The sequence below is a fragment of the Crotalus tigris genome, unplaced genomic scaffold (assembly GCF_016545835.1).
Source record: "Crotalus tigris isolate CLP2741 ecotype Arizona unplaced genomic scaffold, ASM1654583v1 scf7180000017785.2122318, whole genome shotgun sequence".
NCBI classification, from domain to species: domain Eukaryota; kingdom Metazoa; phylum Chordata; class Lepidosauria; order Squamata; family Viperidae; genus Crotalus; species Crotalus tigris.
In genome coordinates this window covers 140,015-261,910 of record NW_024096634.1, presented here as the reverse complement: position 1 = coordinate 261,910, position 121,896 = coordinate 140,015, and the positions used below count along the sequence as shown (strand labels likewise).

At 38.6% G+C, this 121,896-nt stretch overlaps 2 protein-coding genes across 7 annotated transcripts; both read left to right on the top strand.

Moving 5' to 3' along the window:
• The first annotated feature begins 1,434 nt into the window (after positions 1 to 1,434).
• Positions 1,435 to 84,540, top strand: POC1B (POC1 centriolar protein B). Of its 6 annotated transcripts, none has more exons than XM_039342296.1 (13): positions 1,438 to 1,756; positions 4,724 to 4,808; positions 8,205 to 8,376; positions 9,616 to 9,795; positions 11,219 to 11,326; positions 15,632 to 15,747; positions 30,310 to 30,443; positions 30,853 to 30,921; positions 31,184 to 31,336; positions 34,659 to 34,751; positions 54,502 to 54,735; positions 56,236 to 56,355; positions 77,773 to 77,791. In XM_039342296.1, exons 1-12 carry the CDS (start codon positions 1,742 to 1,744, stop codon positions 56,347 to 56,349), a joined length of 1,473 nt encoding a protein of 490 aa, XP_039198230.1. In that variant the 5' UTR covers positions 1,438 to 1,741; the 3' UTR covers positions 56,350 to 56,355; positions 77,773 to 77,791. The 6 variants fall into 6 exon arrangements, with proteins under 6 accessions (XP_039198232.1, XP_039198231.1, XP_039198230.1 ...); XM_039342295.1 differs by lacking the exon at positions 77,773 to 77,791 and adding an exon at positions 59,854 to 60,108; XM_039342294.1 differs by lacking the exon at positions 77,773 to 77,791 and adding an exon at positions 83,900 to 84,540 and having other exon boundaries at positions 1,439 to 1,756.
• Positions 84,541 to 102,350: 17,810 nt separating this feature from the next.
• On the top strand, positions 102,351 to 108,340 carry DUSP6 (dual specificity phosphatase 6). Its single transcript, XM_039342292.1, has 3 exons — positions 102,351 to 102,896; positions 104,380 to 104,817; positions 107,088 to 108,340. Exons 1-3 carry the CDS (start codon positions 102,488 to 102,490, stop codon positions 107,393 to 107,395), a joined length of 1,155 nt encoding a protein of 384 aa, XP_039198226.1. The 5' UTR covers positions 102,351 to 102,487; the 3' UTR covers positions 107,396 to 108,340.
• The last annotated feature ends 13,556 nt before the right edge of the window (positions 108,341 to 121,896 follow it).

Genomic DNA, 121,896 nt, shown 5'->3' with positions numbered 1-121,896 from the left:
ATAGTTGAGCTATACTCCAACATCTTATTTCTTGTTTTCAAGTTATACAATCCAACCAGACTGTTTAGGTCAGTGATGGCAAACCTTTTAGAGACCGAGTGCCCAAAAACTAGCCCGCCCATGCTCCGCCTCCCCATCCCCCACACCACCTGCCCGCAGGGCCACTCACTGCCTCCAGGGCCTGCTGCAGATCGCCCAGGCAGCCCAGCAGTACTATCGCAGTCACACCCTCTGCCCGCGCCCTGCAGCATCAACTGTGCACAATGGGGTGTGAAGGCAGAGTCTTGTCTACGCTGCCTGATTGCCATGTCCTTGGCTGCGCTGCTCCGCGTGAGCCACACTCAGGCGACTCTCCTTCAGGGGGTCTGCTGGAGAGGAGGGGGGAGGCCAGGCTGGGGCAACAGCATGCGTGCCCACAGAGAGGGCTCCAAGTGCTGCCTCTGGCACCTGTGCCATAGGTTCGCCACCACTGGTTTAGGTGGTACCTTTTCAAAATATCCTGAAAGCAAAACTTAAGAGGAGAAAAATTCAATTACTTCCCCAAGGTAATTTTTGAACTGTAATTTGTGGGTTTTAGGATAGGTTTTTCTGTAAATGATAATATGAGCTAGAATCATCAATGTTAGTAGTGGAGTTTGATTTTATTATATGTTCTAGTGGTTTGCCCTGTGATCTTGGAGGTATTTTGGCTGGGGCTGTTTACTGTTAGCTGTTTGGCAGTTTCTTGATGGAGGTATTGTCTACTTCTTGATTGTTGATCTGAAGTTAATCTTGGAGTCAATGCTCATCTAAGTGTTGATTGATGATGGAAAGGTGTTTTGTTCTTTTTGTTCCCTTTTTGGTTCTAAACAAGGAACTACCAAACAAGCTAACAGTAAATAACATTAGCACTGATGTTACCTAGTTTGGGCAATGAAATGTACAAAGCCCAGAGTACCAAAAACTCTCATCAGATCATTGAAGCACCTGTACATAAGTTGTGTTTGCTATAGTTCTTATTCTATAATTTGCAGGCTTGAGAGAAATTAAGCCCTTTCTCCTTCTCAGCATAAATAAATCCAGCAGTGATACTGCTAAACAGCACCTGTCTCCCTTAGGACTTGGACTGGAGAGCGCTAGACAACCCTAGACTAGACTGGAAACTCGAAAAGGGATTGTGAAGAACAGGAGCAAACCACAATTCACAATAACAACATGGGCTGTCCTTGGAATCATTAGGATGATAGCTTCAAGGTGCTCCACTTGAAGAAAGCGTCTGTTTTCCGCATACTAAAACGGGATATAACAAAACCCCTCCAGCATAATTTCAAGAGAAAAACTACTCAGAGCGAAGAAGAGACCATTTTTTTCTTAGCGCAACCTCTCCTCCCTGGAAACCCGCCCGCTGTTCCACCAATCACCGGCGAAATGTGCTGGTCACGCGCGCGCTGTCACTAAGCAACAGGCCCAGCTTCGACACCCACTGCGGAAGGGCCCTATTGAGGAGAGTCGAGTACCAATGGCGTGGATGTCCGAGCTCGGCTTTGAAAGAGGCGACCCCTTTTCTCCCTGCCAGTGTGTGCCTTGTTTTCCTTCTCGAGGAGAAGCGGGGAAGGACTCGCTTCCTTTCCAAGGCATTCTCGTCGGCAGCGCAGGAGGCAAAGTCGGGGCTCGACTGATCCGGCCTAGAGCGCGGGCGATTTGATGGGCTCTGGAACCGGCTCAGGGAAGAAAGACCCCTCCTCCTTTGTCTGGAATCCGGATGGCGTCCGCTCTGGTACGGCCAGTCATTTGAGTGGGGCGCTGCTCGTTTCGCAGGTGGTTGTGGGTGGGAAGGGTCTCTCGCCCCCTCCACCGTATTGTTTCCTTTCGCTTTCGCTATTTGCTCACGTGTTTTGCCGAACCGATGGCTGGTAATTGACGATTGTGCTTTCGCAGTGCCTTGAATCACAAATCAACCACAAACTGCTTTGGTAGCCAGGAACGCTGAACGCATCTCGTTGAGGGCGGGGTGGGGGATTTTTTTTTTTTGTTCAGTGTTTCCTGCGAAACCAGAATATGGAATTGAGTAAACTATGATCTGATGAGCCAGGGCGGGGTGAAGTGCTAACACAGCCGAGAAGTATTTCTCCGCCTTGGTGCTGTTGCACTGAATAGTAACTCCTGAATTTTCAGCCCCAGCATCCCTGAAAAGCCTTTAGGGAAAAGGGCTACGCCGTACAGATAGACTATAAAGGACTGAGGTGTTTTTTTGTTTGTTTTTGATACGTACTTTTAAAAAGGGGGTTTAAACAGCTGTTGTGAAGGAAAAAGCTGCTTGATTTGGAGAAGCGATCAAACGGGAGCTACAGGCTCCTTTTTGGTTGCCACTCTGGCCTGGGAAGCTAAAGAATATCAATAGAAGAGAATATATGTAGTTTCTGATTGAACTGTGGAATCCTTGGTGTTCTCTGATCCTGGTTGTTTGGTTGCACTTTGCTTGAAAAGTCTGCAAGCAAATAGCCAACCTTAGAAAGTATCAGGGATTCCAAAGGATGTCAAGTTTAAATATTTGAAAAACTCCAGAGACTACCAATAAAAAAAAATCATAGAAAAAAACACTATCAAACCCTATTAACATATGATTGTCAGGTATAGCTGTGACCATGAAATTTTAGATTTTAGTTTTCTATTTTATTTTTGCTGTGCAATAGAGGAAAAGCAACTAATCCAGAAATCTTTTAAAAATTTAATTTCCAGTTTTTTAATCAGTCATGCTACTTGCAATCAAAAGATACCAACAGCTCCAACTTTGTCTTCCTGCTTAACTGCCTTAGCTACCACTACAAAAGGAATCATGTTGCCTCCTCTCTTTTTTTTTTTCTTGGCAGTTCCACATGTAGGGTTGGTCATAAAAAAGTTGCATATTACTCCCTCACTCACTCATTTGTCATTCTTGGCTATGTGATGTTAGGACTATGTTTACACAATCCAGTTTTCTATATCATCTGGTGAAGAAGGAAAAAATAGTTGCTCTTCCTTTAAATAGAAGCCATATTTTATTTCTCATTAATGCTGATTGTGAAGTTCACTTCTTTCTGTCTCCCCAGATAGTGCAGCATAGAAATGTTATTTTGATATTTAATTGATAAATATTTGAATACTGATTGCATTGGAGCCAATATCCTTCCCAAAGATAAAAATGTAATTCCATCTTTGTTTTTTATAACCTGAGTAGTAAATAATATTATATTTTGATTAAAAGTCCATCTCAATTTGCTGGTACCTAAAATGTTAATTTGTAGTTGTTTCATTTCAACTTCCATTGTGTTGAGCTTTCCTCTTTTCATGCTCCTTACCTTCCATGTACCTACTATAATTCTGTCTTTGCAGATTTAGATTGTCTTTTCCTCTATGGTAACGTCAACAAGTAGAAGTCCAAAAGGCTTTAATCTAACCACATTTTAGACAGTACAGGTAGTCCTCCACTTACAACCATTCAATGACAATTTGAATTTATAACAGCATTGAAAAAAGTGATTTATGACCATTTTCACACTTATGACTGTTGCAGCATCCCTATGGTCACGTGATCAAAATTCAGTGCCCTGGGGTCATGTGATTATTTTTGCAACCTTCTGACAAACAAAGTCAATGGGAAAGCCAGATTCACTTAGCAATTGTGTTACTAACCTAACAACTCAGTGATTCATTTAACAACAATGGCAAGGAAGGTGGTAAAATGGGACAAAACTCATTTAACAAATGTCTCACTTAGCAACAAAAATATTGGACTCAATTATGGTCATAAGTCGAAGACTACCCATCTTTGAAAGATCTTCAGCTTTACCTTTAGTAACATGCTGAGTGCCATCTAAGATGAGGGATCCATTATCCTGCACTGTATTATTAATCATTTTATTTTTTTATTCCTGTATTTTTACTCATATTCATCTCTATTCTATTCTTGGTAAAGTAAAGGAGTGGTTTACCTTGTTCTGCACTGTATGAATGGATGCTTTTGTCATTGTCTCTCTCTCTCCAATATATTCCTATTTTGAGCTGTCCAATATAAGTACCTTCTTTCTTTATTTGAGCAGCTGAATGACCTTCATCCCTTAGGTGACCCTGCTGGGAATTTATAACTCTTCACATATACTCCCAGCACACAATAAGGACTTGAGGAGCTATGGAAAATAAAATATGGTAATACATAGGCATGTGTTTCAATTGCCATTAAACAGCAAGGGCAATCCCATTCATATAGAGGGAGTTCAATATATCTTTTATCATCAGTAGGAGCACTGCTAGTGATACATTATGATATATCTGAAAGAAATCTTTCCCCAACCTTGGGAAACTGAGAAATGCTTGGTATTTGGCCAGCATTGAAGGTCCTGATTTTCTGGGGCATTCTGTTGGCCCCTAGTTTTTTACAGTGAATAAAAGCAAAAGATGCTAATTACTCATTTGGATTCTATTGGTCTCATGTGGGATATAAGAAAAGGGTTGAAACAAAAGATGGATTGTAGCATCTTCATGTTCTAACTCTTCGGCAATATATTACTATATCAAATTAGTATTTAAATAATAGTTCTTTATCAAATTTATGAACTGCCCATTTGACAAAAAGTGACTCTGGGCAGCATACAACAGTTGAAAAAAACAAATATAAAAACAGCAAATGTAATAGTATAAAAATCCACCTTAGAGTTAAATATTATAAAAATGAATATACATATTTGTATATATTTCTCTACTATAGGAAGATCCTGTTTTGATTCGTCATTTTAAAGGTCACAAAGATGCAGTCACTTGCGTTGCTTTCAGTCCAAATACTAAAATGCTTGGTAAGTCCACCTGAAGCATATCTGTAAATGTTAATTCTTTGATCTCATAATATTCTCTCTATAGATTAAAAACAAATGTAACCATGCTACTTGCTGAAGTCCATACTTTAAGACAATTATAACTCCAAGGCAAGAGGTGCCAATAGACTGGACAAGAACTCATGATCTCCCTGTTTCTATTTATTAGGATATAATAATTATTATATTAGGATAATTATTAGGATATAATAATATATCCTGAAGTTTTTCTTGTAATAATACATCCTAAATATGACGTTCTTATATCCAGATTTTAATCATTTGGTATTTGTCAATGTAAATTCAGCAACACAGATGATAGACAGATGATGACACTATTTCTTTTCAAAATAAACAATATTATAGGTAGTCCTTATTTAATTACTCTAATTGGGACCAGAAGTTCCATCACTAAGCGAACAATCATTAGACAAAACATCACGTGACCAAAATGCTTAGCAATGGCAGTTATACCAGTAGTAGTCCTAGTTACAGTCATTAAGTAAAGACCTCACGCTTCTCCTTCTCTGTCACACAAGCCTCCATCCCCACTCTTAATTATTTCTGTCTTTTTGGCCATCCTGCACTCAAAGCCTAACCCTGCAACTCCCCTGAGGGCCCCAGTCACTTTTGCTATCTTCTCCCCATTGCTACCAATAAGGTGTTCCCAGCAGAGGCAGCTTCTGGCCCTTTGTGAGGCCCTATAACTAACTAATAACTAAATATATTGTATACTAAAAATAATAACAAAATCAAAAGCATTATAAATAATGGAAGGACTTTATGCCCTATAAATTAGGTGGGATGTTCCTGAGCAAAATCGTTTGAGAATCTAGTAGTTTCAGGGTAGACAATCAGTTTTCAATCTGGAAATAGGTAGACCAAGTGGAAAAATAATACTTTTAAAAAATATATGTTTTATTATTTTTTTACATAATCACCTTAATATTTGGTAAACATTGTGTTGTCTGGGTTTATATTTAAAAACAATAACAATTAGTTTCTATAATTCTATAGTTCACATAATAGCTTTGCTTGATGTTCTCTTCTTCCAAAAATGTTCTCTTTTGCCAACTTGAATTAATACAATTCTTATTATTTGGATAAATAACAATTTAATATAAACATTTTTCTAATATTTCTGCCAATAATAACCACATTGATATAAAGCTTCTTTTCCAAATAATCATCTTGATTACCTTATCATAGATCCTGTTTAAAATTCTTATTTAAATTTGTTTTCTCCACAATATTCAAAACATTCTTACTGGTTAAGATTTTAATTGCACTTAAATATTTAAGTCTTTTTCCTCATATAGGCCATCCCAACACTTTTACATTTCTCGTATCTTAAAAAAAAGAAAGAAATAAGAAGATAGTATTCTGCTTAAAATACATATCCCTCTTAGACTAATGTACATTTATATCCAGAATTTTTCTCTTCTTTTTAACCATATTCAAGCATATGTTTAATCTTTAAGTATTCCATTTAATAAATCCAATTATCTAATCTTTTAGATCTAATCAAAACATTTCTATCCATTGGAAGTTTTCTCAAGATCAGTTTCACTTAAGTATCTAAAACATTTTCTTTATATAAACCATCCCAACATTTTTATATTTCTCATGTCAAAAAACAAAATACAAAGGAAAAAAAGAAAGAAAAAATATTGTATTACTTGAGGGGCTCATCCCTCTTAAACTAAAATTCATTTATATCCAAAATCTTTCTATTTCTTTAACCATATTCAAACAGATGTTTAATTTTCAAATATTCCCTCTGATAGATCCCGTCATCTAATTTCTTGATTTTTTTTTTGCCAAAAATCTTTCCTGATCAATATGTTTCTCTGAATCAAAGAGTCTTCCCATAATCTTGTGGATTTTGTTGTAGGTACAAAAGGCAAATCAGGTGAGATGTTTTTATAGGAAGGTTTTGCCCCTTCATATTCATTGAATTTTTTTTCCTTTCTCTCTCTTTTAATTTCTCTTATCATTTTTTGTCTCTTAAATTTTCGTAGTTCTGTAATCCATTTTGTCAAATCTTTTTTCTTGTTCTCAGACTTATTTTGTGATCTTAGAGTATAAGTTATCTTTTCCATGTCCATTATTTCCTGTAAGTTTTTTTCCACCTAGGTTGAGTCATACTTCCTTCTGTTGTTAGGTTCCATCTTTAAATCTCTCTTCTCTGGTTCACCAGTTGTCTGTTTTATCTGTTCACTTTCTATTTTTATTTTCTGAGAGTTTTTTGTTGTAAAGTTAAATTGGAGATGTATTCATTTATATTTTCAAAGTTATTTTTAATTTCCTCGTGGTTTGAGATCATTGATGTTTGAATTAGTTGCAGCATAGCATACATCTTCTCCTAGAAAGTATTTGTTTTTTCTTGGTATGTTCTTTCTGCAGATCTCTGGTTTTCCATGATAGTCAAAAATCAGGGTTTTCCTTTCTCTGCAAACAGCTTTAAAGTCACAGTTGAATAAGTATTTGTGATCCAGAAAGGTCATTTTTTTTCTTCTAAAGTTTATAATTCTTGCTTTGTAGGTAGCCCAAGATGTTTTCTTTTTTTGTCACAGCTGTTCTCTGTTATTAAGTCATTAATGGTCACCAAAAACAAGTCATCTTTTCCTGGGTTTTGCCAGTTCCTATATTGAAGCAACTACTATATTTTCATCCACCACAAGATATGAGCACTAGTTTGTTTTTCAGTTTTCAAAATAAACAATTGTTTTCTTCTATTTTCATGATTTAAAAAAGAAATCTTAACACATTCCACTAATTTCAAACTTATCCAGATTTAGGTCTTATATTCGTTTCATTTCAGTATATTTCTGTCCCCACTTAAAGGTTTAATTTGCCGCGTCCATCTGTTGGAAGGTGGGGCAAAGATCCCCCTCCTTCTCACTTTCAGAGGCTTTTTACTTCTTGGGTTTTTTTTCCTGAGGAAATCAATTATCAAGTAGAAGAGAGAAAATCACTGTTCTTACCCAGTTCCAAGCATGTTGTTTACAGTCAGCTTAAAATAGTGCTTTTGGGCTTCGGCTGCTTGTAGCTTGGGCTAGACTCTGAAATTAAGCTAGCATTTCTCCTGCTGGTTTCTGGAAAGCTTTTCCCAAACCGATTGGATCAACTGCCATCTCTTCGCACTCAGCAGGACTTCCCTCCTTCTTTCGCCTCTACGGGGTGACTTCAGACCCATTTAGGGTCCCCTAATAGGCAGAAATCATCCGTAGGGTGTGGAGCCCCGTGATCTCTTGGCTACTGGGCTACTGCGCAAAACCGAAAGCGGAAAAGTAATAATTGATGTGCTGATATCTATGTCGGATTTCTACATCAACTTACTTTTTGATTTAAAGCTTTATAATTCCTTCTTTGTAGCCACCTCTTCTCTGGATAGGTTTCTCATGATGTGGAATTTGAGGCCAAATTCAAAAGCCTTCAGGTTTGTGGGTCATTTAGAAGCTGTAACTAGTGTGCAGTTTTCACCAGATGGATACCTGTTGGCATCTGCTTCTGAAGACCGAACTGCCAGACTATGGATTCCTTGCATGTAAGTGGCATTGGTTCCATTTATTTTGTTTCAATTATACTTATTTTACATAAAAGTGACTTAGCCAATTTCTCTAATAGGAAAGCTAAATTAGCTAAAAGCTAATTTAAAGAAGAAACTCCTAAAGTGATTCTGGAAAATATCTTTTTTAGCTATCTATTTTATATACATTTCTGGATCAAGAAGTGATAAAATATCCTCTGTTAACCCCATAAGTCAAAATGTATGAGGCTTTAGTGCAGGGGAACTTGTTTAATATTTGTGGGGGTGAGGATTTTAAGATGATGAGATAAGATGATGAAATTCCCATGGCCCAGGCTTGTATTGTTTGAAATTTTGAGGCCATTTTTCCAATATAGTCAATGCATGCAATATACATTTTTTAAAAATATTTGCATGCCTCAAAATTGCAGAAATCCATATTACCAAAGTTTGGCAGCATATTTGGAAAGGAATCTCTAAAAATTGCAAAGAAATTATTGAGGGTCACAAATTGTACACTTTGGAATAACAAATAAGTACTTTAGCCTTTGTTAAAACAGAGTGGAAATAAAGGTAGTCTTCACTTAATGACCAAAATTACAAAGAACTTTTAAAAAGCCACTTAAGACCCGTCCTTAAAGTTAAGGCTGCCATACTTTCCCTTCCCCGTGGTCATATGATCTCATTTTCGATGCTTGGCAACTGGCTCGCATATTTACAACAAATTGCAATGTCCTGCAGTCACATACTGTAACTGATTTGTAATGATTTTTGCTGTTCTCTTGGAGAAAATGGCAAAAAACACCTATTAGATATGCTGGATTTGCTTAACAATCAGATGATTCACTTAGTGACTATACTGACTCATTCTACAGCCATTGTAAAATGGTCATAAAATCTAATCCAGTCACGTAGTGCCTCGACTTACAATAGCAGTGACTTATAACTGAAATTCCATGCCCTATTGTGGTTGTATGTTCACAACTACCTGTATGTTTTTAGCAATAGCATTTTGTTAGAGCGTGCCTAAGCTTATTCTCATCTTAAAACAATTAATATAATACTAATATTATTAATTATATTATTTGTGAAAGAATTCTATGATTGTTCACAGAAACATACCGTATCAGACATGAAATAAAGGTCTTTTGAGAATGCATCACTTTAAACAAGATAGATTGAGGCTGGAATCTATATTATTTTAAACTCATATGATTAGTTTTTGTGAAAACATATATTTTTTTAATTTCTTTATAGCCATGGTGAATCCACATCATTAAAGGGCCATACTGCTCCTGTCCGCAGTGTGAACTTCTCAAATGATAGTCAGTTTCTAGTCACTGCATCTAATGACAAGTCAGTGAAAGTGTGGAGCATTTGCAGCCAACATCTTTTGTTTTCTTTATCCCAGCATACACACTGGGTGCGTTGTGCAAAGTAAGTTTTTAATTCATTACCTTCCTAAAGATAATTGCTCTCATTGATAATGATCTCAAAATGTATAGTGAAGATATGGGTGCAGCATCTTTGCTGAAGCGTACCTAGATTATACGTAGAAAGGGCTTTGTGGGAGATTGTCTCAGAATCATTGCCCTGAATTCTAACATGGGAAAAAAGTTGGATGCAAACAAACAAATAGGTATGGTCTTTTACTTGTCATGTATTGAATATCTGAAGTTATCCCCAAATAAAACAGGTAATGTGAGCAAATAGTGTATTTATTTATTTATTACATATGCTGTATATGGTCACCATATGGGTAACATAAAATCAAAAGCATACTATAAAAACAATTAAAAATGATTAAAACAATAAATAACGATAGAAACAAAATCACAAGAATGTGAATCTTACACATAATACAGTCAACCTGCATACTCCCTATTACCAGGGGATCCCCAGGTTTGTTAAAGTAAACACATTTTAAGGATTTTCTGGAAGGTCATGAGAGTTAGAGCTCACCTAATCTCTAGAGGGATGATGTTCCAGAGACTGAGAAAAGGCTTGCGTCCTAGGTCCTGTCAAGTGGAATTCCTTTGCAGATGGAATCTGTAACATGCTTCTCCTGCCAGACTTGATCAGACAGGGAAATGTAATCAGGAAGAGGCAATCCCTCAGATAACCTTGGTGCATTTTAGGGCTTTAAAAGTCAAAACAAGCACTTTGAATTGGACCCTGAAGCAGACCACTCACAAAGCAGAATTGTTAACATGTATCCTTTTAAGAACATACATAATTGTGTAGGTCAATGCATTTTTCACCAGCTGCTGCTTACAGATACCTTGAAGGGTAGTCCCCCTGTAAAATGCATCACAATAGTCTAAATGGGAGATGACTAGGGAGGTGACTATGACAATTCACCACAGCCAACTCCCCACAGTCAACTCACCATGGCCAACTCGCCACAGTACAAGAGTTACAATAATATCGAAGAAACAGTACAATAGAATCATTAAAGAAAGGATGCCAAAGGAGGGACAAAACAAAATGTGGATGACAAAAAATAAAATATTTTTTAATTATTTTAAATAATTAAATTGAATTGTTGAATTATCCTGCAGTGTGTTGTCCCGTGGCCAGTTGATGATGGTGAGTTGTCCCGCAACGAGTTGACAGGCGAATTGGCCATGGTGAGTTAGCTGTGGTGATTTGTCCCATTCCACTAGAGCACGTCCTTATGAGCTGTACTTATGAGCTCTAGCTATTTTCAGCACAGCCGTAAATGGTAGTTGGATGGACCAGTTCAGTGTCAATTCCTTAATGCTTGTATACTGTATTATCACCAATTTTACAACTGAAGATCATTTAAATATTATTTCTAAATATGCAGATCTTCCCACCTCTCTTTTTTTCTTTCTAGATATTCACCAGATGGAAGATTAGTAGTGTCTTGCAGTGAAGATAAAACTGTTAAAATCTGGGATATAAGAAACAAGATATGTATTAATAATATAATAGATTATGATGGGTAAGTTATATTTATTTAAAAACAAAGGAAAATATGTTATTGATAATTATAGCTATAACAGCAGGTAGTGGTTGAACCAGCACAAAAACTAAACTGCTGGTTCCTTTTATTTTGATTGTGCTACCTTGTTACTTAATTTTTCCAAGTTGTGACCAGGACTTTCTGTAAACACCATACAACAGCAATTCCTTTTTGTTTATCAAACATCCCAGCTACTTTTACATTTCTTAATATTTTGGTAGATAACAATTGAATATAAATATTTTTCTAGTATTTAACAACCACATCGTCCAGGAAGGTCAATTTTTTTTCCTAAAGTTTATAGTTCTTACCTTGTAGATAGCCCAAAATATTTTCTTTTTGTTTCAGCTGTTCTGTTTAGTTAAGACATTGAAGGTCACAAAAACAAGCTATCTTTTACTGGGCTTTCTGTCAGTTCCTGTATTAGAGCACCTACAGTTGTATATTTTCATCCACCACTAGATGTCAACACCAGTTCATTTTTTCAGTTTTCAGAACAAACAATTACTTTCTTCTATTTTCATCAATAATCTTTTGAAGAGAAAATCTTAACAAATTCCACCAATTTCAAACTTATCCAGATTTAAGTCTTATATTCATTTCATTTCAATATATTTCTGTCCCCCATAAAAGTTTAATTCACCGCTTCCTTCTGTGGGAGGGGGGCCAAGAATCCCCCTCCTTACTTTCGGAGGATTTTTGCTTCTTAGGTTTTTTTTCTTTTTTCCAGGAAATCAAATATTAAGTAGAAGAGAGAAAATCAATATTCTTACCCAGTTCTGAACATGTTGTTTACGATCAAGCTTAAATTAGTGCTTTTTGGCTTCGGCTGCTTATAACTTGGGCTAGACTCTGAAGTGAAGCTAGCTTTTCTTCTGCTGGTTTCTGGAGGGCTTTCCCTAAATGACCGGATCGACCGCCATCTCTACACGGTCGGCGGGGCTTCCCACCTTTTTTGTTGCCTCTCTGGGGCGAATTCAGGTCCATTTAGGGTCCCCAAACAGAAAAGAATCGGCCATAGGGTGCGGAGCCCCACGCTCCCTTGGCTATTTGCGCTACTGCGCAAAACCGGAAGCCCCAAATATCCCAGCTACTTATTCCTTAAACATAAGCAAAGATTATTGAGGTGACAAGACAAGGTCACCTCAATTCCTTCTTCTTTCTCCTGACCATTCAGTGGCTTGAGATTGGAAGTACATTGAAATAGAACATTTTTCTATACTTTTGAATATTATTGTCTAAGATTCTTTAATTATATATGTATGTTTAAATCTATAATGTTGGTCTTAAGTGTATCTTTTGTTAAATGCTCTGCTCTCTACAATATTGGAATCCTACTTTAGATATAAGGAAACAGCAAAAAAATGCAATGGCCGTATTCTCTTTCAGACTGGCTCAGGTTTTCTTCCTTGGTTATGGCTGATAGAACATCTAATGCCCCATTATGTTCAGTCCTGAGTTGAAATTGGTCTGGAGCATGCATATGCACACATAATATAGTTTGCAAATTTGCAGATAACACCAAAGGGAATTGCCAACACTTTGGAAGATCAACTCAAGATTCAGAAAGATAGTACCATTCTATACTGCACTAGTGGGGCCACACTTGGAATACTGTACCCAGTTCTGGTCACACTATAAAAAAGATACTGAAACCCTAGAAACAGTGTAGAAAAGAACAACAAAGATTATAAAGGGTCTGTAGGTCAAATTGTATGGTGAACAGCTAAGGGAACTAGGTACGTTTAGTTTAATACAGAGAAAGCTTGAGGTGACTTGATAGTTGTCGTCCAATACTTAAAGGGTTGTCACAGGGAAGAGAGGGTTGATTTATTCTCCATAGAACTGAGGGCAGGACAAGAAGCAATGGGTAGATGCTTGTTAGAGGGAGATTCATCCTGGAACTAAGAATATTTCTAATAACAGTCAATAAAACAGCTTGTCCCAAAAGTACATTTTCAAGAAGCAAGTGGACTTAATTGTTTTTCTTTGAAGACGTTTTGCTTCTCATCCAAAAAGCTTCTAAATCTCTTAGATAGTGGGGAATGGAAGGATTTATATTCCTTGCAGACAGCTGGTCATTTGCATTATTTTAGAAAGTCATTGAGGCCACGTGGATGTTTGTCTGTGTCCTCAGGGTCATACACAGGGTCACAAATTGGTGTGGCGCCTTCTTGGAACTGTTGAAAGGACTGTGTTGTGGAGCTATGCTTTCTGCCCTGTGTCCCTTCAATGTTGTATCCTTCCATTCCCCACCATCTAGTCCAGAGATGGCAAACCTTTTAGAGACCAAGTGCCCAAACTGCAACCTAAAACCCACTTATTTATTGCTGGATGCCAGGTGGGCGTGGCCCACTGGATGGGCGTGGCTGTGGTGGTCATGGCAGACTGGGTGGGTGTGGCCAAGTTGGGCGTGATCACCTCGTTGATGCCTGTGGGGGCTGGGCAGGTTGGGGGAGATCCAGGGGGTCTCTGGCAGGTGGGGTGGTAGGTAGGAGGCTCATCCTGCGGGATGAGGCAAGGCAGGGCAGGGCGGGGATGCCATTGTCGCAGGGCAAGGCAAGGCAGGGGCCGGGGCATCGGCTGCCTGACACTATCAGCCCCTGCACACACAGGCCAGTGAGCACATGGGGGCCGACAGTGTCCGTCAGCAGTCATAGCCTGCCGGCCCCTCGATCGGCACACTCTGGGGCACACTCCGCAGCCTTCCACCAGCAGTTCAGAGAAGCCACCTCTGAGTTGGATGGCCGGCCAACAGTTGAGGAGGCAATGCAGTGGGTTGTGCCCAGGAAAAGGAGAGCATGCGAGGCCAGGAGGGATGGGATGGGGGGGAGGGAAACCAGCCATGCTGGGATGCATCTGGCCACATGGGACCTTGGCAAGTTAGCGAGCATCTGTTTGAAGAGGGACGGTTGCCATCTCCGGGGCATGGTGCGCGTGCCCACAGAGAGGGCTCTGATTGCCGCCTTTGGCACGCATGCCATAGGTTCGCCACCACTGATCTAGTCAGAGCTGAAAAAGCTTCTTGGATAAGAAGCGAAACATCTCCAAAAAAACCCAAAGTCCAGTTGTCTTCTGAAAGAGCACCTTGGGCAACCATGACCTGAATGACTGAGAATCTCCACAGACATTTAGCTATGTACTTTGAGATGAACACCCTTTGAATGGTGTGGGAGTATGAATGGATTTTCAGAAAAATTGCAGACTACAGGAACCATTTGCGCTTCAGTCAGTTTGAGATGCAAACACAAACTCACCCCCAACAGCCTGTGCCTGTGTTCAACAGTGAAAGGCTGCAGGGCAGAAAACATCCTGCAGAAAGCGCAGCTACACAACACAGTCCTTTCAGCAGTTCCAAGAAAGCTCCACACCCATTTGCGCTCTTCAGGTGACCCTGAGGACCCAGACAAACCTCCAAATGGCCTCAATAACTCTCTAAAAGAATGCAAATGACCGGCTATCTGCAAGGAATATAAATCCTTCCATTCCTCACCATCTGGTCAGAGCTGAAGAAGCTTCTTGAAGGAGAAGTGAAATGTTTTTAAAGAAAAACAAGTCTAGTTCTCTCTTGAAAAGTATCTTTGGGACAACCGTGACCTGGATGACTAATAATTTCAATAGATAGTGGAACAGCTTGCCTCCCAGGATTGTGGGTGCTCCATTGCTTCAGGTTTTCAAGAAAAAATGGACAACCATTTATCCAGAATGGTATAGGCACTACTGCCTTGGGCAGAGGGTTGGATTAAAAGATGTTCAAAGACCCTTCCAGTCCTGTGATTCTATTTTTCTATTATTTCAGTTTTTAAAAAGTGGTAATTTTCATGAGCAACTTTTCATAAATACAACTTGCTTTGTACTGGCATTTAATGCTCAAGATAGCATATAATATTTAGGAGGCTCTCGTGCAGCTTCTCATATCTTGAGTTCCTTTCTTAACTATTCTCCATTAAGGTTGGTAGGAATTGTAATTCAAAATATCTAGAAGGACCTAGGTACATTAGTACTTCCATTTAGTAAATATCTACAAGTTGATAACATAAAAAGGAATATTTCTTTTGATACCTGAATGCTATCTTACAGGCAAGATGAGAGAATTTGGCAAGGGAGATCCAAGTTGAGATATTTAATAATAAAGATATTAATATATCTCAGGATTATTTATTTTACACAAATGTGGGAAAACAGAATGGGACTGCTTGTGTGGCAAAGATACCTTAAGAATTCATTGAAATAAACAGATGATTCCTTCACAATAACTACCATTATTTTTAATTTTGTTTATAGTTTTGCAAACTACGTAGATTTTAATCCTGATGGTACATGTATAGTTTCTGCTGGTTCTGATCACACAGTGAAGTTTTGGGATATTCGAATAAACAGATTACTGCAGCGTTATAAAGGTAAATGTTTATGCAGCACAACTTGATTGTGTTTTGTTTCAGTGCAGAACAAATACCCATATATAGAACTTGGTAGTTCAAAATAAAATCTAGGAAATAGATATTCTATTTCTAAATACTCTACTTATAATTTTATCCCTACTAAAATTACTGTTTTTAAATTCAATTCTTGCCCTGCTCATATTTTATACCAGCATACTTTAATAAAATAGGAATCTATTCCAAAGTGCATTTTTAGAAATACTGTGCAAATGCCAATAATATTTTAAAAGTGGTATATTCGATTAGTATAGGTTATTGGTTCAAAGCTATGTAATATACATTATACCTAACAGCAAATTTTGTCTTTCAAACATTTTGAAGAAACTAGTTCATAAGGTATCTTGGGCCACTTGACTAAATAATTCTGTTCCTGAAAGTATTTCATTGTCTGTAACTTTCTGAACCTATTGGCAAGGATGGTCTGACTCATCCGACAAGATGTGTCAAACTTGTGCATTACGTTCTGCTGGGAAGTATTTTTCTGCTGATGGGTTGATTCAGCGTCATGTCAAGGGGTAAAGTCTTAGTAATAGGAACTCATATGAACTCTCTCATGAAAAGAATTTAACTGTTCCATAGAAAACAATGGAAGGTACACTTGTTCATATATTGATTAAAAATTGATTTATAATTATTCAGTGTAAGTGTCAGGACCCACTTCAACTAATCACCCAAGAAAGCAGAACTCTTGAAATAGGCATTGTCTCAAAAGGAAACTTTTATTAGGGACTAGTGATAGCAGGGAATTTAAGTCGAGTTCTGAAGAAAAGCCCGCGTGAACAAGATAATTAAACAAGCAATATGCCCCCTCCCACCAAAGTCATAATGTCAATTTGAAATCCAGCCAATCCACAGGTGGCCTGGTGGGCGGCTGACTGGCACGGTAGGTACACATCTCAAGGTCACACATTCCATACTCAAAAGGAGGCCAGACAAAGAAAGGAGAAAGTGAAAGTTAACACTATGAATCCCCCATGCACCCCCTCCCCCCAACAAGAATGGCAGGCCCCAAAAGGATAGAAGAAAGGAGAGAGCAGATGAGGAGTTTTGGGGTCTGACAGTAAGACTATACCTCAATTTATGTATTATTTTGGTTTGCTATTTTTTAAAGACATTGGTTTTAAGTGTTTGTATTTATTCTTATGTGTTGTTGACTTTCTTGTAAACTTCTCTGAAAAACTGCTATACAAATGTGTGTGGTTATGTGTATAGATAAATTCTAAACTAAGATCATAGTCTAAATACTGCTTCTGTTTTTAATGGAAACAATTAGCTGGAACATGTCCATCCGGTTTAGAGCATTTAAAATTTTTAATAATTAGAATACTATTGCTATACCTTCTGTGATCGAAATCTACATACAGTGGAAATTGATAAATTGTTTGAATTGGGACAGAATTCCAGATGAATACGTTTATAGATACTCCATAGATATTACTTAAATTTGTCATTAATCCATATCCCAAATGAAATGTTCATTCTCTGTACAGTTGTCATACAGCTTCCACCTTAGGAAGAAAATAGGAATATTAAAAATAGCTAAATAATATCAACACCATTGTATATTCTTTTCACAATCTAATAATAGTAATAATAATAATAACAACAACAACAACAACTTTATTACGGTCATAGACCAGCAATAGACGTCACTTTTTACAATATGTTAAAAAAAATAAAAATAGTACTGAAATTAATGGTAAATAATAACATCCCTGTTAAGAAAATACATGTTCTCAAAATGTTAGGGTCATTCCCTAGTTTACGTGAGTGAAAAGCCGATACGTATGTGAGTAAATATAATGTTCCAAAAATTATTAGAGATATCTCCAAAAAATTGGCACAAGTTGACGGCTATAAATCTCTAACTATATTTTTTTCTTGTGGACATTGCAGCAACACAGTATTTTGCCACTGCATGCGTGATAGAAGGGTTTGAGTCCTGGAAGAGAAAGCTTACATAAAAATTGTCTGCCCTCCCTGGCAATCTCTCTAATAGGGAAAGAATATATGCTGACCTATAAACTCGGTATAACTCACAATACAATAAAACGTGCAATATCTTTGACTTCTCCTTTACCACATATACATACCCATTCTGCTATTGGTGTTCTCTTATACCTGCCCTGGAGGAGTGCTGAGGGAAGATTGTTAAATCTGGCTCTGAAAAAAGCTATTCTTTGTTTTGGGAAGGTCAGATCATTCAGGTATCTTGCCAATTCCCACACACCCTGTTTGATTATATCTCTACTGTGGCGAGGCAACCTATTTAGTTTTTCTTAGAACTCTATGTCCTTCATTCTATTGAATACTACTTGCTTTGCTTGGTTAGCCTAGGGACATTAAGAATACCGAAGAGAGTCCAGTTTATGATCTATCGCCTGCTTCCAGGGGAAGGGGAAGTTGTCAGCCAGCACTAATGGGGACAGCCCCTCTGGAAAGAAATGCATTTTAAGCCAGTGAATGATCATCATCTTCCAGGCTCTTACCTGAATTTGAGGCATGCCTGTCTCAATTCTTAATTGGGCATTTGGGGTTCCTTTGAGTGCAGCTAAGATGGCTCGCAGGAATTTGGTTTGTATGGTTTCTAGCAAGTTTTTCTTTGCAGGGATTCCTGTTTGTGCCCCATATAGAATTTGCGCCAATGTTTTGGCCTCAAAAAGTTTTAAGGCAGCAGGTACTAATTGACCTCTGCCTATGTAAAAGTAATGTTTAATTGCATTTAAGGACCTATTGGCTTTTTGCAATGTATGATCCAGGTATGCCTTCCATGTCCCTTGTGAATGGAAAACCACCCCAAGGTATCTAAATGTTCTAACCTGTTCCAAACTATGTCTTTCTATTTTCCAGGAGTATTGGCTGGGTCTTTTAGCAAAATCTAAAATTTTTGATTTATCAAAGTTAAGGACCAACTTGTTTTGTCTGCAATAGCCAAGTGTTGCCCTAATTGCTCTCTTCAGTCCTACAGGAGTTTGTGAAATAATGACCGCATCATCGGCATGTAGAAGAATCGGGATCTTGCGATGTGCTAGGTTGAGCGGATGCAGATCAAGGTTCTGTAAGAGATCGATCAGGGGGTTGATATAGAAGTTAAAAAGGAAGGGGGACAGGATGCAACCCTGCCATACCCCTTTTTGTACCCTTACTGAGCCGGTTAAAGTCCCTTGAGGATTACACCTCACTTTCAAGGTGGAATTGGCATACAATTTTTCTATGAGGAAAAGGAGGCATTTATCGATAGTAGTACCTTTTAATTTCTCCCATAGGGTGTTCCTAGATATTGAGTCGAAGGCCTGCTTAAACTCAAAGCCACAAAAAGAGGATTTTTTTTATATGTGTATTTTGGTACTAGATGGTGAAGTACCAAGATGATGATGATGATGATAATAAATAAAGTTGGAAGGGACCTTGGAGGTCATCAAGTCCAACCCCCTGCTCAGGCAGGTAACCCTATACCATTTTGGACAAATGACTGTCCAGTTTCTTCTTAAAAACTTCCAATGTTGGAGCATTCACCGCTTCTGGAGGCAGATTGTTCTAACTGTCAGGAAGTTTCTCCTTAGTTCTAAGTTGCTTTTCTCCTTGATTAGTTTCCATTCGTCGCTTCTTGTCCTGCCTTCAGGAGCTTTGGAAAATAGCATGACTTCCTCTTCTTTGTGGCAGCCCCTGAGATATTGGAACACTGCTATCATGTCCCTCCTTGTCCTTCTCTTCATTAAGCTAGACATACCAAATTCCAGCAACCGTTCCTTATATGTTTTAGCCTCCAGTCCCCTAATCATCTTTGTTGCTCTTCTCTGTACTCATTCTAGACTCTCAACATCTTTTTTACATTGTGGTGACCAAAACTGGATGCAGTATTCCAAGTATGGCCTTACCAAGGCGTTGTAAAGTTGTATTAATACTTCACGTGATCTTGATTCTATTCCTCTGTTAATGCAGCCTAGCACTGTGTTGGCTTTTTTGGTAGCTGCAGCACACTGCTGGCTCATATTTAAATGATTGTCCACTAGGACTCCGAGATCCCTCTCACAGTTACTACTATTGAGCAAGGTACCCCCTATACTATACATTTGGTTTTTCTTGTCTAAATGTAGATCCTTGCTTTTTTCACCATTGAATTTCATTTTGTTAGATAGCGCCCAATGTTCAAGTCTGTCCAAATCTTCCTGTATCCATCGTTGATCTTTCTTCTCTAAAACCGGCTTGTTCATCTTTAATTATCCCCCCCCCCCCCGAAATTAGCCAGTCCTGAAGTTTATAGTTTAGGTATTTGGCATACATTTTACTAATAACACTCAGAAGACTAATGGGTCTATAATTGCCTGGGTCATTTCTACTATCTTTTTTATAGATTAGTATGATAATTGCTAATCCTCAATCTCTTGGCATATGGCCCGTTCTATCTATAAATGTAAACAGAGATGCTAAAAGTGGAGCCCACCAACTGGGATTATTTTTTATTATTTCTGGCAGGACATTGTCAGCACCAGGTGCCTTATTAGCCTTGAGGGCTCCAATCAATCGGGATACCTCGCCTGGTGTAACGGGGCCAATAAAGGGTTTGGTCCAAATTAATTTGGCTCTCATTAGTTACATAGTCGGGGTTTGCATATAGCTCTCTAAAATATTCTTCCTAGGCATGAATCGGTACCTGATTAGTTGGAGGTAGGGGGGATTTCCCCAGTCCTCTGGTGATGTGCCAAAAAAGGGATGTATTTTTTGTCCTGACTGATGCAATTAGTCTATGCCAAGACTCCTTCAGAGTCGCCCTTTTCTTTTCTTTTAGAAAAGTCTTATATTGTGCCTTCATCTGCTTTAAGCAGTGAGTGTAATCCTCAGAAGGGGCATTTTTACTTTTTCCGTATTCGTTGTTATATGATTTTTTTTAGTTGCACGCAATCCTTGTCAAACCATTTTTTATTCTTTAAAACTGGCTTTTTTGGGTGAGTTAGTATTCTGTTAGTGAGAACTGATTTCAAATTTAAAATTAAAGTTTCAAACCCCTCTTAAGTATGATCCTTCAAACTTATTCCTTAATAGAGATGTATGTAGTTCTATGGTTTCTGGGGCTAAGATCCATTTAGTAACTTCTTTTGCATTTTTCTCTGTCCATTTAATTTTTATCTGGGTATTTTGGTTCTCTAACCTGGGTAGATAGGTTGAAACAGCCCTTAGCAGTTTCTGGTGTAATGTAAAAATAAGGATTAATGGATCATGATCACTTTCCAGTCATGAGTTTACCTCCATCTTCTGCAGGAACTTCAAGAGGTTGTATGATATTATCCAATAATCAACTGTGGATGTTCTTTCTGCTCCCCGATACGTATAATCTGCTGGGTGGTCATCCCATGTGGAACCATTAAGGATACAAAGGTCCAAGCGTGCAGTCATCTGTCTTACACACAGACATGCCTGATTTGCCTTGGTGTCTTTAAATTGTCTGGAATGCAGGGGTTCTCCTGGTACATTCTCATCATAATGGATCTTAAACTGATTAAATAATTGTCAAGCCCCTGAGCTTGCCATGGGCCGGGAGATGGGGAGCATGCAGCCAGACGCCACAGGTGACGTCCTCAGAGGAGACAGAAGCCAGGAACACTCCTCCTAACAGCTGGACAAGGGACTAGATAAGCAGGACGAGGGAGGGATTGTGCCTTACCTTGGCTGTGTCTCCCTTCCTCCAGCTGCCTCGTTATCAGAACAAATGGCTGGAACGGCAGAGGCTCCGTGGGTGTGTCTGGAGGGGGGGAAAGAGTGGTGCACTACGCCTATTATCCATAGGGACCAGATGCTGGCTTGCTAAGTGGGGTGGGGTTGGTGGGTGGAGCACAACTATGTAAAGCACTGGGAGCAATTCACTCCCAGTGCTGACTTTTGCATTAAAGTTTGCTGGTCACCTGTTCTTTCTGTGTTTGGAGTTTATCAGCAGCTGGCAGAGGACAGCTGACAGTAAGTCAGCACTCCCTTTATTTTCCTGTTCCCTTCTTCTTGCCTGTTGCTGTGACTGTGATTACGATGGCAGAGGGTAAACAGGAGGCTCCTACTGGGACAGTTGAGGCTGATCTACCTGGAGTAACAGGGCCTTAGTCTGAGGCCCGGGAGGTGCAGCCAGTAGTCAGTCCCAAGGCAATGGAACCACGACCTGCAGCCCCTACAGGTGAGACCCAGGGCCCTGGGGTTGCTCCAGTGTTTGGGGAATGGTGGCACACCCCTGCATTGGCCAATGTGGAACTTGGACGGGTAACAACGCCAGGACCTAGGGCGTCTTTGATGGACTGGCAGGAGAGATGGCTGACGGGAAGATGAGGATGAATGGAGCTATTCCACCGCTCCTGGCCAAGACGCCATGGATGTATTGAGGGACCGGTTCGGGGAGGTAGGATATCAGGACACCTCCTCCTGGCTACGATGGATGGCTACGAGAGAAGAAGCCCCAAGGCATTGGCCGGAGGCACCGTCCAGACATCCTGACTCAGGCCGGTTCCAGTTGGTCAGTCCACGGCTGCGACGGCCTTCTGCTCCAGAGTTATCCACGGTAGGAGGGTCTTCTTTGGCTGCACCGCAAGTCCAGGCTCAGCCTGCATGGATGGATCGGCCAGCCCCTGGGTCGTGAGGGTTGCCTGCTGAAAGGGGTTCCGGCCAGCGGGATGTTGGTTCCAGTGTCCAGGTCCAGCCGCCTACAGCTGACACCTTTCATGGCCCAACCCAACCTATAAGACCCTGGGGTCAGGGCCTGATGTGAGGTCCACCACCCATACCGGTCATGTTTGACGGGCATCCGGATCACCTGGCAATGTTCTTAAGCCATGTGGTCAGCCACCTGGATCGATATGCTCGACTCTATCCATCCCAATGGGCCATGGTGATGGTGTCCACAGAACTGCAGGGTGAGGCAGCGGCACGGGCAGCGGATCTGTACAGTGATCATGCTTGGGAGCTGGCTAACACTGGGTTGTTCCTGGATGCACTGCGCGCCCGCTTTGAAGACACCACCCGGGCTCAGCGCGCTGAGGCGGAGTTGCTGGCACTGAGGCAACATGGTCGTGCAACTGACTACGTCCATGAGTTCCGCAGGGTTGCAGGGAGGCTACGGTCTTGGCCTGAATGCTTGCTTGTTCATCAATTCCGGGCAAGTCTGGACCGAGAGATGCGTCAGGCTTGCGTGTTCCAAGGGGTCCCCAGTTGTCTCCAGGACTGGTTCCGGGTTGTTATAGATCTGGACACAGGTCTCCAGGAGTTCCGGGGCAAGGGAGAGGAACCGCCCATACCAGGAAGACCGCTGGCAAAGCTACGGGAGGAGGGGAGACGGGGTCCACCTGCAGATGTGGGCTCTTCTGCCCCTTCCGCCAGGGTGCCATTCCACTGTTTCTTATCGATGTTTGATAAGCAAAAGGGTGGTAGCAGAGAGTGGGATAGAGTCCAGCGACTAGCCCACCTCATTCAATTTGAGCAAGTGGACGGGTCTCTCTTGGGAGGAGCGCCAGCTAACCTCGTAACAGAACCCGTCCGACTGGACATGGGATCCCATTGGGAGGTTCTCCGTTTCATAGTCATCCCGTCTATGACTGAGGCGGTGATTTTAGGTTTGGCATGGCTGGACAAGTGGGGTCCTACGATATGGTGGGAAGGGGGTTACCGAAGGCTATGCATCGGGGTGGGTCCCCAGGCCCCTAATCAGGATTTCGGGGAAAAGGGGACGGGGTGCAAGGAAAAGAAGTTCGGGTTGACGGAATCCAGGGAAGAAGCCTCCTTTCCAGAGATCTACAGTGATCTAGCTGAGGTCTTCAGTGAGCAAGAGTGCAACATTCTGCCACCCCACCGTGCTACTGACTGTGCGATTGATATCCTGCCAGAAGCTAAATTGCCCAAACCCCGGATGTACGCCATGACGCCCAGGGAGCTGGAGGAGCTACGAAGTTACATCGACCAGAACCTGGCCCGGGGGTTCATCCAACCAGCTCGGTTACGAGTGGCCGCCCCAGTCCTATTCAAGGAGAAAAAGGACGGTTCCTTATGGTTCTGTGTGAACTTCCGCGGGATTAATGCGGTGTATGTGGAGCATCTATACCCACTCCCGTTGATGAAGGACCTCCTGGCCCATCTGGGTGTGAGGAGTGTGTTCACGAAGCTGGACCAGCATGAGGCTTACTACAGAGTCTGGGCAAAGAGTGGGGATGAGTGGAAGACAGCGTTTAACTGTCCTCTCGGCAGCTACTAATTCCGTGTGATGCCTTTTGGCCTGCAGAGGGCCCCCGTGGTGTTTATGCAACTCATCAACCAGGTGTTGCATGAGCACTTGTACCAAGGGGTCCTTGTGTATTTGGATGATATCCTAATTTATACAACCACTTTGGAGGAACACGTCCACCTAGTTAGGCAGGTACTGAGGAAACTGTTGGATGCTTGCCTCTTTGTGAAACTCTCTAAGTGCTAGTTTCACCAGGCTTGGCTGGACTACCTGGGTTACAGGATCTCAGGGGACAGCGTAGAGATGGACCCACACAAAGTGAGAGCAGTGTTGGAGTGGCAGGCACCTCACACTCGTCACCAGCTACAAAGCTTCCTGGGCTTCGCCAATTTTTGCCAGCAATTTATTCCATCATTTGCTGTGGTAGCCCTTCCCCTAACTAACTTGTTACGTACGAAGCACACTGCGAGTAAGCCACGGCCCAGACAACTGCTGGAGTGGACGATGGCCTGTCAGAAAGCATTTGAGGACGGAAAGCCCTGTTTGCCAAGGAACCGGTCCTACTCCACCCTGATCCTGAAAGTCCTTTCGTAGTCCAGGCTGACGCCAGTGACGTAACTGTGGGGGCTGTGTTGTTGCAAAAGAACAGCCAAGGCATACTGCAGCCATGTGCATACATGTCGCGGAAATTTTCAGCTGCTGAGAGGGCATGGGCGATTTGGGAGAAGGAGCCTTTGCGGTGCAATGGGCTCTTTCAACATGGAGGCATCTGCTGGAGGGGGCGACCAAGCCATTTGAGGTGTGGACTGACCACAAGAACCTTGAGGTTTTGCAAACGCTGAGATGCCTATCACCTAAGCACGTCCGGTGGGCCCAATACCTCCACAGGTTTCAGTTCACTCTGAAGTATGTGCCGGGAGGGAGGAACTTCCTGGCTGATGCATTGTCTGGCATGCCCCAATACCACAGCAGGCGGGAAGAGGTACAGGCGATTATGCCGCCTTACCAACGGGGTCGCTCGAGCGGTTCCATGCCAGTTGGCGGGTGACTTGACCCAACAGCTACTAATGGCCGTTAAGAATGATCCCTGGTTGAAGGACCATCCCGGCATCTTGACACAAAGGGACGGTTTTGCATGGAAAGACAATAAACTGTACGTACCAGAGATACTGAGGCACTTGGTTCTCAAGCATTGCCACAATGCCAAACAGGCGGGCCATTTTGGCTTCCTAAAAATATTACATCTTATACAGCGTCAATTCTGATGGCCCCGGATTAAAGTGGACGTAGAGGCCTATGTGAGAAGTTGCCATGTCTGTGCTATGGCCAAGCCCCGTACTGGAAAGCCTTTGGGTGTATTACAGACAGTAGCAGATCCAACCCGACCCTTGGAGGTTATAGCCATGGATTTCATTGTAGATTTACCAGAGAACTGAGGGTACACGGTTATTTGGACCGTAATTGACTTGTTTTCCAAACAGGCCCATTTTGTTCCTTGTAAGGGGCTACCGTCTACTCGGCGTTTGGTCAGGTTATTGACCATATCTACTGGGTGTCAAGCCCTGCGGGGCTTGCCATTCACTGGTGGGGGGAAGTCGGAAACCAGTCCATTGCTGCCGAACACAATTGCAACGCTGCACGGGTCCTCGCATCAGCCAGCACCAGGGAAACCCCCCCTCCCTCTTGCCGGCCGGTTGAGCGTCGGAGGCCGGCAGAACATCACTGAGCCCAGCTGGACGTCACCCGGAAAGCCCAAACCTCACCACTCTGCCACCCAGCTGATCGTCAGACGGCCTGCGGCCGTGTGGAGCCCGACCAACATGTGCCTCGCCGATCCGCCACCCAGCTGATCATCGGATGGCATGTGCAGATCGGCGCAACACTGGAACCGGGCTGGGGCTCCTTCCCAACAGCACAAATGGCTGTGCGATAGCTGGACATGGGGGGGGGAAGGTGCAGAGACAGGGGCCGTGCAGTACAGAGCATTCATTATTACCAGAAGAAAAGCCGGTGGCAGGTCACGGGGGCTTGGAGGAGCCTGGAAGCAGCGCGTCAGCAGGAAGCATCTTGCATGGACAGGAGACAGGCCAGAGGGGTGGGGTGCAGCTGGGGGAGGGCCAGGGCCAGACAAACGGACTTTTGAAGGCAGCTGGGAGGATGGTGGTTAGTGGGTGGAGGGTGGGGTTGTGGGTGTGGCACTGTTATATAAGAACACTGGGAGCAAGCCACTCCCTGTGCTGACTTTGTTTGTTAGGGATTAAACTACCTGACTTGCACTTCATTCCTGCGTTCCTGTCTTTCTTTCATCGGGACGGCGTGACAATAAGTCAGCACTCATTTACGTTTGCTGCTCCTTGCCTTTACCCCAACTGAAGGGAATGGCGGAGGGCAAACAGGACTCTCCTCAGGTGGAGGAGGCTGCAGCAGCTGAAACAGCTGACTCTGCCGACACGGCCGAGGCCCAGGTGGCACAGGCGACAGTGAGACCAAAGGCCATTCAGGCACCTGGGCCCTGGCCGAGTCCCAGGAGACCATGGCTACGAGAGCGAGGGGGAAGTGGTGGCAGAGCCCTGCTTTGACGTCCTTGGATATTGGCCGGCCCTGCAACCCCCCAACCAGGTCGTCTCTCTTGGGGTGGAGGGAAAGGCGAGTGACCGGGGATGACGATGATGAGTGGAGCTACTCTACTGCCCCGGGTGACTATACCATGGATGTGCTTCGCGAGCGCTTTGGAGAGGCCGGGTACCAGGGGGTGTCGGCACGGCAACGGATGGATGAGCCTTCTGGACACACAGAGACCTCCCATTTCCGGCTTAATAATCCCAGGCTCCGCTTGCCGCAGTCGGTGGGCAGGGTTACAACAGGAGCCTCTGGGACTGGTTCTACAGGTACACAGCCTCAAACAGCGTGGCTAGGTGATCCAGGGGTTGACGTCTGGGGGCCATCCTCTGGCAGAACATCGCAGGTCCAGGGTACCAGCCCTGATCCTAGAGGCTTGACCATTCCAGATGGGGTTGGCAGCATGGTGCCGTGCCAACACCCCCTGGTACCCGGCCTCCCCAGTCATTCGCCTTTCCCTCCACCCCAAGAGAGACGACCTGGTTGGGGGATTGTGGGGCCGGCCGATATCCAAGGACGTCAAAGCAGGGCTTCATCGGGAAGTCACATAAGGATGCTAACATCTCCTTCTCTATTGGGGCCTCTACTGACCCCTGTGTATCTTGGCTTCTGCTTTCCATGAACTCATATTCCATGAACTCATGTTCTTGCGAACTCTTGCCCCTTGGGGGAAAAGTAAGAGGCTCAATTATATGGGAAACCAAATCAATAAGCAGTTCAGCCGTATCGATTGTGACCAGGATTTCTTTAGGTTTTCTAACTTGAATAGTGTATTATCTTGTTCACTCCTTGGGAGAGCGCCAAAAGCATTAATAAGACCAGCTTCTGTGCTATTAAGTACATCTTCACCGAATGGGGCTGGCTTACTCCCACTTTTCTCCCTCTCCCTTTCTCAGGGTTGAGAATGCAGAAGAGACAGCAACCTTGGGAGCTCGCATGTTAACAATTAAGGGTTTAACCCTTTCCTTGCAGAAAACTCTGATGGGAGAGATTTGAAAAGAGGCTAGATGTGCTTTCATCTTAAATAGTATCAAAGGTATGGTGGGCTGCTTAAAGGAGAGAAATATCTGCTTCCAATTTGGGGCCTCAGGGAGCCACTCCGCAGTACGTAGATCAATCTGCCCCCAGTGACAGTGAAGAAGCTGGCTTAGGGAATTTAGTATAGCACTCTTGGTATTCCAGCGACCATGATTAAGCCTGTTCATGTGGATTCTCAGCACAACCTGATGTGTTTCTAGTGAGCGATATGATTGATATGATTGGTGTAATTGTAGGTGGGATACTTTATTGTCTTCCCATGAAACTTCTCTATTAATACCTTCTCTTGTTGCCTTAGCTGGAGAAGGACTATTTTTCTGAATGGGCTGCCACTTTTTAGCAGGTTCTTTATCTGTTTCCCAGGGTCTGTGTTCATTTTCCTCATTTTTTTCTTCCCTCTCCTGAGTATTGGATTTACCCAAGTCAGCTGTAAGGACTTCAGTGGGGGTGCCCATAGCCCAATGTTGTGCTTGGAGAAGAACAGCTATATCTTTTTTCAGTGTCTCCACATCATGTTGAATGGTTATTAATTGTTCAAATACTGAAACTACCGTTTGCACTGTGAGAAGACATTGCTTTGCCATAAACTCTGTTGTATTCTCCCATGGTAAGCTCTCCCCACTCTGAATTAGATTGTTGTTGTTAACCTTTTTAGTCTTTATCTTAGTCTCCATGTGAGCTGTAGCTGGACTCATTGTTTGTGAAAATAGCTGGCTATCATTTTGCTCCCCTCCCCCCAGATTGGAAAAGTCCAGTATCTGCTGTTTTTTCAGATCTCTTTGCAGGTCCCATTCTAATCTCTCTGACTTGTTGGAAATGAAGGAGGGGGGGATAGTTTTACTTACAAGTCACCTGCCAGCAAAGTGCTCCTCAATTTTTGGTTGTTTTGCATTATTCGTTGGTGGGAGAGATCTCGGGCTGGTGCCATGGCGCTTCTTTCTTTTACCCATGCCTCCTTTCTTCTTTTCACAGTCTGAAATGCTATTTAGTCTGTGTATTGCTGATGATTGTTTTAGAAAATTTCCAATTAAGGTATGGTATTTTGTAGATTTAAAGATTAAATTATACTAAACCTCATAAAAACTGAATGGTAATGATTTTTAAGACCACAAGATGGCAGTAGAATCACATCTTTAATCAAATATTAATATTCTTTTTTGAGTAAAGAGGTAATGACTTAATAAAGCACTCAGTTTTTCGTGTATTGTTTTTGGATTTGTTGGTTACAGACATTCCAAACATTAGTCTTGTAATTTTGGTGTTGAAAGACTAATTATCTAATTCTTCAGGTACAAACTTTCTTCTGCTCTCTCCAGGTCTTCTATTGTAGTTGTGCTTTTTGTATCTTCTTTTTTAGGAACTCCCGCGCATTTTTAGCTTTTTTTCTGCCCTTTAGTTTCTTCTGCCACAGAATTCCTCTTATGCCTGCTCTGAATGCATTAAAATCTTTTTTTAAAGAAATTCAATAAATGTATTAGACTAGATTAGTTTTAATGTTTAAAATGAAGAACTGTATCATTATGTAATCGCTTTCACCCAGTACTCCAGTTACTTTTACTTTTTATGTAAATTACCCGTTATTTATTTAAAGGGGTTCAGTGTACAGTTAATGAGGCCTCAAAATCAGAAAATCTCATATTTCTCTTACAATCACAAATGTACCTGCTTTAGTACACAGTTTTTTCTCTCTCAGAAATTATGTTGGCTTTTCTTTTGCAAACTTTGAAGTTTCATTGGTAGCCTTGCCCATTTCTCACTTTATTTTTCAATTTTCTCTAGTTTTTTTTAATAAGTATTTTAATTTTTACAATTCTCTCATAGGGCTAGGAAATAGCTTTAGTGCTTAGCAGAAAAAACAAATATAAAAGTATACTGTCTTACATATTTGGGGACTGATTTAGCTGTGCAGAATTTTGGAATACTTAATGAATATTCCAAGCCTAGTTCCTTATATATTGGATTCAAAAGCTCTGCTTGGCAGAAACAGAGGATTGTTTAAATAGCTATATATTCATATTGGTGTGTATTCTGGGGCTCAGGTTTGTACCTCCATTCTAAAATGTTGGTGGAATGTTAATAATTCTGTATTCCTGCAGTGTGTACAATATAGAACAGCAACATATAACGGAATAAATTTGTCTTTTTCCAAATCAAAATCTTATTAAATGATCTGGAATGTAAAAATTAAAATAACTGATTAGTGAAGCAGAAGAATGAAGAAGAACAGGAAAACTTAAGTAAGCAGACTTTTTGAACAATAGCAATGAAAATAAGCTATTGTAGGAACTCTAGATAATATGGATAGGAAAATGGATTTCAGGATACCCCTTTATAAATTTAGTCAGTTACAGATCCCTTGGTGTGAATGTAACTTAGTTATGAGACATTCCAAACTCAAAGCATTTTGCATACCTGTGGAGGATAACATTGAAGGAGAATGATAGATACAGTGATGTAAAAGCTAGTTAAAACCTGAAAATACAGTACTTACTAGAACTGCATTTTAAAAATATCAGTCATAGGATACAACCCTGTGCACCAAATCCTGGAGGTAAGCTTTATTGTTGTTCTTAGTTTGTGTTGGTGGTCAGTAATGTTATTATATTGTTGTTTTGTTTCAGAACTTTTTTTTTTTTTTGCTTCAATATCTGAACTACTTTTATTTAAATCAGTTCACAGGGCAAGTGTTAATTACACATCTTTCCATCCTTCTGGTAACTTTCTCATAACAGCATCTAGTGATGGAACACTTAAGATAATGGATCTTGTAGAAGGAAGACTCTTATACACACTTCACGGGCATGAGGTACAATCTCTATTTTTGGACTTGCTTTTAAGACCTTGTTCTTTTCATCATAAAAATTAATTTCTATCCATGGAATGATAAAGTTAGTGTAATGAAAACCTGTGGCAATTATACTGGAGCTATATCTTTAATTATCCTAATGTGAACAAATTATGCAAACACCCAGCACTATGTAGTTCTTAGGAATCAAAAATAACTTAATGGCACATAATCAGTTAAAAAATATCAATTGGACAAATATTGCATGCATAATATGCCAACTAAATATGCTTAACCATTACATATTACTTGTTTATTAGCAATTTAGGATGATTAAATAAGAAGGGAGAAAGTATAAAAAAACTAAAAGATTATGCCTTTTAAAATATATATTTATCTTGTTCCCTTCTGTTCTTTTTTAAAAATTTAGGGCCCGGTGCTTTCTGTAGCTTTTTCAAAAGATGGGGAGACATTTGCTTCTGGTGGCACAGATACACAGGTTTGTTAAAATAGTTACATTCTTAATAAATAACACTTCTCAATAAGTTCACTAAATTAATATTTTATTATCAAATTAGAGGAATATATTTTTCAAGTATGTTGATTATAAAATTATTGTCTGATGTTTTTAGTCAGCAAACTTTCCCTTTAGTTAAATTATACTATATGTCTTGTTGCTTTACTATAAACTGAATATTCAGTTAAATGTTTAATTACCAAATGAAAAAACTGCATTCATGAAACTAGCAAATTTCTTACAGGTGCTGCTCTGGAAAACAAATTTTGATGCATCTGAATATAAGCAAGTTCTGGAAAAGCATATGCAAAGATTACATAGTGATGATCCACCTCACCTTCTGGATATTTACCCTCGATCCCCTCATTGCCATGATGCAAAATCACAGTCAGTTGAGGTAAACTATTATGGCTTTTAATAACAATTTATTAGTTATAGCTGGAATCTGTAGTTTTTCAGTGTAAATATTTCTTTAGGATTACTGACTGAGCTTTTGATCATATTTTTTTTCCAGAGTTTTACATTCATTTTCTTCTCTACCATCCACAGTTTCTATTCTTTCTCCTGAAACTGGGCATTTTAAACTCAGTGAATGTAGTATTTCTCATTAATCTTTTTTTTTAAAAGGTCTTCCCCTGCCGGTTATAGAGCACAGTTACAAATGTATGTTGAGGGTGGAGGGTAGGCTGCCAAGGAACAACTCTGACTTTAAAGCCTTAAAGCCTTCCTTTCTCTCACTTCTTCCTAATTACCAATTAATACACAGGCAACTATATTCTAAATACCGGTAGGCTAGCCAATGGCAGAAAAACAGGACACAACTAGATTCTAGTATGAATTCATGTTTGAGCATATTCAGTGGCAATAAAAGCAGTAAACATTTCTTTGCGTTTAATGTGTGTATGCATTCCTATCTCATGACTCTGTTCAGAGTGATATAGCCCTTTTATGGGGAGGGAAAAAATGAATTTGTGAATTTCCTTGTGGATAAAGTTGCTATTGTTTGGATGCCAATTTGACAGAGCAATGTGGGCTAAGCGACATCAAGTGTCCATTTACAATTCCTTTGAGTCTGTGGAACCTGAAGAAGACAGACTCTTCTATACCATGATTTCTGCCACCTGTGAATTAAATTCATGCTCCTCCAGGTCCTGCAGTGATCAGGCATGACATGTGCCACTGGATTTGAAAGGTGCCACATACCTCTTTGGCCGTGAAACACTTAGTATACACTCTAAAAAGCCACCTCTTAACATAGCCACATTGACAGTTATCACTCTGTTTAAGAAAGGTTGTTGAGAATAGAGACTTAATTATGGAGTAACAGACAATATAGTTCATATAATGTTAATATGGGTCCCATATATGATGGATGTATATGTTTTACATAGTATTTTATATTACTAGCTTATTATAGCATTAACACACTAGATGGCACTAATATTTAAGAATATTTTGTTGAATAGAAACCATCCTAATATATAACAGGATTTTTTTTAGGATCAGAGCGCTTTTAAATATTGATAGTGCTATCTTATATTAAGTAGCTTTAATACAATAGAACAATAAATGTGGTGATAAAGAACATTTTAAAGAACATTTCAGTTACATAATTTATATAATGCTCCCATGGTGTTATATTCAATATGATCGCACAGAAGAGAAAGTTGAAATATTTTAGATTAAGGTTATTAAAAGATATTAGTAGAAAGGTTAGCCTGTTTAATCTATTTAGCAGTCATTTAGCAGCTATTGCAATAGATTCCACTTAGTTTCTATGTCAATTGAAATTACAATATTGTTTTTTTAAAGCCTTTCATGAAACTCCATTGTTATGCCATTATCTGCTGGGATCTACTTATCAAGCCTCAGTTATAGGCCTATCCATCAAAGTAAAAAAAAAAAAGTAGCACAGTAGAAAATATCCTTTTAAGTAATTTCCCCACCTCCTTTAGAGAATCATGTCAATATCCAGATGCTTACTTAAGTCAGATTTTATTTATTTGTTTGTAAAATTTATAGGCTGTCCATCTTGTCTCAAGGTAATTTTAATTTTAGAAGCTTTAATGTACAAAGGGTATTTTAATGTGGAGTCTTTAGTACTCTTTAAGCTTGATTTTACTTGCAGATGTTTCATTACCCAGGTAGATAATTTCATCAGTGTGAGTGTGAGATTTGCTCCCTGTTTATATATAGTAGCTTGCCCTTGCCAATTTTGATGGGGGAGGGGGTTTCTCTATATCTAGTGCATTGATTTGGCTATTATATTTTGCTTGGTTGTCTGGTATTAATCCCCGTTTGTTTAGGGGTGTGATGGCTCAATGGTTAAAGATGCTGAGCTTTTCATCTGGAAAGCTGACAGCCTAGGTTCGAGATCTGAGCGCTGCGCAATGGGATGAGCTTCCATTGCTTGCCCTAGCACCTGCCCACCTAGCAGTTCAAAAGTATGCAAATGCAAGTGGATAAATAGATAACAATTTGTTGGGAAGGTAATAGCATTCCATGCGCTTTAGCATATAATCTTGCTGGCCACATGATCATAGAAATATCTTTGGACAATGCTGGCTCCCTTGATTAAGCAACAGAGATGAGCACCGCCCCCTAGAGTCAGACACAACTGGAGAGGCAAAGTCTTTACCTTAATCCCTGTTTATCCGGGTGTTGAATGCTGGAGAGGATGTTTTGGGGTTTTTTATTTCCTTCTTAGCTTTTTTATTGTCTCTTTTGAATGGAGCAGAAATATACTTTATTTCTATGTGTTCAGCAAAGGCTGATTTGTCTGAATTCTAGGCTTCCAGGAATTCCTAGCATTTTTTGAATTTAGCTTGGTTAAGGATGGTCAGTTTCGCAGTTGAAACTAAGGTTGAATATGTCCATATAGCTGTAAGAGATTTTTAATGTCATGATGCTGACTGTAGTGAATCCATTTGTGTTTTAGATGTATTTTAGTGACTTTTAGCATTCTTCATTATACTTTTATGAGGGTAGTAGGGGCAATATTTTTATATTAATAATTTGGACATGCTTTATAAAATTTTTACTTCTGCTCTACATGCAACACAAAGTCTCCCACTTCTTTTTATGGAATTCCTGAAGCATTTTCTAGGGCAGGGGTGTCAAATTCATGATGTCACATGATGTGTCACAACATATCACAACTTTTTTCCCATTGCCGGCACTGGGGTGAGTGTGGTTTTGGTGTGACACATCCAGCCTGCAGACCGGCAATTTGACAACCCTATTCTAGGGTCTCCTAGAGAACAACTCTTGTTTTAGGGTTTTGTCAGTGCAACAAAACTTTGTATTACAATGACATTATATACATCTGCTTTAACTACTGTTAACTACTGTTAGGTAATTTTTAAAATTATTACTTTATCTAAGAAAGGGGTAGTTAAACTAATGCATTCACATGTTTTAAATGAAATTTCCCAGAAGCTATAAAGATAACTGAAATCCAGATATAGTAGATACCCAATTGACTCATCAGAGGACATGACATTAAATAAATTTCATCCTCAGTCTTGAGGAAAAGCAAAATAAACTTGATATAATCCAAACTGTAAAAAAAAAAGTAAGGAACCTGTTGTGAGTATGATTTTTTTCCCTAACTATATCCTGAAATTTTTTTCTTAAATAATTAAATATATAATGTTTATTTTAAGCATTCAATCTTTAATTTTTAAGAACAGAATAATAGCAAATCTATTTTTCAACAGATAAATCCCAACTTTGATGTAACAAATATGCAAATATTAGACCCTCCTGTTGTAAATATCGCTTCATCACCTACGTTTCCCCCATCATGGCAGGTAAGTTTCAAGTTATATCAGTTATAATACATTTTTGTGCAAAACTATTAAAAATTCAGTACAAGTTAGGATTTGCTCAACATTTTTCTTTCCTTTCTTAAGTGAAATAAAATTATGTGAGAATCCTGAATTAAGTTATGAGTTATTTATAACTTTCAAAAAGCATTTTTTTATCAGAAGTTTTTATATGCCAATATTGTGATTCCTATTTTATTTCTCAATAAACTTCAGATGTAAAGGTATCTTATAGTCTATGAGAAGAGGATAAGGAATCTGAGAATTGTAGCAGGAGGCAGGCTGGGCAGACATTCCCACCAGTTACATAGAAACATGCCTACACACAGAATAGCATCTCTTCGGCCACTGATAATGAAAATATGATAGTTTTAATCACTGACACGTGTTAGTTTAAAAGCACCTGAATGGTTGTGGTAAAATTTAGCAAGAAGAAAATGAATTGCTCCAGGATCCAAAACAATGTGTTTTTTTGGATTTGAATGAATAAATTACAGCTATTCTTCATGTAGCAACTAAATTGATTAGCAACCATTCACAAATATGATGGTTAAAAAAATATTTTTGCACCCATTGTGTGCATTTATGACCTTTGCAGAATTTCTGTCTTTCTTTTTCAGTCAGATGTTTGCTATTATAGTTAGTATCACGTATAACCTGTTATTTTTGTTTATCTACTTATTTATGCCCATTAATACCCCATACCAAGATGTCTTCAAAGAGAAAAAACGATAGTTCAGTTGAAAAAAGTGTCAAAAAGCAAAGAAAAGCCATTGATCTCAATTTGAAGATGAAGATTATATGTGAATATTATAGTTTCAATTTAAAGATGAAGTTTATAGATGATTATTATAGCATGAGAAGACAATTTGGCCCATTCCACAATCTTCACTATTTTGAAGGACAAGGAAAGGATTGTTGTTGTTGTTAATTGCAAAGTCGTGTCCGCCCCATCGCGACCCCATGGACAATGTTCCTCCAGGTCTTCCTGTCCTCTACCATTTTCTGGAGTCCATTTAAGTTCACACCTACTGCTTCAGTGACTCCATCCAGCCATCTCATTCTCTGTCGTCCTCTTCTTCTATTGCCCTCAATCTTTCCCAGCATTAGGCCCTTCTCCAGTGAGTCCTTCCTTCTCATTAGGTGGCCAAAGTATTTGAGTTTCAACTTCAGGATCTGGCCTTCTAAAGAGCAGTCAGGGTTGATCTCTTCTAGGACTGACCGGTTTTAACGCCTTGCAGTCCAAGGGACTCGCAGGAGTCTTCTCCAGCACCATAGTTCAAAGGCCTCAATTCTTTGGCGCTCAGCCTTTCTTATGGTCCAACTTTCACAGCCATACATTGCAACTGGGAAAACCATGGCCTGGACTATACATACTTTTGTTGGCAGGGTGATGTCTCTGTTTTTTAGTATGCTGTCTAGATTTCCCATAGTTTCCTCCCCAGGAAGCGTCTTTTAATTTCTTGGCTGCAGTCCCCATCTGAGGTGATCTTGGAGCCCAGAAAAATAAAATCTGTCACTACCTCCATTTCTTCCCCATCTATTTGCCAGGAATTGAGAGGGCCGGATGCCATGATTTTGGTTTTCTTAATGTTGAGTTTCAAGCCAACTTTTGCACTCTCCTTCTTCACCCGCATCAAGAGGCTCTTTAGTTCCTCTTCACTTTCTGCCATTAGAGTGGTATCATCTGCATATCTTAGGTTGTTGATATTTCTCCGGCAATCTTAATTCCAACTTTTGATTCATCTAGCCCTACCTTTCTCATGATGTGCTCTGCATATAAGTTAAATAGGCAGGGCGACAGTATACAGCCTTGCCGGACTCCTTTTCCAATTTTGAACCAATCAGTGGTTCCGTGTCCAGTTCTCACTGTTGCTTCTTGACCCGCATATAGGTTTCTCAAGAGACAAATGAGATGGTCTGGTACTCCCATCTCTTTAAGAACTTTGCCACAATTTGTTGTGATCCACACAATCAAAGGCTTTTGCATAGTCAATGAAGCAGAAGTAGATGTTTTTTCTGGAACTCCCTAGCTTTCTCCATGATCCAGCGTATGTTGGCAATTTGATCTCTAGTTCCTCTGCCTCTTCGAAATCCTGCCTGTACTTCTGGTAGTTCTCGATCCACATACTGCTGGAGTCTAGCTTGTAGGATTTTAAGCATAACTTTACTAGCATGTGAAATGAGTGCAATGGTGCGATAGTTTGAACATTCTTTGGCATTGCCTTTCTTTGGAATTGGAATGTAAACTGACCTTTTCCAATCCTGTGGCCACTGTTGAGTTTTCCAAATTTGCTGGCATATTGAGTGTAGCACTTTTACTGCATTGTCTTTTAAGATTTTGAATAGCTCAGCTGGAATACTGTCACCTCCACTAGCTTTGTTGTTGCTCAGATTTTCTAAGGCCCATTTCACTTCACATTCTAGGATGTCTGGTTCGAGGTCAGTGACCATCTCATTGTGGTTATCTGGGATGTTAAGCTCATTCTTGTATAGTTCTTCTGTGTAGTTTTGCCATCTCTTCTTAATCTCTTCTGCCTCTGTTAGGTCCCTGCCATTTTGGTCCTTTATCATTAGATTAGAGAGGTGATAAAAAGATTATCAGGAATGAAAACAGTTATAACACATATAAGACACCAAAATGGCCTCAATTAGGAAATGAAAAAAACTCCTTATTCTTTGGATTGAAAATTAGATACAAAAGAGCATGCCAGTTCAGAACACTGAAGAAACAAGCAGGTGAGGAGCGCATGGAAACATTTGCGGTCAATCATGGCTGGCTTAGGTAGTTTCTGCAAAGATTTAATTACCACAACAAATACACATGTCAGCTTTAGCCAGTAGACCAGACAGGAAACATGACCAAATAAGCTGATTCTATTTTATTGTAAAACTGCATTAACAGAATATTGCAAGTCTCAAAGTACAGCTCTTCCACTATCTCCTTTAAGCCCTTTTTGTCCCATTTCCCAAGGTCTTTCCCAAATATCATTAAGATGCAAGCCCTGACAAAGAAGCTGCCAAACATTTTCTGGATGAACATCAAGTTCATCCATAACAGAAGGGAACTATTTGCTTGAACAAATATTCAGTGTGAACAAAACCAGGTTATACTGGGGGAAAAAATGCCAGAGTGGACCTTCGTACGCAAAGAGGCAAAAGCAATGCCTGGATGTAAAGCATTTGAGAATACAGTAACCTTTCTATTGGGCAAACAGTTACCAGATTCAAGCTGAAACCATTTTTGATCTACAAATCAGATAACTCCTATACACTACCTGTTTATTACCAATCTGGTTGGAAGACTTGAATGAGACAAGCCCTCTTTGAAGATTGATTTATGAATTGTTTCATACGCCAGGTTATAACACCAGCATGACAGGATATTAGCATGAAATAAATGCAAGATTTTTGAAAAAAATGTTCTTGTAAATAAAATTGAAGAATTTGGCCAAAACAAAAATTTGGATGAAATAAACAAGAAAATGCCAATACGCATGAAATCTCTTGATTTAGAGGTTAATACTGAAAGATGTGGAAAAAAATGTTCTCAATTTTAGCGTGATATCCTAGACTGAATGAGAGCTTTCAAACAAAGATTTAATTGTAAGAAAAATTGGTATGGATTCAAATGTAGAAAGTTTTGGAAAGGTACTCCAGGAAATACATGAAATCTTAATGTGTCAATTGTGAAATATATAAAGACAAAAGAAAAAAACAGGCAAATCAAATTTAATGAGTTTTCTAAGAAAGTTACTCCTTCCTCAACTCCATTTCCCTCCCCATCATCCAGAGAATCCAACAGAAAAGATCTTGGCAAAGATTTAACTAATTTAATGTTTACAGGAAATGTAAAGTGTAAATTCTGATGTATATTCTCTCTTTTAATTTTTATATTGGACTATTATGTCTTATTTAGTAGTTATATAATAAACCATTTTTTCATACATTGAATTTCTATTTAGGCACAAAAATATGCATACAGTATTAAACCAAAGCTTAAAAATGTTTTAAAGTTTTAAATTGTCACAATAACATGCAAAGATTTAAAAGATAGTAATAGAATAACAGTTGGAAGGACCCTATAATAAATGTAATAGTTAATGTAATAAATTATTAATGTTTTATGGCAAAAATATGTTAGAATTAGATATTTGAAGTAGAATGTACAAAATGTTGTTAAAAATGTCCACTCCATAAAAGATAAATGAAATTTGAGTGTGGAAAACTGAAATAAACCATAAATACACTTGGAGTCACACCTACACTACCATGATTTTCATTTACTGACTGTTTTGCTTGACTGGAATCCAGTTGCTAAAAAGAAATGAGTCTAATCACCCAAATTCATATAAATAACTGTCTGCCTAACTTTGGAGGAGTGATTGTTCAGTATTGGAGTTGGGTTTAAGAAAAAGTTGGTTAGGGGTTCTTTATACAATTCTGGGTTCTACACTGTGAAATTTATTATATTGGCACTTGTCTAGAAAAATCAGTACACTGTTTTTTAGCTTAAATATTTCTAGTGTTGCATAATGTTCTATTTGTAGTTAAGGAGTCTTTTGAATAAATAATTTACAACTGTCCTATTTTCATAAACTCTTTATGTTAATTTACCTTGACCTGTACTGTTGGGCATCTTAGAACTAATGTTAAGAATATTTCTTTTTTCCTTCCTAAATGCTTTTAGAAATGGCATTTGTGGAGGAGTTTTCCTTTCACTACGTTTTTCAATGAAAATCTTGTCTCAAAATTATTTGTCAGACAAATAATTTATTAAATATTTCTCCATGCCTTTTGATATTTATATTTTCCAAATATATTTATATAGTTAATAACCATGTAGTCTCTGATATTTTAAAGCATCAGTATATTATCAGTTTTTATTATATAAAATATGATACAAGAAAGATATTCTTAATCAAGTGCTCTATGTATAAAGGATTCCTGTATAAAGAATTTATTGACACCATTTATTCTCATGCAATGTTCTTGATCACTAAGTTTTAGAAGATAGTCCTTGGACTGCCAGCCATGCACTGAAAAACATTTATTTTACTCTACTGAATTACTTCTATATTCCTTTCTATAAGAACCAGTTTGGTATAGTGGTTAGGATAAAAGGCTTCAATGTAGGAATCTGTGAGTTCTAGTCCTGCCTAAGTCGGCTAAGTGTCCTTAGACCAGTCACTCTCTCTCAGTCCTAGGAAGGAGGTAATAGCTAATATTCCAAAATCATGTTCAGAAAACATAGCATAGATTTCTCCAGGCTGTCACCAGGAATCAAACTGGCCTGAAGGCAACCATCCACGCACATTATCACTTTCTAAATGATCACGTCTCAAAATGGTTTGCAATAAAATTATTCAAATACAAAAAGCAATAAATAGTCATTCCTGATGGTAATTTGGGCTTTCAAGTAAGGATGTTAGGAGTAAGCGTTTTCATGTTTGTGTTTTAGAGAACACAGTTCTACATAGAACAAGCAAATTCACCAGTTCCCACAACAAGCAAACACTTATTTGGTTAATTTATTCCCAGTTTATTGACATTTAGCCCATCACTACATTCAGTGCAGAATATGTTTATCCTCATTTGATTCAGATGTTAATGAGAAGTATTATTGGTATATTAATACAACTTATCTCCAAAACTCTTCTGTGACTTACTCTGTGACCCAGTAATTCAAACTGAGTTAATAAAGAAAAATGAAGCTCACTTCCAACTTCAATACTTTGAATTAGGAGGTATGATATAACAGAAATTTGCAATTTCCCAGGAAAAAAAAGTATATAAAAATTACAGACTCCTCATATGCCTTCATGTTTTTTTTTTATTATTAAAAGAGTTTTATAAATTTTACAGAAAATAAAAGACAATACAAAAACAAAAAACAACATATACAAATAAAAAACAAACATTACCCAACAAAACCCCCCTTCCCCCACCCCTACCCAAACCCCCCCTTCCCCCCCCCAGGGCCTCCCAGAGCAGAATATAGGCTTAATTAAAAAAAAGTTAAAAAAATTTATATTTATAAAAAAAAGAATATAAAATAGAAATATATATATATATATAAAGTTAAAAATTATGAAAAAACTATATAGTATTTTTATATCAAATTTAAATTGTATGAATTTTATCCATTTATCCCAAACAGCAAGAAATTTCTCTTGCGTTTGACCCTTTAAGAAAGCCGAAATCTTTGCCATTTCCGCCAAATGAGACACTTTAAGAAACCATTCCTGCAATGTAGGCAAAGATTCCTTCTTCCAATATTGTCCTACTAACAGCCTCGCAGCTGTAATCAAATTTAACATCAATATAACCTCCTTTGTATCACAATCAATAACTATACCTAACAAAAATAATTGTGGAGTAAATTTTACCCTCCTTTTAAAAATTCTCTGGATATTCCACCATATCTTAATCCAGAATGCTTTTATCTCTCTGCACGACCACCAAATATGATAATAAGTAGCGTCCATACAACCACATCTCCAACATTTAGGTTGTAAGTCAGGGTACATAAAAGACATTTTTTGTGGATCAAGGTGCCATCTATAAAACATTTTATAAAAATTCTCCCTTAAGTTCTGTGCTTGTGTAAATTTGACATTTCTCACCCAAATAATTTCCCAGGTGTCCAATGGAACTGGCTCACCAAAATTCTGCGCCCATCTAATCATACAATCTTTAATTAGTTCCGTTTCTGAATCCAATTCAACTAAAACCCCATAAATCCTCTTAATGTGGGTTTGTCTTTGATCCTTCACTTGCTTAATAAGATTTTCATCTTCTCTGAGAAAACCCACCTTACAGTCCATCTTCCATCTATCTAATAATTGCCTATATTGGAACCAAGAATAAATAATATTTTCTTGTGCTAACTCTTCCCGTGATTTTAACTGCCAGTTTTGTCCATCCCATTTAAGTAACTGTCTATAAGACACCATATCCATTTTAACCCCTCTTTTTATTCCTTCTATTGCATGCCAAGGTATAGCCCATAATGGTACTTTGAAATCACTTTTATAATATTTTCTCCAAACCCTAAGTAAAGAAATTCTTAAGATATGAGATTTAAAAGCCCAATCCATTTTTTTATTAAATATTAAATAGGCATGCCACCCAAAAAGTAATTCCATCCCTCTAAGTGAAGTATATCAGAATTTGTCAAATTTACCCAGTCACTAACTAATGTTAAAACCACCGCATCATAATATAATTTCAAATTCGGCACCTTGAGTCCTCCCCTCTCACGGAAATCTTGCATAATTTTAAACTTAACCCTTGGCTTTTTCCCTGCCCAAATAAATTTATTAAGGCCTTTCTGCCACTCAGTTAAATTGATCTCATTCTTCAAAATCGGTATCATTTGGAACAAAAAGAGAAACTTGGGTAGAATATTCATTTTTATCACTGCAATTCTTCCCATGAGGGATAATTGCAACTTTTCCCAATTCTTCAAGTCTCTCTGTACCCTAACCCACAACCTTTCATAATTATTTTTAAATAATTTTGCATTAGAAACAGATAGCATCACCCCCAAATATTTTACCTTATTAACAATTTCAAAACCCGTCAAATTAACCAAAATCTGCTTCTCCCGACTAGTCATATTTTTAGGTAAAATTTTAGTCTTATTAACATTAATCTTAAAACCCGAAACCAAACCATAATTATGAATCAACTGTAATAATTTTACTACAGAATAAGTAGGTTGCGACAAAGTGATAACCAAGTCATCCGCAAAAGCTCTTAACTTATACTCTTTTTTATTAACTTCTATTCCTTTAATTTCCTGCGACTCTCGAATTTTGATCAACAGTATTTCCAGTGTTAAGACAAACAGCAACGGTGATAATGGGCAACCCTGTCTAGTACCTTTCTCTATTGTAAAAACCTCTGACAAGCCTCCATTAACGATAAGTTGTGCCGTTTGTTTTTGATATATTACCATAAGAGCTTGCAATATCTTTTCACCAAAATTCATCTCTTCCATTACTCTTAACATAAAATGCCAATTCAATTGATCAAAGGCTTTTTCAGCATCTAAAAATATCAGCCCTGCAGGAACTTGGTTGTTTTTATCTAAATATTCTAATAAATTAATAATTTGTCTGACATTATTTTTCATGTACCTTCCAGTTATGAACCCAGATTGATCTTTATGCACAAGGTGGTGCACAACCCTCATAAGCCTATTTACTAAGATTTTTACAAATATCTTATAATCCACATTTAAAAGAGATATAGGCCTATAATTCTTTGGTAAAGTAAGATCTTGATCTTCCTTTGGAATCAATGATATAAAAGCAGTACGCCATGAGGGAGGAATCTCTTGACCCTGTAAAATGCCATTGAAAAGATCACCTAATGGTTGAATCATCTCCTCCAATAAGGCTTTATAATAAACAGCTGTTAACCCATCCGTACCCGGTGCTTTCCCTGGTTTCAATTGTTGAATTGCTAGCGAAATTTCCTCCTTAGTAATTAAACCATTAACTTCATGTTTCTGATCCTCTGTCAATTTAGGGAAACTAACCTCGCTTAGATATTTATTTATCTCTAAAATTTGCACATTAGTAGATTTATATAATTTTTGATAATAATCCAAAAAAGATTTCTTAATCAGTTCCTTCTGAGAAACTAATTTACCCTTGTAATTTATTTTATCTATTGTTCTCTGTCTCTGTTTCTTTCTCAATTGATAAGCCAGCCATCTCCCTGGCTTGTTAGCATTACAGAATGTATTTTGTTTCATAAACAATAAATTGGTTGCAGCTTGATCTGCTAACAACATATTAAATTGTGTTCTTAACAACTTTAAGGATTCTTTAATACTTTCATCAGAAGGATTTAAAATCAAAGACTTTTCTTTTAATTTAATTTCATCTTCCAATTCTTTACGTTTCTGAATCTGTTTTTGCTTATGACAATTATTCATTTTTATCAAAATCCCACGCATAAATGCTTTCCCTGCACCCCATACCATTGACATTGAAGTCCCCTTATACATATTCAAAGCAAAATAATCCTTTAAACACTCCTTTAGTTTCTGAACATTTTTTTCTTGTCTAAATAAATTCTCATTCACCCTCCAGGATCTTCTCTCCTCTTTTTCTTGAGTCAACTCCATCCAAACTGGACTATGATCCGTCAAAGACCTAGGGAAAATCTTGACATTCTTTACTCTATTATATAAGTCCGTTGTAATCAAGAAGAAGTCAATTCTTGAGAAGGATTGGTGTCTATCTGAAAAGAAGGTAAAGTCTTTCTCCTCTTGATTACATTCCCGCCAATAGTCCCGTAATTCCCAGTCCTCTTTCATATCAAAAAAGGCTTTAGGTAATTTTGCCTGCTTAAGAAGAGGAGAGGAACCTTTTTTGTCCCTTTGTACATCTAAGACACCGTTCCAATCCCCCATTAGTACCACGGATCTGTAGTCCAGCAGATTTATTTTTTCATGTAAGAGTCTATAAAATTGTTCCTGTTGCTGATTTGGTGCATATAGTCCCACTATAAGTACTTTCTTACCATATAAGCCCAATTCAACCATCACATATCTCCCTTGGGGGTCAGACTCCACCAGACAAACTGGTAGATTTTGCTTAACATAGATAACAACTCCCCCCTTCTTCCCGGGAGCAGAAGATACGAAGTGAGATCCCAGACGGGCATTAACTAAATATTTCTGATCCTTAAGTAAAATATGAGTTTCCTGTAAGCAAATAACATCATTATTACGTTGCTTCAAATAATAAAAGATTTTTTTCCTTTTCTGAGGAGAATTCAATCCATTAACATTCCAGGTCAAAAACTTTGCCATCTCCCTTGGCCCGCAGCCTGGAGAAGACACCTTGGAGATCTGAAATTGCAACATGTGTTGCATGACTCTTGGGTCTTGCTCCTCCCACCGGCGGTGATACATTTCCAGGAGAAATCTCTTTGGCCTCTTTCTTACGTTGCTCCTTCTCTTTACGTTTATAAGCTGCACGAGTCATTCTCTGCTCTTTAACCTCCGTCTGGCGTTGCCATTCAGCTTGCAGCATCCCAGCAGAAACCAAACCTAATGCCTCAGACTGCTGCTCCGCCTCTTTGCCACTCAGGGATTTCTGAACAGGTAAAGTTGAGCCTGCACCTAGGACTGAAGTATAGAATTCTCTAGCTTTATCAACCGTATTCAATCTATAACGTGTCCCCGCATGGCTCAAAACAATACCCATCGGGATTTCCCATCTAAATGGCATCGATCTAGCTTTAAGCTCATTAGCTAAGAAAGCAAAATCTTTCCTGATTCTTAAAATTTTTGATGGGATTTCCTTTAGTATGATGACATCTTGGGCAGCTATCTGAAATCTTTTATTATAAAAGGCTTGTATGATCTCATTACGCAGAGACTTCTTCGTAAAATAAATCACCACATCTCTAGGCAAATTCTTCTGCTTAGCAATCCAAGAGTTAAGCCTGTACACTTTTTCAACTTCTCTGCGTAATTCTCCTTTGTCCATATCCAAAACCACAGCCAAATCAGTAAGGACCACCTCCATCAGATCTTGATTCATATCTTCCTTGAGGCCTCTAATCCTCAAGGCATATTCCATCTGCCTATACTGAAACATCAGAATATCTTCTTGTGAAGTCTCCACCTTCCTTTCCACATCTTGAATTTTATCATCAAAGGAATCAACTTTATCTTCAACTTCCTCGAGTCTTGCATCCAGCTTAACCACCACTGTAGCCAAACCTGAGACTGCTGCAAGTATATCTTGTCGCAAAATATTATTGTTATTTTCCAATTGATCCTTTATCCCACTTATCTCTTCTTTGAAGTCAGATTTAATTTCTGATTTAAGCTGTGTAGAAAATTGCTTCATTTCCTCTCTCATTTGAGCTACAGCCTCTCCCATTATACCTCTAACCTCTTGTGCTGAAAGTCCAGGCAAAGGAGGGGAGGGTGGTGGCTGTGCCGGTGGTGCGTGTTTAAGTTGTTGTTGTGGTTGTGCAGTAGAAGTTATAGGGGAGGAAATCACCTTGGATGTTGTAGAAGGCGGCTGTCTCTTTGAAGCCATTTTAAATGACACAGTTCTCACTTCCCTTCCCCCCCCCAAAAAAAAGAGATGAGGGGGAAAGAGAGAAATTTTTACTTTTAAAAGAGGCAGCAAAAACACTATAATCCTTGAAAATCCAGAGAAAAAAGACCAAGAAGAAAAAATCAAAAAAGAGGATTCAATACCAAAAGCAAAAGTAAAGTCCAGTCCTTAAAAGGAGAAAGTGAAACAAAAGACAAGGGAAAAAAAAACTCCGTCACTTTCAAAACGCCATCTTAATTCCTTCTCCACAGTAATAAAAAAAAAGGAGAAATAATCAGAACTAAATAAAAAAAATAAACACCTAAATTATATAAGAAAAAATCCTTTAAACTGCTCTGTCCGTTTTTTTAGGAATTACTCACCAACTCTCTATAAGCACGGAGATAGAAGCGGCAGTTTCTTTTGCTTCCTAGGAAGCAAAAACAGCTGGGAGGCGGAGACAGCAAGAGCTCCGAGGGAACACTCCTTTCACCCCCTCTAGAATTAAATCCAGAGAGGGTTCAGGGGTTCTACCTCTACTCTTGTACTCTCTATCCCTTCCCTTTGCCCGGGAAGGGAATTCCAAGCCGCGGGCCAGCTGATGCGCGCTGCGCTCCGCGGCTCTGACACTTTCCCAGCTGGACGGCTAGAGGATAGCCGCCATCGCTGTCGCTCCGTACCGGAAGCCCCTCATGTTATTGTATTGTTCAGTAGGTTTGTTTTTAGAAACTTTAAGGTTTCTTTGTGGGTTTTGTGAGATAGACACAAGTAAATATTTTTTTAAAGAAAATAACCTATAGATTGCTGCAAGAGTGAAGAAGTATATGATAATCCATTGCTATTTTCGGAAATGTTTGTAACAAACAGAAATTTATCACCCACCACCTAATTAATGGCTAAATTTATTTATTGATTAATTCAATTTATATTTCACTATACCCCTGTCAATCCAAGGTGGTTTACAAGTAATCCATGAGCTAGGAAAATACTATGATAGAAATCAAAACAAGAACTATTAGTGGTAATTCTGGTTCCATGAATTGTTATGGGGAAACAGTTTACTGGTTGAAACTGAAACTTCATCCCTGCATAGCAAATGAGGAATACTTTCTTAACAAAATGTGTCACTTTGAACAAGCAAATAATAGTTTAGCTTGTATCATAGGATTTGTTAATACTTAAGTATTCTCTAATTCTAACACTTATGCAACATAGATGTAAAAATATGATCTACTTTTAAAGTAATACAGTAGTTTGCTATACAAACAAGGCTATTCTATTTTCATTCCACTGTAGCTTAAGCTGATGCTATTCTTATGAACTATGACCAGTATCCATCATCATTTCCTTCTTTTCCATTTTTATCTTTTCCCTCCTCCCCCCCCCCACAATGTATCTAATAATCTAAGGACTAGGTATCATTGTCATAACCAATTCTGAGGCATGTGTAAAATCCTTCAGTACACACATCCACTGAAAACAATTCTGTCTTCCTGTAGAAAAAAAACAACTCTCTGAAAGCTAAACCCCAAGGAATGCAGATGCACCAGCAAGCCTTTCACACAAGAAACCATTATTTTAGCACTCTTAGAAAGTGCTTCTTTTTACTTGGACTGTCTGATCCTAATGAGTTTCTTGCTGACCTACAAGATGATTTAGTACTGTTCTAAATATCATTGCCAGTTCATAAGTATAACAGCAACTAATGAAGCAGGCCATCAGTAGTTCTGTAAATCTGTAACTGCCCAGTTTTAGGCTTGAATGTGGCAGATGTCTATTCTACTAGTTGATTGATTTTGACTGTTTTTTATTCTATCAAGCATGTTTGCATAGTACATTGGGAATCCTTGATACTTGTGGAGAAATTGAAACCATATACATTTACAAGTTACCTTCTTTATGTGCATGTAAGTTATTGTCCTCGACTTACAATCACAATTAAGCCCAAAATTTATGTTGCTAAGCAACACAGTTGTTAAGTGAATTTTGCCCCATTTTATGACCTTTCTTGCCACAGTTGTTAAGTGAATCACTGCAATAGTTAATTTAGTAACATGGTTATTAAGTGAATCTGGCATCTCCATTGACTTTGATTGTCTGAAGGTTGCAAAAGGTGATCACATGACTGTGAGACACTGCAAATGTCATAAATATGAGTTAGTTGCCAAGCATCTGTATTTTGATCATGTGATCAAGGGGATGCTGCAACGGTCTTAAGTATGAAAAAGAATCATAAGCCACTCTTTTCAGTGTCATTGTAACTTCGAACGGTCACTAAATGAACTGTTATAAGTTTGAGGACTACCTGTACTTGTTTGTACTATTTTCTAAAGTCCATATCTCAGAGAACTAATCTCAGCTTGGCTGCACTATTTTAACACAGTCACTGAAATTGATGGAGGTTAATCAGAGAAGCCATATTGATCAATTATAATCTGAATTGCAAATGTCCTTGATCAATTAAAACTCTTTAAGAATCATTGCCAAATAGGTATTTTCCAAAGTTATGTACAACAGTCCAAGTTTTTTCCAATGTTATAGCCCAGTATGACAAAAATGGAAATAATCTTGCAGCTTTGGGAGAATTCATTTTTAAAAGAAATTTTATCAATAGAAGAGAATATCTGTAGTTTGGGATTGAACTGTGAAGTTCTTGGTGCTCTCTGATCTTGGTTTTTTGCTTGCAGACGTGTTCATTGCCCAACTAGGTAACATTAATGTGAATATGAGGTTTGCTCCCTGTTTATATGCAAGGGCTTGCCCTACCAGCTATATTAATAAACTATATTTACTTGTTTTGAGATTTGCGTTAGTTTGTGGGTCTTACATCAAACAAATCACACTGGACACTATACATGGACATCTTTTTCTGAATAATTTTAGTTGAATGCTGTTGCATACATAAAATATGCTTCATTTCTACTTTCAAGATAGTGCTTATGGCCATTATTTCAAATTCTCTTTCATTGGTCAGAGAATACAAACAGCTGTTCTAAACATTCCCACTACTGTTGTCAGGATTAGACAGCTTTCTCAGGATTAGAAGTCACAACCTACTTCTCCTTCCAGTTGGAGGGATTTGGGATAAAAATACCCCCTTTTTTTTAACTAACCAAAACAAAAATAGCATCATGAAAGAGTGAGCATTTTGGTTCAAAATTTCAGCAGTGCTGGGGCGAGACACTGGCACGTGGCTTTGGATTACCCACCCTTGAGTTATTTTCCTCAGTATTTTGGGGAAAGTGATATTACTGTTGAACTAGTTTTCCTTTCATTTTGACAGGGAAAAACACTGCACGTTAATCCATTTCCCTTCCTTCCCCGAGCAGTAATTCATTATGTTTCCAAGATATTTAATAATAATTTAAAAAATTGGTCAGGTTTATGACCTATAAGTTGTGTGATATGTTTTGATATAGCTAATATCACATTTATCTCAGTTTGAGTAAAATTTATCATTTACTATAACAGTCAAGTTCTAATACAATCCAACCATTATTGAATAGCCAGGAAACTACTATAGCAAGAAAAAAAAATAAGTTACAGTGATATTGGTGAGATTTTGAAACTTGATTTGAGATTTTGAAGCCTAACTCACCTCACAGGGTTGTTGCTGAGAGGAAAATAGAAAGAAGGAATACTAGGTATGTTATTTATAAAAATAAATGTGGGATAAAAATATTAACTAAATAAAATAAATTATTTTGGGTAATGGTACTGTACCATCAGACCTGAGGACTCCAGGGAACTGGTGAACTAGTGAGGTGGCTCCATTATAAGAGCCCTTTGACTATTGTTTCCTTTTTAACTGTGTTTTTATAGTTTTAATGCTTTTTAATAATAATATTCATTATTGCTTTTTAGCTTAGTTGTACACAGTTTAGGATCACTTATTTTGTGAGATGGGTAGCTATATAGATTTGAAAAATAAATAAAAATAAAATATTTTTCCTAGGGCATCAGTCTGGTATGGACGTTACAAAATTCGGCATCTTTGTGAAGTTGCTTTACTGCAGAAATGTCAAACACAAGGCCCGGGGGCCGGATGCGGCCCACAGAGTGGTTTCACGTGGCCTGCGAAGCCATCCTGGAAACAGTGAGGGAATGGCCCCCGCTGCCTTGGCCCTGGCCCAGGCCGGCCAGGAGCCAATGTACAATTTTGTGATGGCCATCTATAATGAAACGCATTCACTCTTAGCTCCACAAGACTGACTGGAAACAGCGAGGAACCAGCCCCTGCCACATTAGCCCCACTGCCTGGGTGCATGCTGGGGAGGTGTCACCCTTTGTGAGGAATGAAGAAATACACCATCGCCTAGAAGTGGCCAGCAAATGGCCCTCACCTACTTCACATATCTGGCTTGATGGGCTCCGGGGGAGGGGTTTCAGCAGGCAGCGGGGCGCTCTCCTCACAGCACCGGGATGCTGAGCCGGGCAGCACAAATCCCAAAAGAAGCACAGCAACACCCAATCCCCAGCCTGTCCTGTTTCGGCAGGCAGTGGGGCACTCTCCTCACAGCGCCAAGAGCTGAGCCGGTGGCACAAAACTGATGAGAAGTGCAATACTACCTAGCCCCCAGCCTGCCCAGTTTCAGCAGGCAGAAAGGTGCAAAGCTGGTGAACTTCGCACCGCCCAGCTCAACCTCTCGGCACTGTGAGGAGAGCGCCCCGCTGCCTGCTAAAACCACTCCCCCAGAGCCCATCAAGCCGGATATGTGAAATAGGCGAGGGCCATTTGCTGGCTACTTCCAAGCGATGTTGCATTTCTTCATTCTTCACAAAGGGTGACACCTTACCAGTTGTGTTTTTTGCCTGTTTTTCTCCCTCATCTCAAATATTTTCCCACCACTCTGTACTTAGGAAGGAAAGAAGGAGAGGGAGGGTCTGAGGGAAGTCCTGCCTTAGGCTTACTCTGCTGCCCTTTTATCATCCCCTTGCCCCCTCCTCCTTGCCTATCCTGGGGGTCTCCCATCCGATTGCTAAGGAAGCTTTGGATACAAAGCCGGGTCTCCTCCCATGGAGAGGTAATGGGCCTCTGACTTTGCCCTCATACCCATCATGAGCAACTTGGGTAAGGACAGCAAGCACAGCAGCAGAAGCCTTGAGGAGGAGGTAAGTGCAACTGGGTGCCCCCTTGGGGAAATGGGGTTGGGCTTGGTGCTCCGGGTGCTCAAGAGCCAGGCTGGGCATTTGACCTCTGCTGCCCAGGGCTCTGGGCAGCCCGCACCACCATCCAGCCCCCCTGCATGGTCTGAGAGGAACAGTGAGGCTCCTCCAGTGGAACACGCCTTGGCACTTGCACTGGTCCCACCCCCTTCTGCCAGAGACCCTCAGATCTGTCCCACTCCTGCCCAGGCCCCCATAGGCACCCTTGACACGAACGATGTAGAGCTGCCCATGCCCACCCAATAGGCCACACCCATCCAGTCCACGCCCACCTAGTAGGCTGCACCCACCCTGGCGATACCCACCCGGCCCCCCGAAGGCAACCACAATGCTGATGTGGCCCTCAATGAAATTGAGTTTGATACCCCTGCTTTATTGTAAGACCTGTGATGTTTCTAGCATATACAATATAGTCTGAAAAATAAACGTTGCAAATGTAAACAGTTTTTATTTCGCTTATAAAAGTGGGACTATTTTAGTGGGACAATCTTAACCATTTGTATTCACATATTGGATTCAAATATTTATTTCTTTACTTCTCTCTTTAGAGCTGGAATTTCTATTTTTAGCACCTGTGCTTTCTACAAGAATACTTCTAGTTTATGAAAGTGCCTATATGTCTTCCTTCTTTCTATCCTGCCTGCTCTTCTGCCTTCCCGTAGCATTTATATTTAGAATTGACTGCCAGATAAGGAATTTATCACCTTGAAACTCTAAAACAGGGGTGCCAAACTGCTGGCCCGCAGGCTGGTTTCATCATACCAAAGCCACGCCTACCCCATTGTCAGCAATTCAAAAAGAGTCACGATACATCGCAACACGTCACGTGACGTGGCGAGTTTGACAACCCTGCTCTAAATCCTTTGACAATTTTAGATCCTGAATGTGTGCTATTTTTTTCTTTAACCAGACCTGTTTTACTGAAAGGTGAAAATAACATTTTATTCAACTGACATGGTCATATAAAAAAGAATTGTTAGTTGTGAAATGATCATGAAAAACATCTGCTCAGTATAAAAAAGCAGCGCCTGTAATATTTGCAAAGGTAAAAATAAATTTTACTTCAAGTAAAGCAGTTCTTGGGTGTGTTAAAGAAGTAGCTGTTATTTGATGCCATCATTTTCCTAAATTTAAACTGACTGTCACCCTTTGCAAGCAAGAAATAAACAAAGAAGAGGCGCAAAAGTTATAATTGAGAACTTAGGTTCTTTTAGGATTATTATTTGTATCTGTCTTTATGCAAAAGGAAAATATAACCATTAAAGGCAGGACAGTGGGAGACAGATCAGGTATGCAGATCAAAGTAGGTAAATTGGTTAAAAAACTATACTATACACTTTAGATGTGTTCAAATTGCCAGGAGCAGATGGTTTATATCCTAGGGTACTGAAACAGCTGGCAGATGTGATCTCGGAACCATTGAAAAAAATCTTTCAAAGCTCCTGGAATAAAGGGAGCTGCCAGAGGACTGGAAAAAAGCTGATATGATTCCCATCTACAAGAATAAGAAAAAAGTACATCCAGGAAACTACAGACCAATCAGCTTGACATCAATACCTGGGGAAATCCTTTAAAAAGATCACTAGAAGCTAGCATGGGTAAGATAGGACAATGTGGGATAGACACCACCGCTACCAGATGGATTTGCAGCTGGCTGGCCAACTGCACTCAGCTTGTAATCCTCAATGGAATTAGATGTACATGGACAGAAGCATGTAATGAGGTACCTCAAGGTTCTGTCTTAGCTCCGGTGTTCTTCAGTATCTTAATAAACAATCTAGATAAAGGAATAGAAGAACTCCTCAAATTTGCAGGTGATACCAAACTTGGAGGAATTGCCAACACTTTGGAAGATAGACTCATGATTCAGAAGGATCTTGACAGACTTGAACATAGGGCCCTATCCAACAAGATGCAGTTCAGTGGAGAGTCATGGTCATAGAGAGGAAGGATTGACTTGTACTCCAAAGCACCTGAAGGTAGACAAGAAACAATGCAGGGAAACTCATTAAAGAGAGATCCAATCTAGAAGCAAGGAGAAATTTTCTGACAGAATAATTAATTGAACAGCTTCTAGAGCTCCACTTCCTGTGCAATAACAGAATTATCTCATGATAAACAAAGCTTTATAGATAGGCTTTGCAATGAATCATGTCATTGAGAAACATGTAGTACTTAAAAATAGGATAGTCCAAGCCCGTTTGCACTTAAGACTGTCATTAACCATGTAAATATCAAAATAAAATGTATCACTTAATGAAATGATGAAACTGTCTTCAATGTATTACATTGAAAAATATGGCCAAAGATTAAAGAGAGTTTTGTCATTTCTCTTGTATATTGCAGTACAATTTTTTTGGAATGTAATATTTTCAGATAAATTTAAAAAAGGTATTATTATACAGATTGGTAACTTTTAAAGTTGAGGGTGTTTTCTCAACTTTAAAAGTTACCAGTATTTAATATAATTTAGCACTTGATTATCAGTTGGGTCATCTTGTTTTATCTGCAAGATTTTTCTAGATTACACCATTCCTTTCTCTGTAAGTTTGGACTTCAAAGATACTTCACCATTCGTATCCTGTAAGTGTAAACACTTGCTCTCATGGAATGCCTATTTTATGCATAGTTTTGCATGTATTTTATGTAAACACAGTTCACTATATTTAACAAAGGTGGCCTTTGTTAATGACAACACTGTACTTTGTTCCCTTTAAATAGTGAGGTAGATGGTAGCAATAATTTCTTGTCAGAGTTTCTTTTTCAAAAAAAAAATCTTATAATTTAACTTACAGAAGCTAAATTTTATGTGTTTAATTTTCTTTTGTATATGTCAAAAGCCAGTAGTTGTAAAGTTGCACTTACAGGTTCCATCATCCATGAATACTGTTAAACTATCTTTGAGGTACAGAAAGTTTGGACATGCCCAGTGAAGTTTTTAAACTTCACTGTTTCTTTTTTTTAAACCGCGGATGTTCCATATACCACTCAAGGCTGTGTTGTAATTTTCTGAATAGACTTTTCAGATTCGAAAATTGTTTGGGGAAGGGGTAGGGAATTCTGTGAGAACAAGACACTTTTTGAGTAAATGTTCTTTTGAAACATTCCTCACGATTGACAATGCTTCCAGTGTTGTAGATGAACAAATTGCGAACAGCCACAGATTTTCATCCCTGTTATAGAAGGGGAAAGTTCAGACACATTGCCAAACTAGTTCTATGGATCTTTCGATGTCAGGACACATGTCAGTTACAAAACAATGAAGGACAAAACAAAAATAGTGTGAATTGCTCAAGATCTTTGAAAAAAATGAGACAAATAAAATAGAAGATTGAGATCATTCTGATGTTTTTCTAAAATCAGCAGTAGAAAAGTAGTAGTTGAAATAACACCTGTTATCATATGTGTTTGTTAGTAGGAGAAAATGGATACCCATAACTTATGAAGCTGAAGGTATTATCATAAATATGCTTTGTTTTCTTCTCTAAATCTAGTTGAGAACAAATCCATCTGTAGCCCATTGGTCTATGCACCAAAATGGGGTGAACAATGAAGACTTGCAGTATCCTTCCATGTTATCTTCTCCCTCAATGTTGAAAAGAAATTTGAAAGGTGAAATGGTGCGCACAGTGGTTGAACCAGAAAGCATGGATGAGTCTGTGGGCATTTCATCAGTACTGACTAATGCCTTGGAACACATTGTGGAGCAATTAGATGTTCTGACGATTGTGAGTATTCCTCCACCTCTGTATTAGAATTCTATTTTGAAATTGAACTTTTATTAACTAGTTTAAATTTCCTTCTGTATTTTACATTTAACAAATGAAGTTGACCAATGTGGGGAGGGGCCTCAAACATGATTTTTATCCAGATTTGAAAGACTTCATTCAACATTTTTACATTGTTTCACAAATTGTTGCCTATCTTTCACATTTTTCAAGAATGGTGTATATCAAATCTGTAGATGAATTCATCAGCTTCAGACCTGTGGGAACCGTCAATTTCTTAGCCTTCTCTTTACAGTAAATAATAGAATAAGTGCTTTCAAATTGAACAGCTTCACATGAAAGGTAAATTAAACACTTTTTAAAATTGACTTGTGTGATCCTCATTGTCACATATGAAGGCATATATTACCTTTTTCCAAATTAGAATAAAATGTAAATAACATTCACATACAATTTAAGTGAATGTTTCTCATCTAGTGGCATATGTGCTGCTGGTGATACTGTGTTACTGGTGTATTTGACACTTATACCAGAATGAAAGAGAAAAGATTTAAGCTACTCGGAAGGCATTGCTGCTATAAGGACCAGAGAAGAAAAATGTCCTAATATACTTTCTTTTGACCTAGCATAACAGTATATATACAGAAGCAAAAAGGTGGCTAAGTTTGAACTATGGTGGAATGCATGACAAAAAGAGAGCAGTCTGTCACATTGATGTGTGTTCTGCAATAGAGAGTACCTTCTTACCAGAAAAAGGAAGAAAGTTCATGTTGGGAGAAACTAGAAATGGGTTTCATTGACATATTGAAAAAGATATGCTGTTTATTTCAAAAAAGCTATAAAGCTTCATATAAATATTTCCAAAAATTATATTCATATGTTCAAATCCAAAGAACTTCATGCCTTAAATGGGCATCTCTTCCAAGTGCATATGAAGAGGATGGAGAGAATTGCCCATTTCTTAAGCTGCAGTCCACAAATCATATTGCATGCTGTTCTTGCAGGTAGCAGGAAAATCTCAAAAATCCCTGGTGGTGGGTGTATTTAATACTACACAGTACCAACTGTTATTATTTGGTTCTCAACTTAAGGGGGAAAGAACTAGCTTTTCAGAAATTTCATTTCCAGAATTGTCTAAGATAAAAGAATATAATTCACTTGTATTTCGGTAATTATAATTTATAATTTACATTTGACTATGTATGTCACAAATCATCCTGCCATACCAGTATACATGCCAGATTTTATTGCTCCTCTCTAGTATTTTTTTAATTCTAAGAATATGAGGCATTAAATTTATGTATTGCAGGTATCCGAATTTATGACATGATAATAAAGAGTCTTCAGGGAAATAATAATTCTGGCTTCCTAATCTATTTAGAAAAGTTAAGATTATTTGATCAATTGCTGCAGTTCTGATTTCTTGAATGATTAAGAACAAATAACATAATATATGTTTAGCGAGCATCTAATAGGGTTCATTATTTTCTCTCTTAACAGACTGTTTCAATCTTGGAACAGCGCCTGACTTTGACTGAAGATAAATTAAAAGAGTGCTTAAAGAACCAAGGGAAACTATTACATTCGGTCAGATTGGGAGAAGAAACAATATAAATGCTGGTGAATACTTATTAATCTCTTCTCAGGAAAATGAAGTAAAAAGTAGTACTTAATGACATGAATCCCACAAATAAAAAGTGTCTGTAAGATTTTACTTGTAAGATTTTTTAACAAATCATTGCTAAAATTATATTTATTTCTGAGTATCCAGTATCCTCTGTGTTCCGATATTTAATTATTCCTGACATAATTAGCATAGCCCAAATCTCTATGTAATTCTGCACCTGTACAGAAGCTATATCTTCCCTAACTGATGATATTTCCTATAGATAAGTGGCATTCCTTAACTCATGAAAAAGATGAGGTTGCCATATTTAAGACAGAAGTAGGAACAATGCAACTTGTTGGACATTAAAAAAGGCTTCTGGTGGGGATGCTGCACTGATGGCAGCTTCCTTTAGGCTGCCAGCCCTGTGAATGTGTAAATGCGCGCGGAGACAGTGAAAATCAACTGTCCTGTGGCTTGGAAATCTCCTCGGGAGAAGAGGGGGGGGAAGAGTTTACCTCAGGTAGAGGTAGAGCTCCCCTAGACCTCCTTAATTATTTGGAGGTCGAAGGGTGTGAGTTCCCTCGAAGCCAGAGGCTTTCTCCGCATTCCAGGATGCCTTTGCTCCGAGCTTCAGGAGCAAAGCAAGACGCCGCACCTACATCTGCATTTCAAAGGGACTTGTGAGTAATTAAGTAAAAAAGCAGACAGAGCTGACCAGGAGAAGTTAAAATTGTGAATGCTTGAAACTTTAACTCGGGAGAAATAATCTTCTCCATATTTTAATTCGACTTAAAGGAAAAAAATGGCGCCGGAATGTTATTTCTTTGTTTGAAAGGACAGTGTTAAGAAAGAGCTAATTTGGAAACAAAGTTTAAACAATGTATTAGACTTTGGTTATTTATTTAAAAAGCAAGAATTTTTACAGAATATTTTTTTTCTTTTTCTTTCCTTTTTCTGGGATCTCGCTTTTTACTTTCTTACTTTGTAATTGTTGATTTTACAAGAAGTGGATTTATACAGATAGGAAAATGGCTTCAAAGCGTTTAGGAATTTCTGCTGTCCCTGAAAGTTCAATTTCTTCTCCTGTAACACAGCCTGCACTGCAAACTAAACCTAAATCCCCCCCACCATCTCCCCCACCACCGGCATTTACACTTAAAGATATTCAAGATGCTTTGAAAAAAGCGACATAAGAGATAAAGGAGGAGGTGGCCGATCTCCTCGACAGTAAAATGAAGGAAGAGATGGCAGAGCTTCTTGAGAATAAAAATAGAGAAATGAGGGAAGACATATTGTTTGCACTTCAAGGGTTAGCTACTCATATTGAACGCTTGGATGACCAGGTGGATGAAGTTGTGGAAAATACTGAAAAATTAGAAAGCAGAGTTGTCAAAGTTGAAAATAAGATTGATATAACAGAGGATGAAGTTACCATCTCACAATATAGAGATATGGAATTTGCATTGCGAATAAGAGGATTAAAAGAGAACTCACAAGAAGATCTGAAAGAGGAGGTGGCAAGAGCTATAGCTCCCATCCTGGGATGTGAACCTGAGGAATTATCAAGAGAGATGGATAAAATATTTAGGGTCAATTCATGGATTGCAAGGCAGAAAAATTTACCCAGAGATGTGGTTATTTATTTTTCTAGGAGATCACTTCGAAATGAAATTATTCAGGCTTTTTATAAGCAGAGATTTCAAATTGCAGATCAAAATATTATAATCTTAAAAGAAATACCTCCAAAAATTCTGAGAAAAAGAAAAGATTTTGTTTTTCTGTCTGAGGAGCTTAAAAATCGACAGGTTCAGTTTAGATGGGAGATACCTGTTGGAATAGTGATGAATTATGCAGGGACACGATATAGACTTAATACAATTTCAAAGGCAAAAGAATTTTATACTTATGTCCTGAAAGCAGGTTCACCACCATCTCCACGACCTAAAAGAACAGAAGAAAGGCTGGAAGATAAACAGCCAGTTGAAGGTGCAATGTCATTGGTTGTAGGAGATTTAACGCAGGCTGAACCTATTGAACAGAGTTTGGAGGTAAAAGATGATTCAAAAGAACATAGGATGACTCGTGCTGCGTATAGACGTAAAGAAAAGGAGCAGAAGCAGAAGGCTAATTTTGGATCAATAATACAAGGTCCAATTACTACAGAGCCTGTGGGAGAGACACGACCGAAGAGACCAACGGCTGATCTTCAAGTAGTGTTCCAGAGGCTTCAGGCCACTAAGGATGGCAACGTTTCTGACATGGAATGTTAATGGCCTGAATTCACCACAGAAAAGAAAGAAAGTATTTCACTATTTGAAACAACATAAGAATGACATTGTTTGTTTGCAGGAGACTCATATTGCTATGAAAGATCAAAAATATTTGATTAGTTCTCAGTTGGGATCACATTTTATAGCTTCTGCCCCAGATAAAAAAGGGGGAGTAGTTATGTCACTACCATAGTGGTAGTGACAGATTTTATTTTTCTGGGCTCAAAGATCACCTCAGATGGGGACTGCAGCCAAGAAATTAAAAGATGCTTACTCCTGGGGAGGAAAGCTATGGCAAATCTAGACAGCATTCTAAAAAGCAGAGACATCACCCTGCCAACAAAAGTGCGTATAGTCCAGGCCATGGTTTTCCCAGTTGCAATGTATGGCTGTGAAAGTTGGACCATAAGAAAGGCTGAGCGCCAAAGAATTGAGGCCTTTGAACTATGGTGCTGGAGAAGACTCCTGCGAGTCCCTTGGACTGCAAGGCGTTCAAACCGGTCAGTCCTAGAAGAGATCAACCCCGACTGCTCTTTAGAAGGCCAGATCCTGAAGTTGAAACTCAAATACTTTGGCCACCTAATGAGAAGGAAGGACTCACTGGAGAAGAGCCTAATGCTGGGAAAGATTGAGGGCAATAGAAGAAGGGGACGACAGAGAATGAGATGGCTGGATGGAGTCACTGAAGCAGTAGGTGTGAACTTAAATGGACTCCAGAAGATGGTAGAGGACAGGAAGACCTGGAGGAACGTTGTCCATGGGGTCGCGATGGGTCGGACACGACTTTGCAATTAACAACAACAACAAGTTATTTATGTAAGAAGAGATTTATCAGCTAGATTAATTGAATCTGATACACAAGGAAGATATGTTATTATTGATTTAGTGCTACAAGGCAAGAAATTTATTATTATTGGATTATATGCCCCTAATCAACAACAAAAACAGTTTTACAAGTTATTACATCATAAGCTAACTCAATTGGATTATAAATCTGTTATTATGATGGGTGATTGGAATGGTGTTTTGGATTCAAGTAAAGACAAGAAGGGATCTTTCAAAACTTCCAATCACTCTAAATTAGCTAAAGCTTTTTTTGATCTGAAAGATGATTTGGAATTTAGAGACATTTGGCGAGAACGGAATATGGAGGACAGAGATTTTATTTATTTTTTTCTGATAGGCATCAATCATTCTCCAGAATTGATTTTTTTTAATTACTACTGATCTTTTCTCCAGGGTCAAGAATGCTAAGATCTTTCCTAGAACATTGTTGGATCATAGTCCTGTATGGTTGGAGTTATTTGCTGAAGATGGGAATAGAAAATCTTGGCGACTGAACGAAAATTTATTCAGATATGAGGGGCTTTCACAGAAATGTAGAGAATATTTGAAGGAATGTTTTGTTTTGAATATGCATAAAGGTACTTCGATGGCAATGGTTTGGGATGCCAGTAAAGCTTATATGAGAGGGGTTTTGATTCATATGAATAATGGACATAGGCATAAGCAGATGCAAAAACGTAAAGAGTTGGAAGAAGAGATTAAATCAAAGGAGAAGGCTTTTATTTTGAACCCATTGGATAATAGATTAAAGTTTTCTATAAATATGTTGAAAGAGCAATTTAATATGTTAATGGCTGATCAGATCGCAACTAATTTGCGTTATATGAAACACAATACGTTTTGTAATGCAAACAAGCCTGGTAGGTGGTTGGCTTATCAATTATAGAAGAAACAGAAATCACGTATTATAGAGAAAATAGAATATAAAGGTAAAGAGGTATATCAACAAAAGTTGATTAAAAAGAGTTTTTTAGATTTTTATACAAAATTATATGCTAGTGAAAATATACAAGCTTTAGATATAGATAAGTACCTACAGGCAGCACATTTTTCTAGACTTTCAAATGAACAACGAAATGAGATGAATTGTTTAATTACTTCTGAGGAAATTATTTTGGCAATTAAACAGTTAAAAGTGGGTAAGGCTCCTGGTACAGATGGATTAACAGCAATTTATTATAAAATATTATATGAAGAGATAGAACCATTAAAGGAACTTTTTAATAATATCCAGATTGGAGGAGAAGTGCCTCTGTTTTGGAGAAGGGCTTTTATATTGCTGATTCCAAAGGAGGATCAAGACCTTACCCAGCCTAAGAATTATAGGCCTATATCGCTTTTGAATACAGACTATAAGATTTTCTCGAAAATATTGGCAAATAGATTAATGCAAGTTTTGAAGCAAATGATTCATAGTGATCAGTCTGGATTTATAACTGGAAGATATATGAAATATAATGTAAGACAAATTGTTAATTTAATTGAGTACTTGGATAAGAACAATCAAGTCCCTGTTGCATTGATATTTTGGATGCTGAAAAAGCTTTTGATTAGTTGAATTGGCAATTTTTATTGAAAATTGTTGATAAAATGAATTTTGGGGATAAATGTTTATATTCTCTTAGGGCTATATACCAACAACAATCGGCACAAATCATAATTAATGGGGGATTAACAGAGGCATTTAAAATTGAAAAGGGTACAAGACAGGGATGTCCATTGTCGCCATTGTTGTTTGTTTTAACAATGGAGATTTTACTGATTAAAATTTGTGAATCAACTATAATAAAGGGAATAAAAATAAAAAAGAATGATTTTGCGGATGACTTGGTTATAGACTTGATGGAAATTATAACTCAGTATGGGAAAGTTTCTGGTTTTAAGGTAAATAATAATAAGACTAAAATATTATCTAAAAATATGATTATGAAGGAAAAGGAAATGTTAGTTAAATTGACAGGTTTTGAAATAGTGAAAAAGGTTAAATATCTGGGAGTATATATTACAGCCTCTAATGTAAAATTGTATAAAAATAATTATGAGATATTATGGTTAAAAGTACAAAAGGACTTAAACAATTGGAAAAAATTACAATTATCCTTGTTGGGGAAAATTTCAGCTGTTAAAATGAATGTTCTACCAAAGTTTCTTTTTTTTGTTTCAAATGATACCTATTTTGAAAAAAGATGCCAATTTGGATGAATAGCAGAAGGGTATTAATAAATTTATTTGGGCGGGGAAAAAACCAAGAATTAAACTTAAGATCTTACAAGACATGCGGGAAAGAGGAGGACTTAAGGCGCCTAATTTGAAATTATACTATGATGCGGTGGTTTTAACACTGGTTAGTGATTGGCTTAATTTAACAAATAAAAGTATACTTCACCTTGAGGGATGGGATTTATTATATGGGTGGCATGCATACTTAATTTATAACAAAAAAGTTGACCAGGCTTTTAAATCTCATATTTTAAAAAGTGCTTTATTGCGTGTCTGGAAGAAGTATTATTATAGGTTAAATTATAAAATACCAATCTGGGGGATTCCTGGACACGTGATAGAGGGGGTATCTATGGGTGTGAATTTGGATAGGATTTCTTATAATTAATTACTTAGATTGGTAGGGAATGATTGGCAATTAAAACCGTTAGTTGAATTAAAGCAAGAAAATTTTTTTTAAAATAATTTTTTTTATTTTTCCAAACTCTCCCCCATACATATACCATAATACTTATCAGATATTAACATACATTCCCTCCACACTCACATACAGATACTTTTAACAAAATGAAATAAATACATACACATGACTTTGGTGTTGCTGGCCCATTTCCCCTTTCACCGTATCCACACTCCTTCTCCTTTACCTTCTTTCTCCCTTTCTTTTCTTCCCTACTTCCCTCTTCTTCCTCTCCTCTCCTTCACCACTCTCCTCCCCTTTCGTCTTCCTCCAACCTTCCTACTTCCTTCTCCCCTCCTTTACTCTTTTCTCTCTCCTCTCCTTTCTTCCCTCTCATCCCTCTTCAGATACAATTAAGGGGTAATGTCCGAGCAACTCCTCTCTCCAAATTTCCCTATCTGTATTATATACAATAAGATTAATACTTCTATTTATCTAACCTTCTCGGTATATACTTCTATAAACATTTATACAACCTCCAGTTATTCAATACTGTGTCGCCTGTGTCTCCCTCCTTATCTGCTCCTTCTTCTTCCATCTAAATTGATGTTAACTATCTTTTAACCATATTCTCTTTTCAGCCAGTCATAAAAATTTCCCCAAATTTCATAGTAGTCTGACTCTGTCTTATCTTTAATTGTCATTGTTAGTCTATTCATTTCTGCACATTCCAGTATTTTCCCAATCACCTCTCCCTCTGGGGGGGCTTTCAGTGCTTTCCAATTTTGTGCAAACACAATCCTGGTTGCCGTAATTACATGAATAATTAAATATGTTTTTTCTTTATTGTATCTCTCTGGTAGAATACCCAACAGGAATATTTCTGGTCTTAGTTCTATAAGTTGTTGTATCATCTTTTCTATCCATGTTCTAATTATATTCCAATAAGTTTTAGCTTCTACACACGTCCACCACATATGGTAGAAGGAACCTGGTATCTGATGACATTTCCAACATTTCATAGACCTGTCCTTAAACATTTTAGCTAATCTTTCAGGAGACATGTGCCATCTGTAAAACATTTTGTACATATTTTCTTTATACGCAGTCACCATTGTCAATTTATAGATTCTTTCCCATAATGGCTGCCATCTATCTAATTCAATTGTGTATCCAAAATTCCTTGTCCATTTTATCATTGTCTCTTTCACTTGTTCCTTCTCTAACTCCATATGTAGTAGATAACTGTACATTTTTAAAACATTTTTCTTCTGTTCCTGTGAGTATTTCATCTAACTCTGTTGTCCCCAAATTAACACCATCTATTTTAACATCTTTTTCATATCTAGATTGTATTTGCGTTCTCATGTACCAATCCATCTTTATTCCTTGTTCCTCTAATTGTTGTTTGGTTTTCAACTCCCCCATATCTGTTAATAAGTCTTTATATCTTATAATGTTTCCCATGTTAAACATATTGGGGTGTATTAGTGCCTCCATAGTTGAGAGCCAATTTGGAATCTTCAAATAATAATTTCTCTTTACTTTCTCCCAGACAACAAATAAAGAATTCCTTATATAGTGTCTCTGGAAATAGTTATGTATTCTGTTTTTTCCATACCATATGAAAGCATGCCATCCCAACTGTAAATCGTGTCCCTCTAATGTCAATAATCTTGTATTCCTCAGTAAGATCCATTCTCTCATCCATAATAATGCTGCAGCCTGATAGTACAATTCCCAATTAGGTAGACCAAACCCACCTCTCAATCTTGTATCTTGTAACATTCTTAGTTTAATTCTAAGCAAGAAAATATTGTACAGTCTTGGTTTCAGTATAATCAATTGTTGGTTAGATGGAAGTTAGATCAAAAGGTTGGTATTACCTTAATGGATGAGAATTTGGTAAAACAGATTAAAGATCAAAATCGAACACATATAAAGAGAATTTATAATGTTTTAATAGAATTGGACTCAGAAATGGATTTAGTTAAAGATTGTATGGTAAAGTGGGCCCAAAATATTCAAGAACCGATTCCATTGGATATATGGGAGGTAATTTGGGTTAGAAATGTAAAATTTACCTAGGCCCAAAATTTAAGAGAAAATTTTTACAAAATGTTTTATAGATGGCATCTGGATCCTAAAAAGTTGTCTTGTATGTATCCCAATTTACAGCCCAAATGTTGGAGATGTGGTAGCTTGGATGCTACTTATTTTCATATCTTGTGGACTTGTAGAAATATAAAAGCTTTTTGGATTAAGATTTGGTGGAACATTCAAAAGATTTTTAGAAGAAAGATAAAGTTTACCCCACAATTATTTTTATTGGGTGTTATTGTAGATTGTGATGCTAAAGAAATTAATTTGATGTTGAATTTGATAACAGCTGCAAGGTTATTGGTAGGGCAATATTGGAAGAAGGATTGCTTGCCTACTATAGAAGAATGGACACTTAAAGTGTCAAATTTAGCAGAAATGGCGAAAATTTCTGCTTACTTGAAGGATCATTCACAAGAAAGATACATTTCAGTCTGGAGAAGATGGATAGATTATATTCAGAATAAATATGGGACTAAAAAGTTCCATTTAGTTTATGAGTAAATTTTAGAGTATTATTATTATTAATAGTTTATTATAGTTGAATTTTTATTAGTTTTATTATTATTTTTAGTATTAGTATTGTTTAACAATTTGGATATTGTATAGTTTAATAATATTGACTTGTTTATATTATGTTTATTTTTAATTTGTTTTATGTTAAAGGGGAGTTAAAGCGCATTATGGACTTGGTTATTTATATAGTTGGTTAATGTTAGTTAGAGTTTTATTATTATATTTGTAACCCTGTACTCAGCTCTGGGAAGTGGGGGAAGGAGAGGGGAGGTTTAGGGTGGGTGGGTTTTGGGGTGTATACTGTAATTTTTATAAAACTTTTCAATTAAAAAAATGTTTCAAGAACTAGGAAGAAAAAAGATTTCTTACAAAGCTTTTGAAAACTAAGTATCTTTTTATGTGCTCAGACTAGAATAAAAGATTGTGGAAAAGGTGAAATAAACACGAGAGGATCAAGGAATTCATTGAACCAGGGCATAGATATAAAAAGCATTTATCCATGTCATTGTGCCTGCTGAGACCATTCTTACATCCCACTAGGCTCCATTATCCTCTAATATTTTTCCCCAATAAGATTATTATAAAAAATATAAATGGTCATTTGAGGAATAGTCCCAGAAAATATTTGTGGGTGTAGAGAGTGAAACATTGCTAAAATGTATTCACAATTTCAAGGAAAATAATACAAAACAAAACTGGATAAATAAGAAATCTATGGCAGCCAAAAATCGAAAGGAAAAGGTGCTTTATGGATGCATGGATAGATAGGAACAACTTTATATGAACAATCACGGCGCAGATATTTTCCGGGAAGCGAATTCATGATTTGCTTCTTGGTTTGCTTTCTAGCCCCTGGGGCATCCTCACAAATTTGCCCATATCTGTTATAGAACTCATTTTATGTAGCACCTTCCAAATGGCTGTTTTGGGAAACAGTAGCAAATAACATTTAAGATAGCCATCCCTTTTCTTTTTAATTTAGGAAGAGCAGAGTTTCCTTAGAAAGCCTACAAAAGCTTTATGTAATTCATGCTCCTTTCCTAGCAAACACTGTCATTTTTCATCTTACAATCTTATTTTTCGTTTGTTTTAAAAATCTGAACATCTTCAAGCCTGCTGTCTCTTTCCACATACTACTTCAACCAACCTAGTTTCCTTTGCTGCCACAGCAGTCAGGAAGGATCAGCAGCTACATGACTTCCTGGACTTCCTACTGCCTGATCCATTCAAACTGGCTATATATAAACAATTTTGGAGAAGAGAAAAAAATAACTGGATCATATTTCATGCTTTTATTTTGCAAAGGAAAGTTAACTAGTTACAGTTGTTTCCCAAATCCCTATGAAATCACTTTCTTTTTAAAGAGATAGAACAAGAAAACAGAAAAGCTCAGAAACTGCTTGATGCTTCTATTAATGCTACAGAATTTCTACTGAAGCTTTTCCAGCCTCTTGATGATAAGCTTTACTGTGTTTATTGTTTATAGTGTCACCTGTATTGAGTATCCAGATTGGTGGAAAGATGAATCATTAAACAACAGAGTAGAGCATGTTAGCACAAGAAATTATTTCAGAGAGCATTTGCATCACAAAAAGTTCCACAGAGTTCAAAAAAGTGGTAAAACATCTGTAAGCTGAGGATTTTTAAATAAGTAAACTCCAGCCGAGCTATGTGCCACTGCCTACTACTTCATGTTCTCTTTTGTTCCTCAAATTGCTGTCAAAACATTAAAGCTGTCATTCTCTTTGAGGCAGGAAAAGGGACAGGCTGCTGCAGGTAGTATGGCATTTAAAGCCTCTGCAGGGATTGTCTTGCAAAATGGTGGGCCCATTTTCATATATATATATATATATATATATATATATATATATATATATATATATATATATATATACACACCCACACACACACACACATACATACATATACTGTGTTTCTCCGAAAATAAGATCCAGTCTTATTTATTTATTTTTGCCTCAAACCAGGTCTTATTTTTGGGGGAGTGGGTCTTTTCCACTCATCTCTGGCACTGACAGCCCCATCCACCGGCCCACTTCTATGGCTGAAGAAGCAGCTTCATTCTGTAGCTGAGAATGGAGCTCCGGCCTGCATTTTGCAGTTAAAGGCCTTTCCAGAAGGCCACTGCTGCCAAGAACTGAGCTAATTCATAGCTTAGTTCTTGGCTGCAGAAGCCTTGCAGAACCGAGGTATGGATTGAATCCATAGCTCAGTTCTCGGCTGCAGCGGCCTTCCGGAAAGGCCTCTGACTGTGAAATGCAGGCCTGGGGACCCCGCAGAAGAAGTGGGCTGGCAAAGAGAAGCCTGGCTGCAAGGTAAGTGGATGAATGAAACGTGGGGCAGCTCCACTCCCCCACCTCACCACAAAACTAGGGCTTATTTTGGGGGTAGGGCTTCTATTAGGCCCATCCCCCAAAATCAAGTTAGGGCTTATTTTCGGGATAGGTCTTACTTTTGGGGAAACATGGTATGTATTATTACTTTGAGCATCCTCAGGCTTGCTTAAGAGATAGAATGGCAAAATGAAGAAAAAAGGCAGATATAAAATGTCTCCTAATTTATGGCCAGTTTCTGTTCAATGCTTTGTTTTTCAACTGCTTAAAATTCTCCTTTTTTAATATTAAGAATGAGAAAATGGTTTTAAAAATGGAACCAAGAAATTATAAAATGTGTTTGTAGAGTGATTTATTCTTAGCATTTCATCTAAATGTTGATTATTATTTTTACAAATCCCACATATGATGAATGCTTTCATTTACTTTGGACCATTCTGCTAGTCTTTGTATGGATCATAAAAATTAGTCTAGAACAATGATTTCTTCACAATTGGTTCACCTTGCTGGACATGTCTTTTTGGATGTTTTCTATTTTCATATTTATATATTTGGAATATAAACATAAAACTATGTAAAGGTATCATTTTTGGTTTTTTGAAGCCTTGTAAGTAGTTAGGAATAGATAGCCTTCAAAAATATAACATTCCTAAAGTCCCGCTTATTGCTAATAAAAGGAATGGAGTACATTCATGTTTGTTTGTGTGATAGGGATGTGTTTCTATATACCTCTTCAATTTCTGTCTTAGATGTGTCATGTTTGTTGTAGTACATGAGTATACATCTTACTACATTTGTACTTGGAATAGAAGGTAGTTATAAACTTTCCCCCCTCAAATTAGCAAGATGACCATCATCCAAAGTTTCACTAATATTGCAGATTAACCTATTGTTGGCTACATTAAGCTATAGCCAACAATAGCTTAGTCTGTAATATCAACATCTGGTTGCAATATTATCTGCTCAGTGAACTGCAAATTTTGTATAATGTTGTCAAAACCATTTGTTCAGTAGAGTGCAAAACAAGAAAAATGCTTGCTCCGTTTTTTAATAAAACACTTTATAATGTGACTGATGCAAAGCATGGCTTTTTCTCATATTTAATAGTAGGTTTTGTAATGTGACCATTAGGCTCTAAATATTACCACTTCTTCCTGTAATATAATATGGGGCTTCTTCATATTTTTTCATATTAAACTTCCATCTTCAAAGTCCAAGTACAAACTAACCTAGGCCAATTATGTACATCTTTTGAGTAAATAACCATATGTGCTATTTGAATAACATGCATAGCAGTGGGGAAAACGTTTAATATACCGTAAATGCCGGCGTATAAGGCGACTTCCGCGAGTGCTGAAATTGGCGCCAAAGATGGGGGTCGTCTTATACGCCGAGTCGTCTTATACGCCAGAAATACTGGTAGTTTCCGGCGTATTAGACGATGTTCTAGGAATGTGGCTCGGCGATAAAGACGGGGGTCGTCTTATATGCCGGGTCGCCTTGTACGCCGGCATATACGGTAGTTTTAATATTTACAGTATAAACTGTCATATTTAATAATGTTACTCTTGTATACATAGCCCTTTTTTGTGATAACTTCTGTAGGGTAATGTGTAAGATTTTAGGGGCTACAAATTGGATATTTCTGACCTAGATCAGTGATGGTGAACCTTTTAGAGACCAAATGCCCAAACTGCAACCCAAAACCCACTTACGCATCATTAGGTGCCGGGTGGGTGTGGCCCATTGGGTGGGTGTGGCCCATTGGGTGGGCGTGGCTGCGGTGGTAACGGCAAACTGGGTGGGACTAAAAAGTTCAATCAATTCCAATTTTGCAAGATCTTTTTTTTCCCGCAAGAAGTTGAAATTGGTTGATTGAACCTTTTTTTTTTTTGCACACGGAGGCAGAGGCTTAAAACAAAAAGGTTTTATAAAACCAAGCTGAGGGCCTAGGACTGGGGCAACAGTGCGCATGTCCACAGAGGGGGCTCTGAGTGCTGCCTCTGGCACCCGTGCCATAGGTTCTCTACCACTGACCTAGACCACAACAGGATACAATTTAGCAAAACCACCTCCTCTCTCTCAATAACCTGTATGATAATGTTATTCTGTGAGATACATATAAAATTAGCAATATTTAACCAGCAGAGCAAGTTTCTGAATTTTTTGTGATACTGCCAGCTAGCGGATACCTATTAGGGCACAATACTTAGCAATACTATTTTGAGAATTACTGCAAGAAAGTTATATTTTTGTACTAAATCAATTTCTTAACCTGGAACTCCCATATGCCTTCAATTATTCGTGTGATATACAGTAGAAGTAAAAAATAATGAAGATGTTCCTTTATGAAAAGATTTTAAAAGCTAAATTTACAACAATCCCCCCCCCCAAATTTATGTCTCTTGATTCAAGTTTACCAGCAGTAGTTATTTAATTACCAGTTATAATTAGCTTACCTTCCTAATCATTAGGATGTCTCTGGGAAGAGGAAAAGGCAATTATTTCTTATAAAAGTCTCTCATATCAAGAAAGAAATATTCATTATTTTGAATAAACATGTGGCAGCAATTTCCTACCACCAGCAATTTTCTTAAGTAGAGACATCAAAGTAAGTCAGGTTGGGCAAATAAACCACTGAGTAGTCCTTGTGCTGTTCCTTTTTTTCAATAATTTTATTGAAAATTAAATTATACAAATACTGTAACTCTGATATAGTCTACATAATATAGAAAAATATTTTTAAAAATTAAAAAATGCAGAAAAAGTTTTTTTAATAAAAGGAGAAAAGAAAAAAAAGAATCCCACTTCATCCCCAGCAACTATAATCAACATTAACAATGTCTCTTAAAGTAAAACCAAATAACCCTTCATCTAATACCTTACTGTATTGTTTATAAACCCATCTCTAAAACCTGTCTTTCCATATTAATCAGTAAAAATCCATCCAGAGTCCATCGGGAATGGACATAAACTATATCTAATAAACCCAATTTAAATCCTTCCTTTTATATTTATATCCATCTCTAAACATATCCCCCATATCCTGTCTTCAAATAAACAAAGTCTTTAGACATCATCATCTTTTGTTGTTAATTGCGAACTCGTGTCCGACCCATTGCGACCCCATGGACAATGTTCCTCCAGGTCTTCCTGTCCTCTGCCATCTTCTGGAGTCCATTTAAGTTCACACCTACTGCTTCAGTGACTCCATCCATCCATCTCATTCTCTGTCGTCCCCTTCTTCTATTGCCCTCAATCTTTCCCAGCATTAGGCCCTTCTCCAGTGAGTCCTTTCTTCTCATTAGGTGGCCAAAGTATTTGAGTTTCAACTTCAGGATCTGGCCTTCTAAAGAGCAGTCGGGGTTGATCTCTTCTAGGACTGACCGGTTTGAACGCCTTGCAGTCCAAGGGACTCGCAGGAGTCTTCTCCAGCACCATAGTTCAAAGGCCTCAATTCTTTGGCGCTCAGCCTTTCTTATGGTCCAACTTTCACAGCCATACATTGCAACTGGGAAAACCATGGCCTGGACTATACGCACTTTTGTTGGCAGGGTGATGTCTCTGCTTTTTAGTATGCTGTCTAGATTTGCCATAGCTTTCCTCCCCAGGAGTAAGCATCTTTTAATTTCTTGGCTGCAGTCCCCATCATCATCTAGTTCCAGTAAAAAAAAAACCATTGGCCATTGTCAAAAATAGCGACCACTTTAATTTGTAAATCCATTATTTCCATTATTTCTTTCTTGTAAACTATCACTTTTTTAATCCACCTGGAAGTCAATTTCATTTTATTCAGTAGGGCTTGTTCCTCTTCAATAACATTCTTATTCTGATTCTTCTATACTTGTAAATAACTTTAAAACTTCCTATGTTCCTAAAAGAGAATCTTCAAAGATCTCTTTTCAAGCAGCCATCTACAGTAGTATCCTCTCATGTCTATCCTACAAAGTCTTCAGTTATTTCAAAATATAAACATTTGTCCATGGGAAAGTATCCTTTCAGTTAACTTCAAAGTCTTGAATCAAGTCTATCTGAGTCCTTAATCTGTTTAAAACTTTCTAAAGTCTAAACTAATTATCCTTTTGCTATATATTCAGAAGTGTTACAAATCTTTAAACATGCAGTTATACTTTTATTAAAGGTTTGAAGAACACTCACCCAATATTTCAATAAAACTTAGCAATCTAAAGTTTCTCAATCTTTAAGAAACAGCAAAAAAACCCACGAAAGTATTAAAAAGTTAAGCCTTAATGATTATATAGGCAACAAATAAAGGCAATATTAGTGGCTATAATAATGATGGAATTCTGCAACTCCTAATCAGTTGCAAGAGCCCTGTAAAAATGCAGTTCCTGCCACATGCTCACAAAAAAAAAACAGCTGTCAGGGTACACATGGGTAATCTTAAAATCTATCCTTTTTTCCAGAGAGATTTCAGTAGTCTGAATCCCACATTCAAGTGCTGTTTTAAGCAACAGTTTTTCTCTATATTCTAGAGCAGACATACCAAACTCGCAACATCACAAGATGTCGTGCAACGTATCAGGACAGTTTTGCTATTGCCGACAATGGAGTGGGCGCGGCTTCCGGATGACGCATCCAGCCCGCGGGCCAGCAGTTTGACACCCCTGTTCTAGAGGGATGTCAGTTTGCCATGGCTGCTCATCAGGGTACCAATGAGGAGGGTACCAATTAGGAGTATGTCTTTTAATTAGCAAGAATCTTCTGGAAAATATAAGCAAGATTCTTTTTGTCATTTAATTCTTAAAACCTTACTTGCTTAAAATATCATAGTCATCTGATCTACAAAAGTAGCATTATCAATTTTTCTTTTCTTTATTGTAAACAGGGACACTTATAAAGAATGGTGATATATTAACTAATCCTGTAATCATCAGAGACAGGCAAGAACTTTAAACATAAATAACCATGTACAATTTTGTCTATAAATGTTTTCACCTACTCTAAATTAACTCAACCTAAAAGTTGCTAGAATAACTATAATTTTCTTTGAGTCTTTTCCTAGATAAGTATAAGTAATTTGTTACTGACATTGAAGTCCTCCAAAAACAATTACTCTAATTATTTAAAAGCTCATGGGTTTAATTATTTCACCTCATGGCCTGCTATTTGTAGGGCTTCATTTTGTAACATTATTTATAATAAGCAAAGAAATGGGGAATGCCTTTTCAAAAAATATGGTCGATGGAATAGAATATGTTTTTTCTTTAGTGCTATTTTGTCTCATGAATCAATCAATCAAAAGAGTTTACTGATTAATGATAAAATACTATGTGTGTTATAAATGCTAGTGATTTTGCAAGTCTTACCTGAAAATAAATGTATATAGCAGGGATAGATAATATTTTTCTTTTTGATGATGTATGTCATATTTTGCTGGTAGCACTGACTTTTAGTTGTGTGATTTTTCAAATTTTGTTTTTTTTTTTAAAAAAAAAACAACAAAACTGATTCCTTAAGTTCTAACAATATTCAATGAGCCTATTTTGCATCTTCAAAGAGCCCCATTCAAAAAAAATCCAAAAGAACCATCTCCTGCAAACTGGCTTCATCACCATATATTCAAAGCCCAAAATATAAATAAATGAAAAGTTGTGTTTTTTCTAATAAATTAAATTTAGGTTACCCTCCTTAAATCTTTTGAAAACAGCAAGCCATGATAAAGAACCATAACTTAATCATCTGTATTAATAGTAAACACAATCTTCCAAGTTCCACTCTGCACAAAAAAAAAAAAAAAACCTCTGCCCAGAGATTTTCAGAACAATTAAAAATCGTTGCAGGAGAAGATTAGAGAATTGCTCTTTGGACAAAGCTTACTCTTTGAAAGGATTAGAATAGAGTATTTGATGAAGTGTTAATGGGTACATGGGTGTCTATAACCTGAACTTTTGTGCATTTGTCTAAATTTTTTAGAAGTCAAGGATGTATGCTCCTATGATGCTCTAATCAAATACTTTGACCTTTAAAAAGTGAACAGTTAATAGTTTACTAAGGCTTAACTTTTGTTTCTACTTTCAAAATGTGTCAGAGTTTGAATATTAATGACATTGTTTTTTGTGGTCTAATTAGGTAAATAAAAATCTTCAGAAACCAGCAAGAGCAATCAAGCTATTAGGAAAAGGAAATGAGCAGCCTGGTTACACAGAACATATTGTACCTTTCAAATATTAACCATTGTTAATTGTCTGTTGCCCCAGACAGAGTGACTACAAGCCACCACATGAGAAATGAACTTGGCCCACAAAGAAACAACAGTTTCAACAAGTCCTTCATATATGGAAAAAAAATGTTTTCCTGCTGAAAAAAAGCCTCTCATTAACATTTTCTTGTACAGTAGCAAAGGAACATTGAGAAAAATCTTATGATGACACACATTCTCCTCCCCCTCAATTTCTCCCCAAAGAATTCTTTATGACATGTCTATTCTGTTACTTTTCTATGGTGTGAACTCCATATGTACACACCTACCTATACTAAGTATTTCTAGAACAAGTAAAAGGAATGTGTTTCTTTATCAAAATAGCAAATATGCACCCTTTGAGATTTAGAATCCTAATCACTGACTTACGTTGAACAACAGAATTTAGTTGGCAAGCCAATCATGCATACATAAATGTACAGTAATGGAGGAAAACACATTGGAACTAATATGCCTGGTGATTAAATAAGAATATTTATATTTATTCTGGTATTATGTAGTCCAAAGTGAAAGTATCTGAATCAGTGCTTCATAGAAAATTGATTTTAAAAAAAATCAAAGAACTAAAACCTTGGGACAAATTATACCCCTAAAAATGTTATAGGTTATAAAGCAAGCTGCATTTTTAAAGAAATTGTAGCCATAAATATGTAACTGGTAATTCTATTTATGGTATAAGTGATTAATATCAAATGTACAAGGATGGACATTGGGCTAACATTTCATCTTGGGATTGTGCAAAGCTGCCCCATTTTGAAAAAGAGATTGTAAGGCTAGAAACATATAAGAAGCGAAGAACCAGAATCAAAACAGAGCATCTCTTAAAAGCATTAAAGTGGGAAGGGTAGGATTATGATAATTCTTAATGTATTTCAATCTATCTACTTTAATCTTTGGGGACTTTTTTGAGTAAACTTGTTTAAGATAATGGTTCTCCTATTTGGTAGCTGAGATAATTGATAACTAGACCACTCTCTAGACTCTAGAGAAAATTAACAAATTTTCAATATAGTGTTTTTAGCAGAAAGGAAAGAGCAGTTGTAATTTTAATTTAATCCTTTAAAAAAAAACCTGTAATAGATAGTTTATATTCCCTTGAGTCAATGTGACTGTTCTCTTCTGGATGTTCTCTAAATTTCTTTAGATAAATATCAAGTGACTACTTGCTATTTGCAGAAAAAGACACTATAACACTTAGCATAATATTTAAACAATGTGACAACTGCCAGAATTTTCCCCCTTTTAAGTAGCTCTGATTCTTCCTCTGCTGTAGAAAAAAAGAAAATCTCTCACTCTGCTGCTCAAAAAAGCCAGGTAGTAAAGTATTATTATAGTCTATAACACAGGTGTCAGACTCAATCACATCAAGTGACATATTGTGATGTATCATGAAGTTTTTTGCCTTTGTGGAGCCAAGGTGACGAACCTATGGCATGGGTGCCAGAGGCGGCACTCGGAGCCCTCTCTGTGGGCTCATGTGCCATTGCCCCAGACTTACTTCCACCCCGTAACCCCCTCCTCACCAGCAGCACAACCAAGGACATGGCAGCCAGGCAGTGTAGACAAGACTCTGCCCTCACCCCCCAACGCGCACAGTTGATGCTGCGGAGGGTGGGCAGAGGGCGTGGCCACCATGGCACTGCTGGGCTTCCTTGGCGATCTGTGGCGGGCCCTGGAGGCAGTGAGTTGCCCTGTGGGCAGGCAGGGTGAGGCGGAGTGGGGGCGGGGCAGGGGATGGAGCGGGGGCAGGGTAGGGGGTGGAGCGGGGGCAGAACCAGTTTTGGGGCACTCAGTTTCTAAAAGGTTCACCAACACTGGTGTAGCCTATGTGTGACGCATCCAGCCCACGGGCCTCCAGTTTGACACCCCTGGTCTATAAGTAAACTGGGAGCCACAGAGAACTAAGGAAAACAGAAGACAGGATATCCATATGCATCTCTTGGCTAGCTTGCAATGACGTCAGTGCAAGAATACAAATCATTGCTCATGTGAAACTCTCTAAAATTATTTTCATTTTTTGAATAATGACTGGGAGGGGAAGTTGCAATTTTTTTTCTGCCTAATACTAGTGTATATGTTATACTGAAAACCATTTCCATTGCTACCTACCAGAAATCTCATTTATTGGAATGCATGGTTCCTCTAACACAAGAAACTGGTATTGAAAAATATTTTCTCTGTATATATTTAAAGTAGTTAGTTGGAATAAAAATGAACTTAGATCTTAAAAATAAATCAACAACAAGATGGAAAAATTACAACCTTTAACTGACCAACAGACCCTTTTGCTCTAAAAAAAACCTATTTTTCCTTGCTATTTCTCTAAATTGTATTCTGCAAACTATCAATATATAATTTGTGCTGTAAATTTCAAGATTCTTAATTCAAGGTTCTCAGATAAAAGCATTTAAGAAAGGTTTTGTCAAAATTGGAAGATATGAATATATATATATATTGCACGTTATGTTAATAGACAATTTAGCCTTTTTAAAATCTAAAAAAGAGTATATACATTTTTTCACATACAAATCAAAATAGTTTTAGATTTTTAAAAAAAAATCTGCGTTGGTGAATCAAGTTATCAATTTTTTAATAGATCCCACTGCAATCTCAGATCATGCTGCCATTACTCTTATAACATTACAAACATAAGTCCGCCAATTCTAGCTGGTATCTTATTCTAAGATATTCTTGTTCTTAAAAAAATGTTTTTAAAAAAACATTCTTGTTTTTAAAAAAATAAAGGTTCTGCCAATACATCAGTCCTCTGGGACACATTTAAGGCATCCTTCTGGAAATCTATTAGTGCTGTCATTTTAACAATAAAAGAGACTCGGACTCTCAATTTTTACAGTTGAAAAATAAGGCTTAGGATTCATTTTTATTATGTGCCAGAAACCCACAAATGAATCATATCAAGCATTTATAGTAGCAAAGCTGAAATCGGTGCTTCTGCCCATGGAACAATTGGGATGTTTCCTAATATGCAGAAAATAACCAGAAATAACAGCAATCAGGAGAGAAAGCTGGAAAGTTGCTGGCTTATTTTTTTGGAACAATCATAATATTCCTGGAATTCAGGCCAATAATGGAGAGTTTGATTTACACAGAATCTAATAATTATTATTTTTATGCTCACTTATATGAGTTAGAGACTTATGTAAATGTAAATTTAAGTTGTACAATATTCAATACTGCATTACAAAATCTGTGGAATTTCCTCTCCGTGAAGATATCTGCCTGTCTTACTAGGTTAGGGTGGGTGTCCTCAGGTTCCCTTTCTTAAATGTCACCTGATGGGACCTCAGAAGCATGGCTTCTCAGGTGCCACTCCAGCTCTTTGCAATAGCCTCCCACTTGATGACCCAGGGTTCCCTATCCTTTGAGGCTTCTAGAAGGCCATGAAGATTTGGTTCTGCCCCAAGCATTGGACTGGGAGGTTGAGCTGGGAGGTTGTTTAGTCTAGTGGGGGGGGATAGTTATGTTTTCTCCAAGTTTTTATTTATTTCTGTAAGCCACCTAGGGTCATTATACTAGATAGGCAGCCATAAACAAATACATAAATCTTCATACTTCCAAGCTCTTTCTTGTAAAAACAAACACACAGGATTTCAAAAACAGCAACAACTGATGATCAGAAGATAAAGCCTTGTTCAACCTTGAAGGACATTCACTACAGCATCTAAATGGAGTTTATTGAAAGAAGAAAATAGAAAAACAAGGGAAGAAGTCAAGCATATACACAGAATTCTAAATAAAAATAAAATCAGGCTAATTAAATTAGTTTCATGTTAACCTGTTTGAGCAAACTATTCTTGAATTTCAGAATACATGCAAACTGGATGGTTTGAAAAGGGCATTTTGGTATTTTACCAAAGGAGGACTGACTTTACAAATTTTGTAGGAGGAAGAGTTTGCTTTGCCCAGTCAGGCAAACATTCCACCAGCGGTATCATAAATCAGAAAATAACTTGATGGCTGAAGCCACTTTTCTAAGGGCAATATTAGAGGCACTAGTTACTATTTACTAGGTAAAAAATATTGTGTAGAAAAGCATTCAGGAATGAAAAGATGATTTCTTATCTATTCAGCTTCAATATGGGGCCAAATTACTAGATTAATGGACTTTGTCACTGCATCCCATTTATACTAATATTTTACAAATATGGGAAACTAATGGTAAAACTACTGAGCATATCAAAAATAACCTGAAACAAACTATTTTTTTAAAAAAAATCAAAATGATTTGGAATGCTCATAACAATCTACTATGAAACATCCAGCTATTTAGCAATAGAATTTAATCATTTTATGGCTCAGTTCAATATCAAGAGTAATTTTTCATAGTTTCACTCAAATTCCCAGTGGAAAGCAAGAATATTGAATCTAGGGTTTTCCGCATGCAAAATGATGCTTTACATTCCAGATTCTTTCAATTTAACAAATGTTGACATTTCACACACAGGAACCAATTACAACTATGTGTTTCCTCATTTCCTCAGACAAGGAACAATGGATAGAAACTGATCAAGGACACATCCAACCTAGAAATAAGGAGAAATTTTCTGACAGAACAATCAACCAATGGAACAGCTTGCCTCCAGAATTTGTGGGTGCTTCATCACTGGAGGCTTTCAAGAAGAGACTGGACAGCCACTTGTCAGAAATGGTATAGGGTCTCCTGTTTGAGCAGGGAGTTGGACTAGATGACCTATAAGATCACTTCCAACTCTGTTATTCTATTCATTTGTCTCTAGCTGATCTGAGTTAGCTTTCACTAAGCACAAATACCATTATGCTGAAAAATACAGATGCCTATCAAGATTCACGTTGCCAGGTTTTGACAGAATAATCAATAGAAACTTTTTTCTCCATTTCCTTATCTCTTTCCAGCCTTTTCACCTTCAAGGACTCTCACTAGTTTGAGAGTTCTTTTCCTCTTTACCATACATGCCATTTTATTACCCAGTGGATAGTTTCTCTTTAAACTATCCACTATCCTCAGAAACATCTGTCTTGCTTTTTTCTCAGATCCTATTGGGATCTTGGAGTGTCTTTTCAGGCAAACCCCCCATCCTGTTTTCAAAGTTCCTGTCTTATTGGGAGTGATCATTTTTAAATATTTTCAGCAGCTTATAAATTAATATTTTGTAAAAATGATGCCACTGCCCCCTCACCAATTTTTTTATTCTACACAACAGGTTTCTTTTGCTGAGTTTTTGCACCTTCTACTTTTAAAATATATGGCAAACCTTAATAGATCCACATGAATATGATCTAACAAGAGGAAGCCACTAAATGTATATAACATTAAAAGATAATTGAATAATCAAGCCAGCAGGACAATTTTTGCAGTATGACTGATCATGACAACAGTTATACTGCTGTAGAAGGAATGTCTAATATCTCTATTACAAAATATAGTGGGTAAAAATATGTGGGTAAATTTACATATCACATTTAGCCATAAAAAGATCTGGCTTTGTATGTGAATCCAGCCATTGCAGTATATATACAAGATTTACAGCTCACCATGTGTAAACCTAATCAATTGTGCTTCATTCAATAAACCATTATTACACAAATCACTGCTTAACATAATGTGACAATGCTTCCATCTGCTCCATTTATAGTTACTATGTCTTTGAATGTAAGCTTTTCCCAGCCTGGGTACAGATGTTCAGGAGCCAAATCAAGAAAACTATGATTATGTTATTAACTGCAATCCAACAAACTTTGAAATGAAAGACATTAAGCACACAGTTTAATACTCTCACTGAAGTTAATCAGATTGTTTTGTGTTGTTTTTAGTTAGATAAAGATTATAACAGCTTCGACCCAGATAACTATTTAAATATCCCTGATAATTCAAGTTGTGCAGAGTGTCCAGTTTCAAAATAATTCCTTCAGTCTAAAAAAAAAAAAACCATACCTCCATCAATGCCATAACAATAATTCTGGTCTTCCATTCAGGTACTTTAAGAAAACTTAGCAAATTTCTTCAGTGAACAGATTTAGATAAGGCTTTTTTCCTACTTACCTGCCCTATTTTATCACTTTATTTAAAATCTGTTTATATAACAATTCAAGTTAATGCTCCAGATTTTTAATAGGATCATATCAAAGCAAACAAAATAAGCCAACTGAGACATTTGATTTTATAATCTTGGGTATTATTTACAATATATTTTCACATTTAAGTTAGTTAGATGAACTATTCTTTAATGGCAACGATTGTTATACCAAAATAAGTGAATAGTACTGAAAAAAATGTGCTTTCAGAAATCATTCAGTGTAGAAAAAAGTGCCCAATCTGTCACGACCACAGTTAAATCTACACCTTGGATCCTCTCTACAAAGCCAATTCAAAAGTAGCTGACAGTTACACTTTTTAATGTTACAGAAATAAACTGATGATACGTTGTTTACAATAATATAAATTCTTGACCTGTCTGTTCTTGGCTCTACTCATTGGCTTTACTAACAAGACCTCTGGATTGTTAAAATGTGAATGAACAAAGTTATGGATTGCTGGCCAAGGACATTCTCAAAGGCATTGTTTCACAGCATTGTTTGTACAAATTATGAAGTTTCCCGTGATGAAAGGGATATTCAGCTGTGTACAGTTCACAGCTCTGAACAATCTGCTAAACAATAGGGTTAAGTTACAAACCTCTCAACTGATCATTCAGATCTTGAAGTCAACACACCCAGCTGAACAAATAAAATCAGACCAGTTATTCTTCCAGCATAAATGACAAAACGCTAATACGGTGTTTCCCCAAAATAAGACCCCACCAGAAAATAAGCCCTAGCATGATTTTTCAGGACGCTTGTAATATAAGCCCCACCCCCAAAATAAGGCCCAGTTTTCCCTGAATATAAGCCCTAACTGGAAAATAAGCCCTAATGTGTCTTTTGAAGAAAAAATTAATATAAGACCTGGTCTTATTTTTAGGGAAACACAGGTACATCTTCCTCTTTCAAGAGCACAGGTTCTGAATATTGGGGGAAGGGGGGAATTAGTAATATCAATTGAGAGTCATCAGGAAATGGAAAAGTCGTGAATGTTGTCTTATAATGTGTGTGATAGTTTGTGCATATTGCCACTTTCAGTGAGTGTAAATTGGCACAGCTGCGTGATTTGCTATGGGCCAGCCAAGAATGAATGACATTATGATTGTGCTGTGAACTGCCAAATATTCTTTCTCTTTTCTAATAATTACAAATTGACTTCCTGATCAGATTTCTCCTGCCAATAAAAATACTTTTTAAAGAGGTTCTTGAAGACAAACATCTACATTCAACCCCTCGGCACGCTCATCCTCTGGCATGATATGCTAATGATAACCAATCTTATATCTGGTTGTCCCATGTCAACCAAATGATGTTGCCAGACTCTTTCCCATTGTCTGGAGGCTGTGGGAGACAGGCTGGGAGAGATCAGGCTTCAGCTCAATTGTGACAGAACCTAGTGGCTGGGGGTGGGGATTGGTTCCCTCTGAATCCAGACGTTTTAGCACTTAGAGCTGGTGTGCAGGGGAGAGCATTCTCTTGACTTAACAACTCCTGCTTAGAAAGCAGATGGCAGCTGCAGGCAGGAGAGCCTTTGCACAGATTCCATTTGTGAGTCAATTGTGCCCTTTTCTGAATTAGAAAATACCTATTCTTAATAACTCTTAATAACTCAATCCTATATGGATTGCTATACTTTACCCTACATGAAGGTGTTTTTGAAGAGCATTCAGAAGCTATGACATGACCAGAATGCAGTGGCATGGACAGTTCTGGACATTTAGCAATCTGGAAAATGCAATTTATAATAATAAATGTAATTAAACTGTACATAGAAATTATTTGCCAGACCATCTGTCTTCAATTGTCTGACTTGTCCCCTGGAATCAGCTTGATAGATAAATTCCAGATCCCTTCTTTTAAGAAATGTCATCTTGAGTTATTCATTGTTGCAGTGCATAACTTATGGAACAGCAGCAGCCTGGAAATTCAGATGGCCCTAACTCCTTTAGCCTTTTTCAAGGCATTGTATTTGATTTGTATGACTGCCCATAAATATATTTGATTTGATTTGTATGATTGCCCATCTCATCTAAGTGACTCATGGTGGCTCACAGCAGTGAAAAACTACAGTCCAATAAAAACAAGTTAAAACCTTTTAGACCCTGGACATGTACTGACAGTTTTCAGTTGTTTATTTTTATAAATTGTGTTGATTGTCTTTTGGGTTTAATCTTCTGTTTACTACCTAGAGTTATAGCTCTTAGATGATTGGCCATATAAATTGTATATACGAACAATTCTCAGAGTTTCTATGCCTCATTCTATGTAACTTCAACAGGGAACATGAAAGTACCTTCCACTGTTTAGCTTCTCAGTTATTGATTGCAGGCAGATCCATTTATCTGGCCCCCAAAGCACCTGGGTTTATACCAGCAAAATCTATGATAAACTGCACAGCTTATCAAAATGAGAAGCAAAATAGGTTCATAAGGGCTGCAGGCACCTAGTTGTATTAAAAACAAATTTTAAAAATTCTGCCAAAATGGAATGAAAAGGTTGTTTCCATTCCCTTATATCTCTTGAAGCCTTATCCACCAAAAATGAATAGAGATCTGTTGTTCCTTTTTATTGAAAAATAGAATGTAATAAAAGACTAAGATGGAATACATGAGTTACTTTTGCTCTACAAGGAAGAGAAAAACTTTTCCTCAAAATTTAATAAATATATTCTTTGCATTATAAAACAGTGCTGAGTTTAGATCCTGCAATAAGTCTTATTGAGATTTACTTAGTTTTGTTTTGCATAATCCATAAAACCAACCATGGGTTGTAAAACTTGGCTTATGGTTCAGCATATTAGTGCACTCATTTTCAGTAATGTGTGAACCTTCTACTTTGAATACCTATAAACCAACAATTGGTACCTGTGTACTTTGTTCAATCACTGCAAAATCTGAAGTTCTTTCTGTTCATACAATTACCTAAACAATACTCTACATTTTAATGGAACTTTAGAGATTTTGCAGTACAAAAACCTGGCCACCTGGTGCTTTACAGTTTCAAGTATATAGACTCAAAGTCTTCATATAGAAAACTACAGCCTAATGATATCTCATAATAGTTCCCACAATTTGTCCAAAAGCAATATGCACTGTCTAGTTTTTCAAAGCTGTAGAACTGAGATAATGAAAAGGTACTTGGTAGATATAGTCAGATTGAGCTGAATAAAAGAACTATTAACAGCAAGTGGATGGCCTTACTTACAGTGGTGATGCATACCAGAAAGAACAGTTTAGGGACAGATTGAACTGTAGGAAAAATAAATAATACCTGTGAATGAATATATACAAAGCTAGAACTGCAGCAGCTGTAGAAAACTGAGAGCTTCTCTTTACAAAACTTAGAAGCCACAGATTCTTGGCAAGGCAAAACACCTGGAATCATAAAATCAAAACTAGGAGTTAATCTAACCTAGTGCTTCCCGAGTACACAAAATTCAAAATTAATGCATATGGATGCTAGTTTCTGCTTGAAGACATGCAGTGAGCATAAGAGTTTCACTTCAGTTGGCTTTGGATCCTATGAGATATCTTCTAATGTTCAGTCATAATCTATTTTCCCAGGAGACATAATTCTTGCTTATAAAGGAGCAGCAAACCCACCCACGCTCTCCTGTATATTGCCTGTAAGACCCTCTTTTATCTTTTTTTTTTTTTTTGCTTAGGTTAAATATATCCAGGATGAGTTTTTTAGCCTTCCAAGCTTTGTTTTTCATACATTTCATTCCTCTTATATGCACCAATTCCAATTTATCAGATATCTTTTTTTAATGATTGCAGTTAGAAATTTATACAATACTCAAGATGAGTACTGTAACATTTTATGGAACAGTAGCTATTTCTGCAAATTCGTTCATGTGATCAGCCTGACTATATATAGAACATTGGCAGGACTGTGTTTTAAGTCTGATATACGGATATATTTTCATAACATTGGAAATCATGTTATGTTAATAGTCCAGAAACCATGTTTTATTATGTTTGATATATAGATTTTATTAAATGAATATATTTTCAAATGAGATACAAATAAGATCAAGGTGAAACAAGTATTCATATTCACACTGACTGCTTGTTGGAATGTTACTTTGGATCATTTCCAGTTTGGTTTGTATTCAGTACACTTCCAGTTAATCCTTATATTAAGATCATAGCAAGCACATAACTCAGTCAGTTTAGCTAGCAAAGCTACAGTTTAATATTTACTTATTAAACATTAGCAGAAGGAAAAAAAGAAAAGCAAAATAGTTAACTGGTTAAAAACAGGATTAAAGGTAAGCAAAAGTAAAGATAGTGAAAGATATAAGCAAGCAAAAGTTTATATTTTCTATATCATAGAGTTGGGTTAATTTCCTTGTCTAATTCACTTAGTACAGGGGTGTCAAACTGCCAGTCCGTGGAGGCCGCGCCCACCCCAGCTCTGGCAACGCAAAAAAAGTCACGATACATCATGACACGTGATGTGGCAAGTTTAACACGTGTGACCTAGTGGGATTGATGCTATCATAATTTGGAAATTATACCTCTGTTTCTCTTATCTGTTTCCATTTAGGTAAACCCTTGACACTGTTACATCCGTCACAGTAATAAAAGGTGATTTCATGAGCTATAATGAACTCAGTGCAAGCTGTGGAGATAAGTCATTGATGTACTCCAAATTCCTGATGTTAAATGAGGTTGCTCTAACTCGAATGGTGTTCCTTGATTCTCAACTAATGCCTTTTTAATAAGGAATTAATTTGATTCCACAAATGGTATTAAATATACCTAATGCTGTCATGGTTTATACAAACCCTTCTGAGGAAATTGTGGTTTATTTTTGATAAGAAACCACACCTGAAACTGCAGTTGTTGATTGAACAGCCTGCCTCCAGAAGTTGTGAATGCTCCAACACTGGAAGTTTTTAAGAAGAGACTGGAGAACCATTTGTCTGAAATTTAAGTTTATTTTTTTGCATTTTATAGTACAGATAATAAATGCCAAAGGATATAGCATTTTTAAAAACATGCAAAAGTTATTTCCTGATAACCAGAGAGGAAACATGGTAATTCCACTTTCACATGTGACTGAAAATAAAACAGGAAAAACTGGTGTTTATTAAAACTCTATGCTACTGCCTCATAAATTTCTCTGAATAGTTGTACTGTGATGCATGGAAATTAACCAGAATAAGCAATAAAATCTAAAATGCATTTTCAGCATAATATTCTTTATTTATAATGTTTACATTGTGTCTGCCATTGTTTATGCCACTAACTTCCGTCAATTCCCACACAGTACATCTTTTATTGGTTTGAAAAAAAAGTCCAAGATTTGCAAAAATACAAAAACAGAATGAAGGAAAAAAATTCTGGAAAAAATAATTTATTGATGCCACAAGATGTGCTGTTGTGTGAGAGAGAAAAACTGGGAGGAAAATGAAATGTAATCTCCTCTTGTCCTCTCCTTTTTGAAAGTGGCAGGAATAATATTTTGTTGAATTTATAACCTCACCTGAGGTTATAAAGTAACATTTTATTGGGTTTCCATTTAAACAAGTATCTTAAAAAAATAAGGTGAATTCAATTTGAAATTGTTGGAAATGTAGACTAATTCTATCTTTGTGTGTATGATTTCCAGATTATTAATAGGAAATGTTTCTCTCTGTTACTTGGAAGGTAATTTCATCATAAAACAATATAAATAGTCCAATATGTGTAAAACACAATTTTAAATCTGTAATTCTACCATTTTGAACCCATCTCTACACTAAAATAGGCAGGAAATACAGTGAGATAATCAATGTTCTCCCTAGCCATCGAACAGGAAAGAGGCAACCAACGTTATTCATTTAAACACCTGCCCTTTTCTCCCCAAGCTAAGCTGTTTCTGGAGTAACCAAGTCTTCTTCACATCTCCACTCCAGGAAAAAAAAAAAAAGGAAAGCTGGTTCTATGCTGAATTGATGTACAGTTTGGCCACTTTATATACAGTAAAAATTAAGTTGCTGCCATGAGGAAAAATTTCCTTCTTTGGCTGTAAAACATCCCACTGAAAGTATAATGCCATAGTTTTACAACTAGTCTTTTCCTAACATTGCAACCATGGGAGATACAATCTTTATGGTAGAGGATGGGGGTGAAAAGCAAAATGGTTTGCTCAAAGTCAGAGACTGACAAACATGGCAAGTAAGAGTTTAATAGAGATTACTTATATAAGCAGGAAAAAAATCAATCCAGGAAGGTGAGGAGGCAATCAGGATTATAAAATTGATAAGTGACTAAAAAGATTACATTTGGTTAAAGTTGTGCTTGATATCTAGTCAAAATCTCAAATTTATGCAGTGAAAGGAAGATTGCCACAAATAGAAAAATTGATCTTCCCTCAAACCCAGCAGAGCTCCAGTGTTGAACATTATCAAAAAGATGTTCTACAATTGGAATTACCGTATTTTCTGGCATATAAGGTGACCTGGCGTAAAAGACAACCCCTGACTTCGGTGCCGAGTTCCATGCATAGAAAGTCGTCTTATACGCCGGAAACTACCATAATTTCCAGCGTATAAGACGACCCCCGACTTCGGCGCCGATTTCCGCGCTTTAGAAAGTCATCTTATATGCCGAAAAATACAGTACACCATAACTAGACCAAAAGAAATCTCACTTAACTGCCCAGGATGATAACATGGGAACTAAGTGACATAGTGCCATGCCAAATTAGCATGTAAAACGACTCTGAATTTTGGAAAATTTAAATATGCACAGAATTGCTCAAAAATTAATTCCCAGTTGGAAATTCTGGATACTGCAGAATTTCCACATATGTGGAAAGTTCTATGGGAGAGTAAACTGACATGTGTAGTCACTACTTTTTGAAATATCAAACCAAGCTTTTGCAAGAAGAAATGTTCCTTCTTTACCCATTTATGTACAATCATCTCCAGCTTACTGCTTTGCTGTGCAGAGAATGTGAAAACTTTAGAGCAAGCAATTAAATAATAATCCTTTAGCAATTCTATCTAAAAAGTAGCTGCAAATGCCACTTGTCATTGTTCAGAAATAAAACAAGCTGCTCTAGTCCAAATCTAAGTGGTGTGATGGGAAACATTTATCAGTAGATTTTAAAGTATGTGTATAGGATAAATCTAGGGGATCAGGGTGAGCTTCCATCCTTGCCCTTTGCCCTAACACTTTGAAAGCATGGAAATGCGAGTAGATAAATAGATACACTTTGGTGGGAAGGTAGCAGCATTCCATGAGGCTTGGCATATAGTCATGTTGGCCACATGACCATGGAAATGATCTTTGGACAACACTGGCTCTTTTGGCTAAGAAATGGAGAGCACCGCCCCCTAGAGTCAGACACGACTGGACAGGGGAAACCTTTATCTTTACTATAGGATAAATGATCCCACAGGTCCCATAATTGAGATCAATGGGTGCATTTTTTGAGCAAAGCAGTGATAAATTATCCTTGCTGCCAACTGAAAGCATCAATAATTGTCAGAGAAGTTAGATGCTATATAACCCATAAAATTTAATGATAAATGTTGTTATAAAGCCATGTGCCTATTGTATATCTTGTCCAACAAACTAGTGAGGGGCAGTTCTAAATATACTCTCAAGCTATCTAAAGAATTTTCTAATAATCTATTATCGCTCAGTTTCACTTCTGTAGTTGCACAGGGCTTATGATTTCTGTATCTGAATTCTACAAAATAACTTTAAAATACCCCCAGAAAACTTCCATGAAAAACATGGAAGCATGGATAGCATTTATCCTAATTCCTTAAAGCAGCAATGCCCCATTTATAGGAAACATTTTTTCTGTATAATTTTATTAAAACTTTTAAACAAGAAAATAAAAATATAAATTTATATCAAGTAATGGAGACAACATAAAAAAAGAAATCAAAGAAAAATTCATATTCCCCTTCTTTCCAAAGAAAACTGTGAGTTGTCCTGTTACTTCTTCTGAGCAGGACATTAGAAGGTAGCAAAGACAGGAGGTTTGTTACCTTGAAGTGCCACCATTCACCAAGCTATTGGGAATGTGTTTGAAGGACAATGGCAAGGTTTTCCCTAACTGTATATTAAAACACTTTCTTAGGGGGAGAATGTTTAGTACTACAAATGAACATATTTTCTCTGCTATTAGGCTCTGGAATAGCACATGATACAGAAGAGGGAAAGGAGCATGGCAAATTGCTGAAATGAGATTTCTACATGACTAAAAGTGAAAAGTTGGAGTCCAGCTATGAGTTCAATTTCTTTCTCATGCCAAAGATAACTCCAAGAACACTGATGAATAGATGAAGCATTTTTACAAGTCTTCTTCAACCAAATGCCCTCACAGTATGTTGGAGTACAGCTCCATAATTCCAATCCCACATGTCATCATATAAATTGAAAATTATAGAAACACACCTCAACATATCACCAAACTGGGACACAATGTCACAGAAAGCTTGAACAAACCAATTCTCAAGACTCATTATTTTATTTATTAATTTAAATTTTATATGCTACCCTTCTCATTGATAAGGCAATTCTTTCCTTGGAAAGGCCAGGTAAACATTGAAAGCTTTGTAGGCTTTATTGGATAAGTTATTATTTTTTTAAAACAACTTTTATTATTTTTCCATTTTACACCAACAGAAGTTTAAGAACCAGCGTGGAGATATGGTGGTCAATTACAAAGAGAAAACAATAACATTATATATATATATATATATATATATATATATATATATATATATATATATTCTGAGGTTTTCGCGGGTGTTTGTATGTATAGTGTTTGTTTCAATCAGAACACAGCCAAGCTCTCATCCAATCAGTTCATACCCCCACTGGCAGTTAAAAGGAAGAAACAGCCTCGATCACACATTGCTCCTAGAAGCACGAAGCTGAAAACACCAGCCTGAAGATGACGAATGAGACTTCGTCGAAACGTCGCCAAGACACTTCCAATTTGACGTGGGAGAAAACCCGAATAACCAAAGACCTACACACACACACACACACACACACACACACACACACATATATATATATATATATGTAGGTCTTTGGTTGTTCGGGTTTTCTCCCGCGTAAAATTGGAAGTGTCTTGGCAACGTTTCGACGAAGTCTCATTCGTCATCTTCAGGCTGGTGTTTTCAGCTTCGTGCTTTGCTGCTCAAAGCATGAAGCTGAAAGCACCAGCCTGAAGATGACGAATGAGACTTCGTCGAAACGTTGCCAAGACACTTCCAATTTTACGCGGGAGAAAACCCGAACAACCAAAGACCTACATACAAATACCCGCGAAAACCTCAGAAAACATATATATACAATTCACACAATATTTCTTAAAACTTCCCTCTCTATCTATGTAGAAATTATAATCAATTAAATTCAAATACATTCATTCATTAATATATCTAAATATAAATTTCCTTAATCAATAAAAACTTTCAACGGCTCAATATCAATATAATAATCAAATTAATACACTCCTATAGCCAATTCATTCTTTAATATGTCACTATATATAAATTAAATGCTTAAATCGGAACCAACGCTCTCTATTTAAATTATTGGAATCTCATTAGTACATTTCTAATGCATATTTTCATTAAGTATATTGCCAGATATAAATTTCATTAGTCAATAATCTTTTATGAAAGCTCCTTATCTATCCCAAAGATTCTGTTTTAAACTTTATTAATTTTTCCAAATATTTGAATTTAAGCTAACCTAATTACTTAAGTATTTCAGGGGCCCCCAATTTCTCTTATTTAAACATATTAGCTCCAAAACTAAATTCCTACATTTCTCAACTATATGTCTATTCTTTTTCAATAATTCTCCAATTGTTAATTCCCTCTCATTCCAAAACAAAAACCACAAATGGGAAAAGAAAAAAAGAAAAACATACACACAAAAAAGAACACATATTCTTGCTATACTTCAATATTAAATTCTAAATCATTTCATAATAACCTTCCATTTAGCACAAACCAAATCCAAAACAGTCCAAATCGCTATAAAACCTTTACCATCCATAATTATCATCTCAAATTTAATATTTATATCTTATTCTGGGTTTCCTTCTATTCCAAATAGGTTTCCATAGTCGAGTCTCTAGTTCCACAAATAGCTCTCCCATTGTCTCCTGCCACACTGTGCATAGGAGCAAGAGATCTCCCATTATCCATTTTCTTAGGCTGGTATAAGAGTTATAATCATTCTGAAAAGCTCATGCCAAAACGTCATTTCCCATCTTTTTCAGTGCTGAATAAACTTTAGTTGGAATCCTTTTTTTGGTATGGTCCTCTTTAGTCAAGTTTTACTCTTCTTCCAATAGTTTTTCCTCTCTCAGAAAGTCAAATGGTATCTGCAAATCAGCTTGACTTTCCGAAGTAAGCTCCTCCATTTCCATATTATAGGACAGTGGTTCTCAACCTTTTTAATGCCGTGACCCCCAACCGGTCGTAAATCGAGGACTACTCAACCAGTCATAAGTCAGGGACTACTCAACTGGTGCAGCATCATTTGCAGAATGGGACTTTTGGCGGGCTCAGCAGGGCAGAGACAGCCTGGACAATTCCTATTGGCTTTTGAAAGCCAATAGAATTAGACTCTATTCAAGAGAGTCTATTCTATTGGCTTTCAAAAGCCAATAGAATAAAAGGGAATAGCACAGCTAAGGAAAAGGGGAAAAAAATGGTGGACTGAGTTGTTTGGCGACCCCCATGAAATGGTCATTCGACCCCAAATGGGGTCCCGACCCACAGGTTGAGAACCATTGTTATAGGACATCTGACCATTTATATCAAGACTGCAAATCCAACTGTACATTTGTTTCTTCCGTCTCAGTAAACTGAGAGCAAGTCTTTTGAATACAAACTACAGTTTCACTTAAAGCTTGTGCTTGACTTTGTCAAGCAATTATCATCTCTGTGTTTTCTAAGATTTTATCAGAATATATTTATAAATAGAGTCTGAACGGGTTTCCTCCATTTTTATCATATTTGAAGACATTCTCTTTTGGGGGGAGACTATATTTAAACAAAGTCATTCAATATCCATCTCCTCCCAAGTTTCTTAGTCTATTTCCTTTATGCAAATTCCAAGAGAAAAGAAAAAAAATTAGCAAGAGTGATACGTACTTTCAGCAGAAGATGTCCCCCAAAGAATACTCAAAGTTAATCAAATAATCAGTCTTTTCGGAAAACATAAAAAATAAGAAAAAATAAAACTCTCCAAATGCATAGCCTCTTAAGTCTCTCTAAAAGAATTTTGGGGGGGGGGCTCCAACGTATTCAAAAATATAATCAGCCATTAAAACAAAAATAGGTTTTGTCCTTTTCTTAAGCTTCTTCTCCCTCCATTTAAAATGCCGCTTCAACAAAAAGGGGAATAATTCTAGAAAAAAGAAACTTTTCACAGGAAAAAAAAGAAAATAGAGCTAAAAAAAATCTCACTGAATCTTCCACGGTGGGTCTGTTTGCTTAGATGATCTTATGGCTTACGGTTGGCGCAGCTAAATGATTGGCCATTTTACTGGCCGATCTTTACCCTATCGGTCCAAAGGAGATACTTGGTGCACAGTAGGCTTCTTGGATAGTTGCTGCCGCTCCTCTGCAACTATCCGAGAAGCCTCCTCAATGGTAGACGCTCCTCCAGAGCATCTTTTCAACCCTCTAAGGCAGAGGTTCTCAACCTGTGGGTCGCGACCCTTTTGGGGGGTCGCAAGAGCCTTTCACAGGGGTCGCCTAAGACCATCAGAAAACACATATTTCCGATGGTCTTAGGCAGGGATTGTCAACCGCCTTCTCTCCCTCCCCCCCCTCTGCTCCACCTCACGTTTGTGGAAAATATGCTGCTTGGTGGCAGTCTGCACGAAGTCTACCAAATGTGCCCTGCAGGGGGCACATGAAGAGCGCAGGCACAGAGCAAGGCCCCGCCCTCCCCAGAGACTCATTGTGCAGCAACCGGATTGACTGCTTCTCGTGCATGCAGGTCAGCCAAGGGGAAGCCAGCAGCACCCAACTCTTGTGCCCGTCAGCTGACGACCCCCGAACTTGCGCTTGTCAGCCAGGAGGTCTGGCGATGGCTGCAGGTCTCCTTTGCCACCCCGCCCGTCCTCGTCTCCTCCTCCGCCCGTTCATGTTGAGCCCGCCGGGGCTTGACAGGGAGAGGGGGAGGGAAGGAGGAAGGGACTCCTCCTCCTCTCCTAAGTTTTGATCAGCTTCCCAAGGGCACCACAATCCTCACGAAAGTGGGGGGGGAGAAATAAAGGGGGCAAGAAAGCTTGCGGCAGGCTCGAAGCAGCACCTCTCAGCGTTGGTGATGAGAAATTCCCCACAAACCCAGGGAAGGGGTGGAGAAACGGAGCCCCCTTTGGGAGGAAACTGCCACCTTCTTCTCCTTGGCTTTGCATTCTTCTGTTTCTCAGCAGCCGGGCTGGCAAGCCTCTCCTGGCTGGAACTTCCTTTCCTTCCCTCCCTCTTGGTCTCTTCCTCCTTCCCTCCCCTCCCACTGTCCATTCCTTCCTTCCTTTCCTTTGCCCCCCTCTCTGTCCTTCCTTCCCTCCCTCTCCCCCTTGTCCCTTCCGTCCTTCCTTCCTTGACTCTTGCCCAGGATCGGGGCAAGCCTCTATAGCTGATCCGCGCTTCTGCAGCTGTAGCTTCTCTCCTTGGCTTCTGCCCAGCAAACTTTCTCGAGCTTTGATAGAAAACAAGCCGCTTGCTAATTTAGCAGAAGCGCAAATCAGCTGTAGCCCGGCGCTGATCCTGGAGCTTCTGCTAGCTTAGCAAGTGGTACGTCTTTCAGTGAAGCTGAGCAAGTGAGCTGGGCAGAGCTCTCCTGTCTCTGCCTGTGCAAAGGCAGGTTTGCCAGCAGCAAAGCCCCCAGCCATGCTGGCAGCCTATCCCCCTCCTCTTGTCCCTTCCTAGGCACGGGCTGGGGGGGTGGGGAGGAAGGAAGGAATGAAGAGGGATGGAAGTAAGGAACAATGAGAGAGGGAAGGAAGGAAGGAACAATGGAAGGGAGGGAAGGGAGGAAGGGTCAAATGTGGGATTAATTGCACGAATATGCCCATAGACATCTGCCCATAGGCATCTCCCACAAGGGCCTGAGATAACAAACGGACTGTTTCTAGACACAGGATGCATTCATCAAACATTTGGACAGACTCTGATAAGAACACCTGCAGTAGCCTTGCATCTGGAAAGTGTCTGTTATTTGATATATTGTAACCACCCCTATATACGTCTTTTGATTACGCTGTGTGATGTAAAAACCTTAGTAACAATAAAATAGGGTGCTGGAGTCAGCTCTGGGCTCCCATCCCGAGATACCTGCTGCGTGCATGTCTCATTCTCCATGGGAGACCACTTCATCTGGTGACCCTGACGTGATCCATTGAGGGATACGTCCCTGCCGACCCTTTACTTATCGCCTGGAATAGGCTTGGTGCACCCGACGAAATTGCTGGCAACTGACTCCTCTTCGTAAGTATGGGGGTGGAATGTCTCACGCTCAAAAGCAGCATGTGGAAGAGCTGAGGCTACTTGGCAGGAAAAAATATCTTACTGATCAGGAACAGAAATTAACCCGTCACCTTTCTAAATCTGAGGCTGTTAAATTGCTTGCTTACGTATGGGCTAACTGCTCATCCTATCCGGAGTCTGGATCTTTAAAAGTAGATACATGGAGGAAAATTGGCACCGTTCTCCATCAGTCTCCAAGAGCCCCCCCAGAGATTTTGTGCCTTTGGAAAATTGCCTATACTCTGATTCAAACCTATGCTGACTCGCCTCATCAGCCTTTATTAGATCCTCCACCGTATAAAAATCCGTCTGTTATGTTGGCCACTCCCTTGTCCCCTGGAGCAGGTTTTAACCCTCCCTCTGCCACTGCAAATTCTACAGCCTCTCCTGTTCCTGCCACGTTGCCGCCTCTCTCCCGGCCCGGAATCATCCGTGGTGCTTTTCAAAAGGCTTTAAACAGTGGTGATTTAAGCGTTTCTGAACTATCCGAGACAGAGTTGTTCCCTGTTACTTACCAACAGACTGCAACAGGCTTAGTAGTTGATTGGGAGACACTCCCCCTGGCTATGATCAGAGAATTGAAAAAGGCTACAAAAGATTATGGCATAACCAGTCCCTATACTAGAGGACTAATACATTCAATTGCTAGTGCATATCGAATGTTGCCTCAAGATTGGAAAGATCTGTTCCGCATGCTTCTTAACGGAACACAATACGTAGTCTTTGAATCTGAATATAAAAGAGAGGCACAAAAGAGAGCTAATCACCCAGGTTCACAATGGACAGCAGAACAACTCTTTGGAGAAGGCAATTTTGCTACCCTTAATGCTCAAGCTTAAACTTTTTCTCCCTTTGCATTTCCAATTATTAATGCTTGTGTTCTTTGTGCCCTGGCTCGTGTTGATGAGTCTGGCACCCCGATTCAATCTTTTTCTGCCATTCGCCAAACTGCAACTGAATCCTATGCAGACTTTGTGAATCGCTTGCCATTGAGCATCAAATTTCAAACAGAGATGCAGCAAATGAAATCCTCATAAAATTGGCTTATGAATATGCAAATGCAGACTGCCAGTCCATTCTTAAACCAATTGTTTCCACTCCCACGGCCACCTTAGCAGATTTTCTTAAAGCCTGTCGCATTGTGGGAACCAATGCTTTTCAAATGGACACTCTTGCAGCTGCAATCCAAAAGGGGAATCAACCCCAAGGCACTTGCTTCAATTGTACTCTTCAGATGTATTGCAACTTTCTCTTGCTGACTGGGCAGGATCTGTTTCCTGTCATATTCCCTCTGACCCTTGCTTCCAACTCCTTAATAATGTTTCAATTTCTCTGCATTCTCCCATTTCCTCCTCTCCCATTCCTAACGCTGTCACCCTGTATGTTGATGGCAGCAAGACTTATGGTTCATGTGTATGGAAGGAGGATGAACAATGGCACACAAAAATTACTCCTCCTCAAACTTTTGCTCAGCGTGCTGAACTTGCTGCTATAATATTGGCTTTACAAACTTTTTTTTAACCTTTTAATCTTATTTTAGATAGTCTTTATGTATATAAAGTTCTCACCTCTTTATCTGATTCATATGTGTCACCCTCACTGGATGACTCTCTCCTCAGTCTATTTCTCACACTTCAATCCCTTCTTCATTCCTGCTCTACTTGTTTTTTTCCTGCTCATATTAGAAGTCACCAACCTTTCCCTGGTATTATCTCCGAAGGCAATGCCAAGGCGGATGCTGCCACTTCGGCTGCCTACACTCACCAGGATGTTTCTGTCCTTGTTTTATCTCCCATAACTCCATGGAACAGCCATTCATATTTTCATCAAAATAAGAAGGCTTTAATGAAACAATTTTCTTTAACAGCTACGGAGGCTGCGGCCATCATACAACAATGTCCCACCTGCAGCCTCCAAGCACACTCTGTTCCTCAAGGGGTCAACCCAAGAGGGACGCAGAGCTGTCAACTTTGGCAAATGGATGTTACGCAATATTTGCCATTTGCCCCTTGGAAATATTTGCATGTTTCCATTGACACCTATTCAGGTTTTATTATGGCCACCCCTCAAAGGGGTGAGTCTGCTAAACATGTTATTAATCATTGTATTCGTACTTTTTCTATACCCTGGGTAATCCAAAAGAAATTAAGACTGATAACTCTCCTGCTTATACCAGCACCTCCTTTGCGCAGTTTTGCTCTCGCTGGTCTATTGTTCATAAATTTGGCATTCCATATAACTCCACTGGTCAAGCGATCGTGGAATGAGCCAATCAGACCGTAAAAAAGGCTCTAGACATGCATGCAAAAAAGAAAGGGGAAAATACCCCCGGCTTGCCTGGGATACAAAACACTCTTAATCTTGTACTTTTTACCTTAATCTTTTTGAATGTTTCTGGCACCCCTGGCTCAACTGCCGCAAGCAGGCATTTTTCTGCTTCTCTCACAGATTCTTCACGCCCCCAGGTATACTATCGACGTTTGCCTGATCCCACCTGGAAAGGGCCTGCCTCCCTCATTACTTGGGGTCGAGGCTATGCTGCAAGAGACGACCATGGCGAGATCATTTGGACTCCAGCTCGTTGTGTTCGTCCTTATATGGCTCAACGTACACCACCTCAGCCAGGCATATGAGGATCAGGGACTGTGGGCTTTTAATGCTTTTGTACGGGATGCCAGGCGCACTGCTCTTACACTTAACGTCACGAACTGTTGGATCTGCATGCAAATTCCTGGTGACAGTCGTGGTGGCCTTATTTTCCATGCCATTCCGTTCAATGAAACAGGATGGAAGCAGCTGTGGAGTATAACTACAGAGACATTGAATATGACATATGCTGTGGGCGCTCGTATAATGGAACCTGCCAGATTTTGTTTTTATAGCACAGGACTATTCCGTACTGCCATTTATTTTGGAACTTATAGTAATTGTCAACAAGTTATTATATGGAATTCAGCAAAGAAATGCAAATCCATCAAAAGCAACCTTACTAAGATAAATGACACTTATCAAAGCAATCAATGGACAAACATCAGTACCTACATGGCTTGCCTTGACATGGAATCCATAATAACATTTGCTAATGAGTCTCACCAGGGTTATTATGAGTTATCCGATATGTGGCTACTATGTGGCCACAGAGCCTATCGCCAGGTGCCTAAGGATTGGAAAGGCACCTGTACACTGGGACTTTTGACTCCTGCTGTATATGCCTTGCCTCATCTCCCTGATGGACGCCTGCGGAACAAATGTGATACTGGTTCCTCGGATCCACCCCTAACATTGGGTGGTAGTTTAGAGACTCAAATCAGCAGAGGGATTCTACCCAATCTAGGAGTTGCCATGAACTATAGGGACCTTCATTTGCTTAACAATTGGACTGTTCATATGTTTAATGAAACAATCAACAGCAATAAAATGATTAATCAAGAAATGGGGGAAATAAGGGAAGTAGTTTTGCAAAATCGGTATGCTTTAGATATTATTTTAGCAGCAAAAGGTGGTGTGTGTGCTTTAATTCATTCTCATTGTTGTATGTATATACATGATTTTCAACCTAATATTTCTGCTACAGCCAGGAAAATGGAATCTTTGCTCCAAAATAATCCCTTACGCAGTGATGGATCAGGCACCGTGGATATCTGGGGTGCCCTTTGGTCCTGGCTACCGGATGGATCCTGGCTACGATCTTTGATTTCTATTATAGTAACCATTTTGATATTATTTGTATTGCTATGTTGTTGCATTCAATGTATTCCCTCCCTCCTGCAAATGTGCAAAAATGTTACGCCCTCCACTAGGAAGGACACCTTAATCAGTGAATCAAGATCCCTTCTGGAACTGGAAATGAGTAACATTAAAGAAAAAACAGAAAAGGAGGAGATGTGGGATTAATTGCACGAATATGCCCATAGACATCTGCCCATAGGCATCTCCCACAAGGGCCTGAGATAACAAACAGACTGTTTCTAGACACAGGATGCATTCATCAACCATTTGGACAGACTCTGATAAGAACACCTGCAGTAGCCTTGCATCTGGAAAGTGTCTGTTATTTGATATATTGTAACCACCTCTATATACGTCTTTTGATTACGCTGTGTGATGTAAAAACCTTAGTAACAATAAAATAGGGTGCTGGAGTCAGCTCTGGGCTCCCATCCCGAGATACCTGCTGCGTGCGTGTCTCATTCTCCATGGGAGACCACCTCAGTCAAAGAGGAAAGAAAGGAAGGAAGGAAGGAAGGAAGGAAGGGACAAAGGGAGAGAGGGAGGGAAGGAAGAAGAGACTAAGGGAGGGGAAGGAAAGGAAGGAAGGAAGGAAGGAAGGAAGGAAGGAAGGAAGGAAGGAAGGGACAACGAGAGAGGGTGGGAAGGAGGAAGAGACTAAGAAGGAGGTGAAGGAAAGGAAGGAAGGAAAGAAGGAAGGGACAATGGGAGAGAGGGAGAGAAGGAGGAAGAGACTAAGGGAGGGGAAGGAAAGGAAGGAAGGAAGGAAGGAGGAAGGAAGGAAGGAAGGAAGGAAGGAAGGGACAATGGGAGAGGGTGGGAAAGAGGAAGAGACTAAGGTGAAGGAAAGGAAGGAAAGAAGGAAGGAAGGGACAATGGGAGAGAGGGAGGGAAGGAGGAAGAGACTAAGGGAGGGGAAGGAAAGGAAGGAAGGAAGGAAGGAAGGAAGGAAGGAAGGAAGGAAGGAAGGAAGGAAGGAAGGGACAACGAGAGAGGGTGGGAAGGAGGAAGAGACTAAGAAGGAGGTGAAGGAAAGGAAGGAAGGAAAGAAGGAAAGAAGGAAGGGACAATGGGAGAGAGGGAGAGAAGGAGGAAGAGACTAAGGGAGGGGAAGGAAAGGAAGGAAGGAAGGAAGGGACAATGGGAGAGGGTGGGAAAGAGGAAGAGACTAAGCTGAAGGAAAGGAAGGAAAGAAGGAAGGGACAATGGGAGAGAGGGAGGGAAGGAGGAAGAGACTAAGGGAGGGGAAAGAAAGGAAGGAAGGAAGGAAGGAAGGGACAACGAGAGAGGGTGGGAAGGAGGAAGAGACTAAGAAGGAGGTGAAGGAAAGGAAGGAAGGAAAGAAGGAAAGAAGGAAGGGACAATGGGAGAGAGGGAGAGAAGGAGGAAGAGACTAAGGGAGGGGAAGGAAAGGAAGGAAGGAAGGAAGGAAGGGACAATGGGAGAGGGTGGGAAAGAGGAAGAGACTAAGGGGAAGGAAAGAAGGAAGGGACAATGGGAGAGAGGGAGGGAAGGAGGAAGAGACTAAGGGAGGGGAAGGAAAGGAAGGAAGGAAGGAAGGAACGAAGGAAGGAAGGAAGGAAGGAAGGAAGGAAAGGAACAATGGGAGAGGGTGGGAAGGAGAAGAGACTAAGGGAAGGAAAGGAAGGAAAAGAAGGAAGGAACAATGGGAGGGAGGGAGGGAAGGAGGAAGAGACTAAGAAGGAGGTGAAGGAAAGGAAGGAAGGAAAGAAGGAAAGAAGGAAGGGACAATGGGAGAGAGGGAGAGAAGGAGGAAGAGACTAAGGGAGGGGAAGGAAAGGAAGGAAGGAAGGAAGGGACAATGGGAGAGGGTGGGAAGGAGGAAGAGACTAAGGTGAAGGAAAGGAAGGAAAGAAGGAAGGAACAATGGGAGAGAGGGAGGGAAGGAGGAAGAGACTAAGGGAGGTGAAGGAAAGGAAGAAAAGAAGGAAGGAAGGGACAAGGGGAGGGAAGAAGGCAGGCACCCACCCCAGTCCCATCCCAGAGACCCACAGATTCCCCCCCACAGGCACTCTGCAACCTGAGTGATCAGCTGGCCATGCCCCCGGCCATTGATCACATGACCCTGGGACACTGTGAATGTCATAAGTATGAATCAGTTGTCAAGCATCCAAATGTAAATCACATGACCCTGGGGATGCTGCAACAATCATAAGTGTGAAAAATGATCATTAATTCGCTTTTCCAATGCTGTTGTAACTTCTAACAGTCACTAAGCAAATTGTTATAAATTGAGGGCTACCTATACTTTCCCATTTTTTCCTTTTTTTGGGTCAAGTTTTTGATAACCCTCCGGGCCAGGTGGATGGGGGGTTGGGGGTCACCACAACATGAGGAACTGTATTAAAGGGTCGCGGCATTAGGAAGGCTGAGAACCACTTCTCTAAGGGGTCTACCGACAGGGGAAACTCGATCGGCAAAGGGACGACGCCCTTCGCTTGACCGCACTGCCATGAAACCGGAACCGGAAGCCAGATAAGTTATTTATCACATTCATATGGCTGCCCATCTCATAAGAAGTGACTTATATATGTAATTCACATTAACCATGACAAAGCTGATGGCATCAAATACCCTTCTTTCCTAACTCCTTGGTCATACCACATTTAAAAATAAAGTTCATTTTATCTATTACTTTTATTTATCTATTACTGATAAATGTCCAATCAAGTTCCAGTGGGTTTGTGCCCTTCAGACAATACCTAGCCACTCAGTCAATTTACTGTTATTAGACAAGCATCAGTTGTCAGAAGATATATTACAGATAGATCTTGGCAATACATTCTCCTTTCTCCTCCTTCTCCTGTTTCTAAAGAGAGTCTTTGGTATAACTTTGACTCCTAATTTTGCTTGTGGGAGGAATGTTATACTGCCCATGTCTGTGCAGTATACTGCTCAGCCTGTGTTAATTTATCATTCAAATGGAAAGAAATACGGTGTGTTTGAGAATTTGGAAATGGAGATAAATAGGGGGCAGCTCTACATTATGTAGAGCTAGTCATATATAAATATATTTTATTAGCTCTACATAAGAATTTAGGGACCTTTTAGTGGGATAAAAATATTCAGGCCTGCTTACCTATAACAACTTAAGGTCTTCCTTGAGTTGAGCTGCTGATTAAGCAGTGTTCCTCAATCTTGGCAATTTTAAGATGTGTAGACTTCAACTCCCAGAATTCCTCAGCCAACATATTGGCTGGGGAATTCTGGGATTTGAAGTCTACACATCTTAAAGTTGTCAATGTCAAGAAACAGTGGATTATATGGTCATTTTTGTACTTTTTTCTTCTTCTCAGAAGCTTCAGAATACTGCAATGACTTCCCAGTCTACCTACATCTATGCTATTTCCTCTTGGTCCCACCAGACTTATCAGCCAAGACAGGATAAGGGCTGCCACCTATTGGGATTGTTTACCTATTGCTGTATCAAAATAGATACAAGTGACATGAATTCCCCCCCCCCCAAATCTTCAACCATCATCTTTAAAAGTATCTTTTTAAATTGTCAAATGCTAACTATTTTGAAAATATTATGGATAGAGAAATTTGGACACAGATAATGCAGGATTCTGGATTTAATGTTTTTTGGGTAGAAGTGGTGTTAACAGCAAGATACCTTCTGAGGGTCATACACAAGCCTTCTCTCTCTCCTCTCCACCACACACTCACTCAACAAGGAGTTTCTTTTTTAGAGAGAAGGACAGAGCCAGAGCTAATTTATAAAAAGGGACAAGTGAATGTTGGAATTCTCTGGAGGGTATTGACTTTCAATGCTTAAAGCTAGGATTCTCCCCCCCCCCATAAGTTGCATCTCTGGAACTGGCTGCAAAATCCCGTCTGCACTGCACTACACTACTGTTCTCATCTTCCCCACCCCGAGCCTCAATAATTTTGCAACAAACTGATTTTGTGTTGAGATTGCACGGGGAAAGCTTTGCGTTCTTTCCGCAGGCTTTACGTGGTACCTGATGCCTAACTTTTAAGAAGACTTTACATCCTCGCCACCACCTTACAAATCAGCTGTTTTAATATAGATGCTCCTACCTTGCGGGGGAGGGGCGCCTTGAAAGCCGGGCCTACCAGATGCAGCGGAAACTTACTTTCGACTAAACATTTGTAGACGTACCGGGCTCCAACCAAGCTTGGCCTCTGACTGCAAATCGAATCCACAGAGGATGCGACAGGATTTTAACGAGGGTCATTCTCTTACTGCCTATGCGTGTTGACTGCCGAACTAACTTCCTTGTCCTTAATGGGCTTTTCGAATAATAAACAAGGCATCAGGCAGTAAAGGGAGAGGTTAATGCGTGGGAATTACCCCTTTCAAAGCCAAGAACTGCAAGGAAAGCGCGCGTCCGAGCGGGGAAATCTCCCATAAGATTTCAGACTATGGGAACAACGGACAATACAGCGCCAGCAGCCATCCTAAGAAATGCCAAACGACTTTCTCTTTTACGCTACACATTAACTCCGTCCCACGCTTGGCTGAAATGACAAGCCAGTCCCTTCTGCCACAATTAATATGCTTGCCCGGAGGACAGAATAGGAGCAGCAGCGCGCTTTCCCTTTTCCTGACTTTTTAAGGTCAGCGGCGCTATTAGTTCTTTCAGATTCCTCGGCTCTTTGGGAAACAGCAGGAAGTGTGCTGGTTGGGTTTCTTAAGGAGGAAAAAAAAACATGGGAGGTTCAAAGGAAAGCTACCAAGGATCTCGTAATAAAAAAAAAAAGGAAGAAGCAAGGGAGAAAGGAAGGAAGGAAGGGGAAAAAAGGAACACTGGAAAAAATATTTTAAAGAGGAAGGGGTCCGCGATCAATGCAACTCGAGTTGCAGGATGAAACACCCAGCTGTGAAGTGCCCTTAACAAGCGCGTTTATGTAGAGAAAACATGGAGAGCCTTTTGTTCTTCCTTTAATTGGACCATTTGTTGTATAATCGCTGGGCTGCTCTGCTTGAGCTTCAACAGAAGGAAACTCGAGCCTCAGACGCGCGACTCTAGTGGCTGTGCCTTCCCCGCTCCCTCCCCCCCCCCCGCGCGCCTTTCTTCCTTCCTCCCGCTGAGCTGCTGTTGCTGCTTGTTTGCACTCGGCTTATCCGGAGCGGAAATTCCTTTCCGTTTTTGTGAATGACAAACTCATTAACAATTCATCAACACAACCTGTTCCAGCCGGCCCGTTTCCACGGCAACCGCCCCTTCCGCAAGCGCTGATTGGCCGAGGGAGAGAATGTATCCATTGAGACGTTCCATGTTTGTATCCATTGAGGAACTGCCTGGTGCTGAAAGAGGGGCGATAGTGTGCAGGGTTGATTAAGAGGGACATTGGTCACAAGAGGACTTTGAAAGAAAGAAACAAAGAAAGAAAAATAGGAGGCAAAGAAAGACAGGGCGAAAGAGAGAAAGAGAGAAATAGGAGCCGAGGCCACGAAAAGCTGCACACGGGAGCGATAGACCGAGCAGTAACAACACCTGGGGCCAGCAGCCCCGGTTCTAGCAAAATCGCTCGACCTACCTTTAAGGCATTTGCTTGTGCTGTGCAAAAAAGCGCTTCAGCACATTTAATTGCAGCCTATACTTTCCCGGAGGTAGGTGCTAATGTACCTAGACTAAGGGAGTCCCCGGCAACGCTCAAGAGAAAGCAGCTCTCCCAAGACGAGAGTAGCACTCCGGCTTGCAAAGCACAGCGGAGAGACGGCTTGGCTGGCTCCCTCTCCCGGACGCTAAGCCGGAAAAGGCGAGCAACGGGCTGAGTTCGGACCGACGGCTTCGCGCGGTGCGCGCGCCCCGGCTCCATCCCGCCGGTCGCCGTGGCTCTTCGAAGAGGGGCGCTTTGCGGAGCGGCCCCTCCAGCCTGGCCTGCCCGCCTCCTTCCTCATGCTAGATACGCTTCGCTCGCCGGTAGCCTCTCTCGCGTCGGACATGGCGATCTGCAAGACGGTGGCGTGGCTAAAGGAGCAGCTGGAGCTGGGCAACGAGCGGCTGCTGCTGATGGACTGTCGCCCGCAGGAGCTGTACGAGTCCTCGCACATCGAGTCGGCCATCAACGTGGCCCTGCCGGGGATTATGCTGCGCCGGCTGCAGAAGGGCAACCTGCCGCTGCGCGCCCTCTTCGCCCGGGGCGAGGAGGAGCGCGAAAAGTTCGCCCGCCGCTGCGGAACCGACACCGTGGTCCTCTACGACGAGAATAGCAGCGACTGGAACGAGAACACGGTGGGCGACTCTGTGCTGGGGATGCTCCTCAAGCGTCTGAAAGACGATGGCTGTAAGGCCTTCTACCTGGAAGGTGAGGGGGTTAAAGCAGGCCGGCTCTGCTGTCCCGGGTTCTCCCGCGCTTTTTTGCCTTCTGCACCCAGATCCGCGGCGTCTCCCTCCCCCCCCTTCCGTTTTGCCCTTACTCCTTTAGCACCAGCCTCCGGCATCTGCCCGCCCGGCGCCCTTGCCCTGCATGGCCCGAAGCGCAGAGCTGCCAGATGGCCCTGGAGTTGTTAAGAGATTAAAACGTAGGCTCGAGTCTGCAATCCCCCCTTCCCCCCGCCTATGTTTTCAATCCTTTGAACTACTTCTTGGGAAGGCTTCGGAACAAGATTCCGCCTCTGTAGTCCATGGAGGAACGGAACGTGTCCCTTGTCGGGAAGGAACTCTACTCCTTGTTAAGGATTCCCCTCTTAGGGAAAATCCCGATTCCAGAAAAGCGACGTAGCAAGTGTCTGCCTCTGGCGTCAAACGCCTAGTGCCTGCCCCTTCCAAAGAGAAAGAGCCTGCTCTGGGCGGAGGGGGGAGGAGGGAATGCTCAAGCAGTGTTTCCACCTGTCTTCCCCAGGAATAGTCCAGGCTCTGGGAAGTTAAGGTTGTCAAATCAAGCTTAGCTCTTAAGCGGAATTATATGCATTGCTTTCTAAAATCCCTCTTCCCTAAGTCATTATTCCCCTTCTACATCAAAAGTATTCTTTCAAAGGACCTTCCTGCTATTTCAATAAAGGATGCTGGTTATATGCTCTATGCCGTAAGGGAATCTTTTGAAATCTTTTCAAGCAAAGGAACAGCCAATTATTCTACTGCATCTTGTTTGAAAAGCCAGAGAGTAACTCTGGCATCCCTAACCTGATGCCATCCGAGGAGATACTTAACAGATCATGTAATCCAGTTTCCAGATCAGTGATGAACTACAGTTCTTGATCCCTCTTTATGTTACTGCCAGTTGGGGTGGACTAAACTTTGCTGTTTGAAGGTTATCAAGATGTGGGGAGCTGAAGCAATAGGGAAGGTATGTAGGGTTTGAATTTTTTAGCACCTTGCACTGCCTGCTTAACACTGGAGGCATGTGAGATAAAAACATCTGAATGATAATCCTGCTTGCAATAGTGGTGATATTCCTGTAGCAAAAACAGATTTAAGCAATTGGGAATTTACTGTGTATGTATTCTTTAAAGGTTTGAATTAATAGTTGATGCACTGCTGCTGTTGGATCAGCTGCTTTGGGTGATGGCCTAGAATCCAGTTACATAGATTTCATTTTACTAAGGAACACTATAGCTATGTTTATATGTAGTTCTATTCTGCTAAACTCTACAGAAGAGAAATATTTCAAATCCTTCACTAATATCTCCTGGGGTTTGTTTGTTTTTTTTGACAGCTGCACCAGTCCCTTTTCAGTTTTCTAGTATTTTTAAACCATAAAGTGTCCTGGGACGCCTGGCTCTAGCAATGATAGGAGCTCTAAAGGGAACTCTCTTAATTCCAACCCTTTCTTTTTGCTTTCTTCCCAGGGGGTTTCTGCAAATTCCACGCAGAGTATGCCTTGCACTGCGAAACTAATCTAGACTGTTCATGCAGCAGCAATTCTCCGCCTTTGCCAGTGTTGGGGTTGGGTGGTCTCCGAATCAGCTCTGACTCATCGTCAGACGTGGAATCCGATATTGACAGAGATCCTAACAGTGCCACCGACTCTGATGGCAGCCCTTTGTCTAACAATCAGCCTTCCTTCCCTGTGGAAATCTTGCCATATCTCTACTTGGGCTGCGCCAAGGACTCTACTAACCTGGATGTTCTCGAAGAGTTTGGCATTAAATACATATTGAATGTCACCCCCAACCTGCCCAATCTCTTTGAAAATGCTGGCGAGTTTAAGTACAAACAGATCCCTATCTCTGATCATTGGAGCCAAAACCTTTCCCAGTTCTTTCCTGAAGCAATCTCTTTCATAGGTAAGGTTGAAAAATAGTTCCTGTCTTTTGTAGCTTTTTTTTTAATGTTACTAGCAGCAAGCTTTCCAAAGACAACTTTATATGCATTTTTTCACATTTTCTTCAGATTACAGTAGATGTCACTTGTTTTATCCATTTCTGCTGGCATAATTTCAATTTACAGTGTACAGTTGATGCTTTAGTTATTTATCTTATTCTGAAATATTATAACTTTGGTAATTTAATCCAGGAAAATGGATAAGGAAAAGTGATATCCTAGGGTGGGGGAGTCTTTATTTTTGCTGTTACAATTTTAGGTTTTAATAAATGCTTTTTATGAAGAATGACTTCCATGTTTTATATTTAGTTTACCATATTCTGGGCTTTTGTTTTTAAACAAGCGACTCTTTGAGGCAAAATTATACCAGAAAACAGAAATAGTCCATCCAGTTATACTTTTCAATCTTAATTTAGCTGGATTGCTTAATTATTAGACTAAATACTTTTGACTGTGACTGCAATCTTATGTATATTATCTTAGAAATGTATGCCATCAAATGTTAAAGTTTTAAAACTTCTATATACTTCTGATTGAAGTGAATCTCATGAAATTCAAATTTTACCTAAGAGTCAGCATGGATAGGCTATGTTGCATTCTTGTGGCATGTTTTTAAATCATTACATTACTTTCAGTTTAAATAATCACTATAATTTGATCTGCCCCCATCATAGATGTAATGTCTATAGGATATTGGCTAAACAATCCTAGTTTAGCAAATTTCTTAAAATATGTTAAAACATGTCTTTTCTTGAGAATACTAGCTCTTAAACATATCATATATACTCACAAATAGCATTAGACATGAACACTTGTTTTTTATCTACCCTTTGCAAAATGATCCAATTATTCTGGACTTTTTCCATTTTGTCAGGCCCTTGTCTGTCAATGAATACTGTACTGTAATCTGTGAGCTGTAGTAGTAATAAGCAGAATATAGGTAATCTGAGCTCAGTAAGAAGAATTTGTGGGGTGGGAGCTGCAAATCTCCAGGCATTATAATGTATTTCTTATGACAAAAGAATCCATTTTCTAGCCATGTTGACATCCTGTGTCTCTTAATGGGCTGTCCCCTGTGACTTCGGGTCTCTCCCCCCCCTTTTTTTAAACAGCTGAATACTTTCGTTGTTCGTTGTTCAGCTGCAGTGCACTATCCTTGGGAAATCATTTAATATCTTCCTGCCTTATAAAATGTCAAAATTAAAGTATTTCTCCTCCACTTAGTAATAAACCCAAACTAAATACATAGGAGTTTAGAGGAGGATTCTTTGCTTCCTTTTGAAAAATTTCTTTATTTTGTTGGCCAAATCCTATATCTGACCAAGTTTCCACAACAAATGATTTCTATAAAATACTTCTGCCTCCTTTTCAATATTATCTAGAACAGTGGTTCTCAACCTGTGGGTCGGGACCCCATTTGGGGTCGAACGACCATTTCACGGGGGTCGCCAAACAAGGCTGTCCGCCATTTTTCCCCCTTTTCTTTGGCCACGCCCCTGGCACCCGGTGATGTATAAGTGATTCGGGGTCACCACAACATGGGGAACTATATTATGGGGTCGCGGCATTAGAAAGGTTGAGAACCACTGATCTAGAATGTGATTTTTACAAATAATTCTTGCTGGCAGTCAGTATATATAACCAACCAAATTACAAGGACCTTCCTTCAGCATTCTATTTCAGGTTGACAATTATTGGGATTATTCCAAAAAGTTAAGATATTCTTTAAATTAAACCTTGGTTTTAAAAGTTGGGTAGATCAGGCATTTAGCCAAAAATAGTTCATAACTATTTTTCTATATGCAGAACAGTGCAAAATGCCCTTTCATTACAAGAAAGCAGTTCAGTCTATGCACAGAGCAATGTGCATTTTAGTTGTGCACATGTAGGTTGAAGTGATACAGCCCAGTAAAGATTGTACCATGTAATTTCACCACTTGTCTTTAAGACCAGAGAATATTTATGCTTTATTGAATAGAGAATACCTATGCATGGTTTGAAAGATCTTAGTTTGAGATCTGTTATTTCCTTGATCTATTTGGTTTTAGGGAAAGGAAAACCCAAGTATTAAAATATTGTGCAAACCTGGGCGATGAGAAAGGTGCAGGTTTTTATTAAGTTACAACAGCAATTCACCAATGTCTCATCTCACATCAGGTATTCATGTTATCTGAAACAGGAAACAAATGTATGACTTAATAATCTCTTGTCTCTGCTTTTTTTCCCTCAACAGATGAAGCTCGTGGGAAAAATTGTGGGGTGCTTGTGCACTGCCTAGCAGGGATCAGTCGCTCTGTCACTGTGACAGTTGCATATCTTATGCAAAAACTCAATTTATCCATGAATGATGCTTATGACATTGTCAAGATGAAGAAATCTAATATCTCCCCTAACTTCAATTTTATGGGACAGTTGCTAGACTTTGAGAGGACTCTGGGTCTGAATAGCCCCTGTGATAATCGTATGTCCAGCCAGCAACTATATTTTACAACTCCTTCCAATCAAAATGTCTTCCAGGTGGACTCTTTGCAATCTACGTGAGGGCCAACTGATCATCAGTTCTTCCAACATTGGGTATTGTGAGCATTCCACAATGCTTCTCTCTGGACAGCTAAAGAGAACTGCAATTCTTTTGTGGGCCCTGGGTTTGGGCACTAGCTGTCTCTGATTAAACACAATAAAGGTTACAACAGTTGGAATCTGCTGTTGCAAAATGAGGGATTTTGCTGAGTCTTCCCAGCAGAAAAGAAGACAGATACCACTTCAAGCAGGGCAGTACATTGTGCTTCATGCACAAAAGCCATTTAAACAGTGACTTAAAATTTATGGTTTCCAAACAAAGATCAGCAAGAATGAACACTATAAGTACACATCCATGTGTTTGACACTGGGAGAAATGTATTACATGCATTTATAATATACGTTGTCTTCAGTGAAGACTTGATTTTTTTTATTATTAATATTGATATAGGGGAGCCAAAGAGCAATTTCAGTTTAATGTATTTTGGAATATCTGTTTGCAAAGACCTTTGATATACTCAGCTTGATCAATGTAAATGTTTTCAATCTCAGATGAATGACATGAAAGTTGCAATAGGTCTGAGTGAAATGTATTACTTCTCTGCATTCTCCAGTGATAAGTTCTTTTGGAGCACAAATCTGCAGCATGCTTAATTTTATTGCAGAATTAGGCAAACTTTCTTGGTTAACATTTTTGGGTTTGTTTATTCAATTTTGGAATGAATAATTTGTTCTATAGTAACATATTTTTTATTTTGGAGTGTGTGTGTGTGTGTGTGTGATCAAACTGGTCTCATGATTTTTGGGGTAGGACCTTACCTTTATAAATAATCCCTGTTGCATACTTTAAAAATAGAAAAATCATTTCTGCAAAGTGAAGTGTGTATATGTATATATGTATATATATAAATGCACTGTTTAGCATTTATCATATATATATATAGGTCTTTGGTTATTTGGGTTTTCTCCCGCATCAAATTGGAAGTGTCTTGGCGACGTTTCGATGAAGTCCCATTCGTCATCTTCAGGCTGGTGTTTTTTCAGCTTCTTGCTTTTAGGAGCAATGTGTGATCGTAGCTGTTTCTTCCTTTTAACTGCTAGTGGGGGTATGAACTGATTGGATGGGAGCTCAACAAACACAACATCAAGACAGCATTCTGCACAAACAGAAAAATATCCACCATCCTAAGAAACCCCAAAGACAAAATTGAGTTAGAAAATCAAGGAGTATATGAAATCCCATGCACCACTTGTCTCACCACATACATCGGACAAACCAACAGAAGAATAAGTGCGTGCATTGAAGAACATAAGAACTCAGTCAAAAAAGAGGAACCAACTTCTTCCCTGGTCCAACACCTTAAAGCCACAGGACATGAAATTGACTTTAAAAAGACCAGAACTATCGCCAAAACTGAACACTTTAATAACAGAATAATCAGAGAAGCCATCGAGTTAGAAAAACACCCACACAGCTTGAATAAACAAGATGATACCTCCCGCCTACCAGCCATTTGGAAACCCGCCCCTCCAATCCATACATGAAGCAAACTGACACCCACCATGAAGATGAGGCACGACCACTAATGCAGCAGTGCAGCTCACCATCTCTAATCCCCCTGCAACTCAGACTAACCCGAGCACAACAAAGCCCCCACCCAAACAGAACACTCCCCCATCCAATCAGAGCACAGCCAAGCCCCTAACCAATCAGAACACACCTCCACCAATCAGAACACAGCCAAGCTCCCATCCAATCAGTTCATACCCCCACTAGCGGTTAAAAGGAAGAAACAGCTACGATCACACATTGCTCCTAGAAGCAAGAAGCCAAAAACACCAGCCTGAAGATGACGAATGGGACTTCATCGAAACGTTGCCAAGACACTTCCAATTTGACGTGGGAGAAAACCCAAATAACCAAAGACCTACATACAAACACCTGCGAAAACCATATATATATATATATATATATATATATATGATAAATGCTAAACAGTGCATTTACCTGTGTACAAACACTTCAGGGAGCTTCACCTCAAATGCAATATCTCGCATTTATTTTTGTAGAAAACTGGAAGTGTGTGTGAATATTGTGTACCTGTGTAAATGCAAGAAGATCCTGCACATGATTGTCAGTAAGAGAAAATCTCAAATTTGCTAGTATGAAGTTGAGATGTTATTCTCAGTATGTAAGAATTTAAATTATTAATAAATGACTATTTTGGTTATTGAGAAACGACGTTTTATGTATTATGTAAGAATGTTCATAAGTGACCCCAAAAGCCAGGACCATCTTGCAATCTTCAAAAAGAGGAATGAAAGTTTGCATGTATTTCAGTCCTAAAAGTATTTTCAGCCTCAATCAGAGAATAAGCTCTGGACACAGTTACATTTTTGTACCCTTCATCTGTTGCAGATGCTGGACAGAATGTAGTGTGTCAATCTTTATTGCATTATTTTCATTGGAATATGTGTTCAGAGCACATTCAGGTAAGAATCTACATCCTTATATTTGGGCAAGAGTACATATTTTGAAAGATAATTCTTTTGAAAATAATCGGTGTTTCTTGCACCCAAGATTGCTGTTTAGTGTATTACCTTCCCTGAAGTATGCCTTGTTAAGGTCAATTCTCACAATACGATTAGAAGAAAAGGATCTGGGTATTTTAGTGACTCAGAAACTGAACGTTAAAATAAATGCATTTAAATTAAATGCAGACTTAGGCTCAGTTAACCGAAGTCTTGGGTTAAATGAAGTCATCAGTCTTTCTATCCAAAATCTACTTCCTCTTAATTACAACTTATTTCTGCCTTTGCACACAACAAGCTTTCAGCAACACTGAATATTTTATTCATTTTTAAGAAGGTGGCAAACTAGAGTGTAGCGTATGTCCAGATGAGAGCAATGAAGATGATGGAGGGCTTGGAGAGAATCATTAAAGGTGATTGGACATCATTAGTTTGGAAAAGATAAGACTATGGGAATACATGACTGTTATCAAGTATCTGAAAGATTGTAGTGTGTAAAGGCAAGAAATAAGTTGCAATTAACAAGGAAGCAGATTTTGGTTGAATAAAAAAATCCTAATGGGAAGAGTTGTTCAATAGAGATGGAGATAGTCTTGGAAAATCCTTCACTGGAAATGAAGGCCATTGAATGGCCATCTGTCAGAGATGCTCCTATAGTGGATTCATATACTAAGCAATATAATAATTTACAAACTGTACATATTTCCCTAATTTTATGGCATATTTTATTTGGGAAAAGAGTTGTTTCTTTTTCTTCCATTTATTTAGAGGAGATTTTATTCCTGTTTATCACATCTTATTTATCAGATGTCTGCAGCATCAGCGTATTACTGAATTCTTCTGCTTTCAAACAAACTGAATGCAAAGTTGATATGCATCCTCAAACATCTTTATTATTTTTTTTCTAAAAACTAGGATTCCAAACTTTATTTTAGCTAATATTTTAATTTAATCTAATCCTGCCAATTCAATATCTTTTCCTATCATAGTACAAATTCTCTTTCAAATAAACCTTTCCCAGCATGCTAATATTCTTTGTTAGCCCAAAATCCTAAGCTGCAGATGAGGAAGTGACTCTTTCAAATATCACATCTGGCACAAACTGAGTAGGGAATATCTTACACCAGCCCCAATATTTTATCTGATATGATCTGTCTGCTAAGTGCCTGTAATGTTTTTAGCAGCAATACAGATGAGGCACTTTGGGATATTTCAGACTGCTGAAATCTCAATGAATAATTGACATTTTAATGGCAGCTTTGGTTTCATTTGTTGATGACTGTAGTAGAACCCAAATGAAAGTGGTGGTTTATCCTTGTGCTCCTTGATCCCTTGGTTTTCAATTTCAATTCAATTGGTTGACCATGACATCCAAAGCCAGATCTGTGGATTGGGGTTTGGGGCACCATTTTACAGTGGTTCTTATCCTTTCTTTGGGGTCAGCTTCTTCGGTGTTGGTAGGTGGGAAAAGATTGTTCTCCAGGCCTTGTGGGTTGCTGAAAGATTCTGTTCTCTTTCCTCACCATTCCAAAATCTATATGAAACTTCTGGGTGAGGCCATCCACTATTGAGCGTTCAGTATCATCTGTATGCTGATGATACCTAATTATATCTTTGGGCTCAATGCTGAACACCTGAGGATATTGAATATCTGGACAGCGATCTTCACCCAGGCTTTTGGTGAGTATGATTGAATCTTGTTCTCTCTCTCTTTTTTTTTTTCTTTATTCCCATCTGGATGTGTGATCTCTGTCATCTTTGCTTTTTTTTTTTTTTTGCATTGTGTTCTTTTCTGTTTCAAAAGTTTTTTGTAATTTGTAAACTCATTTCATGAGAAGTTGGGCAGCACATACAGTAAGCTTAATAAAGTATTATTATTATTGCAGCTGGTTTTCAGGAAGTTGCATCCAATTAAACAAAACAAAGTGTTTCTTTATAGAATATTTATAGGATTTGCTGTCATAAAATGAGGCAAACAATTAATGGCATAAAAGATGGAGATAAATTATTGGATGCAGGTAATCATTATTAGCTATGATTAGCTTGTTTGGAATTTGAATGTCAGATAATACTGGACATTACCAAAATTGTTCAAGTGCTATTTTAAGGCTTTCTAAGCATCTGATTGGTTTTACAAACAGGATGCATAATTAACGGATTCTGTGAAACTTTATTTTCCATGGGATACAAATTTAATTTCACCTAAATTTGTTCAGTGACCAAGTAATAAATTGACAGCAAAAGCTGGATAGCAAAAATTTAAACACAGAGCAAGAAATCAGACCATGTGTAACCAATGTGTCAACAGCAAGATTCTTTATTTAAATTGCTTCCCTTTCTAATGGTAGAAGTCAATCAAAACTAAAACCATGAAAGGTTTTGCATTAGAACTTCCTGTTTATTTCAGCTTTTTTTGCTGAACAAAAAATGATAGTTAAGATACCTGAAACTGAATGGGAAAAGCATCTAAAACATTAATGGTGGGGTAAGTTAATTTCAAAGAAGCAAAACTAAATAAAATGAGCTGCAGAATAGCTTACTTTAATATTTGGACACAGATATTTTTTTTCTTTTTCCCTAGAACTCAGCAACAAGAATGGCCATCTACATATACATATCAGAATCTTTTTGTTCTTCTTTGTTCTTCCTTTTCTTTCCACAAATGTGAAATCACACAATGCATTTGGATCTGTAACTCTAGAAGTTATCACTCTGGAAGCATCCTGATTGTAACTTAGGACCGAGGGTTTCCTTTGCCTTCTCTGTCCGGTGTCATTTAAAGCAAAAGAAAAAAAAAAGCAAGCTCTCCAGCAATTTCCTGTCCAGCTGCAGCTCACTCTTTTTTAAAAAATATGGTCTGTGGATAAATTTAGCACTGTTTCCTTACTGTGGATTATTAATCTGCTTTCCTCATTTGAGCCTATGGAGCTCAGCTCCTACTGTTCTGCTGAAACCAACAGATGGCCTCCCTGCTACTTCCTCTCATTTTGCTGTGGTTTTGCTGTCAGGCCACTTCTGAAATTAATAATGTTCCCTGGCTGAGTGCCACAGGCCATTACTGGAAAAAGGAAGTAACACATCTGAATAGCAGGAAGCCAGGCAGGGTCACAGTATGAACTAAACCAGCTGAGCATAATTTGAGTCTCTTCCATTCGGCAAATAGGATGCTTCTCTTCCCTCCCTCTTTTTTTAAGGACAGTGCACTTCAATACATCCCTCACAGTTCACAACCAATCCATCTCAATGAAAGCTTTCTATTCAACAGATTTTCAAGAGACAGTGTAGGTTCCCAGAACCTATTGTGGAGTAGTAGAGAGAAAGTCAATATATTTCCAAGGAAGCTGGTGGGAAGTACAGTAGTTGTGACTGACTTTCAGAACATTTTTAATAAAAATAATGTCCTACATTATTTGCTCTTATTGTTTACAGGTGGAAACAACTAAGCTATAGTTTTATTGGGCACAGACAAGGACTAAGCCAAAAAGGATGAGACTAAAAGTGAGGAGAATCAGGTTTAAATATTTACCTGAAACACAGAGATCAGGAATTATCCCTTAGCTGTTTAATCTACAGGATTGCCGTGAGGGTAAAATAGAATAAGAAAAAACAGGCAAAATTAAATTGGGAGATTATAAAAATAATAAAATACACAGTAATGAGAACCTGACTTGCAAAGTAATTTCTACAGGTCAGAACTTACAATCTATAGCATCTTGAATAAACAGGTATTCCTTTGATGTAGACAAAGTCTATAGCCATGGTGGATTTGCAACTGATAGGAGCAAAATCAAAAGCAGAGAAATAGGTTGTTTGAGAGGGGGTTATTGTTTTGATCACCTCATGGAAAGGTTATCCTGGTGCATTGATATCAATTTTGTTGCTGTGCTTTGAAGCTTAGAACACTCCCCCCCCCCACACACAAGTCATATTGGATAAAACAAAAGAAAAAGAAGGAAGGAAGTAAAGGAAGAAATACATAACATAGATAATTTGAAATATAGTGATGTTTAGGTATAAAAGCACACTACAACTTTTTTTTTATAACTCATTAGTTTCAGACTGTTGCAATCACTCCGGGTTGTGTAGTGTAATAGTCAATTGCATCTTGAAACTGTAAGAGAAGAAATAACAGTGGGAGTTGGGAGGTTGCAGCCCACCATTAAAAAGACCAAAGCAATATATTGATGAATTAAATATTATTGGAGAATCATTAATTTGTCATTGTCCACTGTATTTTATAAAAAGAAAGGTATTTTGAAATAAGAAAAAAAAAACTAAAGTTATTGCAGTTATAATCATTCAGCAGAGGCTCACCACTTTTCTATATCTTTGAGGAAGAGTTCAAATCAGTCCTGCCTTGGGGGGGGGGGAACACACAACCAATCAATTTTAATTACAAGGTTGGTATACTTTGCAGTCCCAGATGCCTTTCCCTCTCTGCACCTTCCATTCCCAGTCTCCACCCCATGATCCAAAGAGTCTGTATTTTTAATTCAAAGGTAGGTACAGAAGTTCATCATAGAGTGTTTTTCTGAAGTCTACTTGCTGCCCATGCCATTTTCAGAAAGAAGCTAGAAAGCAGGGGAGAGTATAATATAACTCTTTACGAATTCTTTGTTTTTAATAAAAACAAAATCAATTTTCTAGAATGAAGATGTTAAATTCCTGCATTGGTCCTACATCTCTATGATACTGAGCATCCTGATAGAACATCAAACATGTACACATTTCAGTCTCAAAAAAGTTCATACTTTGCAACTTGAATTGCTGTTTTTTCTAAAGTAGTAAGGTACTACTGTCTTAGGCCCAGTATTCTTCAATAGCTTCGTAAACGACTTAGATGGAGGAATAGAAGGAGAACATATCAAATTTGCAAATGACACTAAGCTGGGAAGAATAGCCAACATCTAGATGATAGGCTTAAGATCCAGATGGATCTTGATAGACTCAAACACTGGGCCCTATCTAACAAAATGAAATTCAGTCTAGAGAAAAGTAAAGTCTTACACCTAGGCAAGAAATAGATTGGGTGAAACTAGGCTTTAATAGCAGTAACTGTGAGAGGGATCTTGGAGTCTTAGTGGACAATCAATTAAATATGAGCCAACTGTGTGTGGTTGCAGCCAAAAAAAGCCAATGCAATCCTAAGTTGCATTAACAGAGGGATTCAATCAAGATCGTGTGAAGTACTAATACCACTCTATAAAGCCTTAGTAAGGCCACACCTAGAATACTGCAACCAGTTTTGATCACCATACTATAAAAAAGATGTTGAGACTCTATAAAAAGTACAGAGAAGAGCAACAATGATTAGAGGGCTGGAGGCTAAAATATATTAAGAATGGTTACAGGAACTGGGCATGGCTAGTCTAGTGAAGAGAAGGAACAGGGGAGACATAATAGCAGTATTCAATATTTGAGGGTCTGTCACAGAGAGGAGGGTATCAACCTATTTTCCAAAGCACCTGAAGGCTAGACAAGGAATAATGGATGGAAACTGATCAAGGAGAGATTCAACCTAAAAATAAGGAGAAATTTTCTGACAGTGAGAACAATCGATCAATGGAATAGATTGCCTTCAGACATTGTGGGAGCTTCATCACTGAAGGCTTTCAAGAAGAGACTAGATTGTCATCTGTCAGAAATGGTGTAGGGTCTCCTACTTGGGCAGGGGGTTGGACTAGATGACCTTCAAGGTCCTTTCAAATATTCTATTCTATTCTATTCTATTCTATTCTATCCTATCCAAATCCCCATCTGAACCCATTATTCTGGTGTAAGCCAAAATGAACTCATAATTTCGTTTCTTAATGTATTTAATAGAAACCATGTACAGACATTTGCTTGCACATAAATATACCTAAACTGAGGTGGGGAAATGAATGGCATAAAGGTCCTATAAGCTTGAATGCCTGGCTGCTGAAAAATATGGTTATAGTTGAGCACAAAACTCTATAAGGGAGCAATAAATATGTGTCCAAAGCAGGACCATATGTGTTATTGGTTCTCCTAATTATAGATAAGACTGCAACTTCATGCAAATATGAATATATCCCTTTTCAGATTTTCACAATGACTGCATTCTTTCTACATATGTGTACAACAGAGATAAATGTGACCCCAGGAATAATCCTTCCTCTAAACTAGTACATTTGGAACAACTCTAATATTATAGAAGAGGTACCAAACATATTCATAAGGAGGAAATCTGTGGATTTTCCAATATCTGTTTTAAAATGTAATATCTTTCATTGAGAAGTTTAAATTTAAGAATAGCTTTTATTTGCAATAAAAAGTACATTTTAGAGATAAGGTATTTCATTCATCAACACTTAGCTTAAAATAATGGAATGCTTTAATATACACAATGTATACACTTTCAAAAAGATACAGTAGGTGTATCTTCATTATTTTTAAGAGATGATCGCTAAGTCAAAAAAAAAATCTATCCTTTAAAAAGTAATTTCCTGACCATGAATGCTGTTAAGCAGTAGAGCAGCCTGTCTCGTGAAACTGTCAGTTTTCCATCACTGAAAATTTTCCAGTAAAGGTCAGACAGCCATTTGTCTAGGATGAAATGAGGACAAAGGCAAATATATGTGTCCCAGGATAATGTTGCAGGATCCAATCTGGGTCACTCATTCTGCTAGAGAGAGGTTCCCTGAAGATGGGCTCCAGCAGAAGTCCAAAAACTTGGAAGATTAAACCTCTGGTCCTGGTGACTGACTCAAATTGGATCCTGAAATAAGGATTCCTACCCTGGGCAAGAGGTTGGACAGGAAGACTGCAAGATCATTCAACTCTGATTTTATGATATGTTCTTTTTTCAAACACATAGAAATGAAACCAGGCACATGTTTGTTTTTAAGGAAGTGACCAAAAGTACAGAGACAAGCACGGTGTCTCATTAAATTGGCCCATCACTTCTACAATATGTCAACCATGCAGGTGAAAAGACCCCAAAGAGTACAGATTTGAGACAATTTTTTGCTTGGAGTGGAAAACAAGATGGCAGGCTTTCCTATTCCACATATAAATGCTGACTGGATTTGGCAATTATACTTTTCTCTGCAATGACAATAGGACAAGTCCCAATTGCCTCCTCTAGGCCTTAATTGCCATCTTTAGGCTGGAGCTGGCCATTACATTAAGGGATAATTTTGGATCTGAATGTATGGGAACCTATCTTTGTAACTATCACAACTTTAAACTTGTAGAGAATCCTGCAAGAGGAAATTTGTACATTAAAACTTTGTCTACAGCAGGCGCCTCTAAAGTTTCCATGTGCCCAACATATGTTCCCATAACTCATTATAATGTATAATAAGAGAATGTTGGGTATGTTGGGAAGGGAGAAAGAATAACTCCTCCTAACCATGATAAGTAGAATTGTAAGTATAGTTGGGAAGGGAAATAATTCTAATTTATTGTGCAACTTTGCCAGGTTCACAGGAAGAAAGACAAAGGATTCTCCAGCTGGCCAAATTCTACCAATAAATTCCCCAACCTATCAGTTTTAAAGATCTAATGACCACATGTATGCAGACAAATACTATGTGGGAGGTCTGTTTATTTTCAGCTGGAGATTGGGATGGAGACCTTGTTCATAGTGTCAGGAGCATGAAATCTATTGAAATCTGTTAAAGACATAATCTGTTTTCCTTTCAAATAAGCCTCTGTGTTTGTGTATGTGTGTATGTGTCTGTGTGTGTGTGTATATATGTATGTGTGTGTGTGTATCAGGATATGGAAAGAATACAGTTACTACAAAATGTAAGAGTTGACTCCACCTTCCAACCATTTTCTTCAGGTTGTTAAGCATATGATTTGAACTGCTAATAATTTAATCAATGCAAATATATATATATAAAGAAATATTTCAGATGTTTTAATGTTTTCTTTGCCAGTTCTGTGCCTCCAAAAGTAGATCTACTTTATAAGTAACTTTCAACAGTTGTGTCACCATAAAAGAATTATGGAGTCATAAGATTGCCCCAATATTTTTAAATTTTATATGCATAACAGACAAATTCAACAGATATGCCTATTCCTGTCCTGGAAATGTGCCTTCAGTGAAGTTCTGAGGAATGCATAAAATCAGAATACAACAAATGCTATAGGAAAGAATAATTTAGTAAGTAATATACTAACCATGGGAGAAACAAGGGTGATCTAATGTTGGTTTGGAGTAGAGTAGCAAGTTTTACTCTAGTATCTTTCAACTGCATTGGGACAGCATTTCCCAAAATTCCAAACTAGTATTGGCCAAGACTGAGAAATTGTGGGAACTGCAATCTCAACACATGAGGAGGGCATCCCAGATGAAGCAAGGCTGATATAGAAGGAGCCCTTACATTCTGACATGAAGCAAGGGTAGGTGCAGTGATGCAGGAATAAAAGAAGATCAGATACAAATATATTTTGCAGATTTCTCCAGCCAAGCACCAACTGCGCTGAAATGCTCATGATGGCTGGGAATTCTGAGAGATATAATGTCAACGCTGCTAATATTGAATATTCTTGCTTTGACAAATATGCAGAACTGTCTGGTATTTTTAGAGTTAATTCAGATGACAGAGAAAAGGGGGGAGAAATAACAAAAGCCCGGGAAAAGGAACGGAAGTGAATCTCTGCCCTCTGGGCTAATTGGAAGATGTGACTTGTGACTGCAAGATAAGGGAGGGGTTTAGCAAGAAAAGTTAGATGCCAGCAAGAGGAATTCAGATTCTGGCATAACCCTCCATGATGTGCCGTCAATTTGTAACACTGTTAATAAAGGCTTTAGGATAAACATGCCTGGAAGTTCTTTGAAGTATTCATTAGTCGGAATGATGACATATAATTTGTGTGTGTGTGTGTGTGTGAGAGAGAGAGGGGGGGGGAGGGGGGGAGGGAGAGAGAGAATGAATTTCTCTTCTTGTGTCCATGCAGTTAAAACAGTGCTTAAAAGTTCATTCTTTTACTTGCTTAATCATTGTACTAAACTGTTTATTTATTTTATTATGGTCATTAAAAATTGCTCTTCTGTAAGTAATAAATGTTCTTTTAATGTCTTTTTCCTATTGTGCCAGCCAGATTTCCAAAATTTAGTTATAGATTATTCCAGGGCTTTTTCTGTCATAGAACGCCCAGAATGGAGTTCTGGCACCTTTTTGGGATGGAACCTTGTAGGATAGGCAAGGCGGGTTGTATGACATGTGTGAGTTCAGGCAACTTTTTTTTTTCTTTTTTTTTTTTTACAAAAAAAGCACTGGATTATTCTATAGCATTCCTGCAAAACAGATTTATTTTTGTTGGTGAACTTATTTTTATCATTAATTAGTATACTGTATGGATGCTTATATTTGCAAAAATTTTAATTGGTGTATAATATAGGAAAATTAAAATGTCATAGTTTTCCTTACCTTTATATGGAACTGAGGCTTGGATTAAAAATATGAAATCCAAATATAGTAAGCATTTTCCCTCCCCCCAAAAAAGCTCTTGAAAGCCAGCTGCAGAATTAAATGGTAAGACATTTTCAAAAATGACACAGTTTCCTTGGAAACAGCTGTTATAACTCAATATTTAAAAGAATACTTCAGAAACTAGGGATTTTTTTAAAATTTCCCCCTTGCCCCAAATTACCATGTGATTTGCCACCTACAGACTTGTGGGCAGGCAAGTATTGTACTCTGTGACACTGCAATAAGCAGTATTTCCCACCTCTAGAAAATTGCCCTAAGATAGTGAATCCCATAAGTACAGAACTAGTTACAGGAAGGATATTTTTTCCTCCATTGGGTTTTTTTGAGTTTAACATCAGAACCTTTGTTTCAACCATGTGTTTTTGTTGCATCTTTAGGCAAACAGTAATCATTGTCAATTATACTTTTAGAATACAAATATAACGACTGCAACAGCAATCACACACTACACTAGGTTGGTCATATGTACTCTTTTTCAGAGTTTAAAGTCCCCCTGGTTATACTTCAAAGGCTATTATTCATTTTCTTTCAGGTGTCAGGATGCAACATTACAAAAGGAAAGAAGCTTTGAAATGGTCCATCAAGAGTTAGCATCTGAACAGCAGAGTAGGCAACCACCACAAAAGATATCCATTTGGCCATCTCATACCAGTCATGGTAAGAGAAACTGCATTTGGACTACTGCAACACGCTCTACATGGGGCTACCCTTGAAAAGTATTAGGAGACTACAGTTGGTCCAGAATGCAGCCGCGCAAGTGATAGTGGGTGCTCCTCAATACACCCACGTTACACCTATCCTCCGTGAGCTGCACTGGTTGCCTATTGGTCTCCGGGTCCAATTCAAGGTGTTGGTCATTACCTTTAAAGCCCTATATGGCTCAGGGCCAGGCTATTTGCGAGACCGCCTACTACCTCATAGTTCCCTACGTCCGGTTAGATCCCACAGGCTGGGCCTCCTTCAGGCCCCGTCGGCCAAGCAGTGCCATTTGGTGGGGCCGCGGAGGAGGGCCTTTTCTGTGATGGCGCCCACGCTTTGGAATCAGCTCCCCCCGGAGATTAGGACCGCTCCCACCCTGTTGGTCTTCCGTAAGTAACTTAAGACCTGGCTTTTCCGGCAGGCCTGGGGTTTATAAAACCTTACCCCTGGATGATTGTTTTTGTATTGTTGTTTTGTTATGTTTTATGTGTTTTTTATTGTTAGCCGCCCAGAGTCCTTCGGGAGTGGGGCGGCTTATAAATTTTAAAAATAAAATAAAAATAAATAAAATTTAATTTAAACTGAACTGTACATTGTATCCTTCAGATATATTTGAACTATAGATCCCATAACTCCTTAAAATAATCTTATAAGATGAATAATTTTAATATGTGCAATAAAATGATTACATTGCTATTTTAAGCATATTTACTTGGAAGTAAATAAGTAAATTAAAGGAAACCTATTGATCAGTATGTATACAAAGAAGCACAGTCTAAAATATGAACAGTGTAATCTTATACATGTCAGATTAAAAGTAAGCTGTATTTGGCTCAGTGGGCTTAACCTAAGGCAAGCTGATGTATTATTCTAATTTAAAGAACTTACTGTGTTCAGTGATAAAATATGGTGCTTGAAAAAGAGTAATGCACATTAAGAGTATCACTTTTTCCTTCAAATATACTATTTTGAAACTGGAATGAAGTCAATATTTTTCAAGGAAAAAAAAAACACAGAGAAATTATGTTTTGACTTATCATGGTGGCCCTGATTGCAAATACAATCGAGGTATGATAAGGATGTTAAAACATATGGTTTTTATAAAGTTCAGACAATGTTTGATCAGGTGTTGATGACTTCTGAAATAAAATGAAAACCTCCAGTGATGGAACATCCACAACTTCCAGAGGCAAGCTGTTCCACTGATTGTTTTCATTCTCAGTTGGATCTCTCTTTAATGATATTCCAACTGTTACTTTTTTTCCTGGCCTCAGTTGCTGTGAAGAATAGGTCAACTCCCTCTTCAATGTGAGGGAGTCATTCAAGCACTGGAAGACAGCTATCATGTCACCCTAGCCCTTCTCTTAATTAGACTAGACATACCTAGTTCCCTCAATCATTTGTTGTATAGTTAGCCCAAAGATTCCTTATAGTCTTTGTTGCTCTTCTCTGCACTCTTTCTGTAGGTGTCTCCTCTCTTGTTTTGGGATACAGGAAGTCCTTGTCTTACACAGTTCATTTAATGACCATTCAAAGTTACAATAGCACTGAAAAAGGTGACTTCTGACCATTTTTCACACTTATGACCATTGCAACATCCCCATGGTCACATGATCAAAATTCAGATGCTTGGCGACTGACTCATATTTATGATAGTTGCAGTGTCCCGGGGTCATGTGATCCCCTTTTGCAACCTTCTGACAAGCAAAGTCAATGGAGAAACCAGTTTCACTTAACAATTGTGTTACTATATTACCAACCAGTGATTCACTTAACAACTGTGGCAAGAAAAGTGTAAAATGGAGCAAAAGTCTCTTAACAAAT

Excerpts from the sequence above, each read along its gene's own strand:
- DUSP6 (XM_039342292.1), top strand. The coding sequence starts at position 102,488 with ATGCTAGATACGCTTCGCTCGCCGGTAGCCTCTCTCGCGTCGGACATG. Across the intron at positions 102,897-104,379 it reads TAAGGCCTTCTACCTGGAAG|GGGGTTTCTGCAAATTCCAC; the intron begins GTGAGGGGGTTA and ends CTTTCTTCCCAG. Across the intron at positions 104,818-107,087 it reads TGAAGCAATCTCTTTCATAG|ATGAAGCTCGTGGGAAAAAT; the intron begins GTAAGGTTGAAA and ends TTCCCTCAACAG.
- POC1B (XM_039342294.1), top strand. Across the intron at positions 4,809-8,204 it reads TCCAAATACTAAAATGCTTG|CCACCTCTTCTCTGGATAGG; the intron begins GTAAGTCCACCT and ends CCTTCTTTGTAG. Across the intron at positions 30,444-30,852 it reads ACACACTTCACGGGCATGAG|GGCCCGGTGCTTTCTGTAGC; the intron begins GTACAATCTCTA and ends TTAAAAATTTAG.